Source organism: Mustela nivalis, assembly GCF_964662115.1.
Source record: "Mustela nivalis genome assembly, chromosome: 6".
NCBI lineage: Eukaryota > Metazoa > Chordata > Mammalia > Carnivora > Mustelidae > Mustela > Mustela nivalis.
In genome coordinates this window covers 16230688-16368574 of record NC_139025.1, presented here as the reverse complement: position 1 = coordinate 16368574, position 137887 = coordinate 16230688, and the positions used below count along the sequence as shown (strand labels likewise).

General features: G+C 48.1%; 2 protein-coding genes across 12 annotated transcripts; both read right to left on the bottom strand.

Moving 5' to 3' along the window:
* Positions 1-18788: 18788 nt before the first annotated feature.
* Positions 18789-41695, bottom strand: BATF (basic leucine zipper ATF-like transcription factor). Its single transcript, XM_082733634.1, has 3 exons — positions 41315-41695; positions 38892-38996; positions 18789-19350 (listed from the first exon to the last, which is right to left on the bottom strand). Exons 1-3 carry the CDS (start codon positions 41375-41377, stop codon positions 19141-19143), a joined length of 378 nt encoding a protein of 125 aa, XP_082589760.1. The 5' UTR covers positions 41378-41695; the 3' UTR covers positions 18789-19140.
* Positions 41696-63216: 21521 nt separating this feature from the next.
* On the bottom strand, positions 63217-129070 carry JDP2 (Jun dimerization protein 2). Of its 11 annotated transcripts, none has more exons than XR_014312438.1 (6): positions 127435-127637; positions 117880-118103; positions 111101-111238; positions 97580-97684; positions 83066-83275; positions 63217-64278 (listed from the first exon to the last, which is right to left on the bottom strand). XR_014312438.1 is itself a non-coding variant. In XM_082733571.1 (5 exons), exons 1-5 carry the CDS (start codon positions 127562-127564, stop codon positions 83243-83245), a joined length of 630 nt encoding a protein of 209 aa, XP_082589697.1. In that variant the 5' UTR covers positions 127565-127637; the 3' UTR covers positions 82525-83242. The 11 variants fall into 11 exon arrangements, 6 of the variants coding, with proteins under 6 accessions (XP_082589697.1, XP_082589696.1, XP_082589695.1 ...); XR_014312435.1 differs by lacking the exon at positions 63217-64278 and adding an exon at positions 107823-107948 and having other exon boundaries at positions 82525-83275; positions 127435-127639; XR_014312437.1 differs by lacking the exon at positions 63217-64278 and adding an exon at positions 107823-108013 and having other exon boundaries at positions 82525-83275; positions 127435-127638.
* Positions 129071-137887: the final 8817 nt, after the last annotated feature.

Below are 137887 nucleotides of genomic sequence, written 5' to 3'. Positions count from 1 at the left end.
ACCGAGCATGCCAACTGGATCCCGATTTTTTCAATAACCTTTTCTTTTTATTGTTGCATTGATTGCTATACTGGTGCCCAATTTGAACTAGCTGAAGCTTAAAAAGCTCATGTTTTGAGAACACTGGGGGTGCTCAAAGCCTTTACCTGAGAAAGAGTTGACCACTCAAATGGTAGAAAGGGCAGAGTATGGCCAAAGCCTGGGATGCTGCCAGAACCAATGTGCTGCTCAGGGCTCCTTCCTTCCTGATCTCTGCCTGTGTCTCAGTGCATTTGGGCGGCTGTCACAAAAAGCACCTTGTAAACGACAGAAATTTATTTCTCACAGTTTGAGAGGCTGACAGATCCCAGAGTCCAGGTGCCAATAGATGTGGTGTCTGGTCCCCTTTCTGGCTCACAGATGACATCTTGCTGACCTCATATGGGAGAAGGGGTGAGAAGCTCTCTGGGGTCTCTTTTGGAAGGGCACAGAACCTATTCACGAGGACTCCACCCTTCTGAACCAACCACCTCATAAAGGCCCCACCTCCTAATGCCTTCACACTGGGGGTTATGTTTCAAATATGTTTCAATTATGTTTCAAATAGGAAACACACTGTTGGAAGGCACAGTCTGTAGCATCCTGAATGTCAGCTTTCTTTTTTCCTCTTCCTAAAGACTAGTTTTTCTCCACACTGGAGTTTCGCCTCTTAATAGCCTCAGCTGCCTGAGAGAGGCTGCCCTGATTTTTTGTCCTAAATACAAACCCCCAGATGCCCATTCCTAGACCCACCAATCATGTGCCCATAGAGGCAGCTCCCAAGGGGGCTGTATTGGAATGGAGGAGGGACCATTTCCAGAAAGAGAGCAGCAATTAACCAAACAGACCAAATGATCAGTGCCACACAGCCTACTGAATGGGAGAAGATACATACAAAAGACATAGCCGATAAAAGGGTAGTATCCAAAATAGACAAAGAACTTAAATAACTCAACACAAAACCCACAAATGATCCAATTTAAAAATGGGCAGAAGACATGAACAGACACTTTTCCCAAAGAAGATATCTAGATGGCCAACAGACGCATGAAAAGATGCTCACCATCACTCACCGTCAGGGAAATGCAAATCAAAACCACAATGAAGTATCACTTCACACCTGTCAGAATGGCTAACGTCAAAAACACAAGAAACAACAGGTGTTGGCAAGGATGTGGAGATAAGGGAACCCTCATGCACTGTTGATGAGAATGCAAACTGGTGCAGCCAGTCTGGGAAACAGTATGGAGGCTCCTCAAAAAATTAAAAATAAATTTATATGATCCACAAATTCCACTACTGCATATTTACACAAAGACTATGAAAACACTATTTGGAAAAGATACACGCATGCCCGTGTTTACTGCAGCATTATTTACAATAGCCAGATTACGGGAGCAGCCCAAGCGTCCGTCAGTAGATGAACGCATAAAGAGATGATGGATATGTATGTGATGGAATATTACTCAGCCACGAACAAGAATGAAGCCTTGCCATTTGCAGCAACATGGATGGACCTAGAGAGTATTAAGCTAAGTGAAATAAGTCAGTCAAAGAAAGGCATATGCCATACGATTTCACTCACAGGTGGAATTGAAGAAACAAAACAAGCAAAGGGGAAAACAGACTACGAGAAAACCTGACTTAACTATAAAGAACAAACTGATAGTCACGAGAGGGCAGGTGGGTGGGAGGATGGGTGAAATAGGTGAAGAGGTGAGCACTGAGTAATGCAGAGAATTGTTGAATCACTATATTGTACACCTGAAACTAATATGACAGTAAGTTATGCTGGAAAAAAAAAAAAAAAAGAAGTCGGTGCCTTCCATGACCATTGACACAAATGTACTGAGAATCACATACCTTTAGAGGGGAGGTACCTATTCTCTACACCCTTGGTGCTTGGAAGGATCCCCATTTCTTAATAAGGACCCTATCGTGTTTGCCAGATCAATGACCCAGGGACATGATCCTATTCAAGGACGGGCTGGGCCCACTTAATTTCTCATGCACAGTAGCCTGTGTGATTCCGTAGAGGAGTCTAGAATCCAAACGCAGCTTTGTATCTTTTTTTTTTAATTTTATTTATTTGACAGAGAGAGAGAGAGGGAAGCAGACCCCCCGCTGAGCAGAGAGCCCAATGTGGGGCTCGATTCCAAGACCCTGAGATCATGACCCGAGCCGAAGGCAGAGGCTTAACCCACTGAGCCACCCAGGCGCCCCAACAGCTTTGTATCTTTGAAGCTGGTAGTTTCCTTTTTGCTCTTCCCCATCTTCTTTCTCATTCTCCGACATTCTGCTTAGTCCCCCGTGCTTCCAAGAACTCTTTCGTCTGTCCAGCAGGAGAGCACGTTTCTGGCTTTCTGGTCCACAGAGTCCTGGGTGCCGCTTCTTTAGAGTAGGGCTCCATGTCCCCGTGGACGTGAGAGGATTCCAGACGGCAGGTGAGCAACACAGGGGCCACCACCCAGTAGAGCCAACACTGGTTTGTTTGTGGCGTCCCAGGAGGACAGCCCCACCTACTGGGAAAGGCAACCAGCTCTGCCCTTCCCTTCAAACCCATTTTGCTCAGTCCCTCTCCTCCTCACACCTTCTCCATCTCAGCTTTCCCCTCCGCACCCCCAGCCCCCCTCCCCTTCACTCTTTCTCGTCTACTCTCCGTGTGCTCCATGCTGCAGCCCCCGCTTCTCCAAAGCACACCCTGCTTTTGTCTCAACCTATGCTCTCTGCAGTCCCCTTCCCATGTGTCCTGCCCTCCCAAGCTTTCCCCAGCCCTGTCCTGACCCTCAGTGCTCTGCTCTGCTCCCAGGGCCCTCACCAAACCCCCACCGACAGCACCTCAGAATCCATCCCTCACAGCCACCCCAGACTCTCGGTCCCAGGCCACTGCGTCCTTTTTCTCTCTTGTCCATGAGACTCCCAGGGCCTGGCAGCCTCTCCTCCTCCTCCCTTCTTCTCTCCTCTGCCTACCCCTCAAGACCTGACTGACTCCCACACCCAGCCGCCTCCCACCTTTGGGGCAAGAGCCATTGCTTCTGTGGTCCCCGTCTGGGCGCAGCTCTCCCTCCAAGGCTGGATCTGCTGAGCTGCTGACACCTTTCCTTTTGGTCTCCCTGATTGGCTCGTTTCCTTTTAAAAATATATGGATTCAAGTAACAAGAGTGGGTTGACGTCGAAAATGAGGTCACGAGCAGTGCGGATGGTTCCTGGGGGCAGCAGAAATGGTGGTGGTACCTGAGTAACTCCAGTCTGGGAAATACTGAGTTAGAGGAACGGGTATAAACTCAGATGGAAAACAGCTACCAGACTCACGCAATGACAACAGCCATGTGTCACCTCATTTTATCTGTTGGCATGGCCTCGCTCTATCTGCAGATCAGGTAACCACAACACAAAACTACTGACACAACCTGTTTCCATTCCCCACAGCCTCTGTGGCACACGGGCCAGGACTCAGTCTCCCCTCTGTGCCTGGACCAGGTAACTTCAAGGAGCTTGTTACCCCCTATATCCCAGGCACTCACTCATTTTGGAAGCTAACCTATCCTTCCTCTGTCCATGGCTATCAAAAGAAGGTTTCCAGCCAGCGTGTTGAGAGTTTGGGACGTCAGAAGGAATCTGTGGGGTCTTGACTTCGAGAATTCCCTGTTTTCTCTTGCTAAAGCTAGTGAGAGGTTGGGAGGAAGCAGGGATGAAAGGTGGCTTGAGGGGTGGGGATAGCCATTTGCTCATTTATTCATTCAACAAACATGATGGGACCCTGACCACAAGTCCGGCACTGACGTAAGCACAAGAGATACAGTGGTGAACACATTACAAATTTCTTTGAAAGTTTTAATCCCAAGGAGAAGATAGCAATGAATGAGCAAGTGACAATATCATGAAAGATAGCAAAATGGAGAGTGAGGTAGGGCTAGGGAGGGCCTCTCTAAGGCGACATTTGAGCATCAGTGAGGAAACAAGTCATGTGGATGTCTAGACCCAAAGGGGCTCCGGGCACAGAAGTATCAAGGAAGACCTCTGCTATGCTCAAGGCAGAAGAGCTGTAATAGGGAGTATGAGAAGAGGAGGTCAGATGGGGAGATGGGCCCGGGTTCAGTGGGCTCTGGTGGGCTCTGGCAAGGGCTTGAGCTCTAATTGAGGTAAGAAGCCCCAAGAAGGGGGGCGCCTGGGTGGCTCAGTGGATTAAGCCGCTGCCTTTGGCTCAGGTCACGATCCCAGTGCCCTGGGATCGAGCCCCGCATCGGGCTCTCTGCTCAGCAGGGAGCCTGCTTCCTTCTCTCTCTCTCTCTGCCTGCCTCTCTGCCTACTTGTGATCTCTCTCTCTGTCAAATAAAATAAATAAAATCTTTAAAAAAAAAAGAAGCTCCAAGAAGGTTTTAAGCAGGGATGATGCAGTTGGCTTGAGCTGTAATGGGCTCACTCTGACTGCAAAGTGGGGAGTGGACAGGGGAGTGAGGCTAGAATCAGGGGAACAGTTAGGAGACATCAGTGGATGATGAAGGAGAGAAATAGAAGTGTCTGCCTGGGGTGAGAAGCACGGATATATATATATATATATGATTTTTTTAAAAGATTTTACTTATTTATTTGACAGGCAGAGATCACAAGTAGGCAGAGAGGCAGACAGAAAGAGAGAGGGAAGCAGGCTCCCTGCCAAGGAGAGAGCCCTATTCGGGGCTCCATCCCAGGACTCTGGGATCATGACCTGAGGCGAAGGCAGAGGCTTTAACCCACTGAGCCACCCAGGCGCCCCAAGAAGCATGGATGTATTAACAGTGGGACTGGACAGGCCAACTTCTTTCCTGTGAAAAATGGGGGGTCTCTCTGTGGAAGTGTCATCCAGCACCAGTACTTCCGGAGGCAGTGGAGTTAAGAGGAGGTTAAGTCATCTCTCCAGTATTTGGACACCTCAAGCCAAGAGATGGTCGCCCAGTGTCACTGAGCAGCAATCTTCCTGCTCCCTAGAACACACTTCTTTACCCTCTTCATCTTCTCGACATTATTCACTGATAGGTCAATAGCATTCAGGTGAAATCTCACTTCCTTAGGCAGACTTCCCAGGTCTCCTCTCCTCCAAGAAAGAGGTCAAGTCCTTGGTGTACACTCTCCCAGTTCTCTGTGCCTCATTTCCGTGGTACTTCTCACCATTGTCATTCATTCATTAGTAGAGCTAGTTCTTTGGTCTCTACATCCCCCAGCAGACGGTAGGCTCTGTGCAGGCAGGGACGGGTCTGCTTTCTTCACCTCTCCACCCTTAGTCCCTCGCTGTCTGCCTGACAGGGGTGCTCGATATATTTTCGTTGAATGAATGGATCAAGAAGTGAATGGAGAGTAGAGCAAGAACCAGAAATACACAGGGAGGAGAGCTGATTCTCAAAGAATAGATGCAAATAGGAACAGGGCTTGTGTCAACTTAGCAATCAAAGACCCACAAGCACTTAGTGTGGAAAGAATTAGGACTCTCTCCCGGACTTGCAGACGGACCCACGCTTATAGACCTGCTAAGAGAGAGAAGATAGGTCAATAGCATAAAATCTCTACTCAGGACACTTAGTGAAGCTGGAACCCAAACCAGGACTAATACTCTGAGGGCCAGATTTGCTTTTGAGGCAAATGACATAACCAACACTATCGACTGAGTTTCAGTTGAAACCAGATCAATACTGATAGAACTCATGACATGATCACTTTGGTTTCAATGCTTCTAGCTCCAAGCCTCCTTCCTTACCCCTTTTCCCAATCTCGAGCATTCTTATGCCCCCTCCACCCTACTATGAGCCAAAGAAGACCTTCAGAGAAAGAATGGGCAAAAATTATGTCTACTGGGTAAATGGCTGATTTGACCAAGTATTCCTCTTACAAAGAGCATTTGCACTTTGGTTATAAGAAAAAGTTTGAGGTCCTAGTGCCCTTGTGATTTTACCTGATGGACAGCCAGCTGTCTTACATATGTTCTAGTCTTTCGTTCACTGCCCTTGGAAGGCACTGTACATGGTGGTTTTAGCACAAGAGCATTTTGTCAAAGGGACATTTTTTATATCAAAAAGGTCCCAACTGTAGAAAAATCACCAAGTAACATACCTAACATACTTCCTCATTCCATCCTCATCCCCGTCCTTTCTTCCCACTGATGACACTTTGCATCGGAGCTGCCCAATCAGAATGGTCTTTGAGTCAAACATTCTGCTTCATGTCAAGTAGGTTTACTTCTTGCAAATATGAAAACCTCCTGGCTCACTAAATTGTGGTGACTGATGAGAACTCCTGACTTCCAGTTCAGTGCCGTGTGCCACGGACCACACTCTCTCCTGGTGCCGTGATTCTTGAGTTTTGGGTGCATGGTGTGTTGGCCGATGAAAGGCTTTTACCTCAGGGTCTATCAATGGATTTTAGGAGCCTATGAATCTCTGAAATCATATCACCCAAATTTGATGAGTATGTATATATTTCCTAAAGGAAATGGTTTTCATCAGATCTTCGAAGCAGTGCAATGACCACCAAATGTAAGAAATCATGGGCTTAGATGGGTAATCTAGATATTTCAGGTAAAAACATCTACTTTGGTGTATGTCACTTACTTAGTATCTGCCCTCATTTGATCCATGGTGTTAGGGGCAGATCTGACTGTTCTGTTCTATTTATTTTGTCACTGGGTGACTGGTTTATGTAGCACAGAATCTCAAGTGGGTTTCTTGACATAAATGATGCACGTTGGAGACAACCTTTGAAGACTAAACAGAGAAGTTTCTGGGTTAACTTTGAGCAGAGTGAAAGACGTGTTTTGTGAGACCGGCCTGCCTTCTAGAAGGTGACCTTTTATTCTCTCTCCATTTGCAACAAGATTCCAAAAGCTGGATCTAAAAGAAAAATGTCTCTTCTGGTTTCTGCACTGTAGGTGACCTTAGGTTGGGAACGAGACCCAGCAGGAGCTGCAAAGCACAGGGAGTGGGAACTGCTTCTGCTTATCTGTCTTGCTAGTGTGTCCTGTTATGTTATGAATTCTTCCTCTACCCTTCAAGGTTTTCCAGCTGGACTAAGAATTCAATTGACGTGAGAGAGATTAACAGGACGAGAAAACAAAGCTTTAGTATGTGCACCCAGAGATGATGACTTTGAAGAATGAAATTGAGACCCCAAGAAATGACTGAGGCAGCTGGCCTTTATATATTTTAGACAAAGAAATGATACATTTGTGAAGAGTTTACAGAATATGGAAAACGGGTGTTTGGGAACTTTGGTTAGGTAGGAATTCTAAGTGGAATTTGGGCTGAGGGAGTAGATTAGTAAAAAAAAAAAAAAAAAAAAAAGTAACAAGGTTTATTTCTGCAGCTCTCTGGACTTGAAAGTCCCTATCTCAGGTGATAAGGATGTCTTTGTACTTCTTAGTATAGGGAGGGTAGTTTTCATATGGGAGATTTTTTCCTGCTTTCAGGGGGAGAGAGGAAGGTCTGAGTGTCCTTGCACTGGGCTGTTTCCTAGGTAGCTTCGACTTAAAGTCATCAGTGTGCCACTGTGCACAGTGGGACGGCCTGCCCTGGGCCCCTGCATATGGCTGAGACTAGAATCACTCCCCAGCCACACGTTTCAGATTGAGGTAACTCCTCGCTGCCTTAAAGGTCAGGAAAGCCGCTGTGCTGACACAGGTCCTTCTCCCCTGACAGTCTGCCCCACATTGACCCTTGAGTCATCACATCTGGATGACTAGGCTCACAAAAACAAGTTTTCTTGGGGTGAGTCGAATTGGGGGTGGGGGAGGGGGAGGAGCAGGAAGAATCTGGCCCTTGGAGTCTGAGGGTCTGGGTTCCAGTCCTATAAACTTGGGGATGTTGCTTCGATCCCTTTGGGTATCAGATAAAATTAGATAATGCAAATCAAACTGCTTAACATGATACGAGGGACCTAACGGGTGCTCCGTGAAGGGGACAGGGCAGGACCCATCCTGAGACAGAAGACCTGGCCCTACCCCAGGATGTGGTCAACAGTGATCTCCACAGTAGTGTCCTCTGAGGCTGTGCATGGGGACGAGGTTGATCGCCAGATCTGTCTTCCGACCAATGCACCTTCAGAGCCGGGCTCTGGGATACTGCGCAAGCACATAAAGGTTGACCAAAGTAGAACTCAAACTCCCTGGGTCTCTCTTAACTGGGAATTTGGGACAGAGCCAGGACTGGGGAAGGAAAGAGGGGGTTTGTCTTCACTGTCTTGTCACTAGGTGGCAGCACCAACATAGGGCTGCTGCCCCACACAGCCCCCGGCAGTAACCTGGGACTATAGATCCCCTAAGTGCACCCAAGCTTGGTTTAACAGCTCCAGGTTCCTGGTATCAAGGGCGAGTCTGAGTCCCATTTCCACACTTGGCTGTGTGACCTTGGGAAAATCATTTAGCTTCTTTCTTTTTCTTTAATATTTGATTTTTTTTTTTTAAAGATTTTATTTATTTATTTGACGGAGATCACAAGTAGAAAGAGCAACAGCCGGGAGTTGGGGGGGTGGGGGAGAGCAGGCTCCCTGCGGAGCAGAGGGCTTGATCCCAGAACCCTGGGATCATGACCTGAGGCGAAGGCAGAGGCTTTAACCCACTGAGCCACCCAGGCGTCCCTAAGATACTCTACCCCACGCGGGGCTCAAACTCACAACCGGGAGACCAAGAGTCATGGGCACCATATGCTGAGCCAGCGGCGTTCCCCTCCCCCATTTAAGCTCTTCTGAGTCTGTTTCTTTATCTGTTAAGTGGGGATAGTAAAAGTTACCCACAGGACAGAGTGAATAGAAAATGAGGTAAACGTTGGGTAAGTGGCAGCTGGTATCACCGCCGCCCGGAAAGGAAGATAAGTTGCACGGTCCTCTTACTCTTTCATGCATCACCCTTATTTTGTATCTTTTTTCCTCTTTGAAGAGTACCCCGGTGCTTATTTAAAATAAGCATGCCGATAAACATTATGGGGTGGGGGAATGGGGAGGCAGGAGGAAGGTCCACAGCGTGATTTTTCTAGAACAGACTCGACGTTTCCCCTGCCTTTCCTCCTCTAGCTCTTCTCTTCCTCTTCATTTTCTTTCTCCTACCTTGGGATTTTTTACTCTTTAAAATAAAAAGTAACTAGCTGCTCTGCGCAAAGCCCTGGGCGAGGCAGGGACAAGTTGGGGGCAAAGGTTGAGGACAGCAGAATTAGACACAGAGGAGAGGTCTACTCTCAGTATTTACACGTATAGGCGCTGAACTGATACCCAGGGGGCATGCACCCAGATGCAGCTAAAATGAGCAGTAAAATATTAAATATTTACATTCCAGCCCCTGCCCTAGTGTCCCTGGGTGCTGCCGGAGGGCCTGCCTTGCCCCTGCTCCACCTCCCCGCCAGCTCCAGCGTCCACGCTGATTGGCTGGCGCCTGTCCTGACTTTGAATACCGCCCAGAGCAGGTTGGCTGGGCTCCATACACCGTGCACCAATGGGGATGGGGAGTGCAGTCTGGAGGTTCAGTTAAAACTCCCAGGGATGGTTTTCAAATTACAGCTCGGGATGCTTGCCAGAAGCAGGAATGGGTCGTATCCAAGTCAGGCTTGCCAGAGGCTGGTGCAGTTCTGGCTGTATGCCCAGCTTCTGACAGAGAACAGGGCATCCCAGAGACCTCTGGGAAAGCAGTGTACCCCTGCTGGGCCCGACATTAGGAACCAGTGCCCCTGCATCCTGGGAGACCTCGGTATGAGTCTTCATTTTTGTGTTTTGGGTTTCTTAGCAGAAGCTGATTCTGACTGGGCTGGCTTCAGCAGGAAGTGAATTTGCTGGAAGGATATTGTGTGGCTCACAGAAGCCAAAGAAAGGCTGGAGAACAAGGCTCAGAAGAAGGCAAGAACTAGGACATTTTCCAGCATAGGAATTCTCTGGCCAGAGCTTCCCAGTTGGAGTGGAGCACACCGCCCCACCCCCCACCCCCATCTTTTGGGTCTTTCCTTTGCTCTGTTCAAGAGTCAGATTCTCAGGAAAGAGGCTGTTTGTCCTAGCCTGGGTCACATGATTCCACCTGGGTCAGATAAAGCAAGGCACCTGACTCTACACATTGAAACGGAAATTAGGGTACTTTACCAAAGGAGAAGGAGAAATGAGCCCTCTAATCACCTGTATCCTAGTTTCAGGTCACAGTTGAGTGGTAACCTGTCCTCAGCCTCCGTGGGTTAGACCAGACAGAACTAGACCCCCAGCCTAGTACCCTAACCTTCCTGGAGGCCACCAGGTTCTATGAGGGCAGGGATCAGCAATGTTTGGCTTGTGTTTCAATTCTCAGCCCCATGCGCAGTAGCATAGACCCTGCCACACTGTGGGAACTCAGTAAATATTTGTTGACTGAATGAAAGACTGGATGGATGGGTGATGAGATGAATGAAGGACAAAGCCTACCTTCTAGAAATGTAGCACCCAAGACAATTCTTATTCTGACAATGGAATATGAGTAACAAAATAAACATTTGCTCCACGTATAAACAGTAAGCATCAATCTGATCTCATAATAGCACGAATCCAGTGAAAGGACTCATTCTTGCAGAGATGATAGAGCTTGGGGTAGGACTGGGTGGGACCAGAGGAGGCTAGGGTAGTGAGCTGTGTTTCTTGAGTCGCACTGTCTAGCCTTGTGTCCAGATGTCACCCTTCAGAGGCCAGGACCAGCATCAATGTAAAAGCAAGATGGAGTCCTGAGCAAGACTCTGGAAGAGGAGACTTGCCTCTCTCCTCTCAGCCTCTGTCCTATTCCTCCAAGTCTGTTCACTTGATAATGTACAATGGAAGTTGGCCTGCCAGCTGGCTCTCTATTCCCTCCCCACCTACACACACACACACACACACACACACACACACACTCCATGAACCAATCCTCTGACTCAGAGAAGAAAAGGACACATTCCCATGCAGACTCTTCAATAAGAGTCTCACATATGACAGCCATGTTGGTTTCTCCTGAGACCACTGAGAGATAGCGATAAAGAGAGGACGTCCACCCATATCAGGGACAAAGCTACCAGTGGTGACCAAGGGTAGCCAGTCAAATGTCCATCTGCATAAGTCATTCACTAACCCATGAGCAAAGGTAAAGATCATCTCTGTCTTGATTATATCCTTAGTGCCCAGCACAAGAGACTCTTCGTATTTCTTGGTTTGATAAAGGAAGGAAAGAAGGCATGAATGAAGTATCTCTGATATTTTCAAGGCTTATCTACTTCAGATTAAAGTTACCTTTGGCTCCCTCAGAGTTTAGTGTCCCATGTTTATTCCAAATAAGTAAAACTAGAATAAATAAATAAACCAAATAAATCTGGAATTTCAGTCTGTTAATGTCTATGAAAGAAGGGGACGTAGAACTCTGAAACCATGTGATAGCGGCAATCTGAGGTGGTCTGGGCATCTGACAAAACTGCCCGTCACTGATCTTGGAAGAAGAGGTAGGAGTTGACTAGATGGGGGCGGGGGAAATACGGGATAAAGAGCAGATCAAAGGGCAGGATTCTGCCCTCTGGGGGAGTGCAGAGAACCAGGGAAAGGGCCCGAGGCCAGCACGGAGGAAATGAGAGTGGTTTGAGGTGAGCTGAGGGGCAGAGGGTGTAAGGTCTCCGGGGTCCCAGCCAGGATTTATGTCTTCTCCTTAGGAGTCACCTTAAGTAACTCCTAAACCCCCGTTGCGCCATGTGCCAGCAGGCTACCGGTAAGCATTTGGGTGAATAATGGCTGTCTTCGCTTACAGAAGATGTGCTAAGGGGGAAGGTGTGAGGCCCAGTACGGAGGTGACTTTCAGCCTGACTTCACTGCTCCTGTGACACAGCTATGAAGAACCGATCTCCAGGAATGGGGACCTTTGTCTCTGCACGCTCAAAGATGCTTTGGAAAGTTCAGTGTCAGTTTCTTCAAATGCCGCAAGATAGGGAAATGAGATATGATGCTTTTCACTTTTCAGAAATGGATGTTCTCTAGAGAAAACAAGAGGGGGAAATTTCAGGGAAGGTTCTGGGCTTCCAAACTGTAGTGTTTATACCCTATGTTTGCTAGACGTTAAAAATCTCAATATACGTATTTTTAGGCAGAAGAAGACTGTAACTGATCTCGATTTTGGACAATATGGAGGTTTTATTCATATTGCTTAAAAGGAGTAAACCCCTTCTTCCTTGTCTTCTAGGCACCAAGGTAGAAAACAAAGCACTTATTTACACACTGTGTCCATTACAAAAATGATATTTCTTACATGAAGCAGTTTTTAGCATGTTTATTATTTATTTATTTTTGGGAGAGAGAGCTGGTGTGTGAGTCAGGGGGAGAGGAAGAGAGAGAGGGAGCAAGGTTCTGTGCCCAGCACAGAGCCCGGCACGGGACTTGACCTCATGATCCTGAGATCATGAGCTGAAATCAAGTCGGGGGCTGAACTGACCTAGCCACCCAGGCGCCCCAAACATATTTTTCTTTAAATAAGTTCGGTTTTTCATAGGAGTAAATTTATCTGTAGAGGAACATATGTCTCATTATAATAAATAGAAAACCACTAAATTTGTTAGGATAAATATATATTGATTTTTAAAATGTGTTTTGACCAAGTGTCACCTAAAATCACCAAGAAGGCACTGTGGCGATGGAGGTGGATTCTACAAAGGGGGTAGAATTTTGAAAAACGAATGTGGTTTCATAAAGTCATCAATCTCATGCCACTTAGATGAGAATCAACAAGGAATCTTATTAAAAATGAAAATTCCTGGGCCCCACCTAGAGAACCACTGAAAAGATGACAGAGCGATTCTAGACAGTGGGAACAGCACAGAGGAAGAGCAAAGGCTTATTTCAAGTGCAAAATATGGCCTCAAACATGAACTTTTTGGTGTGGCCTGTTCACTGGATTTGTTTCCAAGAGAGGAAGGAAGGATACCGGGACAGGTTAGCAGGCTAAGGTCCAGGGGCCTGGAAGCAACGAGGACTAACTGCTGGGTTCCTCCGGGTTCCTCAGCCCTGCTAACACGTGGGACTGGAGAATTCTCACATGCTGTGTGGTTAGTTGCCTCCCTGGCCTCCGGTCGTCACCTGTCTCCCAAACCATAACAACCACACATGTCTCCAGACATGGCCAAATGTCCCCCTGGGAGACCAAATCACCCCCATTTGAGAACCGCTGAGTTGGGGGAATGGCTTAAATTCCCTGTTTGGCTGTTTGTTTTCTTGGCTCCCGCATCAGGCCGGATTAGGTTAGTGGCCCTTAGTAGCTCTGCTTATCATGCCTTCACCAAATAAGTTCGTTTCTGGTTTCACTTAGAAACAAAACAAAACAAAAAACCCAGACGCGGGCCTTCTAGAGCTTGTATCATCACATTTCTGCACTATGATCCGGGACCCCCAGACTCTCTTCTTCCTTTGCACACAACTGCCTCATAGTCCTGAAATGGTTGCCTTACTGTGTATATTGCATCTGTCTTCCAGACAGAAAGGAGAGAGGCATGTGCCAACTGAAATGGCCCCACCTTTTTTTTTTTAAAGATTTATTTATTTTTATTTGTGGGGGGGAGTGGGGAGAGAGGGATAAGTGGAGAGAGGGAGACAGAACCCTCAAGCAGACTCCCTGTTGAGCACACAGCGCGATGAGAGACTCGATCGTACCACTCTGAGATCATGACCTGAGCCAAAATCAAGAGTTGGATGCTTAACATATTGAGCCACCCAAGGGACCCTTAAGATGGCCCCACCTTTATTTTAAAGAGCTTTCCCATAAGCCCAGTCAGCAATTTCTCCTTGTATCTCAATGGTCTGTGTCACATGGTCATCCTTAGCTGCAAAGGAGTCTGGGAAATGTAATCTTTTCAGCTGGGTACATTGCTATCCTAGATAAAATTGAGAATTCTGCAATTTAAAAAAAGGGGGAGAATGCCTTTGAGAGATCAATTTTCAGTTCCTGCCACTGCTCCTAGCCTTTGTTTCTAGGTATAGGGGCAAGCTCTCTTACCAATACTCTTCCAGAAGGAGCCAGACTCACTCCCAGGCAGCAATGGAGTTTGTCTGTGAAAATGTCCCTAGTAAATTCCTTCTTGTCTCTGACTGCTGGTAGAGTCTTTAAACAAAGATCAAGTTTTTATTCTATTTTTCTGGAAGGAGATGAATTCAATGATCTTTGGAGCAGTTGAAAAACAAGATTTTTAGGAGGGATGTTCTCTTTGTATCCTCATTTCCTGTCTCCCCGAGACCCACGTGAGGCCGATGTTGTAACTGGTCATTCACGTGGCAACAATTCCATTAAATATCTGCTCTACACACTTGCTCCAAATGCCGCCATTTTGGGTCGGGCATCACTCTTTCTGGGTGTTTCTTAGAAATGCCCATCCTCTCAGGCAGACATACAAGATGATTTAATCCACACCCTTAGCATTGGTCTTAAGTCCATGAGCCCTTTTTCTCCCTTGGAATCCTGAGCCGTGGGGATTTGGGACACTGAAACCCGAGAGAGGAAGGAGGCTAGGGGACCAGAGAGAGAGACAGCATGTCTGTCCTGATAAGAAATGCCCCCCACTCCCCGTCCGGCTCACCTCCTTTACTGTAAAGCTACAGCCACTTTGGGACTTTGGTTGGAGGTATTAATAAACACTGCTGGTAAGTTTGGGTCCAGCAGATGGCAACCCCATGAACTTTCAGTTGACTTTGCCTCCCTTTCTCTCCCCACCCACACTTCTCAATCTGAAGACTAAAAATCTGGCTTTCCTGTAATTTGCTTTGACACTAACTCAGGGAATAACACTGCTGGTAAGAGACAGACACAAAGGGTGGCAGGTGGGGAAATAAACATTCCCCAGGAACCCTCACATAGAAGTCACAGATAGTGACGACGCTGTCATATGCCCGCGTCTTGTTGCACGGAGCTTTGCCTGAGCCTGGGCTTTCTGGGGCAACCTCACTGCCCGAGATCAGAGTTACAACTCGAAGACCTCTGCAGGGCCACCTCAGCCCTGGGCGGGAGAGGTCCTTATGCTCTTCTCACCACGTGACGGGAACAGGCACTGACCCTTCTGTTAGTCCCTTTCCCATGGGGCAAGGAGTCCTTGGACCCAAGGGGTCACGCCTATCCAGGGCTCTCTGTCCCCTTTTATTTTTTATCTTTATTTTTTTAAGATTTTTATTTGTTGGGACGTCTGGGTGGCTCAGTTTGTTAAGCATCTGCCTTCAGCTCAGGTCATGATCCCAGGGTCCTAGGATCGAGTCCCACATCTGCCTCCTTGCTTAGTGGGAAGCCTGCTTCTCCTTCTGCCTGCCCCTCCTGTCTGCCCCTCTCCCTGCTCTCTGACAAATAAATAAATAATTGGGGGGGAAAGGATTTTTTATTTATTTATTTTAGAGAGAGAGAGAGAGAAAGAGAGAGAGGGAGAGAGGGAAGGAAGGAGCAGCGGTAGAGGGAGAGAGAGCATCTCAAGCAGAATCTGCACTGAGCATGGAGCCAGACATGGGGCTCAATCCCATGACCCTGAGATCATGACCTAAGCTGAAATCAAGAGTCAGACGCTCAATTGACTGAGCCACCCAAGTGCCCTCCTCTGTCCCCTTTTAAAGCAGGAGGTTCCAGAGTCCCCTGCCTGGGTGACCTGAAGCTGGCTTCCAGAAGTTGTAGCCCTCTTCCCTGGATATTTCTTCTTCAAGGTAGACCAGATCACTGGTATATGCACCCCTGGACCCCAGGGGTGGCCAAGGAAAGGCTGTCTGTGGGGGAGGGGTGTAGATGAAACCAAGTCTGGCGGGCCGGGATGCGCACCAGCAGGGACATGAGGCTGCTGAGGAAGAACCAGGGGAGGGATCGGAAGAGGACAGCCTGCAGTCTTGGAGCCGTTTGTCCCTGTGCTTCCTCGTGCTAACACAACATTCTGAAGCGTCCAAGAAGTCTAAATTCAGGGGCGCCTGCGTGGCCCAGTCAATTAAACTTCTGCCTTTGGCTCAGGTCATGATCTCAGGGTCCTGGGATGGAGCCCCACATCAGGCTCCTTGCTCCATGGGAACATGTTTCCCGCTGCCTGCCGCTCCCCCTGTTTGTGCTCGCTCTCTCTCTCTCTCTCTGTCAAATAAATAAATAAGTAAAATCTTAAAAAAAAATACATTCAAACCCCACCTTCTAGGTTGTTGTGCAGATATATTTGCTGGAGAAAGAGCATGTTTTGTTTAATGTATTTAGTCTGTTTTATAAGCTTGATTTTTAATGTGTAAGTATTTAGACACATGGTATGTGGCTTCTGTACTTTTGCCCCAGCCCCTGCAAATGTTAGGGGCCAACCTCCTCCACAAACCTATTTTGTTTGGTCTGCAGAGTATTTTGAAAATTGGAAGATTTCATGCATAAATTCTGATTCAGACTTTTCTTTTTTTTTTTTTAAGATTTTATTTATTTGTTTGACAGACAGAGATCACAAGTAGGCAGAGAGGCAGACACAGAGAGAGAGAAGAAGGGAAGCAGGTTCCCCGCCGAGCAGAGAGCCCCAAGCGGGGCTCGATCCCAGGACCCTGGGATCACTACCTGAGCCAAAGGCAGAGGCCCAACCCACTGAGCCACCCAGGTGCCCCTGATTCAGACTTTTCTTGACACATTGGCAGATATGGCAACCCTGGGGCCACACTCCCACATGGCAGCACAGGAGAGAACTGAGGGGCAGCTGCCTGCTTTAGGCAGATAAGCATTCACTCCTCAGTTTGCCACACTCCCCACCACTCCCAACTGCCCTACCTCTGGTGAGCTTCATTTATTTACAGAGGCTGCCTGAGCCATGGAGGCATTTGAGTATGGGTCCATGGCCCACTGACCTGCGGGAGTGATTTCTGTCAGGGGCAGGAGGCTGGGATGGAGCTGGTGGTGGGGACATCCGCGGTCAGAGCTTTGGAAGTTCGAATGGATTCAGAGCTGCCCCTCCAATGTTCCTGTGTGGAGATGAAGTCAGCACTAGCACTCACCCTGGGCTCAGCTTGATGCTTTCTCTACCAGACTAACCAGAAAGGAGAAGTAGAACTGCCCAGGGTCATTAGAAAGTAGAGAATGAAAGAGGAAGAACAGTTCTTGTCAAGAGATGGGAACCGCGCACGTGAGCCCTGCTTTTCTAGTTCGGCCCCGAGGGTCATTCAGTAGATGCCCAGCACAGGTCATGTGCCTTCTGCGGGGGTTTCTGGGGGAAAATCACAGTGCTGGAGAGGGGTGGGGAGGAAAACCTCTGATTGGAAGGAAGCTTGCCCCAACCTCCCATGAGAGGCCGGGCCTTCGTGGAGTTGACTGCAAAGATAGCAAAGCCTGAAGTTCTGCTTCCTGAGAATGTGAAAGACAAGTGAATTCTATACGATGCCCGTAACGTCTGGAGTAACCCCAGGCTTCTTTGTTCTGCCCAGACCCCTGAGAGGGGGTCCTCCTTGCCGCAGCCCCTCATCACCCACCCCAATCCACACTGAGCCCATGCAGGGAGAGGAGGCCCCATTTACCAAGTATTGTAGGAGACCGGAGATTAAAATGTCTGATTCTGCCTCTGAAGCAATGCTGAAATCTGGGGAAGGTCTTCCGAACTATCTCCAGCAGGTTCTGCGGGCAGTGCCCGCACTCTGGGCATCCACAGGCATCAGCTTCAGGGTTGAGCGGACCGTGGGTGCCATTGTGCCCTCAGGTGCCCTTGGGGTGGACTCCTCCCATAGACAGGCTACAAGGAGGTCCGGTGGTCCCACACACTGGGACATGGCTCTTACAGAGCTCTGCAGAGGTCCGTAGTCACACTAGCCCAACACGGGTGAGATTCCAGGGGGGTAGGAGAGACTCGGGCAGGGGAGCCCCGGGGTTGAGATCTTGGATCAAACCAACCCCAGCTATCGACTGGTTGAGGAGGAGCTGGCCCAGGGAAACAGAGCTGCTCCACTCCTTCCCTGTGGTCACCATCCCAATCACCCGAAGACAGGTGCCCATGGGGAGACCGTGGACAGGGGCTCTCCCTCTGAAGGACCAAGGGATGAGTATGAGGTGGCCGCTGAAGGGGCTGAACCAGACACCTCCCTGTCGCGTCTTTCCCCGGATGACTCAGTGGAGGCTGTGGGTGTGGGCAGAGCCCACCATTGGGTGAGGCTGTGTGTGCTGTGCAGGCCAGTGGGCACTCGGCCCAGGCATCTGTGAGGAACAGGTGGACTTTGGAGCAGGGGAACCAGAACATACTGGGTTCAGGCTCTGCCAAAACTAGTCAGTTTGAAGACTGGAAGACAAGCCTGTGTTGACGAGGCCCTGCTGCCCTCAAACTGTGCTCAAAATGGCAGCCCGTGGAGCCCAATGTAGGCTCATTAGCAGGAACGTCCCCATGGACCCAAGCCTCGTGAGAGCATGAGGCAGAGTCTTCCTGGGGTTGCCATTGTGTTACTGGAACACCTTGCCCGGGGCCCAGCAAGCAGCAGTTTCCAGGGCTGGCTGTCTGGGCCGAGCTGAGGGAGTGTAGCTGACCCTTCCTCTGAAGAGCATCTCACACTGGTCCTTCCCCACGTCCGGAGCATGGCCCGCCGACAGTCTGGGAAGGAATGGAAGGTGGAGGTCGTCGTGAGGTGACTGGGGGAGGAAATCAAGAAGATGCCTCCAGGGAGGACTGGAGATGCTTTGAAAAGCCCCAGCTTCCCAAGTAGGCTCACAAACCATGGGAGAGAAGAGATATTAGCCGTCTACAGAGCTTTAATGAGTCTCGAGACTAAGGACAAAAGAAGGTGCCAACCCCACAGAACTTAGGGTTTCAAGGAAGTGTGTAAAAGAAGACAATTGTTTGCCAAGCTGGTTTCTTTTAAGAAATTTATTAGAAAAATAACCCCCGCCCTCTCCTACCCTCCTCCCTCAATGCCATGGGTCTCGGGTATCATGTCTGGTCAAACTCTCGATTGGGCCTCCCATCCGCATGGGGACTCCGCACACATGGACAGGCGGCGACACCACTGGGTGGCCTACCACACTCCCAGATGCTCCAGTCTTGTGCTCAACCCTTGTCCGGGCCTCTGCCTCCGGGTCTCCAGATGGAGAGAGGGCCCTGGGGGTGAGGGCAGCCTGGCCACAGTCCGTGTGCCCCTCCTGAGGCCTGCCAGGGCAGCTGGGGGCTGGGGGGCTCCGTCCCCCACCACCCCATGTCTGGAAAGTCAGGGCTGGAAGCGAGGCGAGCCGACGTGAGGCTGGTGGAAGGCGTGGGCGCTGTACACCACGTCGGGGGGCGAGGGCGTGCTGGCGGCCAGCACCGAACACAGGGGCTCATGGCTGCTCAGCACCGACGTGAAATACTTCATCTCCTCTGTGAGCTGCTTGATCTCCTTCCGCAGAGCCGCGTTCTGTTTCTCTAGGTCTTCGCTCTCCTGTGTGGAGAAAAGTCAGCATCAGAGATCAGTCTCTACGAAGGCACAGGATAGGAGGAAGGGGGAGCGCGAGGAAACAGGTTCACTTCTCACCAGCACAGCCGCGGGGAGGGCTATCAGTGATTTTTTTCTGCACGTGTGTGTGCATGTATTTGCGTGTGTCATATGAGAAGCATGGATGCATTTATAAATGCATGTGTGTGCCCAGATACAAGCTTGAACCCATAAAATTGCTGGGTTTTGTCCGTTTGCCCTATAAGGGTGGCAGCTTCGTAGGATCTCACCTGATAGAGGAGCACATGGGAATGGGTGGGAAGTGTGCGCCTTTGTGTGTGTGTGTGTATGTGGGTCTCTGCAAGTGTGTATGTGGGTTGAGAGCGGCAAGTGTATATTATGGGAAACAGGCTGACAGGTGAGAGCCTGAAAAAATGGAAAAGAGTTTGAGAGAACAGCTTATACTAATTTCATGCTTTTCTACCCAATGTTATACCGCAAGCTCTCCGAATGTTTCCAGGGTGGGCTTTTAGCCTAAGGAAGTCCATGGCTAACTGTCTACTTAACCAGATTCTAGAACACCAGGGTCTTTATAAACATCGAGTGGTCAAAACACACCACAAGGTTCAGTTCCAGTCCATTCTGCTGGCTGGTTTCATCCTGCTGGCCAGTCCATTCGAGAGTCTGGTTTAAAGCCCCCTGTGTGTGTTCTGCTCATGCATATGTGCTTTTTTTTTTCCAGAAACACCTTTCCCCTGTTGCTAAGAACACCATCAGATTAAACGCTAATCAGGCAAACTCTGGGTCCAAGAGTGCTGATTCCTGATCACATCATTAATTAATCAACAATTCCACTCTCGTAATTAGTGTGTACTGGAAAACAAAGCTACCTAAGGGAATTGCATTTCCAATGTGATTTGAAAGTTCACATTCCTTGAGTCAATCAAACAGATTGACTCATCTAATCCCTGGTGCCACAGAGAAAGAGAAAAGGGCATTGGAGAGGTAAGTCAGTTACACTTCAGTTCAAAAATCAACCTGAGCTGGCAACCAGGCCTTAATATTTCTAGTTTTGTTTGACTTAGGTCAGCCTGGCCGTAGTATTAGAATTATTTGAAGGCCTTATTAGAGTTTCAGGCTGTTCTTGAAATCTAGAGATTTGAACTCAGTGGGTTTGGGATTTGGGGTGAAATCTGGGAATTCCCTGAGTTTTTAACAAGTGCCCCAGGCCATCCTAACTAAGGATCAGGCAAGTTTAAAAACAAGTTAAACGGGACGCCTGGGTGGCTCAGTTGGTTGGACGACTGCCTTCAGCTCAGGTCATGATCCTGGAGTCCCGGATCGAGTCCCACATCGGGCTCCCAGCTCCACGGGGAGTCTGCTTCTCTCTCTGACCTTCTCCTCGCTCATGCTCTCTCTCACTGTCTCTCTCTCAAATAAATAAATAAAATCTTAAAAAAATAAAATAAAATAAAAACAAGTTAAACACACTATTACATTGGTTTTAATCAGTCAAACACTTACCAAGTGCCTATTTGTTAGGTGCCTGGCGCACAGTATGAACTCAAATGTCTGTTGATTGACTGGCTAATGATACCCATGGCTGGAGGAACAGTTCACTCGAAACCGTGATGGGCAGTGAGCAGGTGTAAGATAACTTGCCGATTAAGAGGTGCCTTACATAACCCACCAGGAGCAGGAGCTATGGTCCAATGAGAGAGCTAGGTAGGCTGGCAACTGCCCTAATCCGTGAACCCCAGAGTCCCTTTTTAAGTGGTAGAGGAGCTTATGCCTGTGGCCTTACCCATCAGGCCGGCTTCCATCCACTTGTGAAGGACGGATACAAGCAGGCTCAGCCCTAGCCTGGCATTTCCTGTATGTGTCTTTGAGCTAGAAAATGGTGCCGAGGTCAGTACAAAGGAAACCCCCATCTCTGAAATGGGATGGGGTTGGGTAGGACACTCAGACCCACGATGGTGGAGTCAGAGGCACCGGCTTCTTCTGCAAGGTATGGCAGCTCCCTTATCTTACCATTTCCTTGTTTCCAGGCACATCCCAGACTCAGGGCATCCCCTCTTTACCGAAAGGTAAAAGAAAGCAACCCATGAGACTGGGTTGGGGGGGTGGTTTTAAGACGGGAACTGGGGGCCGGGAGTCCTCGCCCCTTCCTCTAGCCCTTTTCTTCGCCCCCTCTGAGAGTTTCCACTGGTGACAACGTTTACTGTAAATTCTGTGCTCTGAAGAGCCTGGGCAAACCCCGAGGCAGGCGGGAGGGGTGGGGTAGGCGGGCCACAGCGACCAACCGCTCTGACCTTCACCCCGCCTAGAGGCAGGCCCAGCTTTCGGGAAGTGACAGCAGGTTCTTCCTCCTCCCCAAGCGAGCTCTGTTGAGCTCTCTCTAGCTTTCGCTCCCCACCGCCACCACCCCCTCCTGGCTTGCAGATTCCAGAGCTCTGCGAGAGGGTTCACAACCACCGCTGCCTCTGACCAGAAAACAACCACCTGTGACAAGAAGCTTGTCTTTACCTTGGGAAGCAAGATGGTTTCCTGCTAGGGCCCCAGAGAAACCAGACCAGGCAGCCCAGGGGCCATGCCGCCAGCCAGCACTGGCAAGACCAAGAGTTCGACTTCCCTTGCAGGAGGAAGTGGCTGGGGGGCGTGGGGGGGGCCTCCTCCCAACTTGTCCCCGGCTCAGTCCACTCTGACCCTTCCTGGGGCAGTCATGCCCTGGAAAGCACTCACACGGGGACAAACTAGCCAAGGCAGCCAATGGGAGCAGGTGTTTACTCACAGGTACAATGACCACATCCCTCAATTTCCCTTCCTTTCCCAGTGGCGGCTGGAAACCTAGGACTCAGCGGGGAGTGGAGAGGAATGTTTGGGAAGGAAATTTTGGCCTCTCACACGCATGTCCTCTGTCAGTCAGGGAGCGGTAAGCCGGCATCTGGGCTTCTGCGTGACCTGCTTTCCGCTTTTCAGAATTCCTTTCTGTCCTTCAGGCTCCTCACAGGAACTCCCTGAGATGGACACGGGAGGCCAGCCCTTGCCATGATCCCCACTTCTCAGATGAGGCCAACTGAGACCCTGGGACAAAGCTACCCAAAATACCCCCTCGGAATGATCACAGGCTGGTGGAGGCAGCTGCTGGGAGAGAGGGCTTTGGAATTTGCCTCAAGACACTGATTTTATCAGAGGTCCAGACACTTCAGCGACTGACCCAAAGCCCCATAACCACATAGGGGCAAGAGAGGGTTTGGCTTGAGGCTTTCCCATCTTTAGCCCCCATTCTTACTCTGGCATACCCAATGCTTCCCCTGAGAAACTGGTGACTTAAGTGACCGAAGGTCTTCAGAAATCACTAAGAAGTCTTCGGCTGCCCTACAGTATCCCGAAGGAGCACTGGGTCTCGATTTTGGTGATCTTTAAATACCACACTGGAACCCCGAGTTGGTCACACTCTTCCGATCGTCGGCATTCCTGCCCAGAGATGGGAGGGAATCCTCTGTCCAGCTCTTCTTTTAGAGAACTCACTCATGCAGAGTGAGGTCCAGAGCACACGTCGACAGCGGTTTCCATCAGCAGTAACTGGAAACTGGGGTCCTGGTTAGGTGAGCCTCTGTGACTCGCTTTCCCTCTTTGGGCCCCTGTTCCGGTTAGAACAGGAAGACTAGACCACAACAATGGTTCTCAACCGCGGCCACACCCTGGGATCCATGGGACCCCCTGGGGAGATTTACCCGTCCCGGTGGCCGATTCTGATTTAAGCAGTCTGGGGTGCAGTCCGGCATTGGGTTGCTAGAGGCTCCCAATGCAGTGAATATTGAAAAACATTAGAAGGAACCATTAGCTTCGAAAATCTCCAAGCCCTCTTTGACTCTCGAATATTTCAGATTCCAAACTAAATACCTGAGTGTATGAGCCTTTAACGCGGTCCACTTGTTAGGAAGGAGTGTGTGTGAAGGCCAAGGAGAAGGTCGCTGGGGGCAGAGGGACGTAGACTCAATTTATACAAGAAAAATTAGTGGGAACCAAATTTTTACAAGAATAGTCTAGCTTGACTTCATAACTCACATTTATTGAATGCTACCATGTACCAATCTCTCTTTTAAGTATTTGACAGGTATTATTATCTTTAATCTTTGTGGTAGATAACATGATTATCTACATTTTGCAGAAGAAGACAACCTAAAAGTACAGGGAAGTTAAGTAACCTGTTCAAGGTCACACAGCTTGTGAAGAGGCAGCACCACGACTTGAATGAGGCAGCCTGGCTTCGGAGTCTGTGCCCACCCTCTTCTCCTTGTCTTTGACATTTGTTTAAATCTTATGATGTTTGGTAATTATCTCCTGGGAGGCTTCAGCCCTGTTGGCTTTTCAATTTCATCTTCCCTCTCTCCTACCTCTTACAAATCCAGACAATAATGCTCATAATTCACCCCCAGCTCTGAAGCTTGAAGGTTGATGCCAACCCTAAACTACAGGCAGCTTGGGGGTGGTTAAGGAAGAGGCTTCATGGGGGTGTGGGAACATTCTGGGAAATTCCCTACTGGAGGGGCTGAAAGGGGGTCACTCAAAGAGCTCATGAATGATGGGGAATCCCCAGACAGTTCCCTTACCCACAAGGAAGCCAGTTAGGAGCAAGGCCAAGGACAGGCTCTGGCCCCAGGCTCTGGTAGGGACTCTCCGGGCATTGTGAGCAGGTCTTTGGTCCTCCTCCCTGCCGGCTTTGGTTTAGTGCCTTGACCTTCTCCTTGAAGGCTCTAATCATGATTTCCAGAAGAGTGAAAATAGTCCCTGCGTGTTCCTCTTCAACAGAACACGTAGTCATTTATCGATTGGGTGACCTTTTAGCTCTCACCTACACTTAAACATGAGAATGGTAAGTGAAGCTTATCTCTCACACCTAAATATGTTCAGTCTCCAGCAGTCACCAATCCACCAGACACAGATACAGCGTGGAGCCCACCGTTTCTGGAGAAGTCTGCGAACCGGCGTAGGACATCTCCCAAGCCCTGGGAGGATCTATGCCTACCCCTCCCACCAGTCCCGGGGAAACTGGCCCCAACTCCACTTCCTCACCCAATGAGGAGAGAAGAAGAATCATCAAGCCACGGGTTTTCGCACTGAATAACAAACAAGTCCGATTCTGAAGAAATCTCTACTGTCCTAGCCTCCTCCTCCTTGCTTTCCTCCAGAGAGCTAGAAAGAGAATTTATCAAATGCTCAGCTTCTCTTGTAGCTGGGCAAGACCATGTGACAGATTCTGACCAATAAGATCTAAGTCGAAGTAGCTGGGGGTGGAGCTACCCTTTCCAATTGAAAAGGTAAAGCCTCACCAGGACAAAAGCCACCCTCCCTCAACCCAGATTGGTGCCTGGAGGTCCAGAAGCTATACTGCAGCCTTGAGGATGAAAGTCGCATAGCGAGGATACCTGCACACAGACAGAAGTAGCCCGGTTCTTTGATGATGTTCTTGCATTCGGCCCTGGCCTGTTCATTCTGAATTCCTTGTTATCCGAGACTTAGTGATGCCCGTTTGATAGTCTCACTATTACTTGTAGCTGAATGGAATCCTGACTGATATCTCAACCTAGGAAGGTTATCACTAGCAAGCCCAATTCCAAAAAACAAACAACTAGTAATTGCCATGAACACAAAGGTTTAAATTAAGTTATTTTTTTCTTCAATCCTACCGGTCCTCTGGGGACAGTGTCTGGGCACTTCTATGACCCCAGTTGTCCCAGACTCACTCTGCACATTCTACCACATGAGGTCACCTGAAGAGCTTCAAAAAGATTTTAACTCCTGAACTTCACCCCTGTGAGAGGTTCCAATTTGAGGACAGGTCTCAGGCATCAAGACTTGAAAACACTTTGCAGGTGAGCTTAATGAATCATGTTCATAGCTGGTTCCTCTTAAAAATATATATGTCCATTGGCAGAGGAATAGGTAAAGGAGATGTAGTGTTTATTATACCATGGAATATTACTCAGCCATCAAAAAGAATGAAATCTTGCCATTTGCAATGGCGTGAATGAAGCTAGAGGGTATTAGGCTAAGTGAAATAAGTCAGTCCGAGAAAGATAAAACCATATGATTTCACTCATATGTGGAATTTAAGAAACAAAACAGATGACCATAGGGGAAAGGAAGGAAAAATAAAATAAGACTAAAACAGAGAAGGAGACAAACCATCAGAGACTCTTAACTATAGGTAACAAACTAAGGGTTGCTGGAGGGGAGATGGGTGGGGAGTTGGGGTAACTGGGTGATGGGCATTAAGGAGGGCATTTGACATAGTGAGCACTGAGTATTATATGCAACTGATGAATCACTAAATTCTACCCCAAAACTAATAATACAGTATATGTTAACTTAATTGAATTTTTTAAAAAAATTAATATATATGTAAGGAAATAAATATTGGGCAATGTTTACTTTTATTAAATTTATATATTTATATTTTTATTTTATTAAATATTTTTATTTTAATATATAGGATAAATAATGTAAGTATAATATAAATAACTTTAGAAAAGTGGGAGAATGTTTGTAAGTCAAAAAAATCTTTTGAAAGTAAATGTTTGTTTAAGGGAAAGTGCCTCTCTATCACACTGCTGTTATATTTGGTGAAAACAATTCCAAGTAACCCAGAACAGATCATTGTGATAATGGAAAGCAGGAGGTAGGGTATCTATTGGAATCTCATTAATGGTAAGTATCTAACTAGTTTCCCTTTAAATTGTTGAGCTCTGTGAGGGTCTATTGCTATCTTCACTGTTTCGTCATCATTGACTAGGACAGTGCTTGGCACATAGTAAGTGTTTGATAAAATCATGTTGCTTGACTACCAAATTAGACTCTAATAATTTCCCAAACCCTGCATATGGACAGTCTTTTAATGATGTCCATGAAACTTCCAATGGAGTGTTTAACCAAGACTTTAATATCTTTTATAGCTTCTACTTTATATGGTTACAAATGAGTTTAAGAGATTCCCTGTTTAAAAAAGGCCCAGGTCAGATCCCTACTTAACAACACTCTTGTTCCCCAAAATAAAGCCATGGGTGGGAGTAGCAGAATTAACAGCATTTTAAGAACTCTGAGTATAGTTTCCTTAACTGGAACTTGACTTTCCCCATCCATACCAAATGAAGGGGACTTGCCCAGCGGTGGCGGCAAAAAACCAGGCCAGTGAAACCGTTAGTGCTCTTAAAGCTTTTATAAACAACTGGAAGGAAGGGCACATGTTTTCATCTATAATAATATATCTGATATCTTCATCTGACTGATTTATAGGAAAATGCCAAGTGCTGGGTGCTGGGTGGCTCAGTATTTAAGCTGCTGCCTTCAGCTGAGGTCATGATCCCAGGGTCCTGGGATCAAGGCCCACATCAAGCTTCCTACTCTGCAGGAAATCTGCTTCTCCCTCTCCCAGTCCCCCTGCTTGTGTTTCCTCTTTCTCTATGTCTCTCTCTGTCAAATACGTAAATAAAATCTTTAAAAAAAAAAAAAAAAGCCAAGTGCTTTGCATTCAAATGAATGAATAAATATAACCTTCACCTCAATGCAAAACAAAACAAAACAAATACACTATTGCTTTGTTTTTGTCTTTGCCCTGTCTTTGAAATCCTAACAGCCCAGTGAGGTGTTACTGCTTTCCAGTCTGTAGATCAGAGTTTAGGTTCAGATATAAGCCCCCGGCAGATCTGAATTAGTTTTGTTGACCCACCCGCCTCCCATCGGGTTCCTGCTACCTGCGGCTCCATCACCCCTGTTCCTGAGCATCTCACGTTCTCAAAGGCCTGGTCCGACAAAGCATCTTTCTGACCCTTGACTGGCCACACAAAGTTTGGCCTCAAGGCTCTGCCGAGCACACCCTTCCCCCAGATCTTCCCAGTCTCTTTCTCTTACCACATTTGATCTCAAATATCAGGGTCTCAGACCTTCCTTGATCACTGTCCCCACCCACCCCTTAATCACATTCAACATTGCACTATTTGATTTTATTTGAAGTTCTCTTCACTTGGTTTGATTAGCCTGTCCATTTATTTGCTTGTTTTCCAGTGTGACTTCCAGTTGAATGTAAGGTCCATGAATTCGGGGTCTCTGTCTTGTCCCTGTTGTATTCTCAGTGCCCGGAAAAAAACCATACCTGGCACGTAGGACACTAATATATACTTGTTGAGTGGATCGATCATCTCTTCTAACACTGGATCCAGTACTGGGAAATTGGCCTTTGTTTATAGAATTTTCTGGACTGTCCCACCTCTAACCAAAATGTTTTCTGGGTACCTGTACCAGTTGAGCACCCAGAAAACGTTTTGGTTAGAGGATCCTCAGTTGTAAGAAAGTGTACTTTGGCCCTAGGAATCTAGTCTCCTCTGCTTGGCTCTGAACTTTATCCTGCTTTTGAATAAATATCTTGCTTTAGAAGAGCTCCAGGTCACCCTCCTTAGTTTCCCTAAACTGAGAGGGATGAGATATGCACTGGTACAGTCCCAGTCCATACCCGCTGTTCTGGGGTCATTCTTATGTGAGCTCTTTTCACTTCCAAAAGTGTTCCCGTTTGGAGGCTAAATGGTAGGATTTACTAAAACTTGACCATCAAATTCTAGCTCAATGATATCATTGCTGCCCTTGTCCTCAGTGTCCTCCTGAGTTCACACAGATCTCTAACCATTTTCTTGTTTTTAAATAAAAAATATACAGTATAACTACATGTAAGATATTTTTTAAAACTCATACCCACCCACGATCTTTTTTTTTTTTTTAAGATTTTATTTATTTGACGGAGAGAGATCACAGGTAGGCAGAGCAGCAGGCAGAGAGAGAAGGGGAAGCAGGCTCCCCGCTGAGCAGAGAGCCCCATGCAGGGCTGGATCCCAGGACCCTGAGATCACGACCTGAGCCGAAGGCAGTGGCTTAACCCACTGAGCCACCCAGGCACCCCCCCCCCACGATCCTCGTACTTTCAACACAACTGTTTTCATTTGCACATATTGCCATCTTTTTAAGATACACACACTTATTTTTATGAAATGTCAATCATTGTAAAGATGATTTGTATTTTGCTTTGTCGTGACTTTGTCACATCTACATCATCACCATAATTATCATTTTTAATGGCTATGTCATCACATGGAAGAGCCACAATTTACCTAAAATGGTTTTTTTAATGTTGGACATTTTGGTTGCTATCAAAATGCTGCTATTATAAATAATGCTGCAATGAACATCTTGACCCATAATGGGTTTTGTTCAATCATGTCCTAGGATAAATTTGTAGGAGTGAGATTGGGGGGCAAAGGGCATGGCCAGTCTTCCAGTTCATGGTTGTAATGCTGTAAAAGGTTACATAAGATATACAGTGTCATCAGCAGTGAACATACAAGTCAATGTTACTACAACCCCTTTTGCATTTAAGCACTATAATTTTAAATAATGTATTTTGCCAATTAGGCTTCTGAAGTTTTCTTAATTTATTTTTTTTTTTAAAGAGTTTTAAAATTTACTCGAGAGAGAGAATGCACAAGAGCGGCTGGGCAGAGGGATGAGGAGAAGCAGACTCTCCACCAAGGAGGGAGCCCAATATGGGGCTCCATCCCAGGCTCCTGGGATCATAACCTGAGCCAAAGGCAGATGCTTAACCGACTGAGCCACCCAAGCGCCCCAGGCTTCTTAATTTCATTGTAATTTTATAAATTATTGATTACCAAGGAGGAAGGATTTTCTATGTGTCTGTTCCCTAGTACAGTATTCTCAACTGGGGGCAATTTTGCCCCCCAAGGGGATGTTTGACAAGGTCTGGAAATACTTTTCATCATCTCCACTGTGGGGTGAGCTGCTGCTACTGGCATCTAGATAGTAGATTTTCTATTTTACATGCAAAGGACAACCCTCTCCCCCAATAAAGTATGATACAACTCAAAATGTCAATAGTGCCAAGGTTGAGAAACTCTTAGTGTATATCATTTTCACAATCAGAATAGCAAATTGGATTATTTTCATTTTGGTAGGAAAAACATTACACAAGCTTTCTGTTCATAGCTTCTGCCCACTTACCTATTGGAGTCTTGAAGTTTTTCTTAAAAAGGATGTTCTTTCTATGGTATAAATATGAAATCTGCATTTATTTAATTTGATGCAAATATTTTCCCCAATGCAGTATTATGCTTTTAATTTTGGATTGCAACTTTAAGATCTTTTTAACATAAAGGAATACTTAAACTTCAGTCCCTCTCAACCTTGCACTCTCATTCTCATCTCATGCTGTATATACTTGTGTTCTATTACTAGGATTGTCTAGGTCATTCAGACCTTCTGGTTAATGGCTCACTTCTTGGCTTACCCTTTGCAAAAGGACATGTAAGAGCAACACCATCTGCATAGCAAAGTCCTGTTCAACAAAGCGGTACAAAACAAAAGCAAATGGTGAGCAGGCAAGAGGTTTGGGCTCTTGGGTGTCCTGAGAAAGACCTCAGTGTCCCCATTGGTTATGTGGCAGGTTAGTCTACAGCATCTCTGAGTTATCTTTTAATTCTGTAATCTTATAAACAAGGGAATATAACCATAATTATTGTTAGTCGCCTTCCCCCAAGCTACCATGTGGACCCAAAATGAGACTCTACAGATATCCCACCATCTGAAGGGGACTTTGTCCTCTGGAACCAATCTATGCCCCCTAGGAAGCAAGGTGTCAGACTGAGTCCCGCAGAGGAAACTAAGAAAATCCCTGAGCAGCTTAGAAGATAACTTTTTGATGAGACTCCCATTCTTTTCAGGAGAGAGACCTTTGGGTGCTGCTAACAGCAGCTTTGTGAAGACTCCTGCTTGAATGGGCACCATCAATTTATGACCTGGGACCTGTAATCTCATTTGAACAAAAATTCTTTATAAATGTCAGGACTGGCATGGACTTGGCCTCCTCTCAAATATGCCTCCCTAACGTAGCCATACTGACTCATCATCATTGGTACAAGCTTTTAAGGGTGGTGGATTGCCTTGACATGTTTTTTTTTTTTTTTCCCCAAATGAAAATAGTCTACTAGTTTGTTGTTCTTACTTTTAAAATGGTACACATTCATCACAATAAAAAATATATAGAAAAATACCAGAGTAAGGTAAACTACTCAAAACTCACCACTCAGAAAGAATCACTATTCGCATTTTGGAGAATATCTTTCCAGATATTTCTTTATGCATGCAAACGTGCCCCAAACCCACAAATTTTACATGAACAGCATTAGACTGCATACTCTTCATAAGTTCCTGTTTCTTCCCTCAGTGCTATGTCATTGATATCTTTCGGGGCTACAGATCTACATAGTCATTTTCAGTGGCAGTTTAAAATTCTAGTGTCTGAATGTATCATAATATAGCTTAATCACTTCTTGTTGGGCATCTTTCCAATTTTATAGTATTGATAAAATATTTATCAGTTCATGGTGTTCATGATGAATTAGGTATTTTTGTGTATCATTTTTCTTTCAAACTCTTATAAGTAGAATTGCTGTGCCAAGGAGTGTTCTCTTATGAGATATCAATATTTACTGCCACACAGCTTTCTTTAAAAAGGGTTTCAGGGGTGCCTGGGTGGCTCAGTGGATAAAGCCTCTGCCTTCGGCTCGGGTCATGGTCTCAGGGTCCTGGGATCAAGCCGCACATCAGGCTCTCTGTTCGGCAGGAAGCCTGCTTCTCCCCCGCTCTGCCTACCTCTTTGCCTACTTGTGATCTCTGTCTGTCAAATAAATAAATGAAATCTTTAAAAAAGGGGGGTTTCAATGGATATATTGATATATTTCATATAAACTTTAATTTCTTGACTAGGCCTAATGTGGAGAAGGAACAAGTGTGAATTTTGGAAGATGTTCCTCAAAGAACAAAAAAGTAAAGTTAGGTAGAGACTCAAGGAGTATATCAGAGAAGATGAATACATCTTCATGAGAGTCTGAAGGCAGAGGCAGTATAGTGTAATGGTTAGGGAGATGGACTCTCCCTAAGTCAGTCAGACCTAGCTACAATCTGTGTGACCTTGGACAAGTTACTTAACCTAATACTAAAATGATATTACAATAATAATACAAAAAAACAGGTTTTTGTGCAGATTAAATGAGATACTATAGATAGAGCACTTAACACACAGTGCCCGGTACATAGTCATGTATTTAATTAATATGTTTTTAATCAAAAGAAATTCATAGCAACAGAGGCCCAAGACAAATGCCTCTTTTCTATAGGTGGTTGGCTGGTTTTCACTGAATTTTTTAAGGGTGGAACAGCCAGAACATTCCTTCTGTGCTTTTTCGTTTTTGACCTATGCTTTCTCTATGCCAATAAATCTTATGGCAGGGTCTCCCAGAGAGAAAGCAAAGAACTCCAGGAGTGAAAAAGGACCACAAACAGTTTTCTCTTCCAGTATTCCCCAGAAGACCAAGAACAATAGTGCCATTCTAAGGCGGCCTGGGGGTTGACATCTTCATTGAGCTGCTTTTCTTCCATTACTCAATTTTCCTCTGATTGTAAATACCTTTTTTTCTCACAGCACTAGCTTTAAACTTCATTTCATGCATAATTTATGCTCATAACATTTGTTATATATGGCATTAAAATATGTCCTGAAACCTATAAATGTTTCTTTTTTAGACTAGTCCAAGACTCCTTCAGGAGCCAGCCCCAGGAAAGCAACTTTCCCACCCCCAGCTAAGGGAGTACCCAAGTTCCAGTTTTCAGATTTGGCCCTGTTACTCCACGTTGCTTCCAGTTCCACTCTTGAGGCCAGATCTGACTTGTCAAAGGCATAGCTCTGGGCTAATATTACTCTCTGCCTACCATCTCTTCTACCTTTAGCCTTTTCATGAACAAAGCAGCTCAGTTGATCTCAACTCTCTTTCCCACTGACCTAGGACACTGACTCAAAATCCTTCAAGCCACTGCACTCAACCAGGACCGTCACACAAGTGACACTGATTTGCCATCCCTTATAGAGGCTTTTCAGTACTGTAGACTTTAGGGTCAAGCCCCAATGGACAGTTGGTTCTCCCAAAGGACTGAGATATTTATGTAGGATGTTCAAGGGATAAAATGTTACAGAAGAAGACGATTCAATGTTTGAAGTCAAATTAGAAATCATCCTAATGCATATGTAGTAATGACTGATGTTGAGAATGTAAATATCTGCATTATAAAAATAAAAGTACGTGATAAAAACATCCGAACTCTATAAAAAAGGGGAAAAATGCACAGTATCTCTCCCCGGCTTTAGACCTGCCATCGTACTTTTTAGAAATAAGGGTTAACCTTGAGGGAAAACCTTTTTGAAAAATCTTAAGTTCATATACACATGCACATATATGTTTTTCTTTCTATTAAAAACGTACACAGGAGCAAACTATGTACCATATTCACATCTTTTTCACTTACGAGTATAGAAGCTAGGGGCGCCTGGGTGGCTCAATGGCTTAAGCCTCTGCCTTCGGCTCCGGTCATGATCTCAGGGTCCTGGGATCAAATCCCATGTCAGGCTCTCTGCTCAACGGGGAGCCTGCTTCCCTTCCTCTCTCTCTCTGCCTGCCTCTCTGCCTAAGTGTGATCTCTGTCTGTCAAATAAATAAATAAAGTCTTAAAAGAAAAAAAGAGTATAGAAGCTGGATAATCTTCTCAGATTAACACATTCAGATGTAATTTATTTTAACAACTCCATTGTAGTCCTCCGAATGGACTGCTGTAGTTCATTTAATTAGTTCCTTATCCATGGATATTTATCTTGTTTCCAGTCTTTACTATAAGAAACAATGCAGCAATGATTATCTTCACATGTACATAACTGTGTAATCTGTAGGTACATTTGTAAATAGACTTCTAGATGTAAAACGGCCAGGTTACAGTGTTTTTGATGGGCATGGTTAAATTGCCTTCTAATGGAGTTGTACCAACTCCTACTAGAAGTATGTTGTGGTGCCTGCTTCTCCATTGTCTGGACAACATCCCATGTTAGCAACATTTTTTGTCTTTGCCAGTCTGGCAGGGAATCTCACTGTTGCTTTAATTGTCATTTCCCTAAGTGAGGTCTAGAATCTTCCATATTTATTTGCTATTTATTTCCTTCTGTAAATTGCCCATTTCTTTAAAGATTTTATTTATTTATTTGACAGAGAAAGGCAAAGTGAGAGAGGGAACACAAGCAGGGAGAGTGAGAGAGGGAGGAAGCAGGCTTCCCACCGAGAAGGGAGCCCAATGCAGGGCTCGATCCCAGGACCGTGGGATCATGACCTGAGCTGAAAGCAGAGGCTTAACCCACTGAGCTACTCTGGCTCCCTGTAAATTGCCCATTTATAATCATTGCTCGTTTTTCTTTTGGATTGTTAATCATCATTTTCTTATTCATAAGAGCTTTCATATATAAAGTAAATATGCCTTTTTTTGGTCATATGTGTTACAGATATTTCCCTAATCCATCATTTGCCTTTGACTTTGCATATTGTATTTTGAACTATATAGAAATTTTCACTTTTTATGTATAAAGGTAATATATATCAGTTTTTTCCTTTATGGTTTCAGGGTTTTGGACTTTATCTGGGAAAGTCCATTCCAAAATAATTTTTCAGTGCTCTTTCCCCCAAAATTTCTTTATTTTTCTTTTTTTAATATTTAATCTGTGTGCATGTTGTATGAGAAATGAAGACTCTAGTTTCTTCTTCCCAAACAGCTAGCCAGTTGTCCCAGTTCTATTTATTGAATGATTTGGCTGCCTTCACTGGTTTGAAATGCCATCATCATCATTTTGCATTTGTTCTTGTGTCTTGTGCCTTGTTCTTAGGAATTGATATAGGTACTTGGGTCTTAAATTTCAGTTTGCTTTGGAATCTCTTTCTGTATTCTCTTCTGCCCAGTGCTCTGTCTTTTCCACATTGTTTTGATTTCTATACTTAAATTCACTTTAATATCTTGGTCAGCTAATCTTCTTTAATTAACCCCCTCTAAAATTTTCCTGGAAATTGTCACATGTTTTTCCTCACTAAGAACTTAGAATAGCTAATCTAAGTCTCCTCCTTACTTCCAGAAAGTTACATTGGGTTTTTATTGGGATTACATTAAGTTAAATTTCTAGATTATGGAAAATTGCTATTTTTACATAAGGCAGATCTATCCATTTATTTGAGTGTTTTTAAATTCACTTAGAATAATTTTAAAGTTTTTAAAAATTAAGCCCTGCCTTTTTTTTTGTAAAACGTATTTAAAAATTAAGTAAAACGTATTTAAAAATTAAACGTATTTTAAAAAACAGAAAACTGTTCCTTCCACTTGCCAGTGTTGGTATTATAAATGGAATCTTTTCTCCCATGAAATTTTCTAGTTGGTTATGGTTTACATATAGGAAAGTCATTACATTTTGTGTTAACTTTGAAAGCTGACAGGGTTCCCTTATTAATTTTAATAACCTTTCAGCTGATCATCTTGGATCCACTTACTAGCTACTGGTGTCTTTTGGAGATGAACTGGTCTAGTATGCTTGCAAACTGGAATTAAAGTGAAAACTTAAAAAAATAAAATTTTCATAAAAAATGATATGCCTTTCTCCTTTTTAATCAATGCATTTACTGCACCTAACAGATTTTATAGTTGTCTGTGGGAGGAAAGGAAATAAGCGTAGCAGGGGCTTGTGTGAAACACCCAACGAGAATTAAAACAGAATGTGGACTCTGTTGATATCACAGTTATGAAAAGAAGCACCTGAGCCAGTTTATGTGAAGGGTAGTGAATGCCAAGGATGTTCTAAAGTTGGCATAAGATTAAACAATTGTAGAAAGAGGCTCCTCCCTACTCGCTTTTTTTTTTTAAGATTTTTTTTACTTATTTGACAGACAGATCACAAGTAGGCAGAGAGACAGGCAGAGAGAAGGGGAAGCAGGCTCCCTGCTGAGCAGAGAGCCCGATGCGATGCAGGGCAGGGCTCAATGCGGGGCGCAATCCCAGCACCCTGGGATCATGCTGAGTTGAAAATAGAGGCTTTAACCCACTGAGCTACCCAGGCACCCCCTTACTCTGCTTTTTAAAAGCAATCAGTTTTCGGTGTTTTGTTGTAAACCATTTATAGGATAGATACTGAAAATGTTAAATAGTAAGTATCCCACACTCTCACTGGAGAAATGAAGTAATGCTTTTGGTATTTTAAGAGAGATAATAGTGACAAAGCTGAAACTGAGAAAACAACATTACCCCAGCCTATGAAGCTAGCACAGCAATACAGACATGGTCTTTATTTGTTACAGTGCTCTCAGTAGCTAGTCTTTAAAATATTGGCAGATGGGTCCTCTGGCTATGTCATAGAGCCGGAAAGAGCCAGAAAACTGTTCCAGAACCTCAACATGTGGAGCCACGCATGGAGTCAAGGGTAAACCCAGCTCTCAACCCTAAGAATGCTAGTGGTAAACCAGAAGATTTTCTACCTGAATCACAAACATAATTAAGAGGATAATGGACGGGGAAGATGGGCGATTGCGTCTGAGAGGAAATTAACATTTCACACCACAGCCAACCCCTCTATTTGATGGTGACAGACTTGAATGTTGCTGCCAAAGGCTTTTACCTGAAGTCAAGAAACAAGCTGCATTGGCTGCAGCCCCCAGGCTAGCTTCCCAAAAAGTGAAGATGAATGCTAAGGTGCTCCAAAGTAAAGGCTGGGGAAGAGCTGGTGTCCAGGTGTGGGGACAATGGGAACATTCTAGAGGCTGAGGCTGGAGGTGTGGATGTGACCGTGGTGACAGCATGACCGGGGGCTCTAATGCCTTCCTGCCCCAGAGATCTTCTCAATCTAGTCATGGCTAGTATAATCAAGATGGGCCAAGTCTTCTGGTTCTAACTCTTGTCTTAGAGAGAGAGAGAGAGAGAGAGAGAGAGAGATGAGTCCGTTGAAAACCTTGCCACAGCAAAGAACTATACATGTCCCCCTCATTGATACGTCCTCCAGGCTTGGACAAAGACTGGGGGTGACGCAGCGCATGATAGGGAGGAGCTCAGGAGGAAAGGAGCTCTCTGTCATTAGAAGTGAGCAGGCATACACTGGGGACCATTTTGGTCATAGGGGCTGGGGGAGAGTGTGTAGAGGACTCTCAAGCATCAAAAATGTGTCTGAACTTTCCAGCCTTTAAGAAATCTCTCAACCCTGAGATTTTGAGATAGGTAGATAGATAGATATAGATAGATATCTAATTTTAATTGTGGTTATTTTTAAAGATTTATTTATTTATTTATTTATTTATTTATTTATTTATTTATTTATTGTGTGTGAGAGAGAGAGTACACACACAGGCAGAGGAAGAGGCAGAGGGAGAGGGAGAAGGAGAGAAGCAGAATCCCCACAGAGTATAGAGCCCAGCGAGGGGCTCCATCTTACAACCCTGGATCATGATTTGACCTAAAATCAAGAGCCTACCACTTCCGGGCTTAACGGACTGAGCGCCTGAGGTGCCCCAGTTATGATTATTTATCTTTGCTTCTATAATAATAACTATTATTAAAACTACTCTTATTATACTTAAATTTTTTGAGTCGTGTACAGCAGGCGCTCCATTGAACTTTTTATATGTGTGGTAGTCACTGTCATTTCCCAATGTAGAAATAGGGAAACTGAGTCTAGGGGAAGTTGAAGGTCTCTAAGATCTGTCACACAAGATAGCAAGTCGGGGAGTTAGGATTCAAACCCTGTACTTCTTTTTTTTTTCCCCCAAACCCTGTACTTCTGACTGCAGAGCCGCTGAGCTACCCTTAATTTTTAGTTTGTTTTTTTTTTTTTTTAATACTCCAAACTTATAAAGCTCACAGTAGTTTTACAGTCTCAGGATATTGCCCGCTTATACAAAAAGGCAGGTTTTATCCTTCCCAATTTTTATATATTTGCTTGCTTTTTGGCTGTAAAGAATATTGAATTAAAATCAGACTCTGAGGGGCGCCTGGGTGGCTCAGTGGGTTTAGCCTCTGCCTTCAGCTCAGGTCATGATTCCAAGGTCCTGGGATCAAGCCCCACATCGGGCTCTCTGCTCACAGGGAGCCTGCTTCCTCCTCTCTCTCTCTCTCTCTGCCTGCTTCTCTGCCTACTTGTGATCTCTGTCCGTCAAATAAATAAATAAAATCTTAAAAAAAAAATCAGACTCTGATAGAGACAAGTGAGTGATCATAGATTTTCAAGCTTCAAATAGTAAACAGGAGTGTGTTAGGACCCTCAGCTATGATGAAATCACAGAGAACCCATAAGTAGCAGCATTACTGACAACTTCCCATTTAGGCAGCTGATCATAATTATCACAAAGAAGGGAGAATTTGGTGTCCATTTGTTCTTTTTTTTTTTCCATTCCACAAATATTATGAACTTAAAACTACGTTGGAACGCAATGGAAGATATGCTGAATACGTTTCTCATAAAACACAAGCATCCCGTCAGAGATGTTGGTGCTGACTTTTCTCTGCTTCCTTACAACACTAAAAGAAGCATCTCTTTGCTCCTCCAAAACTGTGTCTTACTCTTTTTTGATACAATTAAAACAAGTATTCTAACTGACCGATTGCCACGGTAATCTTTCAAATAAACACAAATGCACTTGGTACCAAATTGGTATTTTGGGTACCAATTGCCCTTGACCATTGAAGTGAAGGTCTAGGATGCGAGAGCTTCAGGAATGGTTCAGGAGGAAGGACAGGACGGTGGAGTTGCTAGAGGTGGGGCGGGAGGATGGACGGGGATGGAGCCAGTGAAGTAAGAGCTGGTTGACCGAGGACCAAATGAAGGGGCAGAATGAAGAGAGCTAAGGTATGGGAGGTAAGGAGGAAGCACCACTCTGGGAAGCACGCAGCCAGAATTAAGCAACATGACCAGAGCCTTGGTCCTCTGGTGGACTTGTAGTTCACCATTACCCAAGGCTCTTGCTCAAGGTAGGGCTCAAAGCCTTCTCTAGAAAGTTTGAGACCGGAGGAAACTCAACCAGTATGGGGACCATCATAATGATGTTCTGGAAAGAGGAGTAGGGTATAGCACCCTACGGACCTCTTTGTCCCAAAGGCAGAAACCAGGGTGGCTGCCACTGGCCTCCTAGGGGATGGGACCATAGGCGATCCCAACACTGGGATCAGGGCTTCCCCAAAGTGTTTGACACCTTCTAAATTCTTCCCAAAGACAGTCCTGCCTTCTGCTCTCTAGGCTCGAGAGGGATAGAGCTCTCTCTGGCTACCCCATCTCTGAGCCGGTGGTCTGCTTCCACCCAGCCTGCCTCCTTCATACGATCAACTCATTGACACCTCATGCCCTCTTGGGGGTCAGGAAGAAGGGCTCATTTCTTTTTCAGCACCCCAGCTCATTCCATGCTACTAAATCTGAAAACACCCAGAAGAGAGCCTCTCCTCTGCACCCCGCAGCCCTACCCCTCTGCTTACCCACATGCCCCCCCCCCCACATGCTCACACAGGAAGCCTCAAAACTGTGGTCCAAGCATCCATGGGTGGTGGGAAGCAAAGCCTATAGGCTCCAGAGGCTGAAGAAGGTTCTGAGCACTCACCAAGTGCAGGGTGTCGGCTTTCTGTGTCTGCCTCTGCCGGCTCTTCTGGGCAGCGATGCGATTTTTCTCCCTTCTCTGAACTTTCCTGACATCATCGGATGAGTCCTGGGAAGCACAGATGACGGGAATTAGGTGGACGTGCTCCTCTCTCCGGAGTCAAAGCAGGTTCCCGGGCTGCCTGGTATCTGTCCATCCATCCTCCCCTTTCTTCATCTTTTCATTTGCCCACTCAAAAGGCTGAGCCCAAAAGAGAACTCTTCCTCACACTGTTACGCTCCCTTAGGTCCCTATAGCTATTTTGGCCAAAAGCTACAGGAAGAGGAAAAAGACCCTGGGGCCTCGATAGCGCCGTATTTGAAAAAAAAAAAAAAAATGGCGAAGGCGATGAAGTGTGTTTTATCACCTCTCCTCTCTCTGGGGCTGCTTCACCCTTACTCTCCCACTTCTGGGCCTAGAATTTTCTTGCTATTTTTGCCCCCAAAACTTTGCTGAGCACCTACTATATGCCAACTTCTGTGCAAGTGCTTTTTCAGAGGTGCTCTTGTTTAATTCCTGTTTAATTAACTCCTTGTCTTTAATTAATTAGCTCCTTGTTTAATTAACTGTGCAGTTAATATTATTGTTTCGCTCTTACATGCAAGGAAGCTGAGGCTCAAAGGGCTTGCCCAGGGGGCTACCGTAATCCAGGCCCTTCCATCTTCTGATGCTAAGGCTGACACCTTTCCAAGGACTTCCCACCCCTCACTGGTTTGTATTCATGTGTCTTCTGCCACATCCCTAGGCTGAGATCCCCATCCCAGATCTGCCTCTTTTTCTCGGGCATTCCCTTCATTATGCTCAGTGACCTTGACATTTCCCATGGCCCTGAGCACAAGGCCTAATACAAACTAGAAGCCAAGAATAGCTTTAAAGGTGGTGGTTACCTGGCTGTGGCAGGTAGTGGATGGCTGCTTAGGACAAGAGGACCTCTGGGTATCCTCTAAGTTTATCCCACAGATGGACATGTCCTCTACTTGGACAAAGAGGTTTGCTCCAGTTCCTCGCCCCCCTCCAGATATTGCAGGATGAGTATAGGAGTAAAATCGTCCACAGCGCCTGCCCTGTTCCCTCTCACGCCCACACAGGAGCCAGAGACACTGTTCCCAGGGCAAGCCTGTGCTCACCAAGCAGATGTCTCATCAGCGTGCCCAACACTTCCAGGCCATTGCGGTAGGAGGGCATCAGGTTAGATGGGAAGGAAGTGCTTCTCTAGAAGGGGCAGGGGGAACTAGGTTACCATGGAAGCCATGAGTAATTTCCTTCCTAAGAAGAGTACAGACTTCCAGGCAGCCTGAGCTGCCGTGATACCATCTGGAGCAGAGGACTGGACTCTTTCCCTCTAGAGGTCTCCACCAGGACTCCCCCTAGCCTGCTGCTCTTCTGCGAGACATTGATGACAGATGCTGGATTATCCATTTTTACACTTTTACTTCCGATGCAGCACCTTCCAAGCCCTCTTGGGTATCTGTGCTAAGGAAAGAATGTGGTTTTTAAACCACAAACTTGGAGCAGAAATGTTAATCCCTTGACGTATCAGGTGAGAATGAAGCAGCCCTTGTCTGGAGAGGGATGTCAAGGAAAGTGGTGAAGAGAAAGCTCCAGAAGCTTTGGGGGCAGGCAGAGTGGCCCCCCCCCCTTTTTTGGGCAAGCCTCAAGCTGAAAACTTTGGACCTGGAAGTCACAATCTCGATTCCAAACGCTCCCAGACTCTCTACCTCAATGGCTCTGGCTTCCCCGAACCGGAGTTGAGCTCCTACAGCCAGCTCCAACGCCCTCTCCTGATTCCTTTTCCGGTCCAGAAGCCACAGGTGGCAGCTCCATCCCTCCCTGCTGGCCTTTCTAGCAGCCGGGACCATGCCCCAGTAGATAACATGGATTCTCAGGGGCTTGCCTGGCTTCCTCCTCCAGCTTGCCCTTTTCCTCTTCTTTGCTTTTCCCTGCCCCTTCCTTCTCTTACCCTGATGGCTGCCTCCCACGAAACCACACGCCTGGGCTGGGCATGCCAGCCGCCTCCTTAACGCGGTGCCTCTCGCCTTGGGGAAAGGGGGACCCTTTCCTTTGAGAGACTAGGGTTCCTTGATGCGCATTCTCCTCCTGGCTTCCTAGAAAGCTCCACGGGGTGGGGGCACAGGGGAGAGGAAGGGGGGCAGGCCCCGCTGGGAGTGGAGAGGGAAAGGGGCTTGGGTGGGATGGGTGCCGGAGAAGGGTCTTGGCCAACAGATGTGGCTTAGCTGCAAACACCATGTCCTATGACAGGGCGCTCCTACCCCCAGCCACTTCCTCGCTCCTCCTGGGGCTCCCTGGATGGGGACCTGTAGCCCGAGCTCCGAGGACCCCCCTCCCGAGAATGAGAAGGTGGGCTGCAGGGAAAGGGGGGACTCTACCTGTTTGCCAGGGGGAGGGGAGCAGCTGAAGCTGGAGTCGCTGCTGTCGGAGCTGTGAGGCATGGCTGCAATCTTCCGGGCTCTGCACACACCCCGGGGGCCACCGGGCTCTCGGGTCACCAGCCGGCCTCCCTTCCTGAGGGCTCCCGGGCCACCAGCTCACCCCCCTGCGCAGCTCCCTCCTCTGCCCGCCCTGCAGCCGCCTCTGCCCCCTGCGTCCTCCTCACTCTGGGGTGCCGAGGCACTGCTCCCCACAGGGACATGTCGCTCGCTTTGGGGCTCGTGTGCGCGCGCGCTCTCTCTCTCTTGTGGTTTCTGGTAACTCACACTGGAAGTCACATGGGCGGAAACTTAAACAAGTTCGAAGTTAATTTGAGAGAAAATACATATCTGGAAAAGACCCACAGAATTATATGAAAGGAAGAAAAAAAAATACACAAAACCCCAGATACCTTCCGTCTGTTTGAAAGGAAGAACAGCTCTCTTCAATTGATGAAGATAAAAGAGAAAAACAGCCCAGGCAGGGAAAATCCCCAGCCCGAATTAGCAAGCCTGGCTCCTGTCAACACCGGCAGAGAGGAGAGGGCAGCAGGGAAAGAGTTTCCATTGTCAGCCGACTTGATTCTTAAAACCAAAATAAAGCAGTGAGACTGGGATTTCTTTCTGGTTTTTACCCGAAAGCAGCTGCCCATCTGGCCTGGGGTAGGCCTTCCTCGCCCGCCCTGTGCAGCCTGGTCTTCGCCTGACTACTGGCCCAGAAGAGGCCCCGGGGATCTGAAAGCCACCAGCAAGCTCTGGGGTGGATGTTTCAAATGTCTGTTCATCACTATGCCTCTCGCCTCTCTCGGCAGCACGCCGTCTGGAGGGAAGAAAAGCCTTTCACATGGAGGGTCTTCAGGAGCTCAAGGCTGGCTTTGAATCTTAATGATTCAAGAAGGTCACCCGGTCAAAGCCCAGAATACCAGAACAGTGAGAAACAGTGAAATGAGCACTGTACTCGGAGTCACACCAACTGGGATTTGCTTCCTGACTTTATCAGAATGCCTGTGGCCTTGGCTAGCTCACCTGAGCTCGATGCCCCTCTAGCTCTGTAAACAGAAGAGTGATAAAAACCGGCCCTGCCTGCCTCTCTGGCCTGTTTCCAGAAGCAAATGATGGCATGGATTAGAATGCCCCCAGCAGACAGTACAATGTGTTCTTGAAGACAGGTGTTTCTTGTAGGGTTTGGTCTTACTGTGAGCACACTTGTAGCATTCTCAGTAAGCAATGCAACACTCACCTGGGCATTCTGGCTTTTGAAAAAGCCCCTGCTTTATTCCCAGTATGGCTGAAAGCCAAATGCTTGCCTTGCTAGTCTTAGGATTGATAGGAAGCATGGCCCTTATGGGATTTTGTATCCACTGGCTGGATTTCTGTCCTAAGGCAATGTTGTTCTAAGGGTATGTTGAGCAAAACAAAATTCCTTCCCTCCTGGAAGTTATACTCGAGTGCAGGAGACAGACAGTAAACGGAAGTTAATACAGACAAGTGCCGGTGACATCAGCTGGTGACAAGTGCTGTGGAGAAGAAGAAAAAAGCCGAGGGGAGGTTAGGGGATTCTGAGGGTCAGTGGGTTGTTATTTCTACATAGTGGTCAGGAAGACCTTACTGAAAGGAGGGCATCTGAGCAGTGACTTGAAGGAAGGGAGGGAACCTTCTGGCAAAGACCTGAGGTGTAAGTGTTTGGTGTATTAGAGGAACAGCAGGAGATGAAGGTGGCAGATATCAGGCCCAGGTGGTGTAGGGCCCTGGAGGCCACGAGGAAAACTTTGACTTTTATCCTGAAAGACTTGGGGAGCCTCAGAAATACACCTTCCTACTTTTGATCTGTGGTTCTCTCTACCCTAGCCACTACTCATGTCCTTCATAGCCCTTATCAAACTTTGTCATTATTTTACTAATTTAATTACTTAGTTTGTTGTCCCTGTTTCCCTCATTTGACTGTTAGGTCATTTATAAATTTAATTCGACAAATGTTTATTGAGCACCTACATGCAGTGTCCTCATGCAGGAGACACCATTATGCTTTGACTTTTTCCCTGAATCTGATCGTGAATCAGTTTGCTTCTGCTGCCCAGCAAACCACACACCAAAAAATTCACAGGCTTGAAACAACCATTTATTTCGCTCATGAGTCTGTGGGTCATCTGGAAGGTTCTTCCAGGAAAGCCTGGCCAAGCCGGGGCTCTGTCTGTGTCCTTAGACAGCCAGGAGGTTGGCTGACAATTTGATGGCCTTGCCTGGGTCAGCTCTGCTCCACGTGGCCTCTCACTGCCCCCAACAGGCTTGTCTGCCTAGCAGTTGCTGAATTCCAAGAGTCAGCACAGAGGTGTTTAAAACCTCCTGAGGCCTGGGCTCAGAACTGGCACATTCTTCTAGACAAAGAGAATCCCAAGGCCAGCCCAGACTCAGAGGACTGAGAAATAGACTTCACCTCTTGATAAAAGATTTAAGGACTCCTGGCCATTTCTGCAAACCCCCAACAGGCGAGGAGCCCTGGAAGGTTTTAGAGCAGAGGAGTGACGAGCTCTAACTTAGGTTTTAATGAGATCTTTCTGGAAGCCATTGAGATTTTACTGTAGAGGAGCACAATGGAATCAGGAGACTAGTCCGGATTATGGCATTGGGTTATTATTATTGTTGTAATAAACCAAGTAAAAGATGTTGGTAACGTAGACCGGCGAGGTAGTGATGAAGGTGGTAAGAAGCGAGTGATGTGAAAACCGATGACCGTGCCTCTCTTGTGGACGATCGCATGCCCAACGCCTGCTAGGTGCCTGGTGAAAAGTTGTCAAGGGAATAAATGTATGAATGAATTCTTACAGAACTCTGCTCAGACTTGGGGCCCTTGTCATGACCTGCATTATCCTAGATCCTTCCTCACCCTTAGTGTATGGAAACTCTATAAGGATAAAAATGGTCATATTTACGTTTTAATTTAATTAAATTAAACATTTATTAATACCTATTATAGAGCAGAAATCATACATAGGACTAAGACAGAGCCCGTGCCTTCATAGAAAGAAGGGGAAGTAGTTAAATAACCAAGGTTCTTACCAGTGTTACTACATTCAGATGTTCTCTGCTCTTTGAGCATGTAGTAAATACAAGCAAATACTTGTTGAATGAATGACTGCTTCATTCTTGTTTCCAAATCAATATTTGGATTTAATATTTAACAGAGATTAAAGAAGATAAAAATGAAAAACTATCCCTCACACAGAAAGATGGTCTCTTTCAATAGTACTGATTCATTGATTGTGAATTATTTTTACATATTTAAGATTAAAGAATAGACACTTGTGTATCCACCATTAAGCTTAAGAAATAAATTATGAACAGAGCTGAAGACCCCCGTACCATACATCCCTTCCTAACCTCGTTCCCTCCCCACCCCAAGGATAGCCATTTTTCAGATTATGGTCTTAATAGTCCTGCACATCTCTCTATGGTGGGACCATATCTATACACCCTTGAACCGATACATGGTGTTGCCATGCATGATCTTAGGCTTTTTACATTGTCAGTATTTTTACATTTAATTTTTATTTTTTCTCTGTATCTGAAAGGTCATAGCAAGACTTGGGATACTGGCATCGTTCTGAGGTTATTTGGGAGATGTCCACAAAGCCACCAAAGAATCGTTGTGTGATAAACAGTATCCGCTTGGTAGACATCAGCCTGAAGCCTCAGGATAATGCTAAGGTAGCATTTACAAGACACTCAGATCCCTTATGCTGACAAGGAACACCTGTCAGGACAGTTGTTAGCTCCTACTTGGCCCTGGTACAATTGAGAAAACAGTGCCCCCTCTTGGTAGGTAATCCCAGGCCAAAGGGCTCAGACTAGTGAGCAGTTATTTGACTTCTAAGATTGGGGCTCTTGAACAGTGAACAGTACAACTGTGCCCAGCATCCTTGCTATAGATCACTTATTATGTGCCAGACACATACATTGATTCATTCAATTCTCACAATAGCCCTAGGAGGTAGTAATTCCCCCCATTTTACGGATGTGAAATCCTGAGGCGTGGAGAAGTTAAGGAACTTTTTCAAGGTCGCACGTGGCAGCTGACTTCCCCAGAACAACCAAGCTGACTTCCCCAGAACAACCGAGAGAGAAAAAGAGAGAGGGAGAGAGAGAGGAGGGTGAGGCAGTGCCTTTTATGACCTAATCTCCCAACGCTTCTCCTTTATTATATTTGGTAGAAGCAAGACTCTAAGTCCAGCCCACACATGAGGGGAGGCAAAGAAGTTTCCATCTTTCGAAGGGAGGACTATCCAAAAACTTGTGGACGTTTCTTATAACCACCACCCTTTCCAAACAGATTTCTGCAGGGACATGTAGCTGGACTCAAGCAATCTGCTGTGAGACCAGGAGGGAGTCAAGGGACAACGTTTTGCTCTTAGCTCTGCATCCAATCACTCTGGGACCTCAGGAAGATCCCTTTCCCTCTCCCCAGGTATCAACTTGATGGAAGGGAATGCAAGAGAGGAAGACATGCCAGAATCTACTTCATGAATCTAAGTCTGGCAAAGGGATAAGCCCCAACACATTAGCTCACGACTGTCTTTTCTTGGGTTGAGAATGGCAGACCTGTGACCAGATTGACCTACAAGCCCAACTCTCCACTTATTAGCTGGTGACCTTGAGGCCAAGTTACTTAATCTGTCTGTGCCTTGATTTCCACATCTATAAAATGGGAGAATATACCATTACCAATCTGATAGGGTTGTTACAAGGATGGAATAAATTCACATTTGTAAAGTTCTTAAGAGAGCGTCACAAGAGGCATTTCTGTTAAATTAAACAAACAAACAAACTTGTATTGCTCTAAGGAAATACAGCAAGCAGAGAACCTTGGAGCAAGCTCCTTTTGTGAGTAGATCGAGATGATTTATAATCAAGGCTGACACACTTGTATAACAAGAGCACCCCCCCCCATTAGAATAGACCCAGGCCACCTCTGTATTGAACAAATAACCTTTGAGGGGCTGAATCATCGTAGGTAGGAGAGGGGGTGGTCCTGAAGGAGGAGAAAGGAGAGGGGGAAGGGGGAACTCTAAGAATTCAGGGCAGCCTCTGTTTGCCAATCTGTATTTCAGTGTTTTAATAACTGATGTCATAATACTGGTGCCTATTAGATCAGCCTTGTTTCAGAGGAGAAGGATGTGTTGCAGGGAAACAGGCTCCTTAAGGTAACTGAAAACAGATGGTGTTGATTGCCACAAACTTGTCTTCTTCCCACCAGTTCATCTCTCCTATTCCTTATAGCCCCCAAGGCCAGGACAGATGTATATGGTTAACCCTTGAAAAAGGATTTGAACTACATAGGTCCCTTATACGCAGATTTGGGAGGGATATGGTATAGCACCATAAATGTATTTTCTCGTCCTTACAGTCTTTTTAACAACATTTTCTTTTCTTTAGCTTACTTTTTTTTTTTTTTAAGAATACAGGGTATAGGGACGCCTGGGTGGCTCAGTTGGTTAAGCAGCTGCCTTCGGCTCAGGTCATGATCCCAGCATCCTGGGATCGAGTCCCACATCGGGCTCCTTGCTCGGCAGGGAGCCTGCTTCTCCCTCTGCCTCTCCCTGCCATTCTGTCTGCCTGTGCTCACTCGCTCTCCCTCTCTCTCCCTGACAAATAAATAAATAAAATCTTAAAAAAAAAAAAATAAAGAATACAGGGTCTAATATACGCCACGTACAAAATGGGTATTAAGAGACTGTTCATCTGTAAGGCGACTGGTCATCCACAGGCTATTAGTAGTTAAGTTTTGAGGGATTCAGAAGTCATATGTGGATTTTCAACTGGGCAGGGGTCACACCCCTAACCCCAAAGTTATTCAAGGGTCAACTCAACTCTATTCAGTCCAACGCTTGCTGAAACTCAGCTCATTTCCAAGACTTTGGGATCTAACTGACCTGTGTCTTACAAGAGCAAGGATGCTGTGACCAAGTCATGAAGGAAACGGGCTGAACCAACAGCAGAACCAAGGAGGTTTCTGGGAGCTGTCAGCACCCAGAAGCTCCGAGGAGATCTGTGAGGAAGCCTTGAGATCCAGATGGACCTAGAAAATGTTGCTGTCGGGTGCTTATTCTTTACCTCAGTGTTCTCACCTGGGCCATGTTGGCACCTTCCCCAGAGGGCATCTGACTAGGTCTGGAAACATTTTGGTTTAAGTTAAAACACTTTTGAGAGCAAAAACCTCCCGAGTGTCCATGGTGTGCTTCCAGCCCTGGTGGGGGCTGCCTATAGAGCTCGGTACTTTTCCTTCAGGAGAATCATTTCAGAAATCAGGCTTGCCTCCCTGGAAGGAGGTGCAAAATCTCCCAAGGCCATAAAGAAGGAAGGAAATACTCGCTTGGGACCTACCCTTAGCTAATCCGATCTAACTGGTCTGGGCAAGGGTATTTTTAAGAAGCTCCCCAAGGTGGTTCTAACAGGCAGTCTTTTGAGTAGGGGAAATCTCAAAAAGGCCATTTCTCCGGGAGGGCACACTTTGTGGCCTCCCAGTCCAGGTAGGTAGGCTTCCTGGCCCAGGAGGGAGAGACCCCACCCACCGACCCGGCTCTCTCGCCTCTCGGTTCACTCCCTCAGCCGCCCACACAGACAAGAAGATTCCAGCACCCTGAAGTTAGCTGGCTCCAAATCTGTTCTCATCCTCTGCTTTGAGCTGGTACTTGACCCGTTTAAGTTCCCCCAGAGTCTAGACCTCGATGGCATGCCACGCAAGACTGCCCCTGAGGGGGACTGAGGGCCAGGAAGTGTTGGCGGCCCTTCCCTGCCCTGCCAGGTGCTTGGTGTCCTCAGCCCTCGGCTGCCAGGGGCATTTCAGTCCCACTGAGAAACAATTCGCTTGGGAACTCAACTTCAACCCAAGGCATTCATTCCCTAAGAGCCCACACTCTAGTTAGGAAAGATCAGACTTTCCCCAAGGGCCCCACACTGAAGTGGTTGGTGGCTGGGGGAGGGGTGGGCGGCCTTTCCCGTCAGCTGTAGCTCACACCCCTCAGGCTGCTCCCCCTCAGGTCCCAATTCCCAGCTCCCAAGCGAGAACATGAGTTCATGAATAGTAAACCCACTGGGCCTGCCCCCAGTTCCATCTGACTGCCATTTCGAGGGCCAGCTGGTGGATGGGCCACCTTTGAAATCTGAAGGGTCAACCGCTGCTTTTATTTATTTAACTTAAATAATAAAAATCCCCTAGCTGTCTTAATTTTTTTTTTTTTTCTTCACTGTACGGTACCTCTTCACTGCTTACAAGAGGGCTAAAGGGGATTTTTCTTGAAGTTTCCCAAACATGTAGGGAAAACATTTACCTGAGAGCAGAGCTCTCCAGCCAAGGGCCCCGAGGACGTGGCCAGGTGAAGGCAGGGAAATTCCCTGAGGGCATGGCCTGTAGTCCAAACCTCTGGGGCTTCAAGCCCAGATGAGAGCTTGTAGAAGCTTCTTAGAAGGGCATGGCAGCCCTGCTCCCAGCGGGTCCCGAAGGGTGAAAGCAGGGTTTCTCAACTGGTGGCACTTTGGTATTGTAGGTAGACAACTCCTTATTGTGGGGGCTGTCCTGTGTATTGTAGGATGTTGAGGAACATCTCTGGTCTGTACCCACTAGATGCCAGTCACCCCCTCCCCATGTAGTGAAACTCAAAAATGTTTCCAGACCTAGCCAGATGCCCTCTGGGGAGGGCGCCAACATGGCCCAGGTGAGAACATGGAGTTAAAGAACAAGCACCCAACAGAAACATTTTCTCAGCCCATCTGGACCTCATCGTTTCCTCACAGATCTCCTCAGAGCCGCTGTGTGTGGCCGTGCTGACAGCTCCCATAGTGGGCATCAGCATGGCTGCCTCTGGCACGTTCCCCTCTTCCTTCCTTCCTTCCGAGCAAGGCCTCTCAGAGATCAAAAAAAGCCACTCCATTTTTTAGTTTTCCACTGGATTAAAAACCAAGATCTATGAAAACGAGGTAACATAATAATAATACAATAATATACAATAATAAATATAGGTAATATTGCATACAATATATTATCTACAATAATACAATAATAATACAATTATTAATATAATAATACAGTTATTAATTCATGACTCACTGGAGGTGGTCCTGTCAGGTGGGGAGAAGGAACCCCCCCTTCCCTCAGGCCTGACTGAGAGTCTCTGACAGGATATATGGCCTCATTCGGAGATAAGGTACATGGGGAATGTGAGGCCTGAATCAAATCACTTTGGGGCCCCCCTCCCTTAGCCCCTCACCCACCCAACCCTGAGAGGGTACGAATGGAGGGAGCTGTGGCCAAGGCAGGTCAGAAAAAGGGAAATGGCTTATCAGCTTTAGGTTTGAATATGAAATTGAATGTTCTGTGCCTCGGTTTATGCAATGGGAATAACAGTGCCTACCTCAGGGCATGGGACCTTCTTAAAGTGCTTGGTACTTGGGCCTCGTGAACTCCCAGCGCAACGAGCCATTGCTGCGGTCATATTCATATCAGAGCTGAAGCCAGTCCTGTGTCTCAACCAAAAGAAACACTGAGAAGAGGGAATGGTATTCCATACAAACGTTCTAAAAATCCTCTTTACAGCCTTTTTCTCGAAGTCCCCCTCCTCATGGCTACTGTGCCAGCCTAGCCTTTCTCTGTTGCTGCTTCCCGGGCCTCACAGCCCTGTCTGTAACCTTCACTCCTCTCCTGCTGGACAACCTTCGTCTTGACCTCCCGACCAGGTGTTCCCTGCTCCTCAGCTAGACATCTCCGGGCCAGGTTAGAACTGCTTGCCTTTCGCTTCCGTGGGCTGCCTCTCTACCCTCTCCAGTGAAGATTCCTTGGCCACAAGGCTGGAACTAAGAGGCCTCCTGGGAGGGCAACATGTTAGCTATTCACCTGCTGGCGGACATTTGAGTTGTCTTCAGATTTTGAAGATTATCAATTAAGTGGTTATGCATACTCATGTGTAAGTCCTTTTGGGGTCATTCACTTTCATTTCTCTTGGGGGAGTTCCCAGAGGGAAATATCTGCAAGCTTGCTAAAGTCATTCATGAGTGTGACACTGTCTAGGAGGGCAGATGGCTTTACTCTTCCCTTCCAACACCCCTGACTTTTCTCCTTGAGTTTTTGCATTTCTCTTTTGTGTAGTGCAATGTGGAATAAAAGGATTGAGAGTAAACATCCTCACCTTTTTATTCTTTTTAAAGATTTTATTTATTTATTATTTATTTGACAGAGAGAGACACAGTGAGACAGGGAACACAGGCAGAGGGAGTGGGAGAGGGAGAACAGGCTTCCTGTGGGGCAAGGAGACCGACGCAGGGCTCGATCCCAGGACCCTGGGACCATGAACGGAGCCGAAGGCAGATGCCCAACAACTGAGCCACCCAGGTGCCCCACATCCTCGCTTTCTGATCTTAAGAGATAAGCACTGGGGTGCCTGGGTGGCTCAGTGGGTTAAAGCCTCTGCCTTCAGCTCAGGTCATGATCCCAGAGTCCTGGGATCGAGCCCTGCATCGGGCTCTCTGCTCAGTAGGGAGCCTGCTTCCTCCTCTCTCTGCCTGCCTCTCTGCCTACTTGTGATCTCTGTCTGTCAAATAAATAAATAAAATCTTAGAAAAATAATAATAAAAAGCAAAAAAAAAAAAAAAGAGTTAAGCACTCAGTCTTCTATCAGTAAGTCTACTGTGAGATACAGGTTTATTTTTACAGGTTCTGATTCATCAGGTTGAGGACATTCCCTTCTATTTCTAAATTGCTGATGGCCTTCATCTTGAACGTGTGTTCAATTATATCAAATGCCTTTTCTGAATCTATTGATACAGTTTCATGGTTTCCCTGCTTTATTCCATTAGTGGTATGAATTACATTGATTAATTCTCTCTCTCTCTCTCTCTTATTTTGCTTTTATTTATTTATGTGAGAGATATGGTGTGTGTATGTGAGTGAGGGACAGGAGGGGCAGAGGGAGAGGGACAGAGATCTTCAAGCAGACTCCCCGCTGAGCTCTGAGCCCCAAGCTGGGGCTCCACCTTAAGACCCTGAGATCATGACCTGAGCTGAAATCAAGAGCTGAACATGTAACTGAGTGCACCACCCAGGCATCCCTACTTTTTTTTTTTTTTTTAATTTTATTTATTTAAGAGAGAGAGTGAGAAAGCACAAGTAGGGAGGAAGGAGAGAAGGAAAAGCAGACTCCCCCCTGTGCAGGTTGCCCCACACAGGGCTTGGTCCCAGGACCCCAAGATCAAGTCCTGAGCTGAAGGCAGATGCTTAACCAACTGAGCCACACAGGTGCCCTGACCTATTTTTTTCTAAAAGAAAGAAAGAAAGAAAGAAAGAAAGAAAGAAAGAAAGAAAGAAAGAAAGAAAGAAAGAAAGAAAGAAAAATATATATATATATGCTATATTATGTTACAAATTTGGGGCATAGAGGATTTCACCTGATTGATATACTATTTTCTACACTGGTTTTTTAGTGAGGTTCTAGGGATTATTGATCATTTTATGGTAGTTGGGACAAGATTTTGGAATAATTTGGGATGAGATTTTAATCACAAATCTGTAGGGAGATGAATTGAACTCTTCTTCCAGGTTTAATTATAATACTGTTATGCTCTTGGTGAAATTATTTAAACCTGAGTTTGATGGCTTACATTTTTTGTTGAAATAATGTCTTTCACTTTCTTGATAGTATTCTTTTAAACACAAACTTTGAAATTATAATGAAGTCCATGTTATGTATGTTTTTTCCTTTGGTTCTTTGTGCTTTGGGTATCATATCTAAGAAACTATGGCTAAACCCAAAGTTACAAAGATTTACATCTACATTTTCTTCTCAGAGTTTTCTAGTCTTAAATCTTATATTTAGGTTTTTGATCCATTTTTTAAAGATGTTATTTATTTATTCATGAGAGACAGAGAGAGAGAAAGGCAGAGGCAGAGGGAGAAACAGACTCCCAACTGAGCAGGGAGCCCGATGTGGGACTTGATCCCAAGATCCTGGGATCATGACCTGGGCTGAAGGCAGATGCTTAACTGATTGAGTCACCCAGACGCCCTGTTTTTTATCCATTTTGAGTTAATTTTGGTATGATATGTGCTAGGGATCCAAACATTCTTTTGCATGTGAATATTGTTCTAGCACCATTTTTGGAAAGACTATTCTTTCTTCATTGAGTGGTTTTGGCACCTTTGTCAAAAATCAATTAACTAATTATATGGGCTTGTTATTGGACTCTAAAATCTCTTCCATTGATTTATATGTCTGTCTTTATCCCAGTACCAACCAGCCTTGTATTAAGTTTTGAAACTGAGAAATGTGAGTCTCCAATTTTATTCTTTTTTTTTTCAAGATTTTTAAGGCTATTATAGAATCCATGTAATACCATATAAATTTTAGGACTAGCTTGTCAATTTCTGCAAAAAGCGCAGCGGGAATATGTTATGGGTTGCATCTGATCTGCAGATCAGTTTGGAAAATATTGTCCTCTTAACAATACTAAGTCTTGGGGCGCCTGGGTGGCTCAGTCAATTAGGTGGCTGCCTTCAGCTCAGGTCATGATCTCTAGGTCCTGGGATCAAGCCCCACGTCGGGATCCTAGCTCAGTGGGGAGTCTGCTTCTCTCTCTGCCTCTGTCTCTTCCCCTGCTCATGTTTTCTTTCTCAAATGAATAAATAAATATTTAAAAAAACATTAAGTCTTCCAATCCATATACTATGCCACATAGAGAACAAGAAAGTCTTCTTTCTTGTGATTCTTTCTGTGATGTTTTATAGTTTTTAATGTACATAAGGTTTACACTTTTTTGGTGAACTTTAGTACTAAGTATTTTATTCTTTTTGATGTTGTTATAAATAGAATTGTTTTCTCCATTTCATTTTTGGATCACTCATTGCTAGCGTTTAGCAATATAATTGATTTCTGTGTATTGATCTTATATTCTGCAACTTTGTTGAACTTCTTTATTCGCTCTAACAATTGTGTGTGTATGTGTGTATTCCTTATTCCTTAGGATTTTTTCTATAAAAGGGCATGTCATCCGTAGATAGAGATACTTTTACTTTTTTCTTTCCAATCTGGGAAGAAAATTATTTCTTTTTCTTGCTTAATTTCCCTGCTGAAAAATTCCAGCACAATGTTGAATAGAAGCACTGAGAGAGTATATCCTTTTTTTGTTCCTGATCTTAGTGGGAAAACTTTCAGTGAGACTTTCACTATTAAGCAAAGTGCTGGCTATGGGGTTTTCACGGACATTTTTGATTATGTCGGGGAAGTTCTCTTTTACCTCAGATTTGTTGAAGTTATAATAAAGATTTGTCAAAGACTTTTTCTCCATCTACTGAGATGATTATGTGGGCTTTGTCCTTTATTTTATGAATATGGTGTATTTTGTTGATTACTTTTTACATGTTTTTTTAAAGTGATTTTATTTATTTATTTGACACGGAGAGAGAAAGCACAAGCAGGGGGAGAGGTAGGCAGAGGGAGAGAGAGAAGCAGGTTTCCTGCTAAACAGGGAGCCCGATGCGGGTCTTGATCCCAGGACACTGGGATAATGACCTGAGCCAAAGGGAGACGCTTAACGACTGAGCCACCCAGGTGCCCCTACTTTTTATATGTTGAACCAATTTTGCATTTCTGAGATAAATTCCACCTGGTCATACTGTAAAATCCTGTTTATATGTTGTCACATTCAAATTTGCTAGTATTTTGTTGAGGATTTTTGCATCTGTATTCCTAGGGGATAGTTGTCTCTAATATTCTTTTCTTAGGATTTATTTCTCTATCTTAGGTATCAGGATAATATTAGCCTCACAGAATGAGTTGAGGAGTATTATCTCCTCTTCTAATTTTCTCCTTTTTCCAATTTTGGTTAATTATTCTTTAAACATTTGGTAGAATTCACCAGTGAAGCCATTTGGTCCTAGGCTTTTCTTTGTGGCAAGTGCTTGACTACTAGTTCAGTTCCTTTATTTATTTTCAGTCTGTTTAGATTTTGTAATTTCTTCTTGTCTAAGTTTTGATGGTTTGTATCTTTCTAGGAATTTTTCCATTTTATCTAGTTTATCCAATTTGTTTGCATACAGTTGTGCATAGTATTTTCTTATAATCCTAATCCTTTTTATTTTTGTAAAAGCAAAAGTATATCCCTTTTTCATTCCTGATTTTAGTAATTTGAGTCTTCTATTTCTCTTTTTTTTTCCCTCAGTCAAGCTAAAGGTTTTTTTTTTTTAACTATGTTGATCTTTTCAAAGGACCTTTTTCAGTTTCATTAAGTGTTTCTATTTTTTTTTCTATTCTCTACTTCATTTACATCGGCTTTAATTATTTCTATTCCCTTCCTTCTGCTTCCTTCAGGTAAGTTTGCCCTTCTTTTTCTAGATTTTAAGGCAGAGATTTGGGTTGCTGATTTGAAATCTTTCTTCTTTTCTTTCTTTTCTTTTTTTTTTTAAGATTTTATTTATTTATTTGACAGAGATCACAAGTAGGCAGAGAGGCAGGCAGAGAGAGAGGAGGAAGCAGGCCCCTGCTGAGCAGAGAGCCCGATGCGGGACTTGATCCCAGGACCCTGGGATCATGACCTGAGCCAAAGGCAGAGGCTTAACCCACTGAGCCACCCAGGCACCCCTCTATCTTCTTTTCTAATACAGGCATGTATAGCTATAAATTTCCTATGGCTTTAGCTTCATCTTATAAGTTTTGGGTTTTTATGTTTTGTTTTCATTCATCTGGAAGTATTTTCTAATTTCCCTTGTGATCTCTTCTTTGATACATTGGTAATTCAGGAGTACGGTATTTAGTATCAACATGTTTGTGAATTTCCCTATTTTTTTCCTTGTTACTGATTTCTAATTTCATTCCATTGTGGTTGGAAAACATACTTTGTGTGATTTCTATCTTTATAACTTTACTGAGTCTTGTTTTATAGCTCAACAAATAGTCTGTTTTGGGCCACCTTGGCAGCTCAGTTGGTTAAGCATCCAACTCTTGATTTCAGCTCAGATCATGATCTCAGAGTCATGAGATCAAGCCCTGCTCAGTGGGGAGTTCTCTCTCCCATCTTCAGATTCTCTCTCTCCATCTCTCTTTGTCCCTCCTCATTCTCTCTCTCAAAAATAAATAAATAAATCTCAAAAAAAAAAAAAAAGCCAAAACAACCCAAATGGTCTATTCTGGAAACATTTTATGGTACACTAGAGAAGAATGTGTGTTCTGCTAAATTTTGTTGGTTGGAATGTTTTATTGATATCTGGTTTAATTGGCCTAAAGTATTGTTTGAGTTTTCCATTTTTTTTTTCTTAATGTTATGTCAAGTTTCTCTGTCTATTAATGAAAGTAGATTACTAGAGTCTTCAATTATTATTTTTGAATTGCCTATTTCTCCCTTTAATTTTGTCAGTTTTTGCTTCCTGTATTATATTTTATGTATTTATTTTTTTTAAGTAGGCTGCACACCCACCATGGAGCCCAATACGGGGCTTGAGCTCATGGCCCTGAGACCAAGACCCAAGCTGAGATCAAGAGTTAGACACTCAACCCACTGACTAAGCCACCCAGACACCCCTGCTTCCTGTATTTTAAGGACTTTATTTTTAGATGCATATATGTTTATAATTATGTCTTCTTGATGCTGTGACTCGTTTATTATCATTAAATGTCCTTCACCACAGTAATGATAGTTATTTTCAAGTCTATTTTGTGCGATATTAGTGTAGCCCTCCATCTTTCTTTTGGCAATTGTTCCTATGGTATATGTTTTCTGATTCCTTTTTTCCCCCCCAGGTGGAATTTTATTTATTTGCTTATTTTTATTAACATATAATGTATTATTAGCCCCAGGGGTACAGGTCTGTGAATCATCAGCCTTACCCACTTCACAACACTCACCATAGCACATACCCTCCCCAGTGTCCATAACCCCACCACCCTCTCCCTCCCTCCTCCCCCAGGCAACCCTCAGTTTGTTTTGTAAGATTCAGAGTCTCTTATGGTTTGTCTCCCTCCCGATCCCATCTTGTTTCATTTTTCCTTCCCTACCCCCCAAATCCCTCACCTTGCTTCTCCAATTCAACATATCAGGGAGATCATGTGATCATTGTCCTTTCTCTGATTGACTTATTTCACTCTTCCAGTTCCATCCAAGTCGTTGGAAATGGCAAGATTTCATTTCTTCTGATGGCTGCATAGTATTCCATTGTATTATATATCCCACATCTTCTTTATCCATTCATCTGTTGATGGACATCTAGGTTCTATCCATAGTTTGGTTATTGTGGACATTGCTGCTATAAAGATTTGGGTACATGTGCCCCTTTCGATCAGTACATTTGTATCTTTAGGGTAATGTTTTCTGATTCTATTATATTCACCTTATTTTTGTCTCTGAATCTAGTCTGTTTATTATAGATAGCATGTGGTTGATTATATATGTTTTAAATCCATTTTGTCAATCACTGCCTTTTGATTGGAGTGTTTAATGCATTCAAATTTCATGGAATTGCCAATAAGGTAGGATTTATGTCTGCCATTTTGCTACATGTTTTCTAAGTGTCTTATGTCTTTTGTGTGTGTGTGTGTGTGTGTGCCTCTATCTTCATTACTTCCTGCTTTTGTGTTAAGTAGATTTTTTTCTAGTATATAATTTTAATTTATTTATTTTCTTTTTACAATACCTTTTGAGTTATTTTTTTAGTGGCTGCCCTGGGGATTACAATTAATGTCTTATAGCAATCTAGTTGAGGTTAATACTAGCTTAATTGCCATAATATACAAGCAAAATTTCTCCCATAAACTCCATTCCTCCTTACTTTGTGCTAATATTGTCATACAAATTACTACTTTATACATTCTATGCCCATCAACACAGGTTTATAATTATGGCTTTATGCAGTTATCCTTTAAATAAGATTGGAAGCAAAAGTGTTATAAACAAAATACACATTTATTTTGCATTTTAATTGCTATAGTTATCATTGCCAGTGCTCTTTATTTCTTCATACAGATTCAAGTTGCTGTCTAGCATTCTTTCATTTCAACTGGAAGAACCACCTTTAGTTTGTGGGGCAGGTCTGCTAGTCATAAATTTTCTCAGTTTTTCTTTATCTGGGTACGTATAACATTCTCCTTTATTTTTAAACAGCTTTTTAAGAAAAAAAGACAATGTCACTTGTAGGGATGTAGTATGTAATAGTTGGGGTTCTCCAGAGAAACGGAAACACTTGATGTGTGAGTGTGTGTGTGTGTGTGTGTGTGTGTGGTGGGAGAGGGAGAAAGAGGGGGAAATTTAAGGAACTGGCTAAACAAGTTCCAAGATCTGCAGTCAGCAAGCTGGAGACCCAGGAGAGCTGATGTGTAGATCCAATCCAAGTTGGAAGGTTTGAGAAACAGGAGAGCCAATAGTGTTGTTCCAGCCCAAAGGCCAGTAGGCTTGACACCCAGGAGGAACTGATATTTCAATTTGAGTCTGAAGGCAGGAAAAAGCAAAGTCCTAGCTTGCAGGCAGGAGGAATTCCCTCATATCTGGGAGAGTGTTGGCCTTTTTGTTTTATTCAGGCCTCCAACTGATTAGATGAAGCCCACCACATTAAGGAGGTGTTAGGACTTTTAAAAATTAACATTTGTTAACTGAAACTCAGGGTATGGAATGGTGATCCCAGGCTCAACAAAGGCCACAAGAGAAATCGAGATGGAAAAGTTTATTATTCACAGGTCCTGGAAGAAATGCGCAGTATACTTCAAGGAGTCACACTGGGAGTTCAAGGCAGGGCATAAGCAGAGAGAGAGATAGGCCTGGCACACAGGCCTTTGTTAGAGTCTGTGGGTAAAGTGCTTTGGAGTTCCCAGGAGGAGCCCCTATTGGTTAATTTAAACCAAGAAGGGGAGGGTTTTGGTAAGATCCTTGGGGGTCTTAGCTAAGAGGTGCAAAAGGGGAGGACCCTGGAAGGTAAGGGGGACTGTTGATCACAGCACTGTTGGGGGAGTCACATCAGGATCTTGCATTTGCTTGTGACCCTGTGGGCTGTCCTCTAGGGCATGTGCTTGCATGAGGGGTTAGTGTTGGCTTTACGCCCCTACAGGCCACTTGGCCAAACCAAGCAAACGCCAAAGCAGCAATACCACAAAGTAATTTAACTAAACTCTTGACAGGAGGTCAACCTGTTTTAGTAAGTTTATCAACTGTAAATGTAAATGTAATGTAAATGTTAAACTCATCCAGAAACACTCTCACAAAAACACTCAGAATAGTGTTTGACCAGATATCTGGGCCCCTCATGACCCGTAATCAAGTCGATACACAAAATTGACCACCAGAGCAACATGCAATAGAAAAGTAAATAATTGAATGAAAAGACTATACAGGGGGGCTTGGGTGGCTCAGTGGGTTAAAGCCTCTGCCTTCCGCTCGGGTCATGATCCCAGGGTCCTGGGATTGAGCCCCATGTCAGGTTCTTTGCTCAGCAGGGAGCCTGCTTCCTCCTCTCTCTCTGCCTACTTGTGATCTCTATCGGTCAAGTAAATAAATAAAATCTTTAAAAAAAAAAAAAAGAAAGAAAGAAAGAAAAGACTATACAAAGAGGCCAGCCCACTGAGACTGAACGGCTGCCTGGCTAGGAGAACCACTGAGTAGTCCCTTCTTCCCTAGTCCCTTTTTTTTTTTAAAGATTTTTTTTTTTTTTTTAATTTGACAGACAGAGATCACAAGGAGGCAGAGAGGCAGGCGATGGGGTGGGGGGGGGGATGCAGAAAGAGAGGGGGAGGCAGGCTCCCTGCTGAGCAGAGGACCCGATGCAGGGCTCGGCTCGATGCCAGGCGGGACTCAGTCCCAGGACCCTGGGATCGTGACCTGAGCCAAAGGCAGAGGCTTTAACCCACTGAGCCACCCAGGTAACCTTTCCCTAATCCTATTGAAATGACTGAAAAGAAGGGCAATAAGGAGTTGACTCAGAACAAAACTGATGGTGGAAGGAGAGGACATTGGAGACCAGAGGCTTGATGGATTTCCAGAAGACTGAAAAAATGGTGGGAAATGTGCATTCTTTAGCAGATAAGCAGAAATCCAACTTAGCGCATGAAAGGAGACTGACCAGAGACAATGGTACAAGAGAACACTGGGCTGCCGTGACCAAGGATGTTACGAAAGAATATTTAATTTAAAAAAAATTAATGACATACAAAGATGTTCAACATATTAAAATAAAAAGTGGGTTGAAAAACATTATCTTAACATATTCCTATTTTTCTTAAGAAAAGACATCAATGTGTTTAATCAGGAGACTAGACACTATCTGTTAACAATGACTATCTCACTATTTTCTCTACTAAACATGTATCCCATGAAGATAGTAAAAGTGACTTTCAACTAGTACGTACCTACAAGAGACTGAAATTTTAGAACATTGCCACAGATTTCTAAGACTGTGGCTGTTGTGGGAGAAATGGCAAAATACACACAGAGCAATCGTATAGCTCAGTAAAATAGAGGAACTCAGGGACGCCTGGGTGGCTCAGTTGGTTAAGCAGCTGCCTTCGGCTCAGGTCATGATCCCAGCGTCCTGGGATCGAGTCCCACATCGGGCTCCTTGCTCCACGGGGAGCCTGCTTCTCCCTCTGACTCTGCCTTCCACTCTGTCTGCCTGTGCTCGCTCTCGCTCACTCTCTCTCTGACAAATAAATAAATAAAATCTTTAAAAAAAAAAAAATAGAGGAACTCATACAAGATTGGTCACACCCCCCCCCCTCCTTTGTGGGCCTCAGGTATGAACGTGTCAAGTGTCCCAATTCACGTCACACAAAACTCAGTCGTCACTCTGGCTCCTCAGCAACCAGAGTGTGATTTGTCTGGACTTCTAGAGTCTCCGTGTTTGGACATGCATGTTCCCATAGCGCCCGTGTTCCCTGTGATCTTCCAACTTTCCCTTCATCTAGTCTCTCTCACAGCAGAGGTAATCATCCTCAGAAACCTACGTAACAAGGCTCATGGCCAGGCCCATGTAATTTCGTACTAAGTGCTGCATAAGGAAGAAAGGACTCGTTTTCCCTGTAGGCCATTCTTTTATTTTTTATTTATAAAGATTTTATTTATTTATTTGACAGAGAGAGAGATCACAAGTAGGCAGACAGACAGGCGGCGGGGGGGCGGGGAGCAGGCTCCCTGCTGAGCAGAGAGCCCGATGTGGGGCTCCATCCCAGGACACTGAGACCATGACCGGAGCCGAAGGCGGTGGCCCAACCCACTGAGCCACCCAGGCGCCCCTAGGCCACTCTTTTAAATAGAGAGAAATTCCCATGGGAAATCTGTCATGAGTATATTGTAAAGAGAATCTGAATTGACTGTGGAACTAACCTAGGAGACATTTGATTTATATTTCTTCTCTGGAAGTAGGTGGGATAGAGTAACTTAACAGCCCCTGTGCGCCCATTATCGCCCCCAACATATGTCTAAGAAGATACAAAATTCTTATTCCTCTTTCTTTCTACTGGTCAAGGTAGCTTTCTTGGATCCGTGAAGACATATGGTAGGATTAGGGTTAGGGGCTGAGAAAACAGATGGACCTGTGGGTTTTCCAATTTTGTTATTATCTAAAGATTACGGTGAATTTTTTTTTTTTTTTTTTTTCTGGAGAGAGAGAGAGAAAGAGCGTGAGCAGGAGTGAGAGGAGCAGAGGGGGAGGGAGAGACTCTTAAGCAGACTCCAGCGGCGCCTGGGCGGCTCAGTGGGTCAAAGACTCTGCTTTCGACTCAGGTCATGATCCCAGGGTCCTGGGATCAAGCCCCGCATCAGGCTCTCTGCTCAGCAGGGAGCCTGCTTCCTCCTCTCTCTGCCTGTTTCTCTGCCTACTTGTGATCTCTGTCTGTCAAATAAATAAATTAAAAAAAAAAAAAAAACATTTAAGCAGACTCCATACCGAGTGCAGAGCACAACACAGCTCTGAGATCATGACCTGAGGCCGAATCAAGAGTTGGACACTTATCCCACTAGGCCACCCAGATGCCCCAAGATTACTTCTATTTTATTAAATATTTTATTTATTTAGTTGAGAGAGAGAGAGACAGCACGAAGAGAGGGAGGGATAGAAGGAGAGGAAAAAGCAGGCTCCCCACTGAGCTTAACCAACTGAACCCCCCAAGTGCCTCCCAAGATTACTTTTAAAACTGCATCAGATCAGGGTGCCTGTGTGGCTCAGTGGGTTAAAGCCTCTGCCTTCGGCTCAGGTCAGAATCCCAGTGTCCTGGGATCGAGCCCCACATCTGCTCCGCAGAAAGCCTGCTTCCTCCTCTCTCTCTCTGCCTGCCTCTCTACCTACTTGTGATCTCTGTCTGTCAAATAAATAACTAAAATCTTTAAAAAAAAAAAAAAACTGCATCAGATCTCTGATTCAAGATGGATTAGCCCACATGCTTGACAGGAAAATCCCACTGAAACAACTTGCAAATGACTTACTAGTGTGAGCAAGAGATATAGTAAAAAGGACTCTGTAGAAGGTGACAGACCAAGAAATACAGATTTCAGTAAAATGTCTAAAATGATGAAGGTCCAAAATAAAAATACAAGTAAAAACTGGGAGGTGGGGGCAGGGGAGGTGGGGGGGCTCGGTTGGTTGGGTGAATGCCTTCGGCTCCGGTCATGATCCCAGGGTCCTGGGATCGAGTCCGGAGTCGGGCTCCCTGCTCAGTGGAGACTGCTTCTCCCTCTGCCTCTGCCTGCCACTCCCCCTGCTTGTGCTTTCTCTCTCTGTCCAATGAATGGATAAAATCTTTTTAAAAAAAAATCGGGAGGTGGGGAAAAGGAGGTAAAACATAACCAAATTAAATTCCTCAATATTCAGAGTGAGGTGGGGTTGGTGTCTTTAAATAATGTCTAAAAGAGATAAGTTGAGAAAGAGAACTACAAACATATTTTAGAATTCTGAATATAATCACCAGAAGCACAAAGCCCAAACACGATTTTAAACATTGGCTTCTAGAGAGTAGGTCTAGGAGTGTAGGCCTGGAGATTCAGTAAACTTGCACATTTTCTTTATCTTTTTCATAATTGTTTGAAATGTTATTACCACATCCGTAAGTCATGTTTACAGTAGTTAAAACCAACAGCAACAGCAACAAAAGTCCACTCTGGTAATCTTGGGGACAAAGTTTCTCCTTTTACCTCCATCCAACAGACCCACGAATCCTGTGGCCCCTCCCTCCTCGTTCCCGGATAGAAGGCCCACCAGGGAGGCAGACAGCGACTGGGCTTACAAGGTGCCCTGCAGTTTCATTTGTTAAAAATCTTAGATTTAGGGGCACCTGAGTGGCTCAGTGAGTTAAGCCTCTGCCTTCAGCTCAGGTCATGATCCCAGGGTTCTGGGATCGAGCCCCACTTCGGGCTCTCTGCTCAGCAGGGAGCCTGCTTCCCCCTCTCTCTCTGCCTGCTGCTCTGCCTACTTGTGATCTCTGTCTGTCAAATAAATAAATAAAATCTTTAAAAAAAAATCTTAGATTTAACTTTTTACTTATTTAAGCAGAAAAGAGAACGGTGGCTGACAGGGAGTGGGAGGAGGGGAAAGAAGCACGTTGTTCAGTGGGTATCAAGTTCACGGTTGTACAAGATGAATAAGTTCTAGAGACAGGCTGTACCACATAGTGCCTATAATTAATGAGATGGTGTTGGGCACTTAACAACCTGTTGAGGGGCGCCTGGCCGGCTCAGTCAGTGGAGCGTGCGACTCTTGATCTCGGGGTTGTGGGTTCGAGCCCCACACTGGGTGCAGAGATTACTTAAAAATAAAACCTTAAAAAAAGAAAATTTGTTGAGAGGCTATAACTCCTGTTAACTGTTCTTAACACACACACACACACACACACACACACAGAGCAAAAGGACACGAGGAATTCTTTAGAGGACAAATAGGTTTATTACCTTGATTGCGATACTGATCTCACGCAGTGTATACATATGTGCTAACTCATCCAAATGTATACATTAATTATGTGCATTTTTGTGTATCAATCAAACCTCAACAAAGCAATAGTTTTTAAAATTTTTTACCATTTAAAGTATTTATTTATAAAACTATTTTATGTCCTACAGTTCTGAGTAAATACCATCACGCCTCCCTTTTTCCCCTGACTTGTTTTAGTCCTGGCTTGGTGAGCAGAACCTAAGAGGACAGCAGCTTGCGAAGACACGGTGACAGAAGTCAGGGATCTAAAATCCAGTGTTTGGAGCTTTCTACTGTTGGGAGAGCCGCTGGGGTTGGGAATCCTCACTATCTGGGGTCTGCATTGACGTACCTGCTAACGGAGGAAGGTTCTTCCGGCCTCGTTTCCAGTCTGGGGAGTAGGGATCCTAAGAGCAGCACCCCTACTCCCGTGGGTTTGCAGGAGGAGTTAGAGGAGAAAAGGACTATAAAGAATTTAGCACAGTGTGCCATTCCTCCCACGTTGGTTATGCTGGTGTCATTGTGGCCTTGTTTAAACCTCGGGGGTTGTCCTCTGCGAGCCCTTGCAAGCCATTTCATCTGGAAGGAGCTCAGCCCCAAGGACAAGAGAAGGCTCCAGTGCCTCAGAAAGCCCTCACTTTTGGGCCAGAGGCAAAGAAAAGGGGAGGTCCACAGGAAGAGATCAGCCTTGGTGAGTTCTGCACTTTTCTGTTGACCGCGCTCAGGCCATAAGGTCCAAATTTCAGTTACCTTCTCAGAAAAAGAAAAAAAGCCCTGTCTCAAGGGTACGCTCATCCAGGAATTCAAACTGGGAATCACCAGGCACAGGGTTTTCTAGAAGTCTAGGCTGTTGCTCCTGAGGTTTCCTGATCTGAATCACCCAGCACAGGGACTATCAGCTGTGGCTGTGACTCAGGCCACCGCTGCACATCTGGCTGATTCTGAGGAGGAGACGGTGGCCCAGACTCTTCAGGGCTTCCGATCACATCTGCAGAGCAGTTCTCCACAGGCCCTGTGGGGTGGGGAGATTATGTTAGAATTTCTGTGTGTATTAAAAAAAAAAAAGGTAAGAAAGAAATGAAGAAGCTATGATCATATTTAACATATGAGTACTTAACATATTAGTATAAGAACTAATATCTATCTTGTCAATAAATGTACACGTACTGTTTCAGAAACATGTATGTTGTGTGTCAGTTATAAATATGCATAGACATCTTTCAGATGCTCAAAAATATCGAACAGATTGGGTACACAAAGCGGTTTGGAGACCTCACTCTGCCCATCACTCTCTTGTCTAGCAAGCTTTCTGGCTGAAGCCTGGAGGCCGTCACGCACCGGCGGCTTTGGACACTTGTCGTCCTTCTCAGAAGCCACCATTGGGTTTCTCAACACTGCGCTTCTATACCTGCTGTTTCCTCTGGGTTGTCCGTTACTCTCTCTGGCCTGGCCAACTCCTGTCTGCTCCTTAGGCCTCCGCTCAGTGGTCATCCTCGCTAGGAAACAGTCTCTGACCCACCGGGTTGGACATTCTTCAGGGACCATCCTTGCTTGTACCTTTACATCTCCTGGTTATGAAGTTGTATCCCCATGTCCGTCTCCCTCACTAACTGGGAGCCAGGAAGGTCTTACTTCATCTCTGTTCTCCAGGACCTAGTGCAACGGCTGAAGTGACCACTGGGGTCTCTTCTCTCGCATTCATGCCACTGTGAAGACCATTGACTAAAAATCTTTACCCCCCCCCCACCAAAAAAATATGAATTAACATCGCTGAAGTCCCATTCCTTTTGGAGACTGGGTCAAATTGCCCATCACCAGGCCTAGGGTCTCCCTTTAAGAAAAAGCAGAAAGTTCCCCTTCAACTACATGCCCTATTTCCGGACTGTGGTTCCTCCAGCACAGAGCATAACCAAGGACTTCCCCTAGTGGCTCTGTGAGAGACCTGGCTGAGTGAGCTCCTTCTGCAGAAACTCGATAACATCAGCCTATGGTAAGGGTTCCAGGCAACAGACTGCCCTTCTCGTTTGACTGGAGGATGTGCCTCCGAAGGAGGTGAAGGCCTCCTCTGGGCAGGGGTCTCCTCAGGCACAGAGCAGCTGGCTTCTCAGGGTTCTCTCCGGGGTCTTAGGATTTCTCCTTGTTACTGTGCCCTCCGCATCTGCTCTACCTCCCCCCTCTGCCCTGGCCTCCTCCATATGCCTGAAGATGGATGGTTCCCTGTGCCCAAAAGAGCCCCACCTCAAGTCAGCAGAGGAGGCTGAGGAGCCCCTCAAGTCACAGTTCCAAACCAAGAAAGAGAGGCTCTCTTGGGTCCATTCTGAGTCCGGAGCCCACTCCTGGGCCACTCAGCCGCTCACAGTGGGTCTGGGATTGGTCTTACAAACATGGCTGCCAGAGGCTGGATCATTCTCAGAGATTGTCACGAGGCACACCCTCTCAAAAGTACCAACCATGGGAAGTAAAGAAGGAAGCAGAAAGGAAATAGGCTGAGTCTCTGTTTGGTGCCAAGCGTGTCAGCAAATATCTTAAAACGAGGAGTCAGATCTGAGAGGATGTGAAGAATCGAGTCTCATCCAGTTCCCCAACTGTCCCTTTGTGCAAGCCCCATACCAAGAACCTTGAAACGGGGCAGAAAGTGGAGAAGACAAATGCCTACCATTGAAGAGTTAATGGTTCAGGTAGGAAAAGTCTCAAAGGAGCCTAAACTGGCATCAGGAAGACCGGCCCCCCTTCTAAGACCACCCATGACATTCCCTTCCATTCCTTCAGGCCCCGGTCATTCCTCCTCCTCAGGGAGGCCTTCCCTCACCACACCTGCTGGGGTAGTGTGGTATGACAGAGAGAACCAAGGACTAGAATCAGTCACCACCAGGGGCCTGGCTCTGCCTCTGCCTGCCACCAACTAGCTGTGTGACCTTGAGGGCGCCATTCGTCCAGCCTCGGTTGCCTCCTCTAATGGGCTGAGGAAGCTTGAGTAAAATATAAAGCCTGTGTGACACGGTTGTTTCTCCCATTGACTTGTGAATTATTTCAAGCTGAAAAAATGTAATCCGGACACTGGTTAAGAGCATGGGCTCTAAGGATTCTGAGGTCTCTTCTCATTGCAGAATGGTCTAGAATGGACTGACCTGCTATCTCCTGTGGCATCCCGGGCTTTGCAAAAGGAGAAGGCCTCCCACCTCCAGGGCTTTCCCACACCTGGGAGCGTATCAGCTCTAGATGACGCACGTGACCTCTGGCTATGCCAGGACTTCAGCTGGCATTACGGACAAGGCATTACCTGTAGCTCTGAAAGACGCAAGCCTGCAGCCCCTGTTGCTGGTCCCAGGATGGCCCCAATTGCCAAACTTGGAATTATGATGTGGAAGAAGTCCCACCAAGTATATCGCATGTCTGTTTGGACCATTGTGGGACCGGAAATCCGCCCGTTTCCATTATTTAGTGTATGAAGAAAGATGAGAACAGAAGCCCTAAGTATTTTCCAACGTCTTGATCGTTCATACAAGAAGAGAAAGAGGAGAAGGGAAGGGGGTTGGTGAAGGGGAAATGGCTGGAGGAGAAGAAACAGGCAAACAGGGAGATGGGGACAGGTGAGGAAGAAGAAAATGACGCTGATGGGGCGCCTGGGTGGCTCAGTGGCTTAAAGCCTCTGCCTTCGGCTCAGGTCATGATCCCAGGGTCCTGGGATCGAGCCCCGCATCGGGCTCTCTGCTCAGCAGGGAGCCTGCTTCCTCCTCTGTGCCTGCTTCTCTGCCTACTTGTGATCTCTGTCTGTCAAATAAATAAAAATCTTTAAAAAAAAAAAAAAGAAGAAGAAGAAGAAAGAAAATGACACTGAAATTAGAGACAAAGAAAGAAAGCAATCACTAAGAGCCCGGTGCCAGGGCCATGACTCTAATCCAGCACCAAGCCTCCCACACCTGGGTCTGTGAATACTGATGATGCCGCTGCTTTCTGTGCCCCTAGATAAAATCTCAAGATGTCAAATGTCACATGTCTGCAAATTGGAGCCTTGAAAGTCTACTCGGAGGGGTATCAAGAAAGGAAACCCTGCTACCTTGAGATTTCAGCTATCTCTTATGTCCATCTATGCACAGACTTCATTTGAAATTGTGTTAAATGAAATCAAGAAAGGTTTACTATAACCACCCCCCCTCCATAAAAGGAGGGGGGGGTTGTGGGGGAGGATCAAGAGTCAGACGACTGAATGGAATCACAGCTGCAACACCTGCCAGCTCTGTGACTTGGGGTAAATTAGTTCATGCTTCAGCACCTTTGTCTTCCTCACCTGAAACCCAAGGATATTTCCAGTGTAGATGTCATGCAGCCGCTGGAGGGTTCCGTGAGATTTTGCATTCAGTGCACTCAGGGGACGACAGCCACTGCCATCGTGAACATGACCACAGGCAGCATCCTGTCTCTCCTCTGGAGTTGACTGTGTGGCCCCAAGGGCAGGGCCCCATCACGGTCATGGCGGCATTCACGACACTGCCGGGCACAGCCAGCCATAGGGTGTCCATCCTGTGAACTGAACTGATGAGGTGCTGGATCAAACTGCCCGCCCCTTGGAGCCTCTGATGTAGAATCCAAGGGGATGAAGAGTTGTTCTGACATGGGACCAGGTCCGAGAGCCCATGTCCAGTGACCTCCCAGTTCCCTCCCCAAAGCCAAGGGTAATTTAATTCCATGATTGGTCAGTTTTGCAGGCTGCATGGCTGGGATGAGAGAACCGAGTCTGAGAGAGGAGACTGGTTTTGTCTGGGTTGACCATTTTGAGCCTTAAATTCTATATCTATATGTGGTTTCCTTTTTTCCAATAGTCTCCTGGATATATGCATTCACCTGGGTAGTGGGGAAATGCAGCACCTGATGAGGTTCTGGCTCACCAAAGCCACAAATGAAATCAGAAAGAGCCTCCACCAGCCCGTGTTCCAAGGCAGCCTCTCACCTACACAGAGGGGCACCCACTCAGACTTTCCCAACGCCATCCCTTCTCTGCAGTGTCATAGACAAAGCGCAACACTTGGATTTCCCTGCACCAATGACTAAAGGTTGTTCCAATTTTCTTTATCGCATATATATAAAAAAGCTGAAAAATTCTAATAGTACAGAAATACCAGTATTGGTATTAGTAGAATGAAAACGAAACAGATGCTTCCGGAAATAATAATGGCGGCTACCGTTTGCTGAACACCTACTATGTGCCATGCACTTTATAGTCGTGATCGCCTTTCAGGCTCTCACCCGTCCGCGTGGTGGGGGCTCTGAGAATCCTGTGCCACAGATGAGGAAACTGGAGTTGCCTGACATCACCCAATGTTGAAGGAAGAAAAAGAAAGTTAAGATTGTAAGTGCGGTTGGTCCGTGGTCGAACACAAAGACTAGGATGGAAGAAGCCCAGAAAAATGAAAACCGTTGATTTGATGGGATGATAAGTTCATGGGGATTTTTTTTTTTCCTCCTTGGCCAACATCTGTGCTGTGGTGTGCCATACTGAGGAGAGAGAAATCAGTGTAGCTGTCTCGGGAGTGATGGCTGGGAAGCCTGTGGGAAGGGGTCGTGGGCTGTTCATCTGGTGACAAAGGCCCCAGCTGCTCGTTCCCCCAAGGCCACCTCCCTGCACTTTCTCAGCATCTTTGTCGATTGCTGAGTGTATGGAGGGACAGTTTAGGGGAAACCCCTTCTCCAGCTCAGATTGGCTTTGGTTCTTTTTTTAAAACTTACTGCAAATTTGTTTCCTTGGAACCTGGAACCTAGGGGGGTTTTTCCCTTCCCTTTTATGAATCAGCACAGAACTGGCCTCTGTGGGCCAGAGAAGCTTCTGGAATATAAACATTGCTGAGGTCCTACTGCTCCTCGGCCTACAGATTCTCCCTCCTGCCTTGGATTCACTGGCTGGGTTTCAGCCCAGGCTCCCAGCTGCCTCCTGTCCCCAGAATCCCAGGCCCAGAGACAAGCTCCTACACCCCTAATCCCAGAAGCAACCTGCAGTGACGCTGTAATACACGTGCCTTCTGAAGGGAGAAGGCAGCAGGGAAACTGTGGTCCCCCTCTCCCAAACGCTCAGCTTTCCCTGAGTGTCATGAGAGATACCCCGTCCTTACCTCCAAGAAAAGCCCTAAGCCAAGTGGCCCCAAAGTCCATCCCCTACCCCCACCCTCCCCCAGGCTCCAGGTCCCCCACCCCTAGTTGGTACCGAGAGCAGTAGCCCCATACACTTGCCCTTGTTCAGGTGTCTGATATAATACGTTGTCCCCTGGGGGGCATTTTGTGTCATCGACCACTCATACCCACCAGGGGTCTCTGCTTTCAACGAGCCTATTTCATAGATGAGCTGACGGAGGCTCAGAACCATAAAGTAACTTGTCAAGGTCACCAGCTGGAGGCACCAGGCCGGGATTGCTGCCCTGTCACCGTGCTGGGCTATCCCCTCTGTCTTGTTAACTTGAGTTTTTTCATATAAGGGCAGTTCTACTGGATTTGTGGCTTTTGTTCATGGATATAACTTTTTTTTTAAAAAGACTGTATTTATCTATTTGAGAGCGAGAAGGAGCACGAGCAGGGGGGTGCGGAGGGAGGACCAGAGAGAGAGAGAGGGAGAAGGACCAGAGTAGGGAGCCTGATGGAGGCTCCATCCCAAGACCCCGGGCGCCTAACCCACTGAGCCAGCCAGGTGCCCCGAAACTACCTTCTTCTTAACATCGGGCTGCGGGAGGGGATTTGTAGCACAGGAAGAGGAGCAGGGATGAGCCTGAGGGCTTGGAGCCGAAAAGGGTCTTGGAACCCCGGAAAGAGGGGCCGTGAGTTAATCATAGTCCCTTCTCAATCCCAATCTCAGCTATAGGGCAGATGCCCAGGGACAGTGAGGGGAAAAGGAAAAAAAAAAAAAAAAAGACCAAAACACTAAGTTTTGTCCCAAAATAAAGACTTGGATTATAAGGAAAAAGCCCTTATCTTGTTATTTCCAGAGTCACCTGATTTTCAGTGATCTATGATCACCTGGACTGGTTTTTCTCTATGATTCAGGTTTCTTTCTCTTATTGCATTCATTGTGTACGTTACTGCAAAGTTTCTGGGGGCAAGTGGATAGGATATAAATTGTAAATAAATAAATGTGATGCACCATTTTATCGTGAGGGTGGTGGTTTGTTTCCTAAGTTCAAAACCAGGCCCCATAGAGTACATGGACTGGAACTGATTGAGGGAAGAGATGTCGGTGTGGGGCCATCCTCGGGGGGCAGGTGCAGAGACACAGACAACCTGTGACCACATGCGGTATCTCGGTTCCACTCTTAAAGTACAGACGCCCTGACCTCAACCTCAGAGGGCTTTCCAGCCCTGTTCCCATCCATGGTTCTGAAACTTACTGGTGACCACTCCCACCCACATCCTCTGCCTCCCCGGCCACTGGCCCCAGACGTCATCCATTTAACAACTATTGAGCGCCGGCTGTGTGCCAGACTCCGCACAAATGATGGCAATTCAGCTGTGGTGGAGACCGGCTTAACCCCTGCTCGAATGAAGCCCCCAGAAGAACGGAAGGATATATGAGTGAATAATCATTCCATGCAATGAATGCCTCAGGAAAGGAAGTCTAGAAGAGGGGCACCTAGGCCAGACCTGAGGGGTCAAGATTTCTTAAGAGGGGAATTATAATTTAAACCCAGGTCTCACGGCTGTTCGACATATGCATGGCAGAGACTGGCAGGCAGGTCCAAGTTCCGTTGCCTTCAGGTGTGGAGTCAGGCTACATTTCCCAGCCTCCCCTGTGGCAGAGCTGTGTGTTAATGGACTACAGCCAGGGTCAGTAAGCACCACCATCTGGCAGGTTCCATGTTCTTTGCTCACTCATCATCTGAATGCAGAGGATTCCAAAGGCTCCCCTGGAAGAACAGGACCACTATACAGGAGGAGCCTGGGTCTCGGACTCACCATGGGGAAGGCCTATCCACCAAATGGGAATGCCCTCATGACTTACCATACACATGAGAAATAAAGATTTTTTGTGTAAAGCCATGTGTGTGTGCTATAGCAACTGGTATCACCCTAACTTATAATCAAGTAGGATTGGGGGATAAAGTGTTCTAGGAAAAAAACTTAGTAAAAACAGCCTACCCTTAGGAAGTAGCAGTCAACCAAACAGAAGGAAGGAACACAGGCTCCAGGGCCAAACCAATGGGATCGAACTCAAGTTCTATATTTCCTAGCTGTGTGATCTTGGGTGAATTGCTTAACCTTTCTGAATATCAACTTCCATGGTTGTAAAATGAAGATAACACCTTCCTTGAAGGATTGAAGTGATTATTAAATAGTACCTAGAATGGTTCCTAATACAGGAAAGGCTTTCCAAATAATCCTTTTCTCCTAACTACATGCATTCTTAGAATGACGTTGAAATAATAATATGCTTTGGTAACTGGTAATGGTAACAATAATAATAAAACATTTATTGAGAACTAATTATGTTCCAGGAACTGATCTAATCACAACCCTCTGAATTAGTCACTACTTTCCCCCAATTTTACAGATGAGGAAACTGAGGCACAGAGATGTTAAGTAACGTGTCCAAGGTTAACAGATGGTAAGTGGTAGAGCCTGGTAAATCCAGGCAGGCATGGTTACAATTCCCTTGTTACAGCTGAACATCACAGTGACACAATTTGCTTAAAGCCACATGGTCTCAAAGCGTCCCACGTTGGGGGCCTAACTGCTTGTGATTCTGGTGGAGAACAGAGCAGCCATCTCAGACCATGAGAAGCGCCGTCCTTTTGCAGGCATGCGGGTAGCTGTGGTAGTCATGATGCTGACCAAAACCAAAGATGGCTTTTGTCCACTGTTAAGAAAGTAGCAGGTGAGCACGTTCAGGCTCCTGGCCTGTGGAGAAACTCAAGCCCTCCGGCCATAAAATAAAGACCGAAGGACTTTGGTTTTTTACAAAAGTGACATTTTATAATTTTCCTCTTATTTTCTGTCAATTCTTCACATTGGGAGTGGTCATTTTCTCTTTTACTATTCAATTCAGTTTTGTATTCCAAAAAAAATTCTAGAAGAGTTTTAAAACTTAGCTGGGGCAAACTTCACTGACTTTAAAAGGATGTTCAACCTTGGGGATGGGGGGGAGGGGACAGTTCTAAGAAATGGAACTTGAGAGGGCAAATCTGAAGTAGAAGTAACAGCCCAGAGGCGCCTGGGTGGCTCAGTGGGCTAAAGCCTCTGTCTTTGGCTCAAGTCATGATCCCAAGGTCTTGGGATTGAGCCCCGCATCGGGCTCTCTGCTCCGCGGGAGCCTGCTTCCTCCTCTCTCTCTGCCTGCCTCTCTGCCTACTTGTGATCTCTCTGTCAAATAAATAAATAAAATCTTTTAAAAAAGCCCACCAAAGGATGGGGGGCGAGTTGGGGGTTTGTTAAACTTGCTGAGGTCCCAAATAACCACCAGAGGGCAGCAAAGGCATTGGTCAGAGAAGACAGAGGCTCCTTTGAGGTTCTTCCAACCGTGGAAGGATGGAAGGTGAACAGGAAAAATGAGAAAGGGCCTCCTGGATCACTCAAGGAGCATTTCCTAGATTCGGGATCCTAGCCATCTAAAAGAAAATTGGCTTTGAACTTGCTGTTCAGATCTTCTAACTAACGCATGGTAACCGTAGAAAAATTGGAAAATACAGAAATATGTCAAGTAAACCCCTGTAAATGCCAACACCCAGAGAAAACTACAGTTATTTTAACATTTTAAAAAAATTTTAAATTTAAATTCAATTAGTTAATATGTAACATATTATTGGTTTCAGAGGTATAGGTCTGTGATTCTTCAGTCTTCTGTAATACCCAGTGCCCATGATAACACACACCCTCCCCAGGGTCCATCACACAATTACCCCATCCCTCGCAACTCCCTCCCCCCCAGCAACCTTCAGTTTGTTTCCTATGATTACGAGTCTGTCATGGTTTGTCTCCCTCTCTGATTTCATCTTGTTTTATTTCTCCCTCCCTTCCCCTATGATCCTCTGTTTAGTTTCTTAAATTCCCCATATGAGTGAGATCATATGATAATTGTCTTTCTCTGACTGACTTATTTCGCTTAGCATAATACACTCTAGTTCCATTCACGGTGTTGCTTTAATCAATATCCTTCTGGATAGATGTAGAAATCAATGTAGATTTAGATGCAGAAACACACAGAGATTTACATATTTTTTTGGCTTCATTAAATTGATATCAGTATATACACATTGGTTGTCCTTTTCTAGAAATTCAACAGCAGCAACAAAATGTGCGTATATATATATATATATATATATATATATATATATATATACATAGATACAGATATATAGAGATAGATAGATAGATAGATGGATGATACGGCATTCTCTTGTCCAAATGTCTCTCGCTTGCTCACCTGTGAGCCCCTGGAAATCCAGCCCCCTATCTCCAGACAGGGGATGGGGCACAGGCAGGTGAGGGCTGGCTGGGCAGGAGCAGTGTCCTCGGAGGTCACTAGCCACTCTGCTGGGTCTAAGCTCCTGCAGTTTGGTGGGGGTGGGGGGGGAGTTGTGGAGTTTTCTAGCTAAAAAAGGCTTTACTTAGTGAGCAGGTGCTCAGAGTTCGTTAAATTTCATCAAAATGAGTCACACTGAAGGTGTAAAGGACTGAGAGTTTTAAGGAGTTACCACTTCCTGCTTCCACACCAGCCCTGCGTCCTTTACCCCAGACAGAAGCCGGGCGGCCCTGGGAGTCCAGGCAGCAGCCACGGGCATGACTGTTCTCTCCAGATGCAAAGCCTCCATGCCGTTTCTTCGTCTTCAGGTGTGACATCTTTTCCCCAAAGAAAATCACCACATCCTGACTCTGCAACCCCCTTGATCACTGTTAAATGAGATTCAAACCTGAAAAACCCACTGAAAGTGTAGCAGTGCTTGAACTGAGTCTGAAGTTCGACACAGGTGCTCCCCAGGTGAAGGGAAGGGGGAGGGGTGCTGCACCACACTTGCCTAATTCACACGACTAGATGGAACCCCACTGATCCCCTAAGGGAATTCTCTTGGCCATGTGCTTTGGAGTGAGACAAATCTAGTTTTAAGTCAGCTTCATTCACTTCCTAATTGTGTGTCCTCAGGCAAGTCACTGTAACCCGGGTTGTTCTAGGGGAGGGGTCAAGGTGACCAGGTTGGGACAGTTTTGGAGGCAGCATTGCTTGTTCTGCCAGGCGGGAGGGTAGCATGAGGAGCCAGAGCAGGAGGCAGCCAGGGGGGTGGCCTTGTATGTCACACCAGGGAAGATCAGCAGGAGCTATGGCAAGATTTGAAGGAAGGTTAAAAAACGTGATAATATACAATATAGTCTGTTTGTACCAATCTCACAAGGGTTATGGTAAAAAGCAACAAAACGTGTCGGAGGAGTCTTTGTTGACAGAAACATAGGTCCCTGGCACCCTCCTCTTGTACTTGGGTGACGACAGTCAGCTCCGTGGTGCAGGTGGGAGTGTTTCCCATATGCCTCCTCGTCCTGGCCACGCCCATGAAACACTCCCAGTGCGTGTGGTTCACGCCTCTCACACCCACCATGCTGACGCTCACAGCTCAACGGGTGCCTCTTAACCTCTTCCCGGCATGCTTCGGGCTAGCCATGTTGGGGTGAGGTGTGGAGGGTAAACCAGTGGGAGGAAAGGAAAGAGGCCTCCCTCCCGGCGCTTGGGGACATCTGGGTGCTGAGGAGAGAGACAATGGTCAGAGGCCAAGTCTCCCCTGACCTCAGTGCACCCAGACCCTCCCCCTGCTCTGTCAGCAGTGACCCTGACTTTGAGTGCCTTCCTCACGCCCCTGTGTAGCGAGCTCTCCGTCCACCTTCCCCACTACGGTCGGGAGGCAGCGTAACACGGAAGAATCCAGATGTGTGGGTTGCAGACTGAATCCTACCCCCGTGCCCAACCAGTGCATCGCAACCGGTGCATCACAGTGAGCAAGTGATGGCAACATTCTGGGTCTCAGTGTCCTTGTCTGCCAAGCGAAACTAATATTAGTTACGAGTTCTTAGTTTATTGACAGATTTAAAAGCACTTAATACATCTAAACTAAAATCGCTGTTACTAATATTGTTTTCTTTTTCTAGCTCTTCCCCTGGCAGGGGACCAGATTATATCCCATTAAACTTCCTATGATGAGCACACGGACAGTGCCTAGGGCCATGATACTTTTAGGAGGCCACGAAAATGCTGTAATTTCTTTTAAGATCAGAAGGGAGAAAAAGGAACATAACCCAGCTGGGGTTTTAGTTGTCTTTATATCAGTACAGTTGTAAAAATATAATTTTTAGTATATTTTTTAACGGAGGAAAGGGCCCACAAAGTGCGTAGGGCTCTGGAGAGTTACGGCGGAGCCCTGAGCACAGGGGCTGGAGATGAGGCAGATCGGGTCTGAGCCCCAGCTGCACCATTTGGCTAAGAGCACGAGCCAGAGAAACATAGTGAATTTCCCTGAGCTGAAGCTTTTCCATCTGATAAAAGGGCCGTCTGATAACGCCTACCCTTACGTCATTGAATTCCGCCCCCACATTTTTTAATCACTCACTATATCTCTAATTATGCATTCGATGTCTGTCTTTTCCCACTAAGCTGTATGTTCCACAAGGGCAGGAATTGTGTCTAATTTCATAGTTCCCATACGGAACATTTAAGACTCTTACTATGTGCCCTGCATTGTCCTAAATGCTTTCCGTGTGGGACAACATTTCTGAAGGGTTTTAGCCCCATTTCACAGATGAAGAAACTAAGGCTAATCAGTTAACTGGCTTGCCCCAAATCACAGGGTAGGATGTATGTCTGTGAGTGAGAGTAGGTGGGTGTGGGCGAGTGGGTGGGCGTTAGGGTTTTAGCCCCAGGCCAGGGGAAGCCATCCTCTATGTGACTCTGATAATCTGAAATGAAGATTTGTTTCTGAGCAGGAGGCTGTGAAATGGGGGAGGCAGAGGTCATTAAAGAGAAGTCTTCCTAGCAGACAAATGTTTTCGATTCCTGAAGAGGGACGAGTTCAGGTAGAGAGAATGATCTAACCACATCAGGACTGGGGCGTTAGAAGAGAATTGAACCTTTTTTTTTTTTTTAAGGATTGTATTTATTGGACAGAGAGAGACACAGTGAGAGAGGGAACACAAACGGGGGAGTGGGAGAGGGAGAAGCAGGCTCCCTGCTGAGCAGGGAGCCCAACAAGGGGCTAGATCTCAGGACCCCCCCCCCATCTTGAACTGAACTCTTCTTAAATTAAGCCATTGAGATACAGAGACCATCTGTTTCAGCACCTAATTAGCACTTAACGTAGATTTGTTTTGTTTCCTTAGACTTTGCCTGTGGGTGTTATGTTCTATTAGGTAACATTCTTCTTTCAAAAAAATAGAATCCCCCCTAGAGAAATGATCCCTTTCACTATGCACAACCCTGATCCCAGAGAGAAGTAATCACATTCCTTGGGGCTTAAAAGCAGAGGGTAAGAGAATCAAGACACAGAAAGCCAGGGAACAGGAGGGTAGGGGAGCAGGTGCAAAGATGAAGAGAAAGACACTTCAGCAAAACCTCAGCAGGAACGTGAGCACCTGAGCACAGCAATCCCACACAGTGAGGCCCTATCCTCCTAAAATACAGAGAAAAGAAGACACAAAAGACAGATCAAGAAAAGCAAAGGAAAGTGATTTGTCCACATCACTTGAGGGACGGATGCTACAGAAATTAACATACAAATACATAAAAGCATGCATGTATGAAGATGTTCCCGTGGCCAGGTTTGTAACAGCAGTGAGGAAAGGCGGGGAGAGAACTCTAACACTCATCAGTTTGGGAAGGGTTGACTAGAGTATGTGTCGTACGTACCATGGCGGGCTGTGCGGGTTCATTCTAGCAGACCTGAAATTGGCATGAGCTGATTTACGGAAATACAAGGCATTCATGATGGTGCAGACCGCTGCCTTGGGCACGATCGGTGCTGATGAAGAGTGCTGTTTTGTAACCATGGATCTGAGGAGTTTCATCGGGGCTTTTACCAGCTTGTCAGCAGTGTTTCGGTTTTTATTTTTACTTTTGGGGGCATTATTTGTTGATCACGGTGAAATTAATGATTCGTACCTGGTTTTGGAGAGACTCCTGGAGCTCTCTGCTGTTCGTGCAGGTTATACAGAAAGCAATATGTTTGTATGGCTAGCAGGAAAGAAGAAGCCCATGTGGAAACTCCATCTGGGGACACCCGAGTGGTTCAGTGGGTTAAAGCCGCTGCCTTGGGCTCAGTTCATGATCTAGGGGTCCTAGGATGGAGTCCCGCATCGGGCTCACTGCTCAGCAGGGAGCCTGCTTCCCTCTCTCTCTCTGCCTACTTGTGATCTCTGTCTGTCAAATAAATAAATAAAATCCTTAAAAAAAAAGAAAAGAAAAGAAATTCCATCTGGGACTTTCTAAGTCTGAGGTGTTCTGGGACACATCTGCGACCCAAGAGAGAAAGTGCATCTGTATGGGTCTTGCAGGCGAGAACGACTGAAGCTTATACTTGGCCTGTCTGGAGCCCTCGCTCTCTTGCTTCAATGCTTGTAGTGCTTTACCTGAAGTAAACTGCAGATCTGCAAGCATTGTCCATTTGTTCTTGTGACTCCTATTTAGCAATCAAACCGTTAGTGCCTATGGCACTGGACAGTTTTCAAAAAAGTTAGATCTACATGTACAGCCTGGAAAGAGGTCCATAACATGAGTGAAATAAACACGTTGCAGGCTAATATGGTATGTAAAGCCTGATTTCATTTTAATTTTTTTTATGTGTGGTGCTGCGGATAGCTAGATACAAATATAGCTATATTTGTGGAACCTTAGGGGAAAAGTCAGGAAGCGCGCACACCAGATTATAAACAACGGTTACTTTATTGGGGATATGTAGAGTGGGGTGATGAAATGGGCTGGAACGGCTACTTCTTACTTTACATGATTTTTTTTTAAGACAGAATTATAGTGTTTTTTTTTAATTAGTAGATTTTTTAAAAGGTTTTATTTATTTATTTGACACAGAGAGAGAGAGATATCACAAGTAGGCAGAGAGGCAGGCAGAGAGAAAGAGGAGAGAAGCAGGCTCCCTGCTGAGCAGAGAGCCTGATGCAGGCCTCGATCCCAGGACCCTGAGATCATGACCCGAGCTGAAGGCAGAGGCTTAACCCACTGAGTCACCCAGATGCCCCAACAGATTTTTTCTTTTTTTTAAGCACTTTCATGTTAACAGAAAAGTTGAGCAGAAAGCACAGAGAGTTCCCATAAACTCCCTTATCCTTCCATACCATAGCTCCCCGCAACAGTTTATACACTATTAATATCTTGTATTAGTTTGGTGCATTTATTGACAAACCAATATTAACATATTGTTATTAATTAAAGTCTATAGTTTATATGTGAGTTCACTCTGTGTTGTACAGAACTATGGGTTTTGACAAAGGTATAATGTCACAGATGCACCATTATCCCGCATTTCAATATGGGGCAGAATAGTTCCCCACCCTAACAACCCCCTCTTCTCCACCTGTTCCTCCCTCCCTTCCCCCAGACCCTGGCAACCACTAACTTTTTACTCTTCCCATACTTTTGCCTTTTCCAAAACAACATATAGCAAACAATATACTATGTAGCTTTTTTCTGCTAGCTTCTTTCACTTAGTAACATGCATTTAAATTTCCTCCACCTCTTTTCATGGATTGGCAGCTCATCTCTATTTGTTGCTAAGTAATATCCCATCTTCTGGACACTCCACTCACCCATTGAAGGACATCTTGGCTCCTCTCAATTTTGGGCAATGGTGAATAAAGCTGCTCTAAACATTTGGGCGGACCTTAAGTTTTCAGCTCATTTGGGTTAATGTTAAGGAGCACGATTGCAGGGTTGTATAATACATCTAGCTTTGTAAGAAACCAACAAACTATCTTCCAGAGAAACTTACCAGCTGGCTTTGTCACCAGCAATGAATGCCTCCTATGTCCTCAAAGCTCTGTACCCCCACCAGGATTTGGTATGACCAGTGTTTTGGATCTTGGCCATTCACATAGATGTGTAGTAGGATCTCCTTATTGTTTTAATTTGTGATTCCCTGGTGACATACAAAGCTGGCATCTTTCCCCATGTTTGTTGGCTCTCTGTATATCTTCTTCGGTGAGGTGTCAGGGATAGTTTTTCTTTTTTTTTTCTTACAGTTGAGTTTTGGGAGTTCTTTGTATAATTTGGATGCCAGATCTTTTTCAGATACATGTTTTGCAAATATTTTCTCCCTGCTTTTGGCTTGTCTTTTCATTCTCTCAATTCTAAGTCATTTAAACACTTTTTGTGTGTTTTTCAAGTTAATGTTCAAGTAAAGAAGATGAAGGTGACCAGGAATGACTTACTGTAGCCTCCTTGCCTGGCTGGACTACTAGTACTAATTCCTAGTGAGGAGGAATTGACAGCAAAATGTATTATGCTTGTAAACAGTTTTTGTATTTATGTAACGGATTTAGCAAATCCTATTAATCGTTTAACTATAGTTTATGATGAAAGACACCCTCCTTTTCTTTTGCAAAGGCTTAGTGAGAGAATGACAGTCCAGTGGAGGAGGAGTAGAAATTGTGGTCCCAATGGGGACCCATTGGGTCATCTGCTCCTTGGTGGGGAGCCCAGGCAGGGATGGAGGCCAACCACAGGGGGCTACCCGTACCTCCACCTACCTGACGCAGAGTGGGACCCCACAAATCTGTGCCCCAGAAAGTGACTATTTTACTGGAGCATAATTCAGGAGTTCCAAAGCAGTGACCTTGGACTCACCCCCCCCACCCCTTCCCTTTCTAATGAGGGAAAGGAAGTCTCCAGAGCCCAGGCTACAAGCTGCTTTAGAAATGCAAAGGTTCAGGGACTTGAAGGGAATGCATTTGAGGGAAGTCTCTCCTGGTTTCCCCTGAACCTTCAAAGAGAAATAGAGCTTTTTCAGAAACCCTGTAAAAAGACAGAGTTCAGAGGCCCTGGGCCCTGAGGAGGTTTCTTCCCAGATGGTGTTATGCAAATCTGGCTTAATAGAAGAGTGGACTGAGTCTTTATTTTAAGCAAAGAAAGGCAGAGGAAGGAGAATAATAATACCCTTCAGATTTGGGCTATAAATACCACCGTAATAGGGCTGGGAGGGAAGGATCTGGGGCCTTCAGGGAGCTTGAATGGGCTGCGAGGCCTGTGGCTGGTTTGTCAGGGTTTTTCTCACAGGAGGGCAGTAGAAGCTGGGATTGAGTGACTAGAAGGGGCACCACGTGGAAAAGCCTGAGGACATAGCTACCACCACAGGGCAGCCCCTTGGCCACCAAAGAGGGCCAGGGCAGCTGTCAAAGATTAAAACACTGACAGGAAAGCTACTCTAGAGGAGTAAAATGACAAGATGGTCAGCAAACCGTGGTAGATGCCCACCCAAAATGGGGTTTTCTTTTCCCCCAGGAGGAAAGGGCACAGCTTGAGGGTCGCCTGACAGGAGGTCCCTACCTGTTGCTCTGTCTCCTGAGGGACTGCTCTCCTCAAAGGCAGGGATTCTGGACCAGGTCTGTTTGCCTTCCAGCCTGGCTCAGGAAATGGTTCTTGGACTGAATCCTGGGGTGCTGTCACAGTTTCCTCATCAATAACGTGGGACTTGAAGCTGTAACACCCACCTCACGGGAGTATATGGTAGATACTCAGTAAAAATTAGGATCTGTCCTTCAGTTCATTGGTGAACCATAGCGTCTGCACAAGGGGGCAGCCTGTCTTTAAGAAGCAGAGTCATGTGAGTCAGTGACCCTTTGAAATCCTCCCTGCGATTTAACTCCAGAAACAACGTGCCCAGGATGTTAAAATTAAAGATTTGACTGAAACACCAAGGCACAATAGATGGGAAGCCCCATTAGCAAGTGCAAGCTTTATAAATTTTAAGGAATGGGTTCCAGGATGATTGGACCCTTTTCCAGTTTGAGGGCATGAAAAGGGGTCCAGGGACACCTGGGTGGCTCAGTGGGTTAGGCCTTATGCTCGGGTCATGATCCCAGGTATGCGGTTTTGGAATATAGGTGAGGTTCAGTAGGGTGGGGTCTGGAGCTGATGGCCAAGAGTCTTTGGTGCATAAAAAGGTGATTTTGTTAAAGCTTGGGGAGAGGACCCATGGGCAGAAAGAACGGCTACCCTGGGATTTGACGGGGTGGCTGATTATATACTTGGGGGTTGGGGGAGGTAAGGGAAAGGGAGGTTTCAGAAGAATTTTCATGTATCCCAGGATACAGGGAGGCCTTGCCATTGTCAAGTTAAGGTTGTTTTTCCCTCTGGCAAGGCAGAACAGGAGCGTGAAGACAGTTGGGAGCTTTCAGGAGGAATGTCACAAATATCCCACGGGGACAGGGTGGGGGCAGGGTGGGGGGGGGTTGCAGGTTGTCAGCCTGTCCTCAGCTTTGCCTTCTGCTTCCTCATCACCTCATCACCGGTGAGTCCTGGGATCCAGTCCCGCCACCCCCACCCCCACCCACCACCCGTGGCTCAGCAGGGGGGAGCCTGCTTCTTTCTCCTTCTGGCACCCTCCGCTCCCCGCCTCACTTATGCTCTCTCTCTCTCTCTCTCTCAAATAAATAAATAAGAATCTTTAAAGAAAGGAAAAAGGGGGCTCCAGATGGAAAGAGATGAAAAAAAAATTTGTAGAACCATTCTTTTGGAGAGAAGTATGGTGGTGCAGAGTTCCTTTTCTCTGCCAGGCAGGAGGAAGGGGCTGGTGCCTCCTTTCCCTGGAGCCAAGAGAGGGGGAGCTGCCCTGGAACCCCTTGAAGTAGCGGTTGTTCTGGGCCAGGTCCATATGTCCTGAGTGTCCCTGGACAGGGCACGACCAAGAGGATCCCAAGGCCAGTGTGGGCTGGTGTAGCTGGCGTTGGTCTGTCCAATAAGGCCATCTAGAACATGCTGGATTGTACCAGAAAGAAACTGGAGGTAGACCGTCTCTTGGGCCTGAGGAGAGCACTTCCTACGGATATATCTGCCCAGTTTGCCCTTGGGCTATAGACTATCAGACTGAAGCTGGCCTGCGCTGGCAAGGGGAGAAGATTTGAACACAAAAACTTAGAGGTTTTTCTTTCCTCTTAGACTGGACCTTCTAATGCACAGATGGAGAATGGAGATTTACAAGGACACAGGGCCATTTCTTACCGGACAGGGAGCACGAAAGTTCCAGGCCTGCAGGAAGGCAAGGAAAGCTGATCCTCATGGATAGATTTCACAGGGACCATGGGAGACAGTACATAAGGTTTTATTTTAATTTTTCATGGGTTGCACATTCACAACAGCAGCATCTTATGCACCGTGGAAACCTCCAGACCCCTGGGTGTGCCAGGTGATATGATGGCAGAGCCTACAGGGACACGTCCCATGGTGGCAGAGCCCTTTGCACCACAGCCTGAGCTGCTAAAGAACCCCACTCCAGACGGGCAGCTTTCCAAGTCACTGCAAAAGGGGTCAGAGCAGTATTGCCTTTTTTTTTTTTTTTAAGATTTTATTTACTTAGATGTCAGAGAGTGAGAGAGAGTACAAGCAGGGGGAGCGGCAGGCAGAGGGAGAAGCAGGCTCTCCACTGAGCAGGGAACCCAATGCATGCATTGCAATCCCAGGACTCCCATATCGTGACCACAGCCGAAGGCAGACACTTGACCCACTGAGCCGCCCAGCTATCCCACGAGCAGTATTCCTAAGTGAGGTGTTTATGCTGCCTCCAAAACCCAAAGATGTTCCTTAGGCCCTGAGCCCCTTTCTCAGCTGGGGTGCAAGGTGCGATTACCTGTCCTTTATCTTGAAGGGGGTGCTTTGGAACGCCGGGACACAGGACCAATAAAAACTCCACCCACGCGGCAGGCGTCGGATCACTCACAGGGCTTCTTTCCCAAGGGCTGGTGCTCGCGCCTCACTGGGGCATCCAGAGCGCGGGCCACCTCCCGCTCTGCGGGTCCTATTAGCATCAGGCCCTGAGTATAAGGCCAGCAGTTGAATTCTGTGGAAGGACAGAAAGATCAAAACTCTGGAAAATCATATTCCGATGGGGAGCTAGAGAGTTAGTACAGCAACCCCCCCCCCCCCGCCAGACAACGAATGCTATTTCTGCCTTCCTTGCAGTAAAAGTGAGCTGTTTTTGACTCTCCTTCCTGATGGGAATTAAGAAGAAAGCATCTACCAATTATTAGCTGCTTACCGGACGCCAGGGGCTGGACCGTGTGTTGGAACAGCGATAACCCGTCAACACGCAGCAGTGACTCGGAGTACCAGGAGCCCACCGCTGCCCGGCACAATCCACCGGGTCTCCCCCGCCCCGCCCCCGCCGCGAATGAGTCCCGCGGGAATAGGATAGGGCCCGCCCCCATTTCCTTTCATCCCGGGAGTGATCGATGGGGGCGCTGTTCTCCGCAGCTGCTCTTGGCCCAGACCCATCACTTCGGATTCACGCCGGTGAATGGAGGGGGCAGTTTGAAGCATTTTGGCTCAGGTTCTCCTATCAAAACCCTCCTTTCGGTCAGGCTCTGGGTAGAGAGCTACGGGGAGGGTCTGCGGGTGCACTGAACCCCCTGACAGGTGGACTCTGGCCCGAATACCCTTGACCTCCTAGCTCCACTGAACCAGTCTCTAGCCAGGAGAGCATCTCGCCCTTCAGATATTCCAACATCACGGTCATCTCATACCCGGAGTTTTAACAGGGATGTGGGATGCAGTGGTGCCCAAAAGATGTGAGAATTCCACCTTCCTCGCTGTCTAGATACCCGTTGGGAAGATTCCTGAATGTTTTAAGTAATTCAGGGTCTTCCTCAAGGGGACCCAGCCTACCCTGCCATCAGTGGGTTCTGGCTCTGTGAAATGACTTAGACCTAGAAAGGGATGAGGGCCTTGCTGTCCATGATGCCGGTTAATTGCCTTCTCCTGGCTTTTACCGTTCTGGAACTCGGTAATCCCTACTGATATTAGGGAGCCCCAGTTTTATGGCAGCATCTTCGGTCCACCCTGACATGTTCAGAGCTTCTCTAGGATGCTAGTGGCCCCTCTCCAGTAGCTCAGCATTGCACTAGTGAGCATTCCTCTGGTCCTCCTGAGGACCGTGGTCCAGGTCATGGGACTCCAGTCTCGTATAACAAACCCATGCGAACACGGCCTCCTCCCTGAACCTTCTGACCCCTTCGTTGAGTCTCTGCCAGTGCTGTTTCAGGATCTCCACTTCCCATACTGTGGGTTCATGGCATGAGGAAGCTTCGAGGAGCGATACTTGCAATGTACTAGGGCACATTCCCGGTGCCAGTGCCGTGGCTTTGAGCCCAGAGTCACAGCTGAGTGCTCCTGTGCCTGGTGCTCCCCTTCCCAGACTGATGTCCAGGCCCTGCTGGTCCAACAGCCTCGAGGCACCATCATCCCCATAGGCCTCCCTAGTGCCTGTGAATCCATATCACCCAGGTCTCGCAGGTCCTTCAACAAATAGGCGATTTCCTTATGGGGCAGCGACTGTATTTCTCCTACTCGGACTGTCCTGACACATGATCCTCTCTCTCTGGTGGTCATGAGTGTGGCGGAGAAGGGTCCTGAGAATGACCATCGTGCTGCGGGGCACCTGCTTCAAGAGCACTCTGCCTCAGGTAAGGGGCAGGGGGCTGCTTCTGCCTGTCCAGAGGGTTCAAGGGATTCTAGGATTTCAAGAGTTACATTTACTCAAACGGCCCCATTTCAGCTCTCAAGATCCTACCTTTTTCCCTTTAGCATACGGACTTCGATATGGAAACATTTTCAAGGGTAGACACTCATTCTCTTTAATGAGTCTGCCACCTTTGGAGTTAGATTCTGGGCCTGATTCTCAGCACTGTGTCCTGGGACTAGAAGAACCAAACATCTCCTTAAATACTGCCGAGGATGTCTTCTGGTTTTGTGCATGTCTTGACTTGACGGTTGGCCAAACTAAGTTTTGCATCTTTTCCCCCCCAAGACTTCCAACACAGTTAACAAAAGGGAATCCACTCAAACTCCATACCTTAGCCTCATACCATACAGGTGCCGCAGATAACCACTTCCCTTCCCACCTGTATCACATCGCAATCCACACAGGAGACAACCGAGTAACTGTGATGCTTCTGTAGGTCAGCGATTCTCTCCATCCCACTTCCTGTCCCTGCCATCTGGCTGGCAAGTGAATCCCTCCATCTATCCCAACCCGAGGGTCTGATTTCTAGGGCTACTTCTGACACCAACTCTTTTCACCTGGGTTCCCCCTGAGACCAAAGCTTGGGCTCAGGTTCTTTATTTGGGAAGTGATCCCAGGGAACAAAGGAGTGAAACAGGGAAGGAGAGAAAAACCAATACAAGATGCACTACTGAGTTGGGCCAACTCTGCGGGTCACTTCTACAGGACTTGCTTAATCTTGCAAGACCTTTTGAGGAAGCTTAGGAAACACACTCCAGAAATCTCCACCTGGACACTCTCCACCTGGAGGATGAAAGGGAAAAGAATTCATCTATTGTTCCCTCCCCACAGCTAGTCAATGGAGGACCTACAGGCGCCAACTCCCCCGAATTTCCAGGCTGCATATATGTAAGTGTGGAGGGGATCACGGGACGTCTCCCAGGACAGGAAGTGGGAATGCAGGGCATGCCTGTGTCGAGGGTGGGGAGGGCACGATCAGCTTGCACCTGTGTGAGGTTGTCCACACCTGCTCAGACCCAGTCATGCACTAGAATTAGAGTTTGAGGATTTTAAATGGGGCACAATAGGTGCCCAGGACCGTCCACCCAAACGAGGACCAACCCGCAGAACTGCGGAGGCTGATGCTTCAATGTTAATTTCACCGCAGGTGGTCCAAGCATTAGGACTCCACTTGTTTCTTCAGGATTTGCCCCCAGAGCAGTATTAAAAACCAAACAAGAAACTCAGTGACATATTTAGGTTTTTTAAGCCAAAACAGTATGCCCAACTTGATTAACATTGTCATTAACCATAACAAGCTCTTCCCAAAGAAAGAGGATTTGTCAGTATGGAGAAGAAGTTCATTCCAAAATTATAGAAATGTAATATACAGGAGTAAGACGTGTCAATCTCATTACTTTATGCTCAGTCACACCTGACGTGAATAACTGTGTATATCTGCCTGTGTGTCTGTTTTGCACAGCTGTATCTGCCTGTGTCTATACCGTATCACATACATCTGTGAGTGTATTTGTGAGCTCGTGTGTCTGTGTGTATGGTGCTTGTGTGTTGACCATCAGCTCTGTGCCAAGCACAGTGCCAGGCACGGGGGACGCCCCGCATAGAGACTCTATTCTCATATCACTTAGATGCAAAACAACCTAACTTGCCAGGGAGGGAGGAGAGCTGTAAGAACCTCCAACTCTTCAATTATTGTTGCAGGAGGCGAAGTTATGGCCTCTCAGGGACAGAACCCATGAATATATTATGTTATGTTATAATATATTATGTTATAATATGTTATGTTACGCGGCAAGGGGGAGTTAAGGTTGCATATAGAATTAAAGCTGCTAATCACTTGACCTTAAAATAAGATTGTCCTTATTATCCAGGTGGGCCCAATATAATCAACACCGGTCCTTAAAAGATGGAAGAGGGAAGGCAGAGGAGTCGGTGTCAGAGGGATGAGACGTGAGAGAGACTCACCTAGCCACTGCTGGCTTTAGAGAGGGAGAGGGCCACAAGCCAAGGAATGTGGGCAGCCTCCATAAACTGGGAAGGGCAAAAAAACAGACCCCCCCCCCAACCAGAGCCTGCAAATGGAACGCAGACCAGCTGACACCTGAATTTTAACCCAGTGAGACCCATTTTGGACTTCCAATCTCCAGAACTTTAAGACATTAAAATTTGTATTGCCTTAAGCTACTAAATCTGTGGTGATTCCTTAAGGCAACAACAAGAAATGAACATGCCTGTGGAAACGGCATTCAGCTCTTTAAAATGCCTCCCCCTCACTCTGCTTTGAGCCTTAACTTAAAGGTGCGGTGGATTACATTTTACCTCGGGTTGGGATGAAAAGTCAGCATTTAAGGAGAAACACGTATGTCTTTAATTGCGCAGTTTGCAGAGAGCAGGGACCAGAACCCACTGAAAGCAGCAGATCTACACTCCCCAAGGTGCCTTCACTCCTGGGCTTGGCCTTACTGAATACAAGGGCCAGCTCAACAAATTACACCCTTTGAATTATCTCTCTCTCCCTCTAGGCATTCCATTAAATTTGCATCAATTCAAAGAGCACTTGCTGGAACTCCACTGTAATTTCAGATTTTGTATTTTATTTCCTGAGTTTGCTGTGGAAGGAATGGAAAAACAAAACCTATTTGTGCTGTGGCAAGTTTTCTTTTATTATGAAATATACCAAGCATGCAGAAGAATGTGACGATACCACTCCCCTCTGACAAACTCTAACATTATTCCATATTTGATTCCGGTTTTTTAAAATAAATGAAATCTTACTCATACAGTTGAAACCCAGTGCTTAGCCTTGCAGATGCTGCCTTCCACCCCCTCTCTCCCCTCCCCCCAGGAGCATTCCCCATTACTGATTTTGATATTTGATTTTTAGAGCAGTCCTGTGCATGCTTTTATAACTCCACTATCCAGTTCTGTGTGTACCCGTAAAAAGTAAAGCATCAGTTTACATGTTCAGGAAGATTGCATACGTGGTGGACTGCATATAACCTCTTGCAAATTGCCATCCTCTCCAGCTCAACACTGTGTTCCTGAGATTTATCCGCACCGACACCTGTAGCTCTGGTTCATTCTTTTTAGCGGCTGAATAATATTTGATTCTATAAAAATACAATTTGTTTATCTGGTCTTCTCTTCACGTGTATTTAGGCTGTTTCCAGTTTCTCTATTACAAACAGAGCTTCAGTGACAGCTTGTCCAGTTCCTCGGCCCCTGTGCTTGAGTTCCTCCAGGGCACAGACTTAGGAGGGAAATTGCTGGGTCAAAGGATGCGTTTTGCGTTAGCATCACCGGTAATTGCCAAATTGCTTTGCACAGGAGTCACACCGATTTCCCACTAGTGGCCTCTGTAAGTTCCCTTTAATTCGTATCCTGACCAACACATACTGGTTTCTGCCCATCTGATTGCTAATGGGTCTTGTCCTTCTTTGGGGTTGCACGGTTGATTCTCACAGCAACTCTGGGTGGAGGCCTCATTTATGACCACCTGGCAGGAAGGCACGGGGAGGCCCAGAGAGGGGATGAGGAGCTCAACACCGATGACTGTGGCCATGCAGGAGCCGAATGAACCTAGAAATCGTGAATCCCAGCATTTGTCTCTAGAAGAGCTGAATACAGAACACAAACTCTGCAGCTACCTTTAGAGAATAGAAGAGAGGAAATCATTGGCACAAAGGTCGTAAATAACAACTATCCACACTGGCAGAGAACAAGATAATTGTCATTTTATGGTGACTGCTCAGCTCCTTGGAGATTGGCTGGCACACACAGGGCACACACTTGGGACACTCGCAGAGGAAAGAAACTAAGGAAGTACTGCAGAGTTCTTGAACTTTTCCGAGTCTCGACTTCTGCATCTGTAAAATGGGCATATAAACACTTACCCGGGAGGGCCATGGTGAAAACCAAGGGCCTACAGCAGATGCTCCAAACATCCCCTGATGCCACACACTGGGAGGCTCCCCCGAGCGTGGCTTGCACCCCACTCCCTAGGTAGACACCACAAGAGGCAGCTGAGTAGGTAAGAGTAACGTTTACTGAGCAATACAGGACTGAGTACTATGAAGGGTTTACCAGGATGGAAATGCACCCCACGCCCGCCCCGGCCACCCCCAACACCCAGAGACGACTACAGTACTTAGGGTTACACACAATGGCCATAACTGCTGGATATCTGCTCGTAACAAACAAACCGTAGCATATTTATACTATATCACATCGAGTGATTATAGAAATCCATATATATATTGCTTGTATAAAATCTTTTTTTTTTTGTAAAAAATATTAAAAAAAAAAAAAAGAAAGTATAAAAAAACATGTGCAGTTGAAAGCCCTGCCAGGACAGCCAGTCTGTAAACATTCGGTGAGTATGTGCTTTGGAAGGGCGCCCGCGCCTCGTGCCCGCAGCAAACTCCGGCAGGGCCGCCGAGGGTGCGTCCCGGCTGCTGCTCCCAGCGGGACCCACGCTGGACCCTGGTGGCCTCGCAGCAGGGTTGGGAGGCACGGCCGGGGGCAGGCAGGCTGCAGTTGGTCTCTGAGTTCCATGCCCAGCCACATTTCGTTTGCAAGTCATGGCTTTTCCTGGCTGCTCCGAGGTCCCTCCACAGGCACCCAGTGGAGAGGCCAGAGCGGCGCCCCAGGCCATTCGCTAGGGTGTCTCTCTGGCCAGGGGTCTCTGTCCTGCCTTCTTCGAGCTGGGCCCCAGGCGCGGCAGCTCCATCCGAGGGTCTACTTTGGTCTCAGCGCTTGGTCCTTCTGGTTTCGTCAGCCTGTTCTTCCCCTTGTGTGGCTGATCAGAGTTTCACAAAAAAAAAAAAAAAAAAAGAAAGCCCGGCCGGCACTGGCTGGGCTGAGCCTCGTTGTCAAGTTTGTCATGCAGCAAGGAAGGGCCCTCTGGGAGCCCTGGTTCTCTCCCCTCTTCCCAAATCCTCCTCCTCGTCCTCCTCGTCCTCCTCCTCCTGCTCCCAACCCATGGTCACTTCTTCTCTAGCTGCTCGAGCAGCGGGTTGCCTTCGGACTCAGGGGTCTTGACGCTGTCCGTCCGGACAATGCAGGTGGGGCGGTGCCGGTTCAGCATCAGAATGAGCTGCTGTCGCTCCTGCTTCAGCTCCTCAATCTGGGTCTTCAGCTCGGCGTTCATGAGTTCCAGCCGCTCAGATTCCTGGAACAGAGACGGGGCTGTAAGCTCTCGCTGGGGACCAGCTCTACCTGGGGAGGTACAAGGCATCCCCGGCTGGCCTCTGCCTGTCTTCTGCCTGTCACGTTCCCACTGGAGGAAGCGTTGGGCCCCTGGGGTAAGTGATTTTCTGCAGCAGTGCCCGTCACAGTGGTGACACGGGACAGGGTCAATGTGGGATGAACCCGGGTTACATTCCGGGGACCAGCCCGTCTCTGGTCCCACCTCCCTCCCCTCACTCAGCGCACTCCAGCCACAGCGACTTTCTTGTTATCACTCAAATATGCCAACACGCTCTCGCCTCCCGGCCCTTGCCCCAGAAACAAAAGGTAGGAGAAGAATATGGGTCCAGGGGCACTACAGCAGGGGCGGGGCAAGAAGGGTCCAGAGGGGGTGAGACGGGGCCCACAGTTGGCAGTGCGGTGGCGAGGTGCTTAGATGTGTGATGTGTAACTGTACATTGGGGATATTTTGGCCTGTGGGATCCCCGAGCCCAGTGGGGTCATGTCATTCCTCCTAAAACATGGGCTTCCTGATTATCAGCCCCCAATCATTTAAACAGCCTCTTCTTTATCCTCTGTTATCTAGAAGCTGTGCCCATTGGGAGGCACTCAGCTGCCATCCTTCTGGATCCAAAATAAAATTTCACATCCCAAGTGAGATTCCCAGTGAACTTCCAGCTTAGCTGGAGTCCCTTTTTCCAAGGTAAAGAAGCCATGCTGGCCATTTGATTTTGGGGGCGTTCACCTGTTCGGACTGAGGATAGGGGATGAGCATATATACCAATTCAAGGCTTGGGGGTCAAAACGGTGAAGGCTGAAAAGCTCCTGAATAATGTTTATGGGACTGTGTCTGAAAACCGGCAACCAGTTCGAGAGCTACAATTTACTCAAGGGCCGGCGACGTTTTCGCCCACTGGTTCTCAACTAGGAGTGGTTCTGCCTACCGGGAGACATCTGGACGATGACTGGGGATGTTTTCGGTTGTCACAACTGGGGAGGGGGTTGCTGCTGGCATCGAGTGGGTAGAGGCTGGGGGGGGGGTACCCCTAACTAAGCATCCTGCACAGGACAGCCCCACAAGAAGAACCGTCTAGACAGAATGTCCACAGCTAAGGCTGAACAACCTGTAGCAGCAAAGGACAAGCTGTGGTTGCGGTTGCATGTGCAACAGCTGAGCTGGATGACGCCAGCTTGGGCCCAGGGGCCGGCGGGGCCAGGCTGAGCAGCCTCCTTCAGGGGGCCCTCGGGGGGGTGCCCACACACATCCCAGGGCTGCTGACTGTCTCCCACCCGCTGGCCTGCCTGAACTGTCTTTGCACTGGTCTCTCAGGTCACAGCATGGGAGCCCGGGCAGCTCAGACGGCCAAGATGCACAGGCCTCGTGACCAGACACTGGGGGAGAACAGCCTCGAAAAAGGAAAAAAATGCTCAGGGGGAAAATATTAAAAACCAGCTATGGTGGTTTCTGGTTCAACAGGATGAAGCACGATGGGGAGGCGGGCCCTGTCCCCTGTGCTCAGAATTCCAAGAGACGTCACCTCCGGGAGCCAGGAGAGAGCCCATGTGGAAACCACGAGTCCATGACCCATCAGTTGGGGTCACGTAGGTGTTAATCTTGGGTGCCTGCTCACTAGGTCTCATGAGCTTGTGACCTTGGGGACTTCTCGCAAACCCTCTGACCGTCTGGTTCCCCTGAGCCAAGGTTTTAGCTCCAAGTTTGAGTCCTCAGAGGCTCTGTCTCGGGAGTCTCTGCTCAAACACCCACCAGCATTTGTGAGGACTTACAAAGGATGTCTTGGGGACCAGGACCCACACAGCGGGGAAGAGCTTACTATGGGCCCATCAGGGGTGCACGGCTTAGAACACCTTCCAAGAGCCCTAATGGCTAGGTCTGGCCCCAGGTTTAAAACCCGGTTGAGTTGAGAGGGTCGGTTGGTGTGGAGGAGAGGGACATCAGGAAGGGAGCCCTGGGTGAACACGGACCCAGACACGGGAAATAAGCTGAAGATGTGTTTAGGAGATGAGATCTTCCACTGTGACCATAGGTCACTTTAGGACAGAAGGGCAGAGAGCCTTCTGGAAGATGGATTTAGAGTCACATAAGACAAAGCTTCAGGGTTTGGAATCAGAGTCTAGAGCAAGTTTCCTCACTGCCCTGAGTCTTTGTTATCTTAAATATAAAAGATGATGCTCGTGGGGGATTAAAGGAACTCAGGGAAAGCACTTGTCAACGGAAAGGTTAGGGAGGCTTAAGGAAGAGGCTCAACTTTAAGCGTTGAGCAAGGGCCTCTGAAGAGACAGAAGGAGAAGAGGAGGAGGAGGACGGTTCAGAGAAGCCTGGCAGGCCCAGGTGACTAGATCTGGAGAATGAGAGAGGCTGCCTGGGGGAAGGGTCCAAGGACTGCGGTGGGGGACAGGGCTGCTGGGGACAGGGCTGCTGTTTGGGGGTGGCAAGGAAGCTGCTGGGTTGCGTGCAAGTGGACATTAAAAGTGGACGTGCACTGTCCGGTGTCAGACACGCCGCAATCCGCACCACGCCTCCCCACCTCCTTGGCCGCGCGTCGGACCAACGTCATGGACAAACATCCGTGCCACACAGAAACCCACGCAGGCGAGGGGCTTCCCACATTCATTCATCACTGGAACGGCACTGCGTTCTGTTGGTTTTAAAATGTCAGAATATATCGTGGACCATCCCAAACTCTGACCGGCCGACTGTCAGAACACAACTAAGTGCTTTGTAGTTTTATTTCCTTCTGTTTTATGGGGTGGTGCTATGTCTTTATTGATTGGGAAAGTAGAAGCTGAGTTCAGAAGAACCTTTTTTTTTTTTTTTTTTTACCACGATTGTAGAACTTGTTTGTAGTTTTATAACAGCAACTACCTGGTCTGTTTTCCTAATTAATTAAGAAACTAGGGGTTTCTTAATTATGGGCTAGGATCGTCACACATTAATTACGAAGCAAATAACTCTGCTTGCGTTTTTGTTTGTTGTTTTGCCTTCTGGTAGATATTTATTGCCCTAGAGAAAATAAAACCATTTGTTGTTTTAGAATAGAATCAGTGCAAGCGAATGAACATTGTCTCTTCTACTGTGCTCAGCAAAGGCCGGAGAAAAGATACAGGTGAGGGGCTGGGTGTTCTGGCTTTTCATCCTGGCTGTGGGGCCTTGGCCAAGTCAATTCCTTTCTTGGGGCTTCTGTCTCCTCCCAGAAAATAAAATGATTGGCCCAGGGGACTTTCAGCATTAAGATTCTCTGATTTTATCTTTTTTTTTTTTCCCCAAAGATTTTATTTACTTATTTGACAGACAGAGATCACAAGTAGGCAGAGAGGCAGGCAGAGAGAGAGGCGGGAGGAAGCAGGCTTCCTGCTGAGCAGAGAGCCTGATGTGGGGCTCGATCCCAGGACCCTGGGATCAGGCGCCCCCTCTGATTTTATCTTTAAAAAAAAACATTTACCGGGGCGCCTGGGTGGCTCAGTGGGTTAAAGCCTCTGCTTTCGGCTCGGGTCATGATCCCAGGGTCCTGGGATCGAGCCCCGCATTGGGCTCTCTGCTCAGCGGGGAGCCTGCTTCCTCCTCTCTCTCTGCCTCTCTGCCTACTTGTGATCTCTGTCTGTCAAGTAAATAAATAAAATCTTAAAAAAAAAAAAAAAACATTTACCCTAATGCACTTAAAGTAGAGTTCTGCTTCCCAACTTTTTTGGTAAGTATAGGGAAGAAGGCTGGTATAGCCCCTCCTGAGCACAAAAGACCTGTCTGAATTAAAATCCCAACTCTGCCACTTGAGCTATGTCCCTGTGAACCAGACCCCAATTTCCCTGAGCCCGGCAACCCAAATAGCATGCTGGCAGGAGAGGAAGCCCCAGGCTCTAAGTCCTGCCTCAGCTGCTGTGGGGTCTTGAGCAAACTTCCAGCCCTCTGAGGCTCCAAATCCTCGCCGGAGAGTGGGGACGACCTCACCACCTTCAGGGTCGTGAGATGGAGCCCCATGTTGGGCTCTGTGCTCCGAGGGGAGTCTGCTTGGGATTCTCTCCCTCTGCCCCTTCTCTCTCTCTCTCTCAAATAATAAATAAATCTTTTTAAAAATAATAAATGAATAAATGGCAAGAGAATTCCTCAGGTCTGTAGCCATCAACACAGCCATCTGCATCTGTGTCTTAAACCTCACACCCAACTCTGTTTCCAAGGCCAGAGGGGAAGAGAGGAGCACAGGTGGGGATGGGGATTGGGCTGGGTCCAGACAGGCCTGCCCAAACCTCCCTCCCAGACCCTGAGGCCACCAGGGACACCTCCATCGCCAAGTAACTGGCCTTCCCACTGCCCCAATCCCTGTTCCACACTGCAGCCGGAGGGATCTTTCCAAGGTCTGTCTCTCTCCAACGGAAACCTTCCATTGCTCTCCATGACTGCATAATCCATCATCATAACGGGGACACTTGTGAGAGTGAAAGCGGGAGCTATTGATAAATAGGCCAGGACCAGAGGCATAAAGGGGGAATGCCCTAGACTGTGCAGCACAGAGGATGATCCTACATAGTGAGGACCGGACCGGGGGCTGCCTGTCCCTCCGTTCTCTCCCTTGTACTCTACCTTGTAGCTACATTGTAGCGATAGTGTAGCTACAGCTACACTGACATGTTTTTCAATTCTGTAACCACATCCTTAAACACCTCCTGCCTCTAACCTTTGCTTGCACGGTTCCTGCTAAGCCCCTCCATGCTGTCCTTCATCTCCTTAGCTCCTGTGCCTCTTTTATGTCTCGATAAGCAGTCTTTCCTCAGCGGGGGCTGGGCTAGGACCTCGCGGCGTGTTCTATCAGCCCGCCCGGCTTGCCCAGTGCCTGACGCAGTGCGCATGACCAGTCCCCGCTTCTGTCTGCTGTCCCATGCAGACGTCACCTGCTTGTCTGCTCTGCAGCGGGTACTTGCTACACACTGCATGGGAGGAGGGAGGGATGGAGAGTTGGAGGCAGGGATGGAGGGATGGATGGATGAACAGGGGATAAATGAATTCCAGCCCCAGCACTTGCTAGCAGTGTGACTTTGGGAAAGTAATGTGACCTCTTCTGAGCTCTAGGTTAGTCTCTACAATAGGGATAACCAATGTTTATCTTACTGGAATGTTATAAGATTAAACGAGGCATGTGAGTTGTCTGCATACAGTAGGTGCTCAGCAAATGTTCCCGGAACATGAAGGACAGCTAGCAGCATTCATTGGGCGCCCTTCACTGCACCAGTGTGTGTTCACTTGGCATATCTTTTTTTTTTTTTTAAGTTTCTCCTCCTTTTTTTTTTTTTTTAAAGATTTTATTTATTTGTCAGAGAGAGAGTGAGGGAGAGCAAGCAAGCACAGGCAGACAGAATGGCAGACAGAGGCAGAGGGAGAAGCAGGCTCCCTGCCGAGCAAGGAGCCCTATGTGGGACTCGATCCCAGGACGCTGGGATCATGACCTGAGCCGAAGGCAGCTGCTTAACCAACTGAGCCACCCAGGCGTCCCTCACTTGGCATATCTTGCCTGCTAATGGGCTGACAAGCCCTGGAAGGCAGGCATCTGGTGTGAGACTTCCCACTCCCTGCTATGCCCCGCCCAGCTCTTCAGGCACTCAGGGTTGGAAAGGAGGTGCGGGACCCTCCATCCGTCTTGGGGCCTGTGGGAGACCTGTGCCTTGGAACCTTCTTGAAAACTTCCAGCCCAGTGTTGGTCCACCATCTCTTCCAAGAAGGCTCCCAGCTCTTGGAGTCTAACTCCAACCTGTAACGGCCATTTGCCTACCCCAGATACTCACAGCCCACTGGTGTACACATGGCCCCATGCTGTCTGCACCTGTGACCTTGGATTTTCTCTCTGCTTGTTGCAAGCATGAGAAGAAACCCATATATTCCTCAGCCTCGGAGAAAACCGAGGCCACATGAGCCTCCTGTCTCCAGCTCCCACAGGAGAGACTGTGTCTGCTCCTTCCTATGTGTCCCCCATGGCAGCTGGCACAGTGCTAGGAACTTAGTACATGTCTAAAAATGTCTGTCAATGAATCAATGACTGAGTGAAAGAATGAACACACGGACGGGGCGCCTGGGTGGCTCAGGGGGTGAAAGCCTCTGCCTTTGGCTCAGGTCATGATCCTGAGGTCCTGGGATCAAGCCCCGCATTGGGCTTTCTGCTCGGCAGGGGAGCCTGCTTCCTCCTCACTCTCTGCCTGCCTCTCTGCCTACTTGTGATCTCTGTCTGTCAAATAAATAAATAAAAATCTTAAAAAAAAAAAAAAAGAATGAACACACAGATGAATGAATGAATGAATTAGAACTAGCAGAGTGTTAAGAGCAAATGCTTTGAAGTAGCCTCAGGCTTGAATCTCAGTTCTACCACTCAGCTGCTGAGGGTCCTGGGCAAGTAACTTAACCTCACCGTGCCCTAGCTTCCCCATCTGTAGAGAGATGATAATGAAGGCACCAACCTCACACAGTTATCAAGCCAACGAAGAGATAATACACTCACAGGACTCGGCACACTGCCCGACTTTACAAACGTTAGCAATGGCGGCTACCTGCTGGATCCCATAGAACAGAGCCGGAGCCACGGATACTGGTGTTACTATCACTACCTGGTAATGAACAAACGATCCAGAGTGGGGCGCTGGAGACCACCAGCCTGGACTGATGAGCGTTCCTGGTCATGTTCCTTCACCGACATCTATCATTTTTGAGACATAGCAAAGGCTTAAGAGCTGGGACTCTGGTTGGGGGCTGGGGGGTGGTATGGAGAACAAACACCCTGCTTGGCACGGTCCATGTGAAAGGGTCAGGACCTGCTCTGAGGGCCTGGGCGGGGGGTGGGGGAAGGTGACCCCCTCTGGTGGTCTTCATGCATGCAGAGCTGGGTCGGACCCCAAGGTCCCTGAGGGCAGAGGCTTGGGGGTCCCCTCTGGGGGGAAGGGAGGAGGCTGAGGCCAGCCAGATGAGATGCGGGGCTGGAAGAGCCCCTTGCAGCTCAGGGTGCCACCAGCTGCCTCTCTGGTGCTAGGAGACTCTCCAGGTGCTAGGAACACCGCTCCCAGCTCAGCGGCTGTCGCCTACATCTTTAGCATACGCCCTAGACAACTTTGGCAGCCACCAGGGTTTCGAAATGAGTCGGCACCGTCCTAGGCCATGTGGGTCCATCAACACCAGGTCTGATCTCATAGAGGGGACTTGGCTCCTCCCAGCTTCTCTGGTCTTCCGGTGACCTGGCTGGGCGGGATCTGAGGCCAGTGGTCCTGGGTTGTCTTGTGTTGGGGAAGGGGCACTGGCTGGGAGGCAGGGAAGGACCGAGGGGTAGCGGCCGGAGGGACCGATGCCAGCAGGTCCACCTCGATCCCACAGGCTTTGGTAACAAGCTCACTCTGAAGAACGACATGGTGCCCCGGCCCACCCCCCCCAACCCCCAACACCCCGCTCACCCGCTGCAGAAACTCCGTCCGCTCCTTCTTCTTGTTCCGGCATCGGGCTGCTGCCACTTTGTTCTTCTCCCGGCGTCTTTTCCTCCGCTCCTCTTCTTCATCTAGCTGTGAGGGCACAGAGCCGCCGGTCAGACGTGGAGGCAGGCCTGGAGGACAGCGTCCCTCCTGACACACACAGACGGACGGACCGTCCCCCTTCTAACTCACGTCTCGGCAGAAAGTGAGCCACCCCTGCCTGCCGGCCCACAGCTTCCCGGCTGATGAGGTGGAAACGTCTCCCAGCCGGCCCACGGATCCTTCTGGAGCAGGTGGGCAAACCCGGGAGGGGTCAGTGGCCCGGGAGAGCAGGGCGGTCGGGTTCTGCCAGAGTTCAGGAGGCTCCGAGCCTGGCAAGTCTACTCACACAGAGGTCCCTTGCCCAGCCCGAGCCTTCTGGGCACTATTTTCCAGGCCAGTGGTTCCCAGGCACTTCCTTTAAAAAATGCCTTGGGCATGAACACAGATTTCACATTCTACTCCCACGCACTTCCACCTCCCCGGGCTACCCTCCCTCCTGGTCCTTCCAGAGGCTCCCATTTACCTCCTGGTGCTCTCAGACTCCCCAGTCTCCTCACCCAGCTCTGATTCTTTTCCTGTCTTCTGCACACTCCTCCTCTGACACCTACCTGCACCCCAGGATCCCAGGGCCCCCCAGAGCGCCCTGAGCTGGACACAAGCAGAGGGGCTTCCTAAGTCTCCAGCTTGGCTTGCTTCTCCCCTGGGACACATTAGAAAGTTTCCCACACATAAGACAGGGCCCATAAATGGCAAGGTAGCAATTCACAGCCCACCAACCCTGACTTTCAATGGAAGTTGCAGGTTCTGTTGTTTCCTTAGTAATAACAACAAGAGTTGCTCTCCCATGACTTTTTCTTAAATGCTTCCCACACAGGTCATGCTATCCTCACAATCAGTGAGGAAGGTCCTGTTGCTGACCCATTTCACAGTTGGAGGGACTGAAGACCAAGGCCATCCGACTAAGAAATGGCAGGGTTGGGATTTCAACTCGGATTTCTCTGACTTCAACCTCCCTGCTCTTGATTGACCACAGGCCGCACACAGCCCCATCAGGATCAGTATGATGCGGTGCCTCTCGCTGCCGGTTAGCTACCAGGAGGATCTGGAGGACACACGGGACCAGCTGGGCAGGGGACAGCCTAGAGTCAGAGGCCACTAGAGAAGTCGTCGGATTGCTCTGGGCTTGCCAACTCTCTCACTTCTCCAGCCAGTGGGGGTGAATCTGGCAGCCTGAGGCCTGGAACAAGGTCTCAGCCCACAGGGCTCCAGGCCAGGAAAATAAACAGCCTCTCTCCGTGCACTCCCGGCATGCTCTAGGAGCTGAGGACCCAGAGCCTGGCTGGAGACCAGCACCCACGGCCATCAGCACAGGCCTTGGTGAGGCAGCCCTTTCTCCTTCTCCACCACCTCTGAGCTTTTCCCTGACCCACGCCCACCCCTCCTGGAGGGGCTCCTTGTCAACACCGCCACACCCAAGCACCTCCCAGCCCCTTGGCCTCCCTTGAAACAGAACCAGAAGTGACAGCCCCTTTGGCTGACCTGCATCTGGGAAAATAGAAACCCGGACAAAATTGATTCCACCCAACCTCAACCTCACCCCCAGCACTGCCGAGGTAACCGTGACGACAGGCAGAGGGAAGGAACTGGAGGAAGTGGCTGGCAGTGCAATCTCCCCTCGGCCAGGAGGGTTTGCCCACAAACTGCCGAGGTGATGTGTGCAACCCGGGCAGAGTGCGGGGCTCACGGGGCCGGGGCAAGCCGGGGTCCTGGCAGGGAAGCCACTTCCCAGGAGATACAAGCTCTGTCCTCCAAGACCCCACCACCAGACCTGCACAGAGCCAGACACAAACGGAAGCTGCTCCTGCCACAGATTCGAAGGGGCTCAGTGCTGGGCATTTAAGAACTCAGCTGGGCTAGGCTGATGCCCACATGGGGGGCTGCTCCAGCCTCCCTGTCCCGCCTCATCCACCCCCTCCAGCCATCACCCTCTCTCCAAATGTCTCCCCCTTCTCCACGCCAGCTGGACCCTCCTGAGATGACCTTCCTTTCCTCCTTGAACTCTTACTCCACCTTCAAGAGCAAATGTCACCTCTCCCAGGAAGGCTCTTCTGACTTCCCAGACAGAATTAACTGCTTTGTGCTGCCGCAGCACTGAGTACCCCACTGTAAGAGTCTCTCTCATGTCCCGTCATATTTGTCCTCCCCGCTAGGCTGAAGGATGGGGGACTTGAGCAGCCCCAACACCTGACCAGAACACGGCGCTTCATACGGGCTCAGCAAATGTTAGTCAAATGAATGAAATAAAAGATGCCAGGGAAAGATGGCACGGGTTTGGATTCTAGAATTATAAAAGCGATTTATTGCCTCTGTTTGTCTCTGCATAAGCCTTTCCTTGGTGCTAGTAAGTAGCCTTTTCCACCAGGGTTGGCCTCTTCGGTCTGCCTACAGGAGGCCTTCAAAGGTTGGGGGTTCAGTCCTGTCTTCCCCAGGAGCACATGGACCACAGAGCCGCAGGCCCCTGATATGTACAGCGGGTCTGCACAGATCCTGAATAGGCCCGGACACAGTCTGGGCTGGGCAGTGAAGCTTAACCCCTGCTAAAGTCCCACGGCCCCCCAGGAGCCTTCAAGCCCACCCCCCAGGCCTCTCCTGCACCCCTGCTCCCTCTCAGCTGACATCTCCCAATAAAGCCAGAAATGGCCCGAAGCCCCACGACCACACCTCCCCCACGGACACCGCACGGCGTCTTCCCCAAATTCTCCTGCCGCTACACAAGAGCCCTCCAGGAACATTTAGAAAACGGCAGCTGAAGTCCTGCCAAAAATAAGCAGGGAGCTGGGCAGTGCCCTCAGCCTTCTCTTCCCCCACGGGCACTCTGTGTCCCCTGCTGGGCCAGAAGGGAGACCGCCCTGCACCGCCGCCACGGCCTCCACCCTCCTCCCAGCCTTCTCTCCCCACAGGTCAAGGCTACTTTCCACAGCTCCGATGTGCCCCAGGGTCCCTCAAGCACTTGGCCGGGAGGGGGTGAGGCAGTAGACAGCGTTCTCACCACACACAGTTCAGCCCTCTAAAACTGGAACCCCAAAATGGGGCATGACGATTTGTTTTCTGCAGATACAGCTGGAATTTACGAGACTATTTAAGAGGGAGGCAGCTGGACACATTTAAAGACCCAGGAGATGGGTGCCTGTTCTCAAAGTGAGCTCTGGCTCTCCCCAGTTCCCAGGAAGGCCCAGGGCAAAGCTGTCGGTGTTTTGGGGTGAGAAGAGAGGGGTACCCCTGTGCCACACTTCTCGTTGGCCCCTGTGCCACACTTCCATTGGAGGGACAGGCTTGGGGACCCATAGCCGAGAGGGTCCTCCTGCCAGGCAGTCCCTCCTCAGAGAGGCTGTTCTCAGAGCTCTGCTGTGGGGCTGGGGGATGTGAGCCCCCGACCACGGCTGACTGGACGAGGTGTGAACGGCTGACCAAGCTGGGCTGTGTTCGCTCCTGGAAATCTGAAATCGGGCTGCTGGGCCGGGGGGCAGCCGCCTTCAACCCTGGGCCCTGAGAAGCAGAAAGACCGGGATACTGATCTGATGTTCGGAGACGAGCAGAAACCGAACCCCCTGTGTCGGGACAGAAACAAACACTCAACCAGAGAGGGGCGTCGGGGAGACAAAAAGCGGGAGTGGGTGACAGAGAAAGCAGGGCCAGGCCCCGGGGTGCGGCCAGGGAGGCGCCCAGGACACACAGGGAAGGAGGCGCTCATTCTCCAGCTCACGCAGGCCCAGGGCCGCCACCCGAGACTGACTGCCTCCTTCAACGGCCTCTTGCAGGGTATCCTGTTTGCCTCACCCCGTCCAGGCAGAGAGAGAGAGAGAGAGAGAGGAGAGAGCTCCTGATAGAGAAGGTGATGACAGAGATGGAGAGGAAAGAGAGAAACAGAGACAAAGAGGTAGAGCCTTTAGAAAGAGGAACACAGACGCATGAACAGAGGTCGGCGGTTCATTCAGGCCGAGAGGACAGACAGAAAGCACATGCGGAGAATCCTCTGGATTCCACCCCTGGAGGGGCCCTTGGGTCCTGCCCCTTGGATCCCTGATGCATACCCCTGAAACTACCCTGAAAAATTCCTCTTGTGGCCTGAAGGGAGTTTGAGAAGGTTTCCGCCTCTGGGACACCAGGGTCTCTTCCTTAGGAAATCAGGTGATGCCAGATAATAATGGAGGAGCAGAAGGTGTCCCCCAGGGATTCGTTGGGTGGGTGGGTGGGGGGGAATCACTGCTACCCAGGAGCCCTGCTTCTAGAACACTGAGAATATGGCAGAGCTGGGAGGCAGAAGGACTTGAGCAAACAGAGGTGGGTCACCTCAGCAGGCATCAAATCCTTGGGCCTAGAAGTCCCAGGAGATCATCTAGGACAGTCCTGTTACCCTCCCCCATTTTTACAGATGAGAAAGCAAAGATATCAAGGCTGCCTGGGAGGCAGGGACCGCTTCGAATCCAGGCCTTTTGGCCTCAGGGCCCAAGCGCCTCCTGCTCTTTGAAGGGCTGGTGGTCTCTGTCACGGCCCCCATCCCCTGGCTCTGAGGGCCATGACTATGTTGTTCTCTTTCCGATTTGGGTCTTTTAAAATAAATACAATTCATTGCACAAGGAACGCTGGATGGGTCCCGTCCAAGCTGACCGGCGTTGAGGAGGGGCCCCCCGCCACTCCCCTCTCGCAGGCCACGTGGCTTTCACGTGGTGGCAAACTTCGCCCAGACTTGACTTTGAATTCTGATATTTCATAAGCATTTCCAAAAATATATCTGGCAGGGCCGACAAAGAGACAGGATAAGAGCGAGCGATGACACTGTGTAACCCGGGGCGCCGGACACAGGGCCGCTCTCCCATGGACGGAGCAATGAAGGCGAGCGCAGTCAGGCAGGCGACAAGCCCCCAACACTCACCAGAGGGCCGGAGGTCTGAGAGGCCATGTCATGTGCTAGGAACCATAGCACGGACAGAGAGAAGCAGGCCGAGTGGAGACTCAGGGCATCAGGGCGGTCAGCCCGGCCTTCAGGGCCTCTGAGGCCTGGGTGCTCCTGGGCAAGTCTGGAGCCCAGACTTGAGCCCAGACATGGCCTCTCTGAGCCTCTGAGTCTCCCCGTGCAAGGAAAGCACTGAGCACTACAGCCTAAGCTTGTAACAAGGACTGAGTTCTAGTCCAGAACTAGTCTAGCCCAGGGCCTGGGACACAGGACGTGTCCGCCACGTGCCAGATCTCGGGCCTGCCTTCCCAGGTGAGGTAGGGAGGCAGTGCTGGCACAGCCTGGGGCACACCCACCCTCCATGTGGCGGAATGTGGCACAGGAGACCCAAGGGGGGGGGACGTGGAGGGAGGCAGGCTTGAGGGTGCTTTAAGGCACACAAGCTGTCCATAGCAGCCCTACAGCCTCCATGTTAAGCCCCAGCCGGGCACACTAGGGTCCCACCCCCCCACAGGAGCCACACGGCACGGAGGAGCCACATTTCAACACCAGGGACCCACGAGCACCCTGGGAAGTAAACACCCAAATACCAAACATACCAGACATTCCCCCACATAAACACGGCTGCGCTTAGCCCAGGCTGCGGTTCCTCGCCACTCCCCTGTCCAGCCACGCATCCACACACAGAGCAGGGCAGTTCAGGGGCAAGACCTCTGCAAGCCAGCAGGGCCAGGCCCACAATCCTCCTCCTCCACAATTCCTCCTCCCCGGGGGAGGAATGAGGAAACCCCGGGGGCCTCCGTCCAACACCCTGGCTGACCCCACCACCCCCACCCCGCAGGGGCCAAGCCCCCCTTCCCATCAGCATCTCTCCAGGGCCCGAGCCGCTGGAAACCTTCTGCCCTCCTCTCCTGTCTTCTCCAGCAAGCCTCCCCCTCTCTCAACGGGCCGTAGTCTAGATGTCAGCTGTGAAATCCTGGGCAGGGCCGTAAGAGAAAATTCAAGCCAAATGGTCAGTCTAAGGCTCGAGTTGCAAACTCTAGTCACCTCCAGGGGCCAAGCAAGGAACCATTAGTGAGGGAAGAGGGCTGGTTGGGGCTGGGGTCTGCAGACAGGAACACCCCAGCTGGCCCCACACCGGCTGCATGGTCTCAGCACGGACAAATCTTCCAAGTTTTCAAGGCTTGCTGAAAATATGAGTTTTTAAGTAAAATCTTCCAGTTTTCAAAGTTGGCAACAAATTCCATCTTGAAAAGAACACTTTAAGGGCTGAACTTGTGTGGGCAGCTGATTTAAGGACCCCCAGCAGGGGACAGACTCCGGCAGGGTGGGTCCTCAGACACTTGGCTCTAGTCACCGAGATGTCCCCCTCCAGGACCGTGGGCCAATCAGTTTCTCTCTCCCATCCTCTGGCTCATCTTTAATAAACACAATATTGCCTACTTCTTGCTCACCTTTAACACCTTTCTTTGCAAGGGGGGTTTTAGGGGCGTCTCTCCCAGGCGAGGAAACAAGGCAAAGGTCAGCCCAAGGTTGCCAAGCCAGGAGGAGACAGGGCTCCGAATCCATGACGTCACACTGCCTTCCGACAGGGGGCTGGAGTCAAAGCTCCCACAGGCCGCAGCCGGCTCTGACGTCCCCGGGTTTTTACTCCCCCAGCCTTCAAGAACAGTGTTGGTCTGACTGAGGGGAGAGGCAGGAGGATGTGGGAAGGATACCTTTTCCCTTTTAAAAAGTTTCAGAAATAGTCACTTCACAGACTCTTAGAGCCAGAAAGGGGAAACCCCTAAGCCAACCCCTGCATTTTATAGATGAGAAGACTGAGTCCCCGAGAAGGGAGTGGTTTCCTCCAAGACTCACGCTCGAGGGCAGGGCCTGGGTCCTCACGGACGAATCCAAAGGATGCTGCTTGCTCAGCTCCCCCCTGCCCCCGGGGCCTTCTGGCTCCACCTGACTCCCTCTTTCTAGAATTCTCTGTGCTCTGGAAGCACAACCCTGACCTCGTCTGTCCCTCTTCTACTTCTCCGGCCTCTCCTTTTCCGTCCCTTGCCCAGGACCCTCTTCCTGTCCCCTTCAGGCTGATGTCTCCCAGGGTCCCACCCCTGGCCTGTGGCTTTTCTCACTCCACGTGCCCCCGCCACAGATCACTGTGCTTTCGACCGCCGTCTGTGTACGAATGCCAACCGGATCTCTGGCATGAGGCCCAAACATCCAGCTGATGGTCTGGGTGTTCAATCTGGATGTCCCTCAGCTCCTCAAAGTCTTTATCCTTGATGAGCTACTTCCTCCTACTCTTGCCCCAGGCTGGCACCGTGGCCTACGTGCTCACTGGACGGAGACCTTCAGGCCTCCAGGCTCACTCATGTGTCCTTCTTCTTATGTCCAGTTTTGGCTACCCAGGCCGTCCCACTCTACATCCTGAATCCTCCTTTTCCCCATTGCCACTTTCCAGGCCTTCCTTCCGTCTCTCTCTCTCTCCTAGACCTCCTAGGAGGCCTCCTGACCCTGCACAGCCCTATCCTCCATCCCAGCCACGGGAGGGGAATCTTTCGAGAATGCAAATCTGACCCAGTTACCGGTCTTGGGTCCTCAATTTTCTTGCCCAATTGACATTCGATTCAGGATAGAGCTCAAGCCCCTTAATGTGTCAAGTAAGGGAGGCTTTGACTTGGCCTCATGAACTCTGGTCTCAGCTGCCATCTGTCCCACCACCCCCCCCCCATGTTACTGCAGCCCTGACCCTCTCCAAACCCCACACTCTGCAGGCCACATGCCTTTGCTGTCTCCTTGGCTTCTTCTCACCCTGTACATTCAGCTCAAGCATCACCACCTACAGGAAGCCCTCCTTGGTTCTCATCCCTTCCAGGCTGAGGAGGTATCCTTTTGCTCTGGGCTCCCATAGAACTCTGAGCTTATCCTGGACCCTGTCATGCTGTATTGTGACCTTAGTTTCTGCCCCCTCCTTGAAACTGGGAGTTCTGTGAGAGCACAACGCGTGTCTCGTTGGCTTTCTGTGTGCTCTGCACCTCGCTGAGTTTGTGGCCACCCGGAGTGCTCACTAAATGTTTGCTAAAAGGAGGCCTGATCCACAGAGCTGGTGACCTGGGCGAGACTCCTCACGCCCGTTCCGTGCCCTCTCCACTTCAGCCCGGATGCCCCCATGGCCAGGCTACAGCAAACACACCCACCTAGGAGCAAACCCACGTGGTGGGTGCCGGGCTCACTCAAAGCATCAAGCCAGCCCAGCCAGCCACCAGGTGAAGGCTCTGAGTGAGCAAGAGCTGCCAGGGGCAAGGCCTCCACCTGCCAGGATGACTCACTCGGCTCCTCTGGCTGCGAGCGCAGGTGGGTAGGCACCCGCTCAGCGCACTCGCACTCGGCGTCCACAGGAAGTGGCGGGGAGTGGCGGGGCTGCAAAGTAAGCCCCATCCTGAGGTTCCGGAACTGAGCAGACCTAGAGATCCTAGCACCCTGCGGCACCCACAGGCCAGGAAGCTCAAGCTCAAAGAAGGGGAGGAAGTCTGCCTCCGTCCCCGGTCAGATGGTGGCAGGACCCATCTGAACACCACCGCTTCCTAAACACCTTCTAGAGGGAGGGAACGCTTTCTTTTTGTACTGAAAGCCTGACACTGCTGCCATTGTTGGAGCATCAGAGCCCACGGTGGGGGGAGGGGGATGGGGGGCGTTTAGGGCAGGGTGGGGAATCAATCCCAACTGAACTGACTTCTCAGTCTCCACACATCTCAGCAAGACAAAGCATCCCCCTGACCTTGGTCCTCCCAGCCCCCTGTCCTTCCTTAGTAAGAACCTTCTCCTGGGTTAAGAGAACCTGGAAAACAATAAGCTGCTGAGGCTTGGGGCTGGTTTCTATGAGCAGAATAGGAAAGGGCCATTCTCTCAGAAAGCAGCGGAGAACAGCCCGTTTCCACTGCTAAGAAAAGACAGCATTGTGTTTGGAACAAAGCCTGAACAAGCCAGCTGGGCAGGGTGACACCCATTTGTGGATGGTCCTGCCGAGAAAAGCACAAATGCTGTTCCTGCAAAAGGGAGCTAGGGGCCTGGAGACACGGGAAAAATCACCTTGGCGGGATGGAGAGTCTAGCACTGAACATAAAGGAGCTGATGATTGTCAGGAAAACCTTTTGCTAGAGAAGAGCTATTTGAAGAATGATGGCTTTTGTTGAAATACGTCTTTTTCAGGTCTGTTTCATATTTATGGTTTGGTGAGGTTTCGTTTCCCACGAGGCCATCAGTCAATTTTCTTGCCCAATTGACATTCGATTCAAAAGATGAGAAAGGGAGAGAAACAGTGGCCCCCACAAGACTCTCCCCACCCCCCAAAAGACTGGTAAGGAGCAGAATATATCTGGCAGGGAAAATCAATTTTCTCGAAAAGAGTTAAAAACACAGTTAAAACCAATTCTTTAACAACAGCAGTGTAATATGCCTCGATTATACTGGGGTAAAAAAAAAAAAAAACCAAAAACCAAAAAAAAAAAAAAAACACAGACAAGAGCTCCTGCAAAATGACTACCTACAATTAAATGAAAATGCAGTTGTTGCAAAGAATTTTCATGAGCAGAGCTGTTCTCAAAGTCCCGAGTTGGCCAAAGTAGTAGAATGTTTCAAGTACCATCATCCTATTAAAGCCTTGGAAGTCATTTGTCTTTCATCATGAAGGTGAAAATCAAGGTCCTTGGCTTAATTATTCTCCACCAATGCTGTTCGGTTTCATCTGTATGCAGGGTGTGCAGCTAAAACACGGATTTCAGCCAATTTCTTTCAGGCATAAGGCATAGATAACAGACAAATCACTGAGCAGAACAGGCGACCTCTATTTTGCGGGACCTGAACTCTGGCTAAAAAAATCCCACCCAGGTGACGTGACCAGATGAATTCACAGCCAGGGATGCCTTGGCCCGGAGGATGGAGGGGTTTCACCATGGGTGATACATGTAAGGAAATGGATGCAATAAAAGTTGAGAGATGGGGAAGGAAGGGCTTTGCAGCACGCAGGCAGGTAGGGGTGGGGGTGGGGTGGGGGTGAGGTGGGGGTGGGGTGGAGCCAGAGAGCTCCCCCAGCCCCAGGTTCTCCGAGCAAAGCCCCGAGAACTCTAGCCAGCTACAGCGATGAACAGCTTATCTGATCTTCCCTCTGAAACTATAAAGCAGCTTCATTAATTCAGAAATCCCTTAGGCTGTGAATGCTGGCAGCGGGGAGGTTCTCAATACCTGGAAATAACTGGTTTGGAAATGTCTGCAAACTCAGAAGGGCTTCCCGCCTCACACAAATTCAGGTGCCGCACACATGAATGGACAGCTGATGGCGTGCAGGTCCCTCCAGACAGTTTGAGATCGCTGTCGAGAAAAACGTGTTCTTAGACCCTCGTAGCATTCTCAGAGAGGATCATGGTCAGTCGGAGCTGGAAGAGACGCTAGGGTCATCTAAACCTGCAGAGAGGGCGCCTGGGTGGCTCGGCGGGTTAAGCGTCCACCTTCGACTCAGGTCATCATCCTGGGGTCCCTGGATAGTGTCCCATGTTGGACTCCCTGCTCTGCGGAGAGTTTGCTTCTCCCTCTGCCCCTCCCCTGGCCCCCACTTATTCTCTCAATCTCTCTCTCTCTCTCTCAAATAAATAAATAAAATCTTAAAAACAAAACAAAACAAAACAAAAACCGCAGAGAGCATCAGAATGCCCCGGAGGGCTTGTTTCCTCCCAGAGTTCTGGACTCCACCTTCTAGAACAGCTGCTTCAGTGGTCTCAGAATGAGACCCAAGAACTTTTAACGTGCTCCCCGGATGCTGGTCCACTGCTCTGCAGACCCCACTTGGAGGTGTGCCAATGTGAGCCAGTGGATTTCCGATTGGTTTCGGCAGCAGAAGTCTCTTGCTCAGATAATATCACACTATACTAAACAGACACAGGCGGTATTTTATTAAGGGGCTCACATTGTATCACAGACTTACTGTAGTCATTCAGTGAGAACAATAAGGTGTGTTGTGACTGATGTAAAGCCTTTTGCTCCGAGGTTATGGGGAACAGCTGCGGATTTCTGACAGCCTCAGGATCCAAATTATTCCCATCTCATGTTCCCTTGCACACGCCGATCCGTAATTACCAGTGGCACGTGTGTGAATACGGACACAGGTAAATCACACTGTACCAGCTTGCCCTGCTTGCTCATCAGTTAAAGAGGAGTAGCAGGAAAAGCTCTGTTCTGAAGTCTACACAAAGTCAATTAACCTGGTGGCAGGCATCGCCCCCGTGGTGCTCCCCAAAGCGTTAGATTTGATAACTAATAGGTATGAGCATGTGTGTGGGTCTTGATTTTAAAAAAGCACAGGATAAAATTATGCTTTAAAAGTGACTTAACCTCTCAAAATCTCAGTTCTCTCACAACGAATGGCACCAATAACACCCACCCGCTGTACGGTTGTTAAACAGATCAAAAGAGATGATGTCTACAAAAGCAGTTTGCAAACTATAAAGTGCATTGCTCACGTGAGCCTTCTATCCTGAACCCAGATGTCCTCACTCCTTCAAAGACCTGGGCCGGTTTATATGGCACCAGAGGTTTCCACCAACGGCCACAGGCTACAGCCACCTGCTGGCTCCACCCAGACCAACTGATTCAGTCTCTAGGCTCCATTCATGTCTACATATATATATATATATATATTTTTTTTTTTTTTTAAACTCTCCAGGGGACTCTAATGAGTAGGCAGGATTACTCCATATTTCCTCCCAAGTTCCATACAAAATCCTGCCACATAGTCTCATTGCTTCTGGATGGCCCCTAGCAATAAAAAGGAAAAGAGGAGAAAATGCCCCTAATGAGATCCTGGTTTTTTCACCGCTGTTGGCTTAAGAGGGGGTTTTAATCACTATAGCTACGAATTTTGGAGCCCGGATACATGCCAGGCCATTTACAGCATTATGTCTTCGAATCCTCCCCACACCTATGTGACATAGATATTATCCTTCCTCATTTTAAAAGCAGCTTTATTGAGATGAAATTCACCAATTTGCCCTCTTGAAGTCCACAACTTGATGGCTTTCAGTATATTCACAAAGTTGTGTGACTATCACCACCATAAATGTTAGAGTATTTTCATGAATTCCAAAAGAAACCCCACACTCCTTACCAGCCGCTCCCCACCTCTCCCATCTCCCCCAGCGCCAGGCCCCAGGGATGGTTCTCCTTGCCATCTCTATGGATTTGCCAATTCTGGACATTTCCTATCAATGGAATCCTGCAGCACATGGTTCTTTGTGACTGGATTCTTCCACTAAATGTAAATGTTCTCAAGTTCATCCATGTTGTAGCAAGTATCCGTATTTTATTCCTTTTCATGACCAAGTGATAGTCTACTGTATGGGTAGATCATATTTTTTAATCTGTTCTTCTACTTATGGACATTTGGGTCATCTCTACTTTTGAAATATTGTGAATAATACTTCTATGAACATTCATGTACAAGTTTTTGCATGGACATCTGCTTCTTTCTGTTGGGTACCTATCTAGGAGTGGAATTTTTGAGAACTATTTTCTGTGGTTGCACCATTTTATGTTCCCACCAGCAGAGTATGAGGATTACAACTTCTCCAAAGGGTCACTAATATTTGTTACAATATTTGTTACAAGTTTAGTATAGTCATCCTAGTGGATGTGAAGTGGTCTCTCAGTGGTTTTCATTTCTTTGATGGCTAATGATGTTGAGCATCTTTTCTTGTGCTTATTAGTCATTCATGTATCTTCTCTGAAGAAATGCACATCACCCACTTTTATTATTGAGTTGTAATAGCTCTTTACATATTCTATATACGAGACCCTTATCAGATCTATAACGTGCAAAACTTTGCTCTAGTTCTGTGGACTATCTTTTTACTTTATGACCCTTGAAGGACAAAAGTTTTTAATTTTGACGATGTCAGATGTACCTATTTTTTATTTTGTTGCTTGTAGTTTGGTGTCCTGTCTAAGAAATCATTGCCTAATCCAAGCTCACAAAGATTAACAGCTGTTTTCTTCTAAGAGTTTTATAGTTTTAGCTCTTATATTAAGTCTTAGATCCATTTTGAGCTAATTTTTGCATCTGGTGTGAGACAGGGGCCTGTCTCCCCCATTTATACAAAGGCAGAACTGAAGTTCAAATGCCTAGTAACCTCTCCAGAGCCCAATTGTTCCAATGCAACAGTCCTGCTTTGCTACAGTGCCTCCAAAGAGCCAAGTTTTTCTATTGGTGCTGGCTGTGGGGAGGGGCAGGAAGAAGGGTTATGGAGCCAAACTGTGTGGGAGCTTGCCATCCAGAACACGCATAAGCACCCTGCTTAGCGAAGGGGACCCCTGCAGCCACAGCCGCTAAGCAGAACACACAGAGCCCCAGCACGGGCACGATGTGCACAGCCTCAAGGGGCTGCTAAACCCAGAAGAAGCCCATGACCTGACTCCCAGCACCTGCAGCCTGCCCAAATCTGCCTGTAAGTCCCAGGCCTCAGAGCTCCAACCTCAGGCCAAGTGGTCTTGTGTCTTGGGGACATGGTAGAAGGGAGAGCAGCTTGGCTGGCTCCAGCGCTGTTCAGCCAGCGGAGCTCACCGGCGAGATGACCCACTTTCCCAACTCTGAGTCCAGGCTGCCAGTGGACCTGGGGACACCAAAGAAAGACGGCCAGCCTTAACAGAAGAGGCCACTTTGTACGGCTGCTAAAAAAACTGATGGCTCACGGACTCTAGCATTGACCTTAACACCACAGGAAACAAGATAAGGGTCACACAAAGCAGCTTAGGAGAAGACAGAGGGTCAAAGGGCCTTCTCATTTACAGTGTGCAGGGGTAACTAAAACTGGCTGCATGACTCTTGCATGAACAACCAGACACAGGAAGGTCTGCTTGCTTCCCCGAAATCCAGGTCAAAGGTGCAACACACTGGAAAGGCCAATGCTGTCAGAACGTGTGGTGTGATTCACTGCACATGGGCCGCAGCCCCTAGAAGAGGCAATTTACAATCATATTGTGCTGGAGTCAAGGTCATCGTTTTACACTGCGCCTCAATTAATCTTCATGATGCAACTCGGTGAGTATGAGTTTCCTCTTTATATAGAGAAAGAAACTGATGCTCAACGAGACAGCCGACCTGTCCAAGGTCATACAGAGAGTAAGCGAAGGAGCCAGACTTCAAACCCAGAAGCTTGAGCCCAAGTCCGGAGCTCTTTCCAGGCTCCAGAAGCAGACCCTCGGGTTAGGAAGCCAGAATGGTGTCCTGTACCCGTGATACCTGGGACCTCCACACATTCGGGCCACTCACCATATCCAAGGGCAAATTACCCTCAAAGAAATGAAAGCCCAAAGAACAGTGTTGGAATCGATAATCCAAAGTAACTTGCATAATTAACACCTTGGAAAAGTGAAGCACATTTCTGTCCTATGTTTGTTGTGTATCTTACTGAGCGCCTGGCGTTATGTGAGACCTTCCAACTGAATTAGTTCATTTGCTCATCAGAGCAGCCCCAAGGGGTGAGTACTAAGATTACCCCCATCTTAAGGCAGAGACTCTAAGAAGGCAGCACAGGACTCCCTACACTTTGCAGAGGTGTCTGATTTCTAAGGACACAGACGCAGCCATGTCCCCACCACCCTCTCTCCAAGGGACACTGCCCTCAAACGACAGCAGGTGTGACCAACCGATGAGGTGAACCCAGAGCATCAGAACCCTTATGAAGGCTTGGGGTCCTGCATCCCAGGGGACTCGGTAACATGGGGGTCAACGATAAAAACATCCAGAGCGGCCTAGAGCGATCGCTCGCTCTCCCTCAAATGAAACTATTAAAGGAAATAAAAAAGCTAACGGTTCTTGACGGCGTGCTAACAAAGTGACGGAACTAAAGCAGAAAGTCAGGATTTCAAAGATGAGCTGGGAGATTCCTGTTCCAAGAAGGGACAGATTGGATCTCTCTGCCAAACAAGTATGAGACAGAAAAAGTGTCTGAGTCAGGGGGAAGAAGGCCAATGCTATTTCAAAGAGCCGCAAATTAAAAACCAATTATGCAAAGCTTGCTAAAAAATGTCAGTGGGCTGCTTTTATGTTTTAAATCACTAAAAACACAAGCGTGCTTACGCCAACGTTTACCCAGCACATCAGATGATTTGGGGTAACTCTGCACATGCTCAGGCTAAACACGGGTGAACAGTTTGGTGCACCAACTCTGGGATGACCACCCGTGGCCAAGGATGAGCACACCTTCCAAGACCACCCAGTAGCCCACAGACTCAGATTCATACTTCATCAGTGGTGAAAAGCCCCACAGTGTTTTTGGGGGACCCCTGGTAGAAGTTGGGTAATGACCAGTGTGAAACTCACAAACAGCCAGGTCTTTCCTGCTCTGAGAATGACAAGGACGCGGACTCAGTCTCCACATGGAAGGTGTGCTGGAAAGACAGCCCAGAATGCCCCCAATCAAGGATCAGAAGAGCCCAAGGAGAGGTATAAACAGTAAAAGGTCCCCAAGTGTAGGCGAGGAATCTCTGAACCTACTAAATATACAGATTCCGTGGACTCTGCTCTCATAGCTTCTGAGTCCATGGGCCGACGGTCAGGCCTGGGAATCTGCATCTATCAAGTTTTGCAAACAGTTTTGATGATTAGCTAAGTTTTAGAAACAGTTGGTTTGATTTTCATGATTTTCTCTCTTCCTCTCTTTCTCCCTCTCTTTCTTTCTTTTCTGCCTAAAGTCCCTAAAGTCCAGGAATAAAAAACAAACGGACAATGTTTGGAGATAAGAACTGAGAGATACAGCAATCAAGGGGTAGAAAGTTTAAGGGATTTGCTAAGTTGACACAGTTAATTAACATTTAAACCAACAAGCACATATCAAACATACAATCCATGCAAGGGACTGCACACAATGTGGTGGAAATAAAAGGAAATGTAAGATGTCATCCCCGTCTTTGGGGCCTACACACAGGACGCACACTCAAAAGCAGGCTGTGTGGAAGGCAACAGGGAATAGTGGGGACTGTGGCAAACTAAAGGCTTGTGCTAATACAGTGAGCATTTGCTACTCAGCTCTAGCTTCTTGGTGTTTATGAGGGTGTGGGCCTGGACTGACCAGATATTCTGGGTTTTTTTTAAAGGAGCCAGAAATTCCACATTTCCTGGCTTTTAAATCTAACAACACATTCCATTTTTAAAAAATTAAAAAAAAAAAAAAAAGGCAAGAAAGGAAACCACACAGTCAGGGCCAAATGAGATTCATCCGTAGGCTGACTCTTGCCCATGGAATGATGGTTTGCAGCCTCTTTCCTAAAAGGTCATCCAGTCCAAACCCCGTTGAACTTGAATGTCCTCCAGGGCCCTGCAGAGTGGACCAGAGGGTGAGCTGTCCCCTCTAGCAGGTTAAGTGTGTGTGTGTGTGTGTGTGCCCTCATGTGTGCAAGGGTGGGGCTTCTGGTCTCCCTCTGTCCATGCTGGAAATGCGTTCCAGGCACAGAGGCAGGGTGTGGGCCCAGCAGCCCACGCGGAGATGCCCTGGGGAGGGCTAAGATCTTCAGGCCGGTAGGGGCTAGTTGGCTGAGGAGTCTGGCTGGAAGGGGCTACAGAATGAAATGCCAAAGAAGGACAACTCTGGAGAAAGCTAGAGAGCACAGCTGTCTTGAAAAGGACTGTTGGAAAGGCAAGAAGAGCAAAGAGGCTAGGGAGAAGCATCGGCTCTAGAAATTCCATCCCCCCGAATATGACATCTCCAGAATCCCCCGCCAGCCATCCAAACGAGCCCTCTGGCCATTCTCCCTGTGCTTGCTCGGCTAAATTTGTCCTCACAATACTGACCACTACCTGACCTTTTACATCACACACTACTTCGTCTATTTGCATTTCTGGGTGCCCCCGACTCTGATATACAGCTCCAAGAGAAGGGGGCTTCCTCTCCTTTGTTTATGGTTCAGTTCCCAGTACCGGGCACAGGGCCAAGCACACAGTAGTTGCTTAGCACTATCTGCTGGACCAGCGGACTGCAGCCAAGCTCTTGGCACAAAACAATTCAAGTGTCAACCACATAATAATAACAACATCAGCACAGAGCACTCTATCATTTACAAAACCTGTCGTTTAACTTAATTCCTCCAATGTTCCTTTACCGAAATGCTTTGTGTGTTTGGCCACGGCCCAAGAGAACGCTGGCCTCTGCAAGGCGGACCGCCCGCCGGCCAGTTCGGCCAGCTCTCTCTCCGAGGCCTGGGGGACGACAAGGCTCCAGAAGTGCAGGATTCAGCACTAACAGGGCTGTGCATTCAGAATGATGGAGCATGGCGGGGGCTGGGTTCATCTGGCCTCCCCAGCCTGAGCGCGGGCTGATTAGACACGTGGAAGGATGTAGAGAGCCGTGGGGAGGTGGGGGGTGGCGGCAGCACAGTCTAAGGTTAACACTCTGGCTCTATAAAGTTTGACCGCTGGGCTGACTTCTCAGCTACATGGCATTGGACCTCTGTAAGTCTTATCAACCTCATCTGTCATGCGGGCACAAACCACCATCACGGTAACAGTCACTTCTAAGGGTTCCATAAACTCTTTATTTTTTTTTTTTAAGATTTTTAAAATTTATTTGACACAGAGAGAGAGATCACAAGGAGGCAGAGAGGCAGGCAGAGAGAGAGGGGGAAGCAGGCTCCCCACTGAGCAGAGAGCCCGATGCAGGGCTCGATCCCAGGACCCTGAGATCATGACCCCAGCAGAAGGCAGAGGCTTTAACCCACTGAGCCACCCAGGTACCCCTTCCACGACACTCCTGACAAAGAGCGCCTAGCACCGCACCCAGCCCGGGCCCCCTCCCCAGCAGCTGCGCCAGCGCCCCTAGACAGCCCCAGCTCCGCCACTTTCCATCGGTATGATCCTGGGTGTCTCCATCTCTTCCTCCCTAGACCTCAAATTCCTCCGCCTTAAAACGGGGAGAACCCAATCACCAGGATCCGGGAATGAGGAATCTGCAAGATCATATAATCGGTACTTAGCACAGGGCCCGGTGCAACTTAAATGCTTAATAGTTGTGAGCTAGTATCTCATTATCCCTCAAGAAACTTCTACTAGTCTAAAATGCCAACGTGAAGAATCCTCCAAAGGCAGTTTGCCATGTGCAAAGAAATCATCGGGACAGAAGGTTCTCCAGTGGCAAGTTTCTCTCCCCACCTCCTTTATTTTTCCGTTGCTCTAAGAATAACCTTCCCCCTATCTTAGGTCTGCCCTAGGAAGCATTTGGAGGTCAGTTCCCAGTGCGGGGCTGAGCTCGCTCCACGCCAGCGCTGTCTGCAGGGCTCCATCTGCCTCTTCGCCCCCACGGGGCTGCAGTCTGACAGCGAGGGAGGGGACATGCAAATACGCCCTAAAAACGGCTTGTTATTTTCACTGCCGGGCTGTGCGCGTTTGTGGGGGCCTGTGAAGACAGCGCGTCACTGTCAGGTACAAGGCATATGCCACCAATCTGGGGGAGGCTGTGAAATGTAAAAATACCCAACCCAAATAAAGCCCTTTTCCAAAGAAAAAGAAAGCTCCTCGGGTGCCCTCTGCAGAAAGGGAACGGGGTGGTAACTCAGCCCCCGGGGACAAATCCCCTGCTGGGCCAGCCCTGGACCAAGGCACCTGGCTCTTCACGGGTCCCTCAGCCTCAGAGCCCCAGTGAAACTACTCAGCTGCTGCTTTTCAGAGGCAATTATACTGTGGAACGACCCAGAAACGGATGCTTTCAAGTGATGAGCCTGGGAAAGGGAATAGCAAAAAGACCAAAGACGAGGGCCCTCCATAAAGAAAACAGAGCACTAAAAAAGCCAGGAAGTGCTATTAACAGCACGTTGATTTACAAAATCAACTCAGAAGACTGTAATTACCGTCAACTTCCATCTCCAACTTAACAGGCTTTGACGGGCACCCACAATGCACCGCATGCAGGTGTCTCCTGCTCTAGCGGGAGCCAAGCAGTTAAGGTAAATGGAGGCAGCTTGTGCTAACAAAAGCAAAAGGGGAAACAAAACCAAGGACAATAGGGAGGGGTGGGGGCCTGCGGCAAACTGGAGGGAGGAAAGAGGTGAGGTAGAGCTCTCCATTCCATGTAGCCAGGCCACAGCGGGGTACCGTGTGACCAGGTCTCCCAAGTTTGTAATCAAAGATTAAAATCCAAATTTCCAGGTGAAATGTTGGTTCAGGTTTCTTTTCAAACACTGTGCGGGCCAAACCAAACACCTCTGAAAGCCAGATCCAGACCGCAAACGGCCAGTTTGCCACCCCTGACCAAGCCACGGCAACCCCCCTTTGCAGATTTGATGGCACTCCTGGGAATTGGGAGGCAGGGGGAGCAGATCAGTAGCATAACAAACCCAATGCAGTACCCAGACCCCCGTCCCCACTCAAAAGTCCCTCCCTCCTGAGTGTCCTGCCCTCTGAGCTCCAGGCGACAGGAGGGACCCACATCCAGGGGCACCGTTGCCTATGAAGAACCTCACTGGGGCAGGTCTTGGGACTAACTGCCACCCCTGGGGACATGGCTGGGGGCGTGTCCTGCGCAGAGGCTCACCCATGCCGAGGACTTCTGCTTCTCACTAGTCCCCAGGGAAACGCTGCTCTTCTGCAAAGAAGGCTCATGGGAACTGTGCCTCAAGGGACCCCGTGGAGGCAGCGCTTCACCTGCGGGTCCTCTACAAACATTATCCAAAGCAGATGGAACCGAGTGACCGTCGCCATGCCTGTCTCCAGCAGCTGCTGGGAAACGGATTTCCCACACGCTCTCCCCCAGTGCCTACCTTCAGCTCCAGCCTGGGGCCAAGACAGGTAAGAGGCAGGGAGGTGCCTCACGATAATCATTTTTATAGGTAGTCCCCGATTGGCATTCTCTTGTATGGCTTCCAAAGCATGTGCATGTGCCCACCACCTCCCCCGATGGTCCCAACAGCCCAGAGAGACCACCAATACATTATTATTCATTACTGTTATTGTTAATCACCCTTCCTTTGCCTCCAGGAGAACCAGACACAAGTTCAGCATCCTGCCCGAGCCAGACCTTCTCAAACTTTAATATGTCTCCGTGAATTCCTCGGGAGAGACTGTTAAAATGCAGATTCTGAGGCAGAAGTTTCTGCAGAGGGCCTGAGCTGCTGCATCTCTAATGAGTGACATAGATTCTACTGGTCCTCAGACCCCAGGCAGAACAGCAATGCTCAGGTCCCTCAGTGAACGCAGGGCTGGAGCTGGGGCTGTAACCCAGGCGTCTACCCTCGGAGTGCCCTCAGAGGAACAAGGCTTGCTCACCTCACTTTTCACGGGTTGGGGCCTCTTGCCCAGCTTCACCTCCAGGAAGTGCAAGGGGGCGATCATGGCCCCAATGTTGCGGATATCGGCGTATTTCAGCTCCTCTGCAGTCAGAGCCGAGCTGGGGAGTCCGGTCAGGGGGCCGAGCCCTGGCAGAGAGCCCGCAGTCACGGAAGGGTCTGGAATCTGCCCAGGCATCATAGCAGGAGGAGCGGCAGCCCAGCCTGGAGTGGGTAGGAGAAGATCAGGACACGCGCCGTCAGCCAGGCTTAAGCCCCCATGCCTTGTGGGGGGCTCTTCCTTTCTTTCACTAATTTTCCCCTGAACCCCTTTCCTGCCCAGCTGCTCCTCCTGCCTTTACATCCATTCTGTGATAGCGGAGAACTCTGATCAGTTGGTTCCCACCAAAGTTATTCTTGCCACTGAAGGCAACGCTTAACCCAAGCAAAGGCCACACTGACTCGGTATTTGCTATGTGCTCGGCACTGCGGTAATCCTTCTGGGACCCCATAAGACAGGGTCAGACCCATTACACAGATGAAGAAGCCGAGGCTTAGGAAGAGAATTTGCTCAAGTTGGTACACTGTTAAAACTGGAGTAGCCGGGATTTAAACCGCACCGGGCTGCCTCTGAAGAAAACGGGTTACAACCGTGGGATCTCAGGCCCCGGTGCACCTGTTTGAGAAGGAGCTATTTTTGCTCTGGTGCGGTGCCTCCCCTCAGATCACACACCCCGCTCTGCATACTTGTTAAGTCACCCTGAATACGAAATGAAGCAAGTCAAAGTTCAAGGTAAGCGTGCAGGTGAGTGCGTGCGTCTGGTTTCTATGGGGATAATACGGAGGCAAAGATGAAATGCACTAGTGGGTGCCTGCCCAGCAGAGCCCGGGCTTAGAAAAGCCCTCCTGGTCTCTTTATTCTCCAAGCAAACACATATTCTGGCTCTGCCAGACCCAGAAGGTGTATAAAGGAAGACAGCTGCAGGCATGAGAGAAAGACAGAAGTCAGACAGGTCAACACCAGGGAACTCATTCCTTCTCTCTACGGGGAGAAGCTTGTGGGTAAGAAACAGATAGCAGTGAAGAAAAGCATGTCTACCAAGAAAGCCAGACTCATCTGGTCCCTTCGAGGGCTCGTATCTATCCATCCATCTATCCAGCCACCCAACTGAGGACCACCTATGAGTCAGGAGTCAGTGAGAATATGGAGATCTGATGTGTACAGCCTTGTAAGTCACATTTTAGTGCAAAGCTGCTCCAGGATTCCAGTCCTGCAAAAGGGGACTTCTCTCCTTTCCCACCCCTCTGCATAGGCCATAAAATCAAAACCTTAACGATCCTGGAAATCCTGGGGGAGCTTTGTCCTACCCTTCCACCTCCATCAGCCTCTTCCCACGGAGAGGGATGTATTTGGTGAGACAGGGGAGATGTGACATCCCTTGGACCACACTTTCCCGCTGGGCAGATTTCATGGTCTCCTATGGCCATGCTGTCTTGGGCTCATGGTCTCCCTCAGGAGTGGCCCCCGGGGGCATAACCCACAACTCTCTGTCCCCACCCACGCTGCCAGGTCTATTTGGCAGGACAGAGGCCCACCAGGGAGCCCCTTTTGACCACAAGTACACACCATGTTCTCCATCTCTGTTCTCTTTTAAAGGTGAAATTTGCTTCCCCATCCAACCCTGTGTCTCTTTCTCAATAGGTTCTGCACTCTGAGGGGAAAAGCATGTGAGGGATTGGCACCCTTGAACCACAAAGACTCAAAGACTTCCGCTGGACATCTCTTTCCTTAAAAAAGGGTATGGGGGGGGCACCTGGGTGGCTCAGTGGGTTAAAGCCTCTGCCTTAGGCCCAGGTCATGATCCCAGGATCCTGGGATTGAGCCCCACATTGGGCTCTCTGCTCAGCGGGGAGCCTGCTTCCCTTCCTCTCTCTCTGCCTGCCTCTCTGCCTACTTGTGATCTCTGTCAAATAAATAAATAAAATCTTTAAAAAAAAAAAAAGGGGGGGGTGTGTGTGAGTGGACGACGGACCTGCCATTTTGCCCTCAGCACCCCAGCGCACCCGCCTATGAAGCCGTTTGTGCAGAGTTCCCTGCCAGGCACCCGAGTTCATACTACCAAGTATACATACTACCAGGCCCTATGTCTGGTCTCCATCTGCTCTGCCTCCCACACCGGGCCCCTGGCCCCTCGCCCCTCCTTAGCACCCAGGGTCCCCCGGGCCATTTCAGAAAAGGATCTGAGACTCATTCACATCAAGTCATCATCTTAGAGCTGGAGGAGGCCCTGAGCTTATCTAACCACATCCTCATTTTGCACATGAGGAAATTAAAGCTCAGAGGGGTGAAATGACTTGTCCAAGGTCACACAGAGGAAAAGCCAGGGCTGGACTCCCGGTCTCTGGATTTTAGAACCAAAGCTTTCTCACTCTGTCATTTTTGTCCCCTGCCACCCCACCACTGGAGTTCAAGAGATATATATGCAGATATTAATAATCTTTTAATGGTGGACTTTGAGACACTAGACCCTAACAAAGGATCACTCTCTTGCACTGAGGACCCTCTACTGTGCCTTCCATGCAGATCCAGGTTTAGGAAATTCCCCAAACAAGCCCATGGTATGCTGGGGGGGAGCCCAGACGTGGACATGGCCCCTGAGACATCTATGTGGTGGGTCAAGGTGTTGTGACCCTTCCTAAGCCTAAACTGGACTGAAAGCACCCTGCCCTACCTCCAGAGCCAGGCCTGCAATGCAGAGAGGCCTGCAGGTTTCCGCACCAGAAGGTGGCTCTGGGGCAGACTGAATGAGCTGCTATTTCCCAGGGCCTCCCCCAGGGAGAACAAGAAAGGGCCCAATGGAAAGACTCATTGCATGTGGCAAAATAATGCCTGGGCCCAGCCACAGGGACACCTGGCAGGCAGTGGGGAGTGATTTCAGGCTACCTGAGCCAAGCTGACAAAGGAAACTCACATTTCCTTTCCAGAAGAGGAGAAAATCTTCCCATATCCCCTCTGCCAGGCCTGAACTCATGCCACAAGGAGTCAGTGACCACCCTCCCCGCCCCCCCCAAAAAAGGATACTTAAGCTAGTCAAACCAGACAGGCAACAGGAGGCAGGGAAATGCTCTGTGCCTGGTGTTTCAGCTGGATACAAACCCCTAACGGGATGGGGGCACCACAACTCCACTATGCAGCCAAGCAAAAATACAGCACAAAATCCCCTCCTTGGCCAGAAGCCCCGGAACCTTCCCGTACTGCAAAGGCCAATTCCTACCGGGCAAAAGGTGCATGTGGGCACTCAGCAAGCATAGGGGTGAGTTCAAGAGAGAAGCAGCAGTCATGGCTGGTTGCTGCCCCATGGAACCCCAGGGCCTAGCGTCATCTCTGGCACAGAAAGGGTAACCAACAAATACTTGGTGAATTAATAAATAAGTAAAAACGAATGAATGAACAAGCGATGAAAAATAAAGTCACGATGGAACAAAACTGAGCGAGTGGGATAAGGATTTGTCTCTGGGAGTTTTAGACACTCATCATCCACCTCCAGATCATTCGTTCCCACAGTAGACCCCAAGAAAAATACTCCAGAGGCTTCTGCATGTTTCCCTGCCTAAACCATCTCAGAAAGATGGAAGCCAGACCCCACTCTATTCCGGGAATGATAGGCTCTGCTCGCAGCTTCTGTTTATTTTCATACAGATGGTCTAAATGAGACACTAACAAATGATCCCAAAATATAATGGTTTCTTTGCTACTGTGGGACCCCCTCGGAGGGGTAACCACCCCCTGGGAGCAGCAGCCCCATAAATTCTTGCCATTCCTGCTCCCCTGTGAACCCATCCCAATGGCAAGCTGCACTCAGAGATTCAGCCACCAGGTTTTCCTCTACAGAAGCAAAAATCCCCCTTTTCTCGCAGCACCCCCACCCCCGCAAGGGCGCCCCTAACTGCTCAGATACAAACCACAAAGTCCTTAACACATGCCATTCCTAGGAGACTATCGCAACAGCTGACATTCACCAGCGCGAAGTCATCCTAAACAGTTGGGGTGAGGGGAGTGTTCGGGGGGGCTGGGGAGGGTGGCAGAAGACAGAGCTGCTGCAGCGGCTGCCTTTCATAACCGGGTCCTCATTAACTGGAAAGAGCTGGCTCACGATCCAAGGTTGAAAGACAACTTTGGTGATTTGAAAAATAAAATAATTTGATGTGATTTAGGGATCTATAAAAATGGGGGAGGGGGGCAGTGGCTGGGAACCCATAATAGCCAGGAGGAATTTACCCACTTCAAGGAAGACATAGGAAAGATGACAAGAGGTGAAATCATCTCCCGAACTGCTTGTTCCATACGGAAACAATTTAGGAGGAAAAGGAGAGCTACGCACTAAAAAGCTTTAGGGGAAGAACCCGGAGATTTTTTTCCCTTCGAGCCCAGGAGGTCGGAAAGCAAGATAAACACCATCCATGTCTCCATTAGTAACTGGGATGCATAAATAAAGAGCAAGCTCTATACGCTGGCAGAAGACCAGAACTGGCAAATGGGGCTTTGACCTCAAAAGACAGGCCCAGAATCCAAGAAGATTTGGGCAATTTGGGACATTGACCAGGAACAACTTGGAAACTAGCCAATGAAGAAAAACTGGGTAATGCACAGATCCGAGATGAGACTGACAAGTAAGTCACGAATAAGACGGAAAGCGTTCAGGAGGTCACAGCAGACACCAAGCTGCTCTGAAACCCAAGATTTGGGGAGGTTTGATGCAGCTCCCTAAAAGCAGGCTTGGAAAAGATAGGGACCAGATGGGTCCAAGAGGCAAGAACCTAAAATAGAGATCCAACATCTGTATCTCTCTGTTCTGACTTCTGGGGGCGAGGGGTGGGGGTGGTCTTAGGCACACAGTTTGGGGCACTGCCTTGTACAAGCACAAGAAAAGCCACAATATACTTCAATTCCAGACTGGGTCCCCTTGGAAGATACTAAGATGAAGAATCATTTTAGCCAAAAGAAGGAAAGGTAGAGGAACCTAGGTTTTCCCCTCTAATTTTCTTCCCTTGTGTACTGTACGTAACTCTGTAAGATACAGTTTTTAATGAAATAACAGTCTTGCTGTGATGGGTGAACCTTGTACAGGGCTATCTTGTGAGAAAGTGCCCAATAATCATCATTTTAATCTAGAATGGTGAAGACAGATTAGAAGTGGTGGGACGTAGGTTAAGAGAAAGTCAGGATCTGCATCATGAACTCTCTGCTCATAGAAATAAAAGTTTAAGGGAAGCACTAAAGTCCCTGGGTCTTTTTGAGAAGGCCAGCCCCCCTCTAGGCAAACAGCGGGACCGGGCTGGCATCGGGAGCCAGGAATGGGTGTGTAAAGAGTGCAAAAGGCCTGGGGCCACAAGGCTCAGCACTAAGAGAAAGTAGAGGTGAGTGGGGGCAGGTCAAGGAGCAAGGCTGCTCACGGGTCAGGGTCCAGGAACACTAGTGGGGTTCGAGTGGGTAGCCAGTGACTGAGAATCAACGTGAGGGGGTGAGAGGTCTTGGGAGCCAGAGCCTGGGAAGATTCCCAGGAGGAAAACGGGGGTGAGGAGTGGGGGGACAGAAGTCCATGGGCAGGAAGGGGTGAGGGGTGGCAGACAGAAAGGTGCCAGGCCAGTGATGATAAAACATAATATTAACTATGGTGAATCTCAGAGAATTAAAGAGCAAACCTGTTCTTGGAGCTAAGGAATCATCTGGAATGATCTCCCTCCTGGAATCTGAAATGAGGTGGGTAAATCAGCTTCCGAAAGATAAGATGATTCAGAAGGCAAGGAGCAGAAGAACGGAGAAAACTCTAAAACCGAGAACAGGCGCGTGGCACCGGCGTCTCCGATGGGGGCCTCAGCTCTGCAGGCAGGACAGGGAGGCAGGCAAACAGTAGGAACGATGGAGCCCCATCATCTGAAGGGGAGTCCAAGCTCTGCCCCTTACTAGCCGTGTGACACCGGGCGAGTTCCCTAACCTCGCCACATCTCACTTTTCTCCGCTGTAAAGTGGGAATAATAATGTTATTTGCCCTGTAAGACTGAGAAGAGGATTAAATTAGTTAATACCTGGAAAGTACCTGGAACAGCGCCTGTACCTAGTGAGCGTGATGTCAGTGTGGCCATGAAGGCCTTCCTTCCTGCAGGGACACCAGTGCTGGATGACCCCGCGACCTCCCTTCCACACAGTTCCCCCCAGCACTGATCTCCCTTTCCTATGACTGTGAAGAGGGTTCTTCCCCAGGGGACTCTCTGCTGTCCCACTTTCCAGCTCTAAACCCCAAGGGGGCAAAACCACCCTGCTTCCAGGTCACTACTGAAGAGAAACAAAGGATGCCTGATCAGGGGCGCCTGTGTGGCTCAGTGGGTTGAGTGTCTGCCCTTGGCTCAGGTCATGATCCCAGGGTTCTGGGATCAAGTCCCATGTCGGGCTCCCTGCTCAGTGGGGAACCTGCTTCTCTTTCTTTCTCCCTCTGATGTTCCCCTCCTTGTGCTCTCTCATGCACTCTCTCTCTCAAATAAATAAATAAAATCTTTTTTTTTTTTAAAGGATGCCCAATCAGCGGTGGGTGCAAAGGTGCAGAAACGAGGCTCGGCACCCATGCTTTGCCTTAGTTTCTCCTAAGGTTTCCTCCAGCTGCCAGAACACAGCTGCATAGATCACTGGCAACAAGACACCACCAGGGTTTGCCACGCTGGCCTCCAAAGGCAGCGGGCCAGCATCATCCGTGTCTTTCCATCTACTGTATCCCCGCACTGCTTAGAAGGGGTCAGTCCTTACATCCTCCCAAGAAAGGAATGAGGGGTGACAGGATCACAAGCCATCCATATGACACCCCAGCATGCATGATCTTTGATGTCATCCCAGCCAAAGAAGAAACTGGAACCTCTCCTCCCAGGAAAGAGTCTTCTCTGGAGACCAGAGAAATGCCTTTGATAAGGCCCTGCCTATAAACACTGCCTAATGTAGGTGCTCAATAAAAACACATCAAGGCATTTCTGCCAAGATCCTTATTCCAAACAGCGAAGAGCTGGGAAGGCACTACCATTGGACAAGCTTTCCCTCCTCTCTTCCCCGCTCAGCCCATCTCTGGTGGGAGCAGTTCATAGTATGACCCGTAACACAGACCTGCACACACTGTGTGACAAATTCTTGGCCCTTTAAAAAAAAAAAAAATCCCATTGGCCAGCTCAATCAAGCTCTGCAAATGGAATCCCAGGGGCTGCAGCAAGAAAACAGACTAAAAAATAACAATAATACAAAAAAAAAAACCAAACCCAGAACGGTGGGTTGGGGCTGGGCCTGCCACAGCCCGCTATGAATGTAAAGAAACACAGACTAAAAATTCCGACCTTGGGTCGCTAAGGCATTTGTCTCTGCGGAGCTTCGAGAAGCCAAACCACACACACGCACAAGAGTGCACACGTGCACACGCACACACACGCGCGCACGCACACACACACAGGCACACAGAGCTTGGCAGCCCGTAAGTTCCAGAGCTGGTAACACAAGCCACGGAACCGACTGCCAAGACAAGCAACAGAATGAGCCAGGCCCAGTTTCATTGGCCACCATACGCTGCATATGGCCCGGGACGCAGCCAAAACAGTGTTCTCACCCTCCTCAAAGGCATAGGAGACCCTCTGTTTTCAAACACACCTCCACAGAGCCTTAATTAAAGGAAAATGGAAAAATAATGTGCCTGCTGCCACACACACACCCCCCCCCACCTATATAGGTATGCACACACACATACCCATACACACTTACTCTATTTTTCTCTTCCTCCCATTTCGGTTGCAAACATAATTCATTCACATGGAAAAAAAGCAAACTGCATCCTGCAGCAGAAAAGCAGAAAAGAATGGAGCTTGCCCTCAGCCCTGGCTCTGGCTGCTCAAGTTGAGCTGGGGCCGAATGAATACGGAACAGGCCAACCTGGAATCGCACGGGGCCCCTCTCTTCCAGAGCCTGGCTCGAAACAGAGACCTCGGCATGAGAGGCGGTCCACTGCAACACCAGCAGCTCCATGACAAACAGGGCCCGGGGAGCCTAGCCCTTCCCATCCTGCCAAGGATTCTGTAGGTTGGAAAGGATGCCCACAGGCCCGCAAACAGGTGGGGGAGACAACAGACCCCAGCGGCTGCAAAAGCTAGGCGGTGAGTGAGTAGAGAGATCTTCATCCAAATCCTTCCTTCGGGGACACTTATCACTTCCCAACACATCTCCCTGGAGGTGGCTGGAACCAACCTAGGAGGAAAGTCAGAGGCCTCAACGCCCATGCTTTCCAACAGCCCTTCAGATCTCACAGCACCCAGCTCTTCAGGAAGATTCTGGAGCTGCCGGCAGCTCTGAACCAAAGCCAAAGAAGAAGAGGAACAGAAGAGTCTTTGACAAATCTGTCCTCCCTGTTTTAAACAAGGCACAACCTTCACCAGCCAGAGGCACAAGAATAGATCCTGCTTCTCTTCCCTGGTCCTAGGTTTATATAAAACCAGAGCCACGCTCACACCTGATACCTGGTTAAACTCTCCCCTAGAAACCTGCAAAGGAAGATAAGGCGTCCATCCAAGCTGCAGCCAGATTTGCTGGAAAGATGAAAGCAATGGGAGGTGTTTTTAAAAATCCTCAGGGGAGGAAGGTGGTGGGGGGGTTGATGATCTGGGCACACCGCCTGCAGCAAGGTCTTAAAGGACAAGCAGGCACCCCATCGCTTCAAAGCTTCAGATCAGATGCTCCTCAAAGTAAGACCTCGAGGAGAGTCCACTAAGATTTAGTCCGGGGTACGCACACCCACGCAGTCTGCAAGGCCTGTTTTGAGAGACAGACCTGAGCACATCTGCCCTGCGCACATTTCGTCAGGTCATAACCGGATGCCCTGAACTTACACTGTAGGGAGAGCCTTACACTGAGCAAGGGTCCGGCAACGTTGCAACTGGAGCTGACCCAAGGGGTCAGTTGAGTTCCTCTTCCACCAGCCTCTCCCGCCGCAAGGATGGCCCATCCATCCCGGCAGAAGAGCCAAGACCTCCCATCTTCCCAGCTCCTCCCACTGACCCAGGCAAAGCTGGGTCTGCCACTCCAGGGTCCTGAGATCCGGCCCCAATGGCCCAATCCCTCAACCTCCTTTGAGGGGCGGGGCAGAAGAGAGTCTTCTAAACTGGGCTGGGCAGGAGAGGAGGGGCAGGTTACCTAGAGGAGCAGGCTTTCCTCCTTATGTAACCTGGCTTGGGAACCAGGGGGAGCCCACGGGGGACCCGGGCCGCCCCCTTCGCCCCCAGCCCGTTCCCAGCCCAGATCCCCGGAGCAACGGCCCTGAAAGAAGCTCTCTCCAATGGGTTGAGAGCCCCAGCTCTTCTCCAGGTCCTCTGAGAGCCGCGCTACCTCCCAGCGAAGGGGGTGGGGGCCGGCACGACTTGCTAGCAGGTCCCTGTCATCCCTCCACCACCAGCACCCTGCACCTCCCCGGCCTCTCGGCCTCCACCTCCACCTCCGCCGCCCGTCTCCCCGTCCCCGGGCAGTTTTCTCCCCACTCACCCGCGTTCCCCGCCTCCCGAAGGGAGCACCTCCCTGCAAACGGACGGGGGAGGAGAGCGCGGGAGGGAGCGTCCCGGCTGCCCCGCGAGCCGACGGAGTCTACCGTCCCTGGGCGGGAACCAAAAGGCATTCACCGGCTCCTCGCCGCCGGGCCGGAGGGGCCCCGGGGCTGCAGCGCCCCCCGCCCGGACAGGCTCGCGGGGGGTCGCGGGGGGCGGCCCGGGGCTGCGGGAGCCTCCCCGCCTCGGCCCGCGCGGGGGCCGCCGTCCCAGGTGCCCGCGCCCGGCGCGCCCCTCCCGCCCCGCCCCGCCCGGCGCCCCCCGGCGCGCGCCCTCGCACCCACCGTGCACAAGCCGCGGGCGGAGGCGGCGCCCCCGGGGCCGGGGCCCGGCTGCAGGCGCCGTGCCCACGCAGCGCCGCTGCCGCCCGGCCGCCGAGCTCCGCCCGGTGCCCAGGCCCGTCCCGGCCCGGGAGCCGCCGCGGCGCCAGCCCCGCCGCCGCTGCAGCGTCCGCCGCCGCCAGCGCCCCCCGTCGCGGCCGCCGAGCGTCCCTCCCGCAGGCTGTGGCGGGCGGCGGGACGGGTTGCATCAGCCCCGGCTATATAGCGGCCCCTGGGCGGCGGGGAGGGGTCGGGAATGCGGAACCCGCCGAGCTGCCAGCTCCAGACGTCAGAGGGGGACGGAGAGGAAGGGAAGGAGGGGACAGGGAGGAGGGGGTGTGGATCCGGCGCCTCACACCCACTGACCTTCACCTCCCCCGCCGCCCCGGGCGCCCTCCTCCCGCCGCGCGCCGCGCTGCTCTCCCCGCAGGGGCCGCGGCTGCCCCGGCTCCCGCGCGTCCCCCGGCGCCCACCCCGCGGGGAAGCAGGACGCGGCGGCGGTTATGTAAGAGCATCCCCGCGCACCGCCGCTTCCACCCCGAGACCCGAGCCGCCGCTCGCGCGCGGGAAGGGAGAAGGCGCGGCGGGACGAGCCCCAGAGCTCCCGGAGGCTCTCGCAGCCTGCGTTGAACCATCTTCCTCAGTCCTTAGCGCTTTTCCCCCCAAACCGTGAGGGGGTTTCAGCACGTTTTCATCCTCGGACTCTGCATGCCTGAGGGAGTGAGGGGAGGATCTCGCGAGCCGGTTTTATTTTCCGGTGGAGAAGGTTGGGCGGAGGATGACCCCCACCCACTAGCCCACCTGGGCGCCCTGCGGCCCCGGGTGGCTCCCGGCAGGGGGCTGCCCTCCTCTGGGGCTGCGGCCAGAGCCCACCGCTTTCCCTGGGGCTCCACAGGCTGACCCCCGGGCTTTCTGTCCCATTCCAGCAGGCTTCTCTCGGCTCAGGGACGCTCCCGTGAGCCCACCCAGCTCTCAGTCGACCCCAAATGGCCTCTTCTTCCCCATTATGACTTCCACTGCCAACTTACTCCCGCCTTTCATCCTCCTTGAGTGGTAGATGGTTAATGGCGACTCCAGGGGAAATGCACCTTCCAGTATGTAAAGGCACAGAGACACAGAGTCCCCCTGCACACATGGGGCTCCCAGGGCCTTGGCACCCTGGTTGGCATCTCCTACCTCCGACCCCCTGGATGCCCAGCCTACCTTTCTGCCTAGGCCAGTAGGAGTGACAGTGTTTATATTCGGTAACCTTCAGCCTCCTTCCCAGAGTGATGTCAGGTCATCACCCAGAGAAGAAAGGAAGTGAAAGAAAAAGTTCATGCCTTCTTGGAGCGCAGATGCTCAGAGTGAAAGAAACAAGACTTGAGACAGATGGGACCCAATGAGCAAAACCGAAGGAGCCGTCAGTGTGAGTACAGTCAGGCTTTATCCTCCTTACTTCCCAGGGCGCTGGAATCTTTCTGGATGAGTGGACTGGTCTTACCACCGGATGACAGACCAAGCACCCATGACATTGACTGACCATTTTCACCTTCACCATCAGCTGTCTCCCTCAAAACATTGAAGTGAGCCAGTGAAAACAAAGTAAGGTCCTCAAAGAATATACAATGGAAACTGAGTAGTAATCGGTTAGTCTTGTGGAAGAGCCTGATTGGAGCCCCAGAAAGGCCAACTACACCTTTACTACGGCAGAAAGATCAAAGCTGGGTACTGTGCAACTGCCTTATGATGTTTCCCCCACGAGACTGAGGTCTGGACGTTTATATGGAAGAAAACATGGAACAGGCTCAATGTTACTTTATGCGTCTTCGTCTGGGACTTTGAAAAAACTAAACTGATCTATGTGTGGGGACTAATAATTAGTGTGTGTGGTTAGAGCGAGTCCTCTCTGGGGCCTGCTTTGGACGTGGCTGGGCCACCGGCAGTCCTACTGGGCCCTTGCTTCCCCCACACATTAAATATGCTACAGGGGTGGCACCGAGGGGTAAGCTGGGGGTCTCTAGCCCCCTCCACCTCCCTATAATATCCATTAGGTCTTCTCTGTTATTTGATATGGATTTTTTCAGCTGTATATAGAATGCCATGTAAAAACAGAGCTTCAAGCCCTCCCTGCCAGCCACATCACCCCCTCCCAGATCTCTACACAGTCATTGCCTCTGGAAGTAGCTGGAGAGAGAGGCCATACATTGGCTCATTTATGGAGATGTTGGCCTGCCTCTTCCTACTCTGCTGCATGGAGCTAACCACTGGCTCTTAGGGACAGACAAGAGACCAGCCTAAGACAGTTTGAATTTAGCTTTCTTACCACTTGCAAATCAAAGAGGCCTGATTAATGCACCCAGGCCTGGCCAGTGGCTTGACTGAGAGTGTCATATATTCTAAGTGGGTCTGAGGAGGTTAGGGATTTTGAGGATCTCCTGGGAAGAGAAACTACCGGAATTTTGACCTGAAACTGCCAGAGGGGGACCACTGAGAGAGAAGCTAATGCAAAGAAAAGTATAGGATAATCATAGCGAGGGAGGGAAAGGCATCAAGCTCTGAGGGCATTGCCGGCCATGGCTGATGTCATCCCTCCCTCTGGAGTTTTTAGCTGAAGAATCAGTAAATTATATCCCACCTAAGGCAGTTTGAATTTAGATTTCCTATTATGACAGTCCTTAACTTCATGATGGTTCAACGGATGATTTTCCAGTGTTACGATGAGGCAAAATCCATATGCATTCATCAAAAACCATAGTTTGAATTTCTATCTTTTCCGGGCCAGTGATATGTACTCGATCCTGTCTCCTGAAACTGGGCAGTGACTGCCAGCCGCAGCGCCAGGTCAGCCACGCGATCACAAGGGTAGACAACCAGTACACTGACCACGGTTCTATACCTATACCACCATTCTGCTTTTCACTCTCCGTGTGCAGTGCTCAACAAACTACATGAGCTCTCCAATACTTTAGTGTTAAATAGAATTTGTGCTAGATAATTTGCCCAACCGTAGGCTGATGTAAGTGTTTGAGCATGTTTAAGGTAGACTAGGCTCTGCTGTTCGCAGATTGGGTGTATTTTTTTTTTAAGATTTTATTTACCTACCCGACAGAGGGAGAGATTGCAAGTAGGCAGAGAGGCAGGCAGAGAGAGAGGGAGAAGCAGGCTCCCCGTCGAGCAGAGAGTCCGAGCAGGGCTCGACCCCAGGACCCTGGGACCACGATCGGAGCCGAAGGCAGAGGCTCAACACACTGAGCTTCCCAGGTACCCCGCAGGTTGGGTGTATTAAGTGCATTTTTGACTTTAGATATTGTCAACTTATGATGGGCATATTGGTATATAAGTCAAGGAAGGACCCCACTCTAAGTCAAGAAAGACCTGCGGTGCAACTAAGAAAGTCTCAATTAACACACTGGGTTTTGTATCTCTGCCTTATTCACACAATTGCATTTGAAAGCTTAACGGACAATGGACAACTATGACTCCCAAGCTCTGTGCAGAAGGAAAAAAAAAGTGAACTGGCAAGGTAAAACAATTAATTCCCTAGACCTGTTTCTCCAATATTAAGGAAGAAAGTGACAGGTCTGAGTAACCAACCAATCCACTAGTCTTTGTACTAGTATTTGTTGGTCCTATATCATGGCCTGTGAGGTACGCAAAGTTTAAGACGGGATTCCTCATTTGTCCCCACCTCCGATCTCGTTAGGAGCAAGGTCTTGAACACTAACGACCACCAATACCCGTAGTCACAGAGAGCTGGTGTGTACACAGACTGTAAGTGCGGCTAAGTTCTGATAGGACTGTTGCACCCTGGAAAAGGCATTCATTAGTTGTTCCAATCAAACCCTGTAGGCCCCAGATTGTGAACTGGCAGGCTAAATTTGGTTTTGCTGTCTCAACCTTACTTTTTTTTTTTTTTTGCTGTCTCAACCTTACTTTTTTTTTTTTTTTTTAACATATCAAAGATGTCACACAAAAATCTAGATTTCTAACTTCTCTTGAAAAAGATGAGTCAGACAACATTTAATGGTCAGGATGACCTAGGTTATGCTGCAGGACAAAACAGCCTCCAAAACTCAGCAGCTCGACGCAAGAAAGGCTTATTTTTTTACCCACCTGAGACAACCATGGGTTCAGGTGATTGTCCAGGGCGGAAGTCCCACAGGTGATGGCTCAGTATTGTACCACCATATCTGCGAGAGTATGTATGGCCACAATGGCAGGGAAAGAGAGAGAGGTTGGACAGGGCCAGGCAGTTAAAGGTTTCCTCCTGGAGCGAAATATGTCACTCTAGGTTACATTAGCCAAATCAAGTCACATGACCACTTTTATTTTGTTTTATTTTAAGATTCTATTTATTTATTTGACAGAGATCACAAGTAAGCAGAGAGGCAGGCAGAGAGAGAGAGGAGGAAGCAGGCTCCCTGCCGAGCAGAGAGCCTGGATATGGGGCTTGATCCCAGCATCCTGTGATCATGACCTGAGCTGAAGGCAGAGGCTTTAATCCACTGAGCCACCCAGGTGCCCCATATGACCATTTTTAATCTCAAAGAGATAAAGAAGCTCAGTCATCCCAGGTACCATGGAGGAGAAGGGAATCATGCATCAATGAATAACTAATATCTGCCACAACACCTACTCCTTAATGGCTGCAGTGGGTTGCATCCCACTAGAAGATGCCCCTTGAGATGGGACTTAAGAACCCCAGTTTGACCCAGTCTCCACCCAGCCTGCCAGGTCATTTACAAGACCAGCTGAGCCCCTGAGGACATTTGATTTCGCAGTTCCTGGTACAAACAAAGTCAACTTCAATATTAAGTTTTCTGTGTTCCTGGTGATTCATGGAATTATCACCAATTTTTTAAAAACCAGGGTTTTTTTTTATTTGCTAATTTTAAAGAAAATAACATAAAGAATTCTTTGGTGAAGGGCAGGATGTCACATGACAAGAAGCTGAGACTCACTGTTATATATTCTGCAAATTACAGAGACCTGTTCATGATGGTTTCTTCCTCCTCCTCTTTCCTTGCTCAAGCAAACACCTACCAGAAGAGACCAGGAGAAATGAAGGTCCTGTTCTCTTTCTTCAGGTGTGAGAAGAAATTACAGGATAGTGATTTGGGGAGTGGTTTGGCTTAAAGTTTTAAAAGATATATATATATGATTAATTAAATATATATATATATGATAAAATATAATAATATATACATTTATATATTAATATTGTTAAAATATATTATCATATATAACATATATCATATACACAATAAAATATATCATATTAAAATACATGATATATATATTTTTTAATGTTGAAGTATTTGACAAGAAAATTTGTGAGTTGAGAATGAGAAGGCTTTTCTTCCAATACCCACCAATGAGAATTTTATAAAACAACAGGTATGTCTAAAGCTTTTTTTTTTTTTAAGATTTTATTTGAGAAAGAGAGAGTGCAAAGCATGAGCAGAATGAGGGGCAGAGGGACAAGCAGACTCCCAACATAAGCCTCAATCCTAAGACCCTGAAATCATGATCTGAGCTGAAGTCAGATGCTTAACTGACCGAGCCACCCAGGTTCTCCCGTCTAAAGGCCGAATAATACATTGGCACCCACAGCAATGCAGTCATTTCAATACTTTCTCTTTAATCTAACATAATAAGTCTTTGGAGGGTGAAGAAATAGTAAATCCTCTGGTTAAAATTCTGGCCCACATGGAAGTAGGAAGAAGAGTGTAGTGGGTGTATGTTGTTCTCTTCAGCATTCCTTTGTTTTGGAGAACCACTACTCTCCCTCTCTCTGTGGCCCTGAAGGAGTCTCTGTCATGATGCCCTTTTATCCTCATACCAAATGTCTGTGTGTGACCAGAGGTGGCCAATTAAAGTCGTCTATTTTCAAAGCTGTGATGATTGGTTCAGGGGTGGGCACCTGATCCAAACAGGGCCAATCAGAGTCTTTCCTGAGATTTGATATGTGAATGTTAAAGAAGAGGGGTACTCCCTTCCTTTAAAACACTAATGTGAGAATGTAGTTTGTGGCTTTCGGTGGCCATTTTTCTTGTCATGTGACAAGAAACTGACTGAGAATAGAATCAACACACAGAAGAAAAGTGAGCCAAACCCCCCCACCAAAAAAAAAAGAGAAAAGAGAAGAGAGCCAACACATACAAAGAGAAGAACACTATGATGTCATCTTTTGAGTCCCTGAACCTAACATGCCACAAGAACATGCTGAATTAGTCTTTAGAATTCACAGTGATGGCGTCAATACCTCCCTTTTCTCTTGCTTGTGAAGATCATTTAAGTTGGATTTTCTGACACTTGCCACCAAAAAAAACCCTGAAGAATACATGAATAAAATGGCCCAAAGTCAAGCTTATAAAGGACAGCTGAACTGACATGGGGGAATGTTATCTGCTTACTATTCCTGCTTCATCCATCAAATGCCACTCCACCATCTGAGACTAAATACAGAACTGCACCAAGCTGCCTTCTTACAGCTCAGGGTTCAGTTAGTCCCTTAAATAATTTAGTCAGACAACCTTGTTTGAATGTTTGCTCCGAGCCACACACCACTTGCCACTCTGTTTGAGGAGGCAAAGCAAAAAGAAGGTAATTGTCCCTGTCTAAAGAGGATGACAGACTAGAGGCCCAGGAAGATGAATGATATTCATAAAAAATGGAGGGGAATGAGGACCTGAGCGATCTAGAGGAAATGTGATACATTCTGCATCCAGAATATTGTCTTTTGAAACTGTCCTGAAAACACCCCGATAGAAGACAAAAGACCCATGCTGGGGATGGCACTGAGTAAGGCTTTCATACACAGGTGTTCTCTGAAATTAACACCCGGACTCTTAGGTAGCATCACCAAACTCCTTCGGAGCAAAGACAATTTTTAGAAAGATTAAATTTCAAATAATAGGTGATTAGTAAATTTTGAGTTAATGAATAAGCAGAAGCTGGCCTATGATTCAGTCTTAGGAGATGCTAATAATGAACAAACTGGAGAAGTAAGAGGAAGCAAAGAAGTTAGCAGACAAAGCGTGATGCAGAAGAGAGAAGAAAGGAAGGCACAGGCACAGAATCACAAAACCTCAAGGTTCCTCAAATCCTCTCTCTCCCTCAATGACAGGAGTGGACTTCCTACTGCCAGGGAAGCAAAAATGGGGTGTCAGTATGGTCAAATATAACAGAAAATCAGATTTGAGATAATCGGTTCCGTTTGTTCAGACCAGAAAGGTATATTATAACCTTAGGGGTGTGTATTCAAGAAGCTTCAAGCCATTCTTAAAAGAAGGAGTTTAACCTGAAAATGTAGACATTCTACTGCAAAGGGGTTTCCACCTAGCCCCCACATTAATACTGCTTCTAGAGCGACTGATGACCCTTCTCCATTCTGTCCTTCCTTCTCAATCCCCGCCTACTTTGCAGGGATTACTATGGATTGGTCGGATTCCTTGTTAAAATATTTGGATCTCAGTTCCATCGTCTGTTAAATGGGGATAATCATGTTTCCTACATTAGAAGGTTGGTGTAAGGTTTAAATGTGATACTTATAAAATACTATATCAGTGCCTTTCATATGCTGAGAGTTCAATAAATGTGGCTATATTCCTTATCACCATCACCATCAACATCACTTAGCCAACCCAAGCCCTACATCTATGGAGTCTTCTTAGATCTGTCAAACCCACAGTGATCTCCCCCCTTCTAAACTTAAACAGCACTTCCCTGCCCAGCTAACATTAACCATGTGCTATTTTAGCAGACAGCTTCTCTTTTGCTGTCCTGCCCACCGCTCCCTGCAGTGTATTCAAAAAACTTCTATCTCAGGATGCCTGGGTGGCTCAGTGGGTTAAGCCTCAGCCCTCAGCTCAGGTCATGATCTCAGAGTCCTGGGATGGAGCGCCAACCCACCCCCTGCATCGGGCTCTCTGCTCAGAGGGAAGCCCGTTTCCCCTCTCTTTCTGCCATCTCTCTGCCTACTTAGGATCTATCTCTCTGTCAAATAAATAAATAAAACCTTAAAAAAAAAAAAACCTTCTCTTAAAAAAATTCTATGTTATTTTAAATTGATCTATTTCATACATTCCAATGGGCTTGAAGTTCCCTTATAGGTAGCGAGAACACCTTATATTTTTGTTTTTAAAACTCCAGTAGCGCCTATCACATACTGAGCTCCCCATTGGCAGTCCAATAAATGAGAAGTAGGGGCTAGGAAATAGCAAATGACTTTTTTGTATCTCCAATAATGCCGAAAGCAGTCTGGGCTCTCAGCGCTTAAAAATTCACCAAACAGGTGCTGGGCACGCTGGTAGGATATTAAATGAGAAAGGGACCATATTTTATAGATGAGGAAATTGTGGCCCACATTGATGACACAGATCTAGCTGAACAAAAGTTTTGATGGGAATAATTCTCAGGACACTTTTTATGCTATGTGTTTTAAAACAACCACCAATAAAAAGTTATTTCAGCAAATGTTTATTCAAAGGGAAAAAAAATTCCCCTTGGTTTTCTGTGGGAGGTGGCGTTTCCTCTTACACTCAACAATTTGGTGGTGGGGTAGGGAAAGGTGTGGGAAGGAGCCAAGGGGGCCCAGTGACTGGGCTGTTGTGTGGGCCTGCTGAGCGGGGGCAGGGGTGGGATTTGCACTTCTAGGAAAGTTCTTCCAGCTCCAGGTAATCCAGGCCAGGTTTTGACGCCTGTTTTTCTAAGTGTGGCCCTAAGTTGGCCCAAAGAGCCCCACTCACCCAGCAACCTACCTGGGTTAGGAGAGTCCCCAGGCCAGACTCTAGGAAACTCACCCCAGGACCAAAAATTTTCCCACACCAGGAACGGAGGGGCAATCTGCTATCCTTGGGTAATTGAGGATAAGACTGTTAAAATTAGAGCTCACTTCTGTATCTGGAGAAATCTCTGGGCTGGCTTCAGGACAAGGCTCTGAGGGAGGCCTCTCCTTGCAGAGGGAAGCCTCTGGACAAGGGCTTCTTTGGTAGCCCTGGCCAGACTCACAGGCTCCCTTTCAGGTTTTATGCCCATGTTTCCCTACGCTGGCCTCCACCAGTGTTTCTCTATCTCTTAAATACACCTCCCTAATCCTCTCCTTCCTCTTTTTTAAAGCCTGCCTTTCCTTTCAAATACTTCCTCAAATGCCAACTTGCTGTTTTCGTACCCTCCTCTCCAAGAGCCTTCCCCGAGAGCTCTGGCTCAAAGTACCCTTCAGACCGCAGGGCCAGACTTTCACTCACTCATTCATTCATTCAACAAATACTGGATTCTCTCTCTGTGCAGAGCTGTAGCAATACCATGAACAAGACTGGCCCAGTTCTTTGGTGAATGAATAATTAGCTAATTAAATGATTGCAATTGTGCAAAGGAGAATTAAGGGCTGTTATGAGACAGATAGAGAAACCATCAGAATCAACCTTCTTCAACCTGTCAGAAACTCTTATGCAAGTCAGCTTGGTGCCCCAGGCCTAGTCTACTCACTGGCGCAGGGGTGAATGTCCTTTAAAATGCCTTTCTGGAGGCGTGCCTAGGTGGCTCAGTTGGTTAACTGTCCAGCTCTTGATTTCAGCTCATGTCCTGATCTTAGGATCCACACCATGCTGGGTGTGGAGCCTACTTAAAAGGGGGGGGGGGCGCTTTTTGGAGGCTTTTTTTTTTTTTTAAGATTTTATTTATTTGACAGAGAGAGAGAGCGAGCACAAGCAGGGGGAGCAGCAGGCAGAGGCAGAGGAAGAAACAGGCTCCCCAAAGAGCAGGGAACCCAACGCAGGGCTCCATTCCAGGACCCTGGGATCGTGACCTAAGCCAAAGGCAGGTGCCCCTGGAGACTAGCTCCTTCTTCCCATGGGTCAAAGAGTCAGTGCTCCAGGGGATCTCCTCAGGCTCCACTGCCCAAGCTTAACTCTCTCTCCAACTTGTTCACTATCTCAGTGTCTCAAGTTGTCATCTGTGGCCGTAGGTTGGTTTTCAACTAGTTGCCCGGTCTTTTAAGGTTAATGCATCATGCAAGGCGATAAAGCCTAGTGGTAGAGTATCTACTCCAGAACCAGACTGCCCCTGGTGGCATCCTGTCTTCGAAGCATA

Coding starts and splice junctions, on each gene's coding strand:
- JDP2 (XM_082733566.1), bottom strand. CDS start 127,564: ATGCCTTTTGGTTCCCGCCCAGGGACGGTAGACTCCGTCGGCTCGCGG. Junction 118,104..127,434: donor TCGGGAGGCGGGGAACGCGG/GTGAGTGGGGAG, acceptor TACCCACTCCAG/GCTGGGCTGCCGCTCCTCCT. Junction 97,685..111,100: donor ACAAGACCACTTGGCCTGAG/GTTGGAGCTCTG, acceptor GTGCCCTCACAG/CTAGATGAAGAAGAGGAGCG.
- BATF (XM_082733634.1), bottom strand. CDS start 41,377: ATGCCTCACAGCTCCGACAGCAGCGACTCCAGCTTCAGCTGCTCCCCT. Junction 38,997..41,314: donor CCCCTCCCCCTGGCAAACAG/GTAGAGTCCCCC, acceptor TGTGCTTCCCAG/GACTCATCCGATGATGTCAG. Junction 19,351..38,891: donor AAGCCGACACCCTGCACTTG/GTGAGTGCTCAG, acceptor TTCTCCACACAG/GAGAGCGAAGACCTAGAGAA.